Source organism: Mobula birostris, chromosome 7 (assembly GCF_030028105.1).
Source record: "Mobula birostris isolate sMobBir1 chromosome 7, sMobBir1.hap1, whole genome shotgun sequence".
Lineage (NCBI taxonomy): Eukaryota > Metazoa > Chordata > Chondrichthyes > Myliobatiformes > Myliobatidae > Mobula > Mobula birostris.
In genome coordinates, this window is record NC_092376.1 from 147,101,580 (window position 1) to 147,245,758 (window position 144,179).

A 144,179-nucleotide genomic window follows, 5' to 3' on the forward strand; every position below is an offset into this window, starting at 1 on the left:
AAAGGTACGATCGGCGGGAACCTGGTGTGTGTCCGCCCTTGCCTGGGTGCCAGGTTCACTGCAGGGGAACGATCGTATCTGAAACAGAGGGGTCACAGTCGGTGACCTCAGAAGACATTACAAAGGGCTCGCCGGAAAGCTGACTGCGAGGAATATCGAAGGTCTGTGTGGAAGCCGTTTTGAATATTCATTCGCTTTCGCCCTCTCTCTCCTTCCCCCCCCCCCCACCCATCCACCGGCACGGCAGTGATTACTGTGAACTGAACTGAACTCAATTGAACTGAACTTTGCGTCACTTTGAAACTGGTCATTTACCCCTAGACGACGATAGAGCTTGATTGATCCTATTATCCTAGTTCTGTGTACATGTGTGCTTATCCTTGCTGAACTGTTGTATTTATTATCCTTTTGATTAGAGTACTGTGTCGCTTATTTCTTTAATAAAACCTTCTTAGTTCCAGTAATCCAGACTCCAACTGAGTGATCCATTTCTGCTGGTTTGGCAACCCAGTTACGGGGTACGTAACACAGTACAGACACTGATATAGTCTCTTCCCTTTGGAATGGATTCCCTTTTCCCTCTTTATCTGCTGTAATACCATTTTATTCCCTGAATTACCTTCTGTCACATTTATAAAGCACTCCAGAGGAATAGGAAAAGGCCATTTTGAGCCTGATGTAGCATTTAATTGAATAGAGTCAATGAGACATTGGGCAGGAAAACAGGTCCTTCAACCCTGCTGGCCTGCGCCCACCACAGCGTACACTTTGCTGGTACCAGATGCCCATGTTCAGCCCATAACCCTTCAAGCTCTTTCCCGCCATGTACTGATCCAAATGCCTTTCAACGGTAGCACAGTCATTAGCACAATGCTTTACAGTACTGGCTACCCAGGTTTAGTTCCTGACGCTGCCTAGAAGGAGTTTGTACTTTTTTCCAGTGTCTGTGTGTCTTTTCCCTGGGTGCTCCAGTTTCCTTCCACAGTCCAACAACGTACCAGTTGGTAGGTTAATAGGTCATTGTAAATTGTCCCATGATTAGGCTAGGATTATATTGGGGGTTGCTGGCCGGTGTGGCTTGAAAGGTCAGAAGGGCCAATTCCACACTTTATCTCAATAAACAATAAACAAATAATGGATGTTGCAATTTTACCCACCTTCACACTTCCTCAGCAGCTCATTCCTGGTACTCACTACCCTCTGTGTATAGAAATTACATCTTGTATCTCTTTTAAAACTCTCCCCTTTTATCTAGTATCTCTACCTTCTTGCTTTGGACTTCCCATCACTGGGGAAAAGATTATGACCTTATCAAAACTTCTCATGATTTTATAAACTTTTCTGAAGTAACCCCTCATTCTCCTGCACTCCAAGGATAAAGATCCAGCGTGGCCAACCTCTCACTATAACTGAGTCCAGGCAGCTTCCTATAAATATCTTCTGCGCTCGCTCCTGCTTTTAACTGTGTAACCAGAACTGTACCCAATACTCCAAGTGCTATCTCACCAATGGCACAATAATGTCTCTGCTCCTAAACTCCATGTCCTGACAGATGACGACCAGCATGCTAGATACCTTCTTCACCACCCTGAGTACTTGCGAGATGCTTTCAGTAAACTGCGCACTTACATTCCAAAGTCCCTCTCTTCCACAACACCTGTCAGTGCCTTGTATAGATTCTACTCTGGTTTGAACGCCCAAAATGAATCACTCAACATTCATCAAAGTTGAAATTTATTTGCTGTCCCTTAGCCCTTCTCTAACTGATCAAGAACTCTTTGCAATTCATTGTAACCTGTTTCACTATCAACTAGATCCCCTAAATTTAGTATCTTTAGTAAACTTGCTAATTGTACCATGTAAATTCACATCCAAATCATTTGCATAAATAATGAACAATGGAAGTGACAACAGTGACTCCTGGGTCACCCCATTCGTCATAGGCTTCCAGTTGGACAACCAACCTTTAACCATCATCTTCTGTTGCATATCATTGAACCAACTCTGAATCTATTTAGTTAGCTCTGCCTGAACGCTATGTGGTTTAACCTTCCAAATCAGCCTACCATGCATGAGAGGTGTTATTAAAGTACATATAGACGACATTCAATGCCTTACATTCCTCTATCCCCTTTGTCAATTCATTGAAAAACTCCAAAAGGTTTGTTAGACTACCTCCCATGGATAAAGCCATGCTGGCTATTTCTGATCAGGTCTTGACCATCCAAACAATGGTAGATCTTGAGTCTCAGAGTTCCCTCTAGTAATGTCCTACAACCGCAGGCAGGCTCACTGGTCTTTAGTTCCCTGGCCTGTCCTTGGTACCCTTCCTTAACAATAGAACAACATGAGCCACCCTCCAGTGTTCTGGATCTTTGTCGGTGAATCACGTTAAGTGTGAAGAGCAAAAGATATAGGATCAGAATTAAGCCATTTTTAATTAAGAATTAGGGGCGGAACAATCGATTTGAAGAGAGAGAGAGAACTTCACACAGGTTGGGAGAAGAGCTTAAAAAAGGAGTGTTTCACGGGGCTCGGCGCATTGGGTCAGGGGCAAAATGCGCAGACACAGTAGCTCATCATCGCACAAAGACACTGAGAAAGCTCTGAAATAAATGCGAGACACTGTCTGGTAGAGTAGTCGTCGGAGTAGTGTAAGTCAGAATAGTAGGGCTATGGCTCATTGGATCTTCAGCGAGGACGGGCCTAGGCGACGTAGGTTACTTTTTTCCCCTTTATAAAGAATAGTGACCTGGCTAAAGAAATTCATCCTTATCTCTGTTCTTAATGGATATCTGTTTATTCTGAGTCTGTGTCCTCCTGTCTTAGACTCCCCCAACACAGCAAACATATACTCCACATCCACACTATCAAGGCCTTTCAAAGTTCAATAGGTTTCAATGAGATCCCCCCTCATTCTTCTGAATTCCAATGAGTGCAGACCCAAAGCCATCAGGCGCTTCTCATATGATAAGACTTTCAACACAGGAATCATTTTCATGAACTTAGTGTCAGCACACCCTTTCTTAGATTAAGGGCCCAAAACTGCTGACAATACTCTAAGTGAGCCCTCATTAATACTTTATAAAGCCTCAACATTACTTCCTTGCTTTTATATTCTAGTTCTCTCGAAATGAACATAACATTCTGTTTACCTTCCTCATAACTGACTCAACCTGTAAATTAATCTTTTGGGAATCCTGCACAAGGAATCCCAAATCCCTTTGCACATCAGATTTTTGTATTTCCTCTCCATTTAGAAAATAGTCTATGATTTTACTTCTTCTACAAAGTGCATGGCCATACACTTCCTGACATTGTATTCCATCTGCCACTTTGTTTATTCTCCTAATCTGTCTAAGTCCTTCTCTAACCTCTCTGCTTCCTCAACCAATCTTCATATCATCCACAAACTTGGCCACAAAGCCATCAATTCCATCATTCAAATCATTGACATATAATGTAAAAAGAAGCAGTCCCAACACAGACCTCTGTGGAGCATCAATAGTCACCAGCAGCCAACCAGAAAAGGCTCCTTTTATTCCCACACTTTGCCTCCTGCCAATCAGCCAATGCTCTATCCGTGCTAGAATCTTTCCTGTAATACAGCCTCATGTCCGGCACTTTGTCAAAAGCCTTCTGAAAATCCAAGTACAGAACCTCCACCAATTCTCCTTTACTTAACTTGCTTTTTATCTATTCAAAGAATTCCAACAGATTTTTCAGGCAAGTTTTTCTTAAGGAAATTGTGCTGACTATGTCCTATGTCATGTGCCTCGAAGTATTCTGAAACCTCATCCTTAATATTCAACTCCAACATCCTCCCTAGCACTGAGGTCAGACAAACCGGCCTATAATTTCTGCCTCTTGCCTTCCTTGAAGAGTGGAGTGACAATTGCAATATTACAGTGCTCCGGAACAATGCCAGAATCCATTGATTCTTGAAAGATCATTACTAATGCCTTCACAGTCTCTTCAGCCACCTCTTTCAGAACCCTGGCATGTAGACCATATAGTCCATGTCACTTATCTACCTTCAGACCTTTCAAATTCCCAAGCACCATCTCCCTAGTAATGACAACTTCACTCACTGCTGCCTCCTGATGTTCTCAAAATTCCAGCATGCTGCTAGTGTCTTCCACAATAAAGACTGATGCAAATACTTATTCAGTTTGCATGCCATTTCCTTGTCCCCATTACTACCTCTCCAGCATCATTTTCCAATGGTTCTGTATCTGTCCTCGCCTCTCTTTTACACTTTATATCTGAAGAAGCGAACTTTCTTTTTCACCTTTTCTTTCTTTATGACTTTTTTAGTTGCCTTTTGTTTATTTTTAAAAGTTTCACAACCCTTTAACTTCTCTCTAATTTTTGCTCTATTACATGCCTTTCACTTCTCATCACCAACAGTTGTATCATCCTGCCTCTTCTTCTTTGGGATGTACCTATCCTGCACCTTCCAAAATGCTCCCAGAAACTCCAGCCACTGATGCTTTGCCAACATCCACGCTAGGGTTCCCTTTCAATCAATTTTGGCCAGCTCCTCTCTCATGCCTCTGTAATTCCCTTTACTCTATTGCAATAGTGATTCATCTGACTTTAGCTTCTCCTTCTCAAATTGCAGAGTGAATTCTATGATATTATGATTACTGACCCTTAAGGGTTCTTTTGCCTTAAGCTCTCTAGTCAATAACAATTCGTTGCACAACACCCAATCCAGAATAGCTGATTCCCTGGTGGACTCAACCACAAGCTGCTCTAAAAAAACTACCTTTAGGTATTGTACAAACTGCCCCTCTTTGGATCCAGCACCAACCTGATTTTCCTAATCTACCTGCATTTTGAAATCCCCCATGACTATCATAACATTGCCTTTTTGTTATGCATCTTCTATCTCCCATTGTAATTTGGAGACCACATCCTTACTACTGTTTGGGGGTCTGTGTATAACTCTCATCAGGGTCTTTCTACCCCTGCACTTTCTTAACTCTGCCGACAAGGAATCTACACCTTCCAATCCTATGTCACCTCTTTCTGATGATTTGATTTCATTTTTTACTGACAGAGCCCCTCTACCTACCTGCCTGTCCTTTCAATACAATGTGTATCCTTGTATGTTACCCTTCCAGCTATAATCTTCTCTCAGCCTCGATTACGTGCTGCCCATAAGGTCATACATGCCAATCTCTTACTGAGCTACAAGATCATCCACTTTATTCTGTATACTGTGTGCATTCAAAAATAACACCTTCAGTCCTATATTCATTGTCCTTTTTGATTTTGTCCCCCTTTTACGTTGCAACTCATCCCGTTGACTGCAATTTTGCCCTATCATCAGCCTCTCCTCACAAGCAGTCTCACTACACACTGTCTCCATTTTTAAACAAACTACTCCATCCCCAGACCTTTCACTTCAGTGTCCAACCCCCTGCCTAATTAGTTGAAACCCTCCCGACAACTCTAGCAAGCCTGCCCACTAGGATACTGGTTCCCCCCTTGGGTTCAGGTGTAACCCATCCCTTTTGTACCGATCCCATAAGAGATCCCAATGACCCAGAAATCTGAACTCCTTCCCCCTGCCCACTTTCTTCCCCTCTCCTGACAGCCACCAATTACCTGCCTCCTGCAACCTAGGGGTGACGGACCCCTCTGTAACTCCTATCCATCAATTCCTCTGAGTCTCATATGAGCTGAAAGTCATCTTCTGAGGAGCTGCAGCTCGATGCACCTGGTGCAGGTGTGGTTATCTGGGAGGCTGCAGGTATCCCAGAATTTTCACACCTCACACACAGAAGAAAGCACTGTTCCTGGAGCCACTCTCACTGCACTAATTGTGCCCTAACTGAAGAGGAATTAAGAAAAAAGACGAAGAAGCTTACCAGATATTTACCTCTCACCCAAGCCTAACACAACTCCAACACGGCCCACTCACACAATAGCCACTCCACTTGCCCTTGCCTTATTTTTATGAATCCTGTTCACTGTTCACTGACTATGTGCAGACTAATTCCAAAAACTTCTGTGAAGCGCTGCCATTTTACATCTTTACCTGTGGACATAAGTGAAATGGCTGCTTCTTCTTGTGCTCCTGCTCACTGATTGGGCACAGTCCGACTTTGAAAACTGTTGTGAAGTGCAGTGCTGCCTTTTTAAAATCTTCAACTATGCACCCAAGTGAAATTGTCACTTCTTCTTGTGCTCCTGCTCATTGATTGGATGTAGTCCATCTCAGTGTTCACGTTGCACTTACCTGTAATAAACAAAGAAAATGCAGGTAGATGACCTTTGCTCCAGTGAAAGGTCACCGACATGAAACATGAACCCCTCCTTCCCACAGATGTTGCCCCTCGTGTTGAGTATCACCATCACTTTCTACTTTTATTTCACATTTCCAGCACACACACTTTTCTAGTGTGCCTTAACAGCGTTCAGTCTCACATCTAGAACTAACATCTATATTGACTTCACTTGCCTTTTGCAGAAGGACACTTCATGCTCTCACCTCTGTTTGCATCGTTTCACCCCGGACAATACTACATACAATGTTTAGAGTTCTAAACTTCCAAATAGAACATAGAATAGTACAGCTCAGTACAGGCCCTTCAGCCCACATTGTTGTGCTGACCCTCAAACCCGGCCTCAAACGTAACCCCCCACTTTATATTCCTCCATATAAATGGTATAACTCGTTTCTTTCTGTTAGATTAGAGTATATAATTGTTACTTTTCACTTAACTTTCTCTATGATTGCCTATGTTTTTGTATAATCATCTCTTGGTGTATAATTGTGGTATATTTTCTTTGAATTTTCAGTAATTGTAGTATAGCTGGTACTATAATTTTCTACAAGTTTTTCTGCAGTGTCACACTAGTGAACCTAACTATTTCACAGGTTATTTCTTACCAATGCAACATCGTTTACCTGTCTAGTTTGCATAAAATGACCACAACTTCTTTATTCTTTTTGTTTTTTCATTCTTTGTTCAGTCTTCGTTCTTATAACATCTAATAAAACAGAAGTAATTACTAAGTTTATGCCTCTTTCTTGACTTCCAAAGAACCTCTGAATCATAACAACATTGTCTACCGAGTCATTCCTTGATGTCTTGAAATGGCATAAATATTCCCTTAATTTCCTGAGACTATAAATCGACTTTCTGTAACCTCCCTTTACGACTTAATCCATAAACCAGGTGTCATACTGAATTGAAATGAATTGACTTTATTACTTACATCCTTCATATACACGAGAAGTAAAAATCTTTACGTTATGTCTCTGTCTAAGTGTGCAATGTGCAATTTATAGTAGTAACTCGTACATCCCCATCATTCTAGATTCTTCCTGCTATGGATTATAGCCCCACTGCCTTGTGAGCGGCCTCAGGGGAGACGAAGGCTACAAGGGTAAACCTGGATGGCAAATCCAGAGCAGGCCTCTGAGGCGGCTGGACGTCACTGGCAGCTCCTACAGCCAACGGGGTTTCAAAGGTATTGCTTTGCTTTCCCTTGGACTACACCGGTGATGCTGAGAGGGGGTCTTGATGACTGGGCATCCCAGGACCTTCATACATTCCGCCCAGGCTTGTGCCCTGGGGAGGTCACTCCAGTACCACTATCCATTGTCGTTCGAGACAGACGGATGTCATCATCACTTTGGATTCCAGACAAATATATTCTTTCTCAGATTTTGCATTAATAAATGCTCAGAGCTTTCCGGAAGTTGGTTTACTGACAACGTTCACAGAACATAGAACATAGAATAGTACAGCACAGTACAGGCCCTTTGGCCCACAATGTTGTGCTGACCCTTAAACACTACCTCCCAAATAACCCCCCCACCTTAAATTCCTCCACATACCTGTCTAGCAGTCTCTTAAGTTTCACTAGCATATCTGCCTCCACCACTGACTCAGGCATTGCATTCCACGCACCAACTACTCTCTGAGTAAAAAACATTCCTCTAATATCCCCCTTGAACTTCCCACCCCTTACCTTAAAGCCACGTCCTCTTGTATTGAGCAGTGGTGCCCTGGGGAAGAGGCGCTGGCTATCCACTCTATCTATTCCTCTGAATATCCTGTATACCTCTATCATGTCTCCTCTCATCCTCCTTCTCTCCAAAGAGTAAAGCCCGAGCTCCCTTAATCTCTGATCATAATGCATACTCTTTAAACCAGGCAGCATCCTGGTAAATCTCCTCTGTACCCTTTCCAATGCTTCCACATCCTTCCTAGAGTGAGGTGACCAGAACTGAACACAGTACTCCAAGTGTGGCCTAAACAGAGTTTTATAGAGCTGCATCATTACCCCCTGACTCTTAAACTCTATCCCTCAACTTATGAAAGCTAACACCCATAAGCTTTCTTAACTACCCTATCCACCTGTGAGGCAACTTTCGGGGATCTATGGACATGTACCCCAAGATCCCTCTGCTCCTCCACACTACCAAGTATCCTGCCATTTACTTTGTACTCTGCCTTGGAGTTTGTCCTTCCAAAGTGTACCATCTCACACTTCTCCCGGTTGAACCCCATTTGCCACTTCTCAGCCCACTTCTGCATCCTATCAATGTCTCTCTACAATCTTCGACAATCCTCTACACTACCCACAACACCACCAACCTTTGTGTCGTCTGCAAACTTGTCAACCCACCCTTCTACCCCCACATCCAGGTCGTTAATAAAAATCACGAAAAGTAGAAGTCCCAGAACAGATCCTTGTGGGACACCACTAGTCACAACTCTCCAATCCGAATGTACTCCCTCCACCACGACCCTCTGCCTTCTGCAGGCAAGCCAATTCTGAATAAACCTGGCCAAACTTCCCTGGATCCCATGCCTTCTGACTTTCTGAATAAGCCTATCGTGTGGAACCTTGTCAACTACCTTACTAACATCCATGTAGATCACATCCACTGCACTACACTCATCTGTATGCCTGGTAACCTCCTCAAAGAACTCTATCAGTCTTGTTAGACATGATCTGCCCTTCACAAAGCCATGCTGACTGTCCCTGGTCAGACCATGATTCTCTAAATGCCCATAGATCCTATCTCTAAGAATCTTTTCCAACAGCTTTCCCACCACAGACGTAAGGCTCACTGGTCTATAATTACCCGGACTACCCCTACTACCTTTTTTGAACAAGCGGACAACATTCGCCTCCCTCCAATCCTCTGGTACCATTCATGTGGGCAAAGAGGACATAAAGATCCTAGCCAGTGGCTCAGTAATCTCTTCCCTCGCCTCGTGGAGTAACCTGGGGAATACTCTGTCAGGCCCCGGGGACTTATCTGTCCTAATGTATTTTAACAGCTCCTCTCCCTTAATATCAACATGCTCCAGAACATCAACCTCACTCATGTCGTTCTCACCTTCATCAATTTCCTTCTCATTGGTGAATACTGAAGAGAAATATTCATTGAGGACCTCGCTCACTTCCACAGCCTCCAGGCACATCTTCCCACCTTTATCTCTAATAGGTCCTACCTTCACTCCTGTCATCATTTTGTTCTTCACATAATTGAAGACTGCCTTGGGGTTTTCCTTTATCCTACTCACCAAGGTCTTCTCATGCCCCCTTCTTGCTCTCCTCAGCCCCTTCTTAAGCTCCTTTCTTGCTACCCTATATTCCTCAATAGACCCATCTGATCCTTGCTTCCTAAACCTCATGTATGCTGCCTTCTTCCACCTGACTAGATTTTCCACCTCACTTGTCACCCATGGTTCCTTCACCCTACCATTCTTTATCTTCCTCACCGGGACAAATTTATCCCTAACATCCTGCAAGAGATCTCTAAACATCGACCACCTGTCCATAGTACATTTCCCTGCAAAAACATCATCCCAATTCACACTCGCAAGTTCTAGCCTTATAGCCTCATAATTTTCCCTTCTCCAATTAAAAATTTTCCTGTCCTCTCTGAGTCAATCCTTTTCCATGATAATGCTGAAGGACAGGGAGCGGTGGTCACTGTCCCCCAGATGCTCACCCACTGAGAGATCTGTGACCTGACCCGGATCGTTACCTAATACCTGATCTAGTATGGCATTCCCCCTAGTCGGCCTGTCGACGTACTGTGACAGGAATCCATCCTGGACACACTTAACAAATTCTGCCCCGTCTAAACCATTGAAACTAATCAGGTGCCAATCAATATAAGGGAAGTTAAAGTCACCCATGATAACAACCCTGTTATTTTTGCACCTTTCCAAAATCTGCCTCCCAATCTGCTCCTCGGTATCTCTGCTGCTACCAGGGGGCCTATAGAATACTCCCAATAGAGTAACTGCTCCCTTCCTGTTCCTGACTTCTACCCATACTGACTCAAAAGATGATACTGCTACATTACTCACCCTTTCTGTAGCTGTAATAGTATCCATGACCAGTAATGCCACCCCTCCTACCCCTTTCCCCCCCTCTCTATCCCTTTTAAAGCACTGAAATCCAGGAATATTGAGAATCCATTCCTGCCCTGGTGCCAGCCAAGTCTCTGTAATGGCCACTACATCATAATTCCATGTATGTATTCAAGCTCTCAGTTCATCATCTTTGTTCCTGATGCTTCTTGCATTGAAGTACACACACTTTAGCCCTTCTACCTTACTACCTTTACACCCTTTATTCTGCTTCTCTTTCCCCAAAGCCTCTTTATATGTTAGATCTGGTTTTACTCCATGCACTATACTTGCAGTTCTCGCATGGCTTTTATCCTCCTCCACCTCACTATCTGCTCTAACACTCTGGTTCCCCTTCCCCCGGCAAATCTAGTTTAAAACCCCCAGAGCAGCACTAGCAAACCTTCCCGCAAGGATGTTAATCCCCCTCCAGTTCAGGTGCAACCCATCCCGTCAGGACAGGTCCCACCTTCCCTGGAACAAGGCCCAATTTTCCAGAAACATGAAGTCCTCCCTCCTGCACCAAATCCTCAGCCTCGTATTTAGCTGCATTATCTTCCTATTTCTAGCTTCACTAGCACGTGGCACGGGTTGCAATCCTGAGATAGCAACCCCAGAGGTCCTGTCCTTCAACTTTGCACCTAACTCCCTAAACCATCTTTGCAGGACCTCTTCCTTCTTCCTATACATGTCATTGGTCCCTACATGGACCACGACATCTGGCGGCTCACCCTCCTTCCTGCGAATACCGAGAACTCGATCCGAGATATCGCGAACCCTGGCACCAGGGAGGCAACAGACCATCAGGGATTCTCAATCTCTCCCACAGAACCTCCTATCTGTCCCCCTAACTATCGAATCCCCTATCACTACTGCTCTCCTCTTTTCCCTCCTTCCCTTCTGAGCTGAGGGTCCAGTCTCGGTGCCAGAGACACGACCACTGCAACTTGCCCCTGGTAAGACATCCCCACCAACAGTATCCAAAATGGTATACTTATTGTTGATGGGAATGGCCACAGGGGTGCTCTGCTCTTTCTGTCTATTCCCCTTCCCTCTCCTGATAGTCACCCAGCTACCTGCCTCCTGACATTCCCTCCAGAAAAGAAGTCCACTTACACCATGGTATAAAATCCTGGTGATACTGGAGACTGGGCAAAATCACATTGGAGCTTATTATCTACATGATTTCAGTTTGAAACGAGAGAGGAAAGTGCCACAAAATTCCCCTCTACTCAACATTTGAATGCAATGCAGGAGGTTTGCAGTGGGAAACCGGAAGTCAGGGTTCCCCAATTAGTTTTCCACAAGGGCCAAATTATGTCAAGCATGCCAAAACAAGGGCCAAAACGTCCTGGTTTTTTTTTTCATTGTGCCAGTAAGTTGTTTTATGGGCAGATGTTGTTGTTGCTGCTATTACCATTATTGTTATTGTTATTAGTAGTAGTGGTAGTAGTAATAATTTAGGCCTGGGATTCTCAAACTCTATTTTGTGGGTCACACAAGAAAAAAAAATGCACTCTTGAAACAAAATAAGTTCAAAACCAACCATTTAATTATGACTCTAGCTATCATAACTGTCAGCTGTCACACTGAGAACTCATCTGGGACTTAAAATACACACACACACACACACACACACATGGTAGTCTTCACCACTTCTCTTCCACACAAAGGGTTTTAGATGTACTTTCTTTTCCACTGTTTCTGTTCTCTCATTTAATCTATTTTTTTTCTTTTTAATTAAGCTATGTAGCATTTGAAGTATGAAGTGTAGCTATAAATGAAATTATCAGTATTATTGTTGTTGTAATATTATTATACCACAATAAGATTGCCAAATGGACAAAAATAAATTGATTCACTCACCAATCAGTGAGAGAAGTGACAGCAACGGGATGAGGCAATCCTTCTGATGTCGGGCCTGTATTCTGTTGTGGCAATCCTGAGGCACTGGCCAAGATGTGCATTGGAGAGTTTGTTTTTGTCCTGGTTCTTGATAGAGCTCATTGAAGAAAACGATGACTCACATATGTACGTGGAGGGGAACAGTGTGAGTAGGAGCATTGCAATAGCTCTTGTGTTTTTGAATTGAGCTTGGGGATCCACGTTGATCCAAAAGTCACTCACCCCAACGTCCTTGTGTTGTGCTTTGAGCAAATCAGATGTTCCCATTTCCAAGATCTCCATCTGAAGAGTTGCCTCGTTTATGGAAGGCACCAGCCCACCAGCCTTTTGGCCTCTGCAGTCCACTGGCCGTCAGCCGAAACGGAGAATGGCTGACTCAGGAAGAGGAGGATGTCACCTGAGAGTTTAGGGGAGCTTTCAAATCGTTCCCTGAAATTTTCTGCCAGGCTCGTCACGAAATCCTTCATCACTGGATCCTCCCGCATTTCATTCTTCTCGCAATGCTCCCGCAGACGTGGAAAGTGCAACTTTCTCCTGTGAATGTCTCTCTCCAAAAGGTTCAGCTTTGACCGGAAAGCTTTAATCGCTTCGTACATGTCCACAAGTAGTGTAGTTGTTGCCTTGTAATTGCAGATTAAGTTGATTTAGATGCGACATGATGTCACACAAAAAAAGAACATGTGCCATCACCTTGTTGTCACTTAAAAACCTCTTAAATCCTTGGGCTTTTTGGCTCTGCAGGTTGGATAAAAATGACACAAGCTCATCGCGCAGGTCGCACACCCTCTCCAACACACGGCCTTTGCTCAGCCAGCGAACATCATTATGCAGCAAAAGATCTTTGCGTTCTGCTGACATTTCCTCCAGCAATTCTCTGAAAAGGCAATATTACAGACTAGAAATCTCACAAACGAAATTTACCAGTCTTGTCACAGTAACCATCGCCTCTTTCATCTCCCCACACAGTTTAGCGCACAACACTGATTTGTGAATAATGCAATGAAATGCCAAGAGTGCTGGGTTAACAGCGGCAAACCTGCTTACCAAGCCCTTGTGTTGTCCCACCATCGACAGAGCCCCATCGGTGACAACAGACACAATTTTGCTCACATCCGAGCCATTCTTCTCAAAGAACTGTGTCAATTCATTAAAAATTATTTCCCCAGTTGTGTGCTCAGGCAGAGGAAGCAAACAAAGTAGATCTTCCCAAAAGGTCTTCCCATCAAAAAATCTTGCGAACACAGATAGCTCTTCCATATCGGTTTGGTCACAGGACGAGTCTATGGCTAGTGATATGGCTTCTGCTTTCTCCAAATTGGTGAGTAGATTGGAAAATCACTCCTCCGCTAAAACTTCTACTCTCCTTGTTGCCGTGTTAGCCAACAATGGCACCGTCTTTAATAGCTCCACAACCGTTTTCTTGGTTTTTCCGTCATGACTTAAAACTTTGCCAACCATATCAATTGCACACGTTTTAATCAACTCGGCATCAGCGAATGGCTTCCTAGCTTTGGCAAGATTCCATGACACATGCAATGATGCAGCTGTTGCGCTTTCTTGTGCAGATGTTGACTTACAGATAGTAGAAACGGAGTGCTTGTATGATGTTATCATATTTGCAATTTTTTGTTTGTGTTGACCTGATTTTGCAGGGCAGTTGGCATTAAAACTGGCAGCATGCACAGTGTTGGAGTGCCGCTTTAGATTTTCTGATTTGCAGACAGCTACGGACTGCATGCATATTAAGCATGTTGGTTTAGCATCGGCACGGTCTGGTAAAATAAAACAAAACTGATCAGTCCAGTCAGATTTGAACTGAAGGTTTTCCTGGTCGACTTTGCGCTTTTTCGTGCAGGCCATGTTGTTCTTGGTTTAGGGTCGGTGACTTACTGCTGATAACAATTCGCTTAGATGGCAGATTCGCTATTAGATGACAGGTGGGTAGCTGGTGCGTGCCGCTGTCTAGTCGAGGACTGTAGAGACCGCTCAGTAGGTCGTGCCCTTTATGGGGGCGAAGGTCAAGTGTACAGTGTGGGATGAGGTTAAAATAAATTAGAGCAGCGCGCAATTTATTTACATATTATGATAGGTTCGTTCACGTAAGCGCCAATGGGTCGGCGCAGTCCAGACATTTGGTTCTCGCAATCCATACCTGGCCCGTGGTCTGCCTGTTGGGGTTGTCTGCCAGAAGTTGTTAATGTTGTTTTCATACAGCTGCCTCAGATTCAGTCTAGGATTTCTGCATATCACAAGGTGTGATGATAAGCTTGTGGCCTAAGGTAGAAGGAGTCAATTTTAGAAAACCTAGGACATTTATTTTTCAACATAGTCCCCTCCTACATTTACACACTTAGTCCAGTGATCGTGGAGCATACGGAACTTGGACCTCCAGAAAGTGCCCACAGCAGGGATGATTGATAAGTTTGTAGCCTAAGGTAGATGGAGATGAGTTATACAGCTCTCGTTACATGCACATGAAGTTCAACTCTTTGAGTGATGATGTAGAAAGTTTGAAGTTAATAACTCATCGCTTTCTACCTTAGGCCACGAACTTTTCAATCACCCCGATGAGTTATTAACTTCAAACTTTCTGCACCATCACTCAGAGTTGAACTTCATGTGCATGTAACGAGAGCTGTATAACTCATCTCCTTGTACCTTAGGCTACGAACTTATCAATCACCCCTCATAATTACAAAAAATGCAAATGTTTCTTTAATGTGATTCAAAGATGAAATTGGCTTTCTCTACTCAGATGGAGTCAGATCCTTCTATGTTTTTCCAACCCTCTTCATGTAGTTGACTCCTAACTGAATCCTCACTTTGGGAAAAGACATTAAATGCTGGTCTTGGCTCCAATGTCACATCATTAAGAATGATAGGAAACCACATTTACAATAAGAATCTAGTATGAGCACTGGAGAGCATGAAACTGCTTGTGTTAAGTAAAAGGCTGGCTTTACCTGATTTGGCCTGGCTGATATGTTTCTACAACCTACAGCAGTGAGCTTGAAGCTTAACTGCCCTCAAAAGTGCCCTAACAAGCCATAGCACAATTAATTAGATATCTCATCACCTTTTTTGAAGGCAATTAGTGTTGGGTAATAATTGATGACTTTACCAGGGACACTTCAATCTGTGAATAAGAAGAATCCCAGCATCTAATCTTTAAAAGAAGTGCTTGTTATTATATGATTTGTAAATAACAAAGGCTGATAGGAACAAAGTTTATCAAGAATATTAGGCACGAACCTTACAGCATGACCATACCTAGAATACTGATAGGATTTGAAGTGTTTCTTATTAAGGCAAATCGTAAGTAGTCCCTGAGAAAACACAGCTTATAAAACAAATGCTTTGATCATATTTCAACCGACGCTTACTGAAAACTCTCCACTGAATATGATCTAAATTTGATTTGTGTGTACCACTCAGAGATCATAAGGAGCTTTGTTCCAAAACGTATGTGAAATTCAGCACAATTGCAAAAGAAAGTAAAATACATGGAGCAAAGAAGGCAAGATAAATTATTTATTGTATACTAATAAGTACTTAATTTTAGACATTTCCTTGGGCTTGGGAATGACTTACTTCTACTACAGTTTTGCAGGCTCTAGGATGACTGATGAGGTATTATCTGTTATGTTTGTTCTTGATAAAAGACAAACTTTGCGTGGGTTTTAATGCTATCACTTATTTACTTGGACTCTCTAGTAATGGATCCAACCTGACACGAGCGAGTGTGACCTTTGCTCAACATCACTTCTAGTTCTGCATGCACCGATCCCATTACACACTGGGAATTCAAGTTGGACACATATCATAACACATCTCCCCCCTTTGAAGAAAAAGAACAAACACAATGCTATGTCTTCATAGACTTTCAAGAACAATAATGTTTTCCAACAAAGATATTGACATTAACTTGAATTGTGATGAGTAAACATGGTCCCTTATTCACTCATAAGCTCTCAGTCAGTCACTGAGGTGGTTTGATGATCCTTTTTGGTCTGCTATTTGTCTCCACAGATGTATTGCTTTTACTTGCTGGGTTAGTATTAGTGTCTTTCTGAGAACCCTGAACAACAATTTCATTTTTTACATCTGCTGGCCCCTTTGGTATACTGACAGGTGACTTGTCATGGCTATATGGTGGAGCTTGTTGTCATAGATCCACATGGTTGCTTCTCAGAGGGGTTCCTTGCTCCATCCGGATCTGGTAGGATTGTGGAACAACTTCCTCTTGCCCATCTCTTTGCATGGGTCTTGTGCCAGACTTGTGATCTCAGATTCACACTTGATCTCTAGGTTTCAGGACTGGCAGGCTTTCCACTTTCTCGTTGTGATACTGTTTCTGTTTTCCTTTCCCTTTCTCTTTAACCAATTTGAACTTGTGTCTTTCTTTAGGTGTCAACAGGTTTTCATGAACTGGAAGGTTAGTGCATATGCATCGACCCATCAGCATTTGGGCTGGAGAAAGACTATTCTGCAGTGGTGCACTTCTGTAAATTATCAGAGTTTTGTGTAGCTCCTCTCGTCCATCTTGCCCTTTTTGCATGAGGCCATTCACTACCTTGATTGAATTTTCTATTAGGCCATTAGATTTCGGTTGATGTGGACTTGACGTCAAAGACCAAAACATTGGCAAAACATGCAAATTCACAGCTCGAAAATTGTGGGCCGTTGTCAGATATCACTTCAAATGGAATTCCATGTCTTGCAAACACAGTTTTCAGGAAGGGGATGACTGCTTTGCTGGATGTTGATTGCAGCGTTTCAACCTCTGGGTAATTGGAAAATTAGTCTGTGACAACAGCATGACTTTTCCTATTACAATCAAACAAGTCCACTCCAAAGTTGAAGTAAAGCCTGACTGGTACAGGGAGCAGTGTAGGCAGTTCTGCTAGCTGCTTTGGTCTGTAGGTAAAGCATATTTACATGAATCAATGGTCTGGCAGATATCTTGGTTCATTTTTGGCCAGTACATCACTTCATGAGCTCTTTGTTTACATTTTTTTCACCAAAATGCCCTTCATGTATTTTCTGGAGCATTTCCTTGCATAATGACACTGGAATCACAAATCTGTTCCCTTTGAAGACCTTATTTTCCATTACTGACTATTCATCTTTGTATGCCCAATAATTCTGAATAACAATTGGACAGTAATTCCTAGCTGCTGGCCATCCTTTCTGCATTGTATCTCTGAGTACTTTCATTGTTTCATCAGCCCTTGCTGCAGTCCTAGTCTTCTCTGTTCTATCAGGAGATACTGGAATGAAGATGACAATCATGTTAACATAGCCCTGTACATCAGCATTAATCTCTTGTTCTCTCCTTTCATTCTCGTTGACTGCTTGAGGCAGCATATCAGCAGCAAACATATATATTCTTAGTGCGTTGACCATCTTTACATCATATTTCTGCAGCCTTATCAATATGCGCTGTATAATCATCGGACCATCATTCAGTGGTTTGGACATAATTGAGACCATTGGCTTATGGTCTGTCTTCACTTCAAAAGCTTGTCCAAAGACATATTGATGGAACCTTTCACATGCATAGGTGCTGGCAAGAAGCCCTTTCTCTATCTGTGCATAGCTGGCTTCCGCACTGTTAAATCCTTGATGCCTAGGCCACAGGTTGCCATGTGTTCTCATACCGCTGCAGTAGTACCACTCCAAGGCCGTACCAGGACACATCAGCTGAAATCTCAGTAAATCTTTCTGAATCATGAAGCTTCAACACAGGCTGTTCAGTTCGGATACTTTTCTTGCTCATGAAACCAAATCCACTCATTTCTCTGCTCAAGGAGTGACATAAGTGGTGCTGACACAGTAGACAGTCCAGGAACGAACTTAGCCATGTGAGTCACCATCACCATGAAACGTCTCACCTCGTCTTTGTTTTAGGGCCCCCCCATGTTCTCAATGGATGATGTCTTTCTTGGGTCAGGCTCCACTCCCTCTTCTGATATGACATCTCTTATGAAAGTCCATGCCTTAACACCAAGCTCACATTTCTCTTTAATTAATTTCAAATTGATATTCTGTGTCGTGTCTAGCACCTGTCCCATTCGTGCATGATGTTCTTCCTTGGTGGATCCCCTGACAAGAATGTCATCCATTATAGTCTTGACACCAGGCGTGCCCTCAGAGATCACTTGGACGGTTTTATGGTAGACCTCTGATGCGGACAGGATCCCATACGATATCTTCCCTCTGGTGTGTTAAAAGTACACAGTCTCAAACTTGCTTCATCAAGCTGTATCAAGATCAAGCTTCATCTGCCAAAACCCAGATGATGTATCAAGTTTGCTAAAACACCTGGCACCTGCAAACTGGGATGTGACCTCCACCCATGTTGGCAATTTAAAGTGCTCTCTCTTGATGGATTAATTGGGATCTCTTGGGGTCTATACATATCCACAATGCTCCATTTTTCTTTTGCACATCGACCAGTGAGTTCACCCAGCCTGTTGGTTCTTCAATTTTCTGTGCGACGTTTATCCGTTCCATGCACCTTAGTTTTTGTTTGAGTTTGTCTCTAAGTGCAAATGGAACTTTCCCGCATGCTTGGACAACAGGAGCTGCTGTCTCATCTATATGAAATTTGTGTACATCCAAGCCCCTCAAAGATCTCTGTAGTCTCTTCCATGAGTGAAGTGTGGTCACCTTTGGACTGTGAAGCCACAATGAAAACTCTTTTCTCCAGGTTGAGCTTTTCATATGCACTCAGACCTAATATTGGCTGTACTAGCTTTACTACAATCAGTAGCTATGCCTTTAGGTGCTGCCCCTTGTGCTTGAAGCTAACTATACAGCCTTCTTTTAATGAAATGTTCTCTTCAGTATAGCCTGTCACTTTTAATTTCACTGGGTAAATCTTGCTCTTTACTTTGAGAGTCTTATAATCATTCATAGATAACAGATTCACCTGGCTCCAGTGTCAAGCTTGAATGGAATTACTGACTCATTCATAGTCACTGGAACAATCTATTTTGTTTTACCAGCACCCACAGTCTGTAGAGAATCAACAAGCACTTCCTCAGTACCTGTGTTCACCTTTCTCTCGGTAGCCCCCAGCTTTGCAGCACTTTGCAAAATGATTCTTATTCCACAATTATTGCAGAGCTTTCCATAAGCCTGCCACCACATTTGCTGCATTGTTATTTGAGCCTACATCTTTGCTACGCTGTTGCTTTGGGAAACGCCTTGTGCGCTGCCCCTCTGTTTTCACAGCATACACTGTTGTTTCCGCCCTGTGCAGCTCCTTAGCTTGAGACTGTGTGGTTTCCATTGCCCTACTCATATCCACAGCCTTTTCCAGTGTTAAATCTTTCTCATGGAGCAGAATTTCTCTAAATCTATTATCTGGGATTCTGCAAACTATTTTGTCTCTAGCTAGTGAATCTTTCAAATCTCCAAACTGACAGGACTTACTCAGTGTGTGAAGCTCTGCTAAGTTTCTGGTCACAGGAAAAAGATCTTATATCTTTCAAAGGAGACACTCTTACTTGGGACAAAATACTCCTCTAATTTTGTCAGCAGAGTGTCCAATGTAAAGGGTAACTCATCAATTTGAAAGCTGTTATAGATATCCAAAACATCTTCACCAATTCCACGTAGAAAGATAAACACTTTCAATTTTGTACTCACCCCTCCAACTCCACTTGCTGCTCAGTATATTTTGAATCACTGTTTGAAGCACTTCCAGTTATCTGTTAAGTTGCCAGTAAACAGTATAGGTCCGGTGGTTTAGGTTATCCATTACAGGGATTCTTGGTGTCGCTCACCTTAATCTCTTGGAGAACTTCTGGAACAATGTGCTGTGTTGCTACGCTGGCTGCCTCACTTGCTTCTAGCACAGTCTTTATTTCCCCGTCAGAACTAGTGTCTTTCTTAGTCACTTGCAGTATTTATTTACAATCCGTGGTTAGACCTCACGCTGGCTTCTAACACTATGTTATGTTTGTTCTTGATAAAAGACTAACTTTGCGTGGGTTTTAACGCTAACGCATATTTATCTGGTCCCTCTAGTAATGGCTCCATCCCAACACAAGCAAGTACAACCCCCGCTCAACGTCCGTGTGAACCACCCACATTGCACACTGGGAACTCAAGTTCTTTATTATGTACACACATAATAACACAATCTTGATGTGAAGTCTAGAGACTTTCCAAAGAAGGGTGTGACTGACAGAAAGAAAGGGTACGTAAGGATGTTGTGTTGAGGCCCACTCCTTCTGCAACTTCACAGGGTCTTTGTGTGTTCAAGTTTTTGGGGTTCCCAATCAATCCCACATGCTCTTTCTCTGCTTTGAACATGGTGATACCTCACAGTCACCGAGGCAGTTGCACTAGTTCAACATAGACTTTGAGCACATCTCAGAACCTTTAATTCTCACTGCTTTGTAATCACTCACCATGTGAAAGTTTGGATTAGATTGCTTGTTTCAGAACTGTAGTGCTGGCCATGTTTAACTAAAGATGCTATCTTGGGAAAGCATGCTAATAATGTGCATATCTTTCCAGCAAACTTGGAAAATTTTGCCTGAGATAGCATTAGTAGTTTTTCTAAATTCTTGGAATGCCTCCTTTTGGGAGTCCACATCCAAAAGTTTTATAAGTTTTACAGCAGGTCAGAGATCTGATTTTTAAATAATCCTTTCTGGAATGTAACAAAGGCTGTGCTGGCACATTGAATTTCATCATCAATGTTTATCTTTGCTGAAAAATGATTCCGAAATGTGTGAATGATCGATGTTTCCCAGAGGCAGTATAGCACAGTTGCAGGAGGCTAGAATAGACTCTAGACACTAGAATACTACAGCACAGTACAGGCCCTTCGGTCCTCGTTGTTGTGCCGACCCATATGTTCCTTAAAAAAAGTATTAAACCCACACTACCCTGTAACCCTCTATTTTTCTTTTATCCATGTGCCTGTCCAAGAGGCTCTTAAATACCCCTAATGTTTTAGCCTCCACCACCATCCCTGGCAAGTCATTCCAGGCACCCACAACCCTCTGTGTAAAACCTTACCCCTGATGTCTTCCCTAAACTTTCCTCCCTTAACTTTGTACATATGCCCTCTGGTGTTTGCTATTCGTGCCTGGGAAACAGGTACTGGCTACCCACCCTATCTATGCCTCTCATAATCTTGTAGACTTCTATCAAGTCCCCTCTCATCCTTCTACACTTCAAAGAGAGAAGTCAAGCTCTGCTAACCTTGCCTCATAAGACTTGTTTTCCAATCCAGGATGATTGGATGACCCCTAGATGACCCCTTTCTGGTGGACATTGTGTGTAGGTCTCATCCTTCTACATGATTCAGTGAAGCTGTGTATGATGGCTTGGAGCTTAATCTTTGAGCACGTGGAAAAGCAAACATGATCTCCTTCTGTAGTTTGACCAGTGGGATTTGGATAGGCATGTTTCTGGCATGGCGTTGCTTCAAGTTGAATGGCTTACTAGAAGATTATCTCCGCTTGACTCCAGTTACTATCATGCTTTACATGTTCTCATGGAGACAGTATTAGAACGAGACAGTTTGTTAAGCATCTAAAAATTCATGAAGTCTTCAATCTTGCAATCTCTTCAATGGGTTCAACTTTTCTGTGGGAATATTCTTATACTTATGCTCCAAGCACATCAAAACACATATTCCAAAAATCTTAGTACCCAGGAAAAAGTGTACAGCATTGCCCAAGGGAGGATTTCAGAGGATTAGATCTGATAGCACAAAGATAACTTCAGAAAACAAGAGATTCAGAAAAGAAGAAATACCATAACATAACAGACATGTGGAAGTTAGCAAACATATTTTGATGCACTTACCCACACAAATTTCACGAGTTACTTTAGCAATCCACCTCTTAATACTCTCATAGATTCCTAAATCCTTTCCGGGAACTAACCACGCTACGCCAAATTTCAAAATTCAAAGTACATGTGTTACCAAAGTGTGTACACTGTACACAGACTTGAGATTCAATCTTCTTGCAGGCAGCCACAAAACAAAAATACACAATAGAACCTATGAAAAGAAACCCAAGATGGTCAAACACCCAATGTGTGAATAAAAGAACAAACTGTGCAGACAACAAAAAAGCAAACAAGACTAAGAACTTTAACCACAGAGTCCTTGAAAGTGAGTCCCCAGCCATGAAACCAGTTCAGTGTTGAGGCAAGTGAAGCCAGTCCAGGAGTTTATTGGTAGAGAGAGTAGAGCAATGGGATCAGTACACATCCTTGAGGTACATCAGTGTTGACTGTCAATGAGGAGGAGCTGTTACTTCCAGTCTGCACAGATGGTCTCCCAGTGAGGACTTACTTTTTAAGGATTTACTTCTGAACTGACTGAATGAGCTGATGCTTTTAGGAGCCGGTTCAGCCCTGGGACAAGTTGTAGGCCACAGCAGCAGAGTCAGCTCACTGCTGGAGTGCCTTGATCAGATCGTGCAAATAGTGACAAAAAAGAAGACAACAGCACATGGAACTTGAGCTGCAGAGTTCTCGAAAGTGAGTCCACAGCTGTGGAGCCTATTCAACACTGAGGCGAGAGAAGCCAGACCTGAAGCCCAGCGACTGCAAGACAATAACTGCTCCCAAACCTGGTGGCGTGGAAGCCAAGACTCCTGAACCTCCTGCCCAACGGTTGTAACTAAAAGAGAGGGAAACCAGTCAAACCCGGGCAGACGGTGCCGAATATCTGTTCATTTTCTGCTCTCATCCTTGATCATTTTAATCTTGCTTGACACTTTAATCAGCACAGAGTAATGGAGCCGATCACGAGTTCACGTTCCACTATCAGGCATCGACGTCCAGTGATTGCGCCCTGGCTGTACCTGCACTCTCGAGAGTCTCGTTTGCTGAATCCCTCAACTGCTCACAAAAGCATCAGCTCATTTAGTCAGTTTAGAAGTAAATCCTTAAAAAGTAAGTCCTCACTGGGAGACCGTCTGTGCAGACTAGAAGTAACATCTCCTCCTCATTGACAGTCAACACTGATGTATCTCAGGGATGTGTACTTAACCAATTGCTCTTCTCTCTTTACACCCACAATTATATAGTTAGGCACAGCTCAAACACCATCTATAAATTTGCTGATGATGTATTATTGTTGGCAGATTATCAAATAGTGATGAGGAGGCACACAGGAGTGAAAAAACTCAGCTGGTTGAACAGTGTTGCAGCAACAACGATGCATTCAGCCTCAGTAAGACCAAGGAATTGATTGTGATCTTCAGGAAAGGGAAGTCAAGGGAACACACACCAGACATTATCAAGGGTTCAGAAGTGAAAAGGCTGAGCAGTTTCAAGTTTTTGGGTGTCAACATCTCTGAGGAACTATCCTGAGCCCAAAATTCTGACGCATTAACAAAGAAGGCACTACAGCAGCTACATTTCATTTGGAATTTGAGGGGAATTGGTGTATCACCAAAGACACTTGCAAATTTCTACAGATGTACTGTGGAGAGCATCCTAACTAGTTGTATCAGCAGCTAGTATGGAGGAGCCACAGGAAGGTTCATAAAAAACTATAGTAAGTTGTAAACTCAGTGAGCGCCATCATGGGCAATAGCCTTCCAAAAATCCAGGACACTTTCAAAAGGTGATGCCTCAGGAGGTTGGCATCCATCATTAAGGACCTCCTTCACCCAGGACATGAACTCTTCACATTGCTACTACCAGGGAGGAGGTACAGGAGCCTGAAGGCACACACTCAATGTTTGAGAGACAGCTTCTTCCCCTCCACCATCAGATTTCTGAATGGACAATGAACCCAAGAAAAACATAATATACACCTGGAACCTGTGTTCTCTGCTGCAGAAGCCAAATTTGCAACAGCTGGACAGGTCTTAGCTATTGTTTCATCTAGAGCGTTAAGCCAGTCAGGGGCTAAGAATGAGTCTGTCGCTGTTGGACTGAATGATTTGGAGAGGAGTCGATGTGGAAGAATTTCGATGCTCATCCACCTAACCTAGGTGTGAGAGTGGATCACTCCAAATGCCAAGCCAATTTGGTGAGATGAAGAATAGCTTTGGACTGGGTGGTCCGGGGCCCAGGCTCCAGGTCCTAGAGCAGGACACTACCTGGTGCTTGAACAATTAAAATGCCGGCACAGGTAGACTGGAAGCCCCAATGTCAGGAGTGGAGCTGAGGATTGGGCTGATTTTGCTCACTCTCCTGAGAATGTTCATTCTTTCTTTGTGGTACCAAGACTCTGAACCGATCTGGCTGCTGTGTGGTTTTGCCCCGCTGGTATGATGAATTGGGACTGAGACTTTGGCCTATTCCGGCTGCCTTGGGAGCAGATCGAGGGACTCAGTGTGGTTTGGAATGCTGTTGGCTTGCTTCTATTGTTTGCATGATCTGTGTGTTTCTTCTCTCTTTTTCTTTGCACAGTGGTATTTGGTCTTTCTTTTTTTTAAATTAGTTTATTTGGGTTTCTTGCTTTGTGGCTGCCTGTAGGCAGGCAAGTTTCAAGGTGTATAATTTATACATTCTTTGATAATAAATGTAGTTCAAATCTTTGAATCTTGAATCTTGAATCTCAATGGAGGAGTCTTCATTAAAAAATAGTTTTTTTTAATATGTTCCAGTCTAATAATTTCAATGCTATTTGTCAATGAGTGGGACCATTCAATCTTTAATTATCATCAACTGATCTAGGTTAGGCAATTCACCAAGCATTAATTAATCAATGCTTGGTCTTTATTGTCTCTGCACGAATAAAACATAACTATGTTGATCCCAAGCCAGCAACTTAAAACGTTAATTCTACTGTTCCCTCGTACCAATACTCACTCAGGCCTCTTCTCCAGTTTATAATACTAAATTAAGGGATCTCCCATTGGCTAAACAATTGACCCTTCTTCTTTGAGCCCTTGTCATGGGGATATTCCTTGCGATAGTTAGTTTCTGGAGTCCTCGCTGCTTTGCATTCAAAGCTCTTCATTCATATGCAATTTCCTTACCCTTGTTTTTTGATCTTGTTAGCTCTGGCCTACCTGGTCAACATGTATCAGCTTTCTATTGGCTTTGGTCCAAGCCAGCATCACTTAATTACTCTCCTTATAACCATATAACAATTACAGCATGGAAACAGGCCATCTCGGCCCTTCTAGTCTGTGCCGAACTCTTACTCTCACCTAGTCCCACTGACCTGCACTCAGACCATAACCCTCCATTTCTTTCTTGTCCATATAGCTATCCAATTTAACTTTAAATGACAACATCGAACCTGCCTCAACCACTTCTGCTGGAAGCTTGTTCTACACAGCTACCGCTCTCTGAGTAAAGAAGTTCTCTCTCATATTACCGCTAAACTTTTGCCCTTTAACTCTCAACTCATGTCCTCTTGTTTGAATCTCCCCCCACTCTCAATGGAAAAAGCCTATCCACGTCAACTCTGTCTATCCCCCTCATAATTTTAAATATCTCTATCAAGTCCCCCCTCAACCTTCTACACTCCAAAGAATAAAGACCCAACTTGTTCAACCATTCTCTGTAACTTAGGAGATGAAACCCAGGTAACATTTTAGTAAATCTCCTCTGTACTCTCTCAATTTTGTTGACACCTTTCCTATAATTCGGTGACCAGAACTGTACACAATACTCCAAATTTGGCCTCATCAATGCCTTGTACAATTTCAACATTACATCCCAACTCCTATACTCAATACTCTGAGTTATAAAGGCCAGCATACCAAAAGCTTTCTTCACCACCCTATCCACATGAGGTTCCACCTTCAGGGAACTATGCACCATTATTCCTAGATCTCTATGTTCTACTGCATTCTTCAATGCCCTACCATTTACCATGCATGTCCTATTTTGATTAGTTCTACCAAAATGTAGCACCTCTCATTTATCTGCATTAAACTCCACCTACCATCTTTCAGCCCACTCTTCTAACTGGCCTAAATCTCTCTGCAAGCTTTGAAAACCTACTTCATTATCCACAACTCCACCTATCTTAGTATCATCTGCATACTTACTAATCCAATTTACCACCCCATCATCCAGATCATTAATATATATGACAAACAACACTGGACCCAGTACAGATCCCTGAGGCACACTACTAGACACCGGTCTCCAACCTGAAAAACAGGTATCTACCACTACTCTCTGGCATCTCCCACACAGCCACTGCTGAATCCATTTTAATACTTTAATATTAATACTTAACGATTGAACCTTCCTAACTAACCTTCCGTGTGGAACCTTGTCAAAGGTCTTACGGAAGTCCATATAGACAACATCCACTGCTTTACACTCGTCAACTTTCCTAACAACTTCTTCAAAAAGTTCAATAAGATTTGTCAAACATGACCTGCCACGCACAAATCCATGTTGACTGTTCCTAATCAGACCCTGTCTATCCAGATAATTATATATACCATCTCTAAGAATACTTTCCATCCAATTACCCACCACTGACATCAAACTCACAGGCCGATAATTGCTAGGTTTACTCTTAGAACCCTTTTTAAACAATGGAAGTGTCTCTGTTCTGAATCAGAACAGATCAGACGATTGCCAAGTTTGGGTTCCTCAGGCCAGGCACAGTCTCCACTATTCATAAACCTTCATGTTCTATTGTACCAAAGAATACCTCACAAATAACTTCTTATTTGGAAATTATCTCTAGTTCAGCTGTTTCTCAAGAGCATCATTGTTTCCATTTTAGATCACTTTGATACATCTATTCCATCGCAAAACCAGTTCACAAGATTGCTCACAAAATAGATGCTACAGAGCAGCTTCACAGAATGGTGCCTCCATTCCTTCATCCCCAGGGCAAGAGCAAAGTCAATTCATTTGTCTGCTTCCACTGTCCTTGATTAATTTGAGTTTGATGTTTTCTTCCATATTTTATTTCCTTGAAGGCCAACACAATAACATAACAGTGTCTGTACTTTTCTTCAACTGTAGCAGGATTCATGTCAAAGGATTCCTCTATAACTTTACCTTCAATATCTGGGCTAGAATCTTTCAGTTTTGTTGGGCTGTTATTAACCACTTCTGCAAGTGATCCTTTGCCTTCTAATGCATCGAAGTCCATTTCATCTGCAATAAGGTCAGAGTGAATGTTGAAGTGGACAGGAACAATCACTTTGCCAGAGGCAAGTATTAAGAGTTCCAGTGCATTAGTTCACATATGACCAAGAGGTAAAGACCATTTAGTGATATTTAAATTAGAATAATCATCGTTCACAAATCCCTTTAATCTATTTTTCTCTGAGTCGTTAAGTTTGAGGGATGTCACAGCCAGATGAGCCAATTTCTGTAGTAAATGTGACTTTGTCTGTGAAAAAGCAAATGGTAAGTAAGGCAGCACTGAAAAGTATTATTATGAGCACATAAATAGAGAATTTATAGGAATCTCACCCCTCCCACCTTCTTATCGAGGTTTAGAAATTCTATGGTGAACCCATGTACCAATCTAATATAATGGTTCCACTTATTCTGGGGGTATAAAAATCTTGCTGGGTATCCCTTGTTATTATCTATGGAGACAGTTTCACTCACTGTCTTGTTTCCCCTTCCAGTCTTGATTACCATAGTCCTATCATAGATAACCTGGTTAATGAGACAAGGAGGCTTCCATTAAGGACAGGATCTAGGGTTGGAATTAGTTTTGATGGACTTTCTTTTCTTGGATCCAGACTGTCTCCGAACTATCTTGTCAAGTTATTTTTGCTTTCTCTTGAATTCCTATGAACCCTTTCAATTCTTTGAAGTGTGTTTTATCCAGTGTAGGCGATGGTTGGCCAGAGTTAACAATTGGGGATGTATTTAGGTGGACATTGAACATTAAGAAATGAGGTGTAACTTTCTTGTGTACTCCTATTTTTGCAATTGATACTTTGATTATGGACATCTGCACTTCAGGGACAAATATAGCTTACCTTGCCTCTAAAGTAGACTAGTTTTGCCAGGCCTCCCTAATCTCTTGATTCCATGCCACTCAGTTGCGGTTGGAATGGACAACTGTACTCTACTTGTATGCCGGTTTGTCCACACATGGCCGGAAAGCCTTTACCACTGAAGGAAGACCCTCTGTTGGTATGTACGTAGGTAGGGTACCAGCATATGAGAATATAGAGTTTGGAGTGTAGTGATGGTTGGAGTCTCATTAGAAGAAGTCATGGAGACTTACAATGTATATCCTGTACAAAGATCAATTATCACAAGAATATTCTTTTTAGGTTTCTGATAAGTGGGCTTTTCCTTAGCATGCCAGGTAAAGGCCTATATAACTTTCCATACCTGTATTGGTGCAGTTGATTTTGCTTGTCTTGTAGGAGGGGTCTTGTGACTGCTCCTTTATCATGGGTCAGACATCCTTTACCATTTGTCGTGAATCACTTACAATCACTCAACATGTAAGGCCACTGGTATAACATGGCTAATTTCTTGTCTGCCACCAGTGATTGTATCTAAATCCTTGGTGGGCTTCTTGAATCAGTGCGTCTTACTAGTGGGTGGAGATATTTGCTTTATATCCTTTATTCGAGCTGCATACCTAAGCCCTACCTTCACCATTAGCTTCATCTTTGCACCATGTTAAAATCCTTTGGGATTGGGTTTATTAGTATCTAGAAGGATTCTTAAAACATCATCCAAGTTATTTTTTTAAATCTGTTATTTAGTTACTACCAAACCCTGGACTCTCTTACTGTAGTAATGCCCATTTCGACAGTTTGTTTTACTTGTTCGCCTGTTACCAAAGCTGTGTAAGTCGTCTGCAGTATGTCCTGGGATGTGTAATACCCTCACTAATAGTCAGGTCAATAATACTTCATAAATATTCTTTCACGTGGGCAAATGAGGAAATAGTTCACCTCTGTGTGTTATCTACTTGGTCGTTGTCCAGATGAGAAGGTCTTTCTACCGCATAGTTAGAGTCAGTACATACAGTATCAAGACTGGTTCAGTTGTAGTTATTTGTTTTAAACATAATTCTGGGGTTTTCTCCTCTGCAAATTGAGCTATATGATTCCCTAAAGGATGTGCTTGCAAATTTGATATGTTTCAAATTCAGTTTCCAATTTAAAAAAAATTCTTTTATAATCAGAAGCAGGGATAATAATTGATTGGATCCGTCTTTCTGGATTTTCATTACTGATCCATCACAGTACTATATCTCAAAATACTGCCCTAAAGGATGTTGTGCTACATTAGGTCAGAGAGAAGATAGTTCTGCATCTTTCAGGACAGGTAAGGATTGTAAATCATACACTTTAGGGTGTCATCTTGCAAAAGGATTTTCCATTCACCAGTTATGCTTACTCCTTGTTCATTGGTTGGTTATCTGCTATACATTTTTAAAGCCGTAATCTCTGTTTAATAATTGGTTTTCTCCCAATTGGTGTTTGAAATATCATAGTAACACATTGTCCAAAGGCAGTAAATTTCTATTCTGTTGGGGTGGAATTATATAAGGCAGTGTGTGTGAGGTCTTGTGTTTCTGCTCCCTCATTATATCAGGTGGCAACAACAGTTTTCTGAGAACAAGAGATTTGGTTCAGTTTACTGTCCAGAGGTCTGATGTTTGTTGAACTGCATTCATTAATTTCTCTAGTGCCTTATACGCTTCTGGATAATTTTTCTATAGTCAGGTCTGAAAGCTCTAGCATAATTCAGTAAGTCTAGGGTTGATTTTAAAGCTTTTATGGCCTTTAGATTGGTAATTGACATACCTAGGAAATTTACTACTCTATGATAGAGTTCAGATTTTTGATGTTAATTAAATAACTTCTGTCTGTTACTTTCAAGAAGTGGGTGTGACCAGAAGCCATTGACCAGATCTTTGCAAAGTTTATAATTTAATGGGTCAATCCTTGGAGCATTTGTTGTAACGACTGCTGCTGGCCTGAATTTTGCCAGAATATGAATTCTGGCATACAAAAGGCAACACCAGATATCTGATTTGTCAGATGGAGTTTTTGGAGTAGGGCTGGTTCTGAAATTTTCCTGTGCAGTTATTATTAGATTAGTATTGGCTCTCCTCCTTACATTTTCTTTTCCCTGAGATGCAGAGGAGGGAGTGGATGCTTGGGCTGGGCCGTGTCCCTTTGTATACTTAGAGGGAGAAGGACGAGGCGAGCCTTATGGTGTGTGCTCAGCTTTATACTCTCCTCCATGATATTGATGGGGCCTCCGAATGTTCTTTCTGTCCAGGAAGGAGTATCTTGTTCTAAGATTTCCTTCTGCAAAGAAAGAGGGTGGAGCTAACAGTCCTGGCCTATACATAGCCATCTAGTTTGTGGGTGAATACCCTTTCTAAGGCAGCCTTGGATAACTAACAAAAGTAAAGGAAGACATCAAACTAAAAGCTCATGTACAAAGTTGCCAAGAGTAGTGGGAAACTGAAAGGTTGGAAAAACTTTAAAAAGTAACAAGGAATCACTCTGCGAGCAATGAAGAAAGGCAAGATAGATTATGAAAATAAACTAGCACAAAATATAAAAAAACAGATAGTTTGTATAATTATATAAAGCAAAAAAGGGTGGCTAAAGTGAAGGTAGGTCCTTTGGAGAATGAGAAGGGGGAATTGATATTAGGTAATGAGGAAATCTCAGAGGCTTTGACTATTTTGTGTCTGTCTGCATAGTGGAAGACACGTCTAACATGCCAATGAGAAATGTTATGGATGTGATGGGAGATGAGGACCTCAATACAATAGTTATCACTAAATAGGTAGTGCTGAGCAAACATGTGGACCTGAAGGTAGATAAGTCCCCTGCTCCTGATGGAATGCATCCCAGGCCGCTGAAAGAATTGGCAGAAGTTATAGTGGCGGCTTTGATGATAATTTACCAAAATTCTTTGGATTTTGGGCAGGTCCCGGCGGACTGGAAGCCGACAAATGTCACGCCACTGTTCAAAAAAGAATGCTGACAAAAGGCAGGTAACTATAGGCCAGGTAGTTTAACATCTGTAGTTGGGAAAATGCTTGAAGTGATCATTAAAGAAGAAATAGAGAGGCATCTGGAAAGAAAGAAGACTATAAAATAGCCCATAAGATATAGGAGCGGAAGCAGTCATTCGGCCTGTCGAGTCTGCTCTGCCATTCAATCATGGGCTGATCCAATTCTTCCAGTCATCCCCACTCCCCTGTCTTCTCTCCATACCCTTTGATGCCCTGGCTAATCTAGAACCTATCTATCTCAGCCTTAAATGCACCCAATAACTTGGCCTCCACAGCCACTCATGGCAACAAATTCCACAGATTTCCCACCCTCTGACTGAAGTAATTTCTCCACATCTTTGTTCTAAATGGACATCCTTCCACCCTGAAGTCATGCCCTCTTGTCCTAGACTCCCTTACCATGGGAAATAACTTTGCCATATCTAATCTGTTCAGGCCTTTTAACATTCAGAATGTTTCTATAAGATCCTCCCTCATTCTCCTGAACTCCAACGAATACAGCCCAAGAGCTGCCAAACATTCCTCATACGGGAATCCTTTCATTCCTGGAATCATTTTCGTAAATCTTCTCTGAACCCTTTCCAATGTCAGTATATCCTTTCTAAAATAAGGAGCCCAAAACTGCACACAATACTTCAAATGTGGGCTCATGGGTGCCTTATAGCACATCAACATCATATCCCTGCTCTTATATTCTATACCTCTAGAAATGAATGTCAACATTGCATTCGCCTTCTTCACCATCGACTCAACCTGTAATTTGAAATCCACATCCAGCTGCTGTTTGGAGACCTGTATACAACTGTCATTAGGGTTCTTTTACCCTTGCCATTTCTTAACTCAACCCATAGAGGCTCTACACCTTCCAATCCTATTTCATCCATCAGGCAGACACAGCATGGATTCAGCAAAGGCAGGTCCTGTTTGCCAATCTTACTGGAGCTCTTTGAGGATATAATGAGTGCAGTGGATATAGGGCAACAAGTGAACATTATTTACTTGGATTTCCGAAAGGTGTTCGATAAGGTGCCGCATAAAAGACTTAACCATAAGATAAGGATGCATAGAGTTGGGGGTGATGTATTAGCATGGATAGAGGATTAACTAACAGAAAGCAGAGAGTTGGGAAACATGGGTGTTCCTCTGGTTGGCTATCAGTGGTCAGTGGTGAGCGGTGTGCGGTAGGGGGTCGGTGCTGGGCCCGCAACTGTTCACAATATGCCTTAACGCTCTGCAAGAGGGTACTGAGTGTAGTGTATCTAAGTTTGCTGATGATACAAAATTGAGTAGAAAAGCAAATTGTGCAGAAAATATGGAGAGTCTGCAGAGAGATATAGACAGGTTAAGTGAGTGGGCAAAGGTCTGGCAGACAGAATACAATGTTGATAAATATGAGGTCATCCACTTTGGAAGGAAAAATGGAAGAGCAGTTTATTATTTAAATGGTTAAAAAAAATTGCAGCATTCTGCTGTGCAGAGGGACTTGGGAGTGTTTGTGCATGAATCACAAAAAGTTGGTTTGCAGGTGCAGCAGGCTATCAAAAAGGCAAATGGGATATTGACCTTCATTGCTAGAGGGATTGAACTTAAGAGCAGGGAGGTTATGCTACAACTGTATAGGGTACTGATGAGGCCGCACCTGCAATACTGCATGTAGTTCTGGTCTTCTTACTTGAGGAAGGATATACTGGCTTTGGAGGCAGTGCAGAGGAGATTCACCAGGTTGATTCCAGAGATGAATGGGTTAGACTATGAGTAGAGATTGAGTTGCCTGGGAACTGTAATTGCTGGGATTCAGAAGGCTGAGAGGATATCTTGTAGAAACATATAAAATTATGAAAGGGATAGACAAGATAGAGGCAGGAAAGTTGATTTCACTGATAGGTGAGACTAGAACTAGGGGACATAGCCTCAAGATTCGAGGGAGTAGATTTAGTACAGAGATGAGGAGGAACTGCTTTTCCCAGAGAGTGGTGAATCTGTGGAATTAAGGGTTATGGGGAAAAGGCAGGTAGGTGGAGATGAGTCCATGGCCAAATGAGCCATCATCTTATTGAATGGTGGAGCAGGCTCGACAGACCAGATGGCCTACTCCTGCTCCTATTTCTTATGTTCCCTGATCTTATAAGCCGTTATTAAGCCCTGGCGTTTGACTGTTTTACTCAATATAGTGCTACTGCTAAAGTGAGGTAGCAGCCACATACAGGGCAGATTTACATTAACGGCATATTTTTATCCTTAAGGAAGAACATCAGTGAACTAGATGAGTTTTTAAAATGATCCAATAATTTCACATTTACCACTGCAAGCAGTAGCTTATTGAAGTCAAGATGTGATGAATATTCAGTACCTGGGCAAAGGGTCTCATGTTTTGCCAAGCTTACTTTCTAAGCACAGCAGCTTCCACTTGTTAAGCTTAAACAAATATAGGTAAATTTCTAACTAACAGTTGTTTAGCTTCTGATCATAGACAGGAGCCGGGTTTCAGTTCTTAAAATATAAATGACAAGCAGTAATCACCTTGAAATTAAAACAAGCATGCTTATAGCACAGACTCAATGGCTCAGAGAGCCCTTTCTTGCTGCTCAAGAGGTTCAGTATAAGACAATCGGTTATTTAATTTGGCTTGTTTCAAAACAGGCGACACTGACTGAGTTGCTTAGTTCAAGTAAGGTTGTAGAGCAGATAGAAATAAACACAGCATATTAAGTAACTGATGTATTAATGTTGGAAGTTTTATGTAGTCAGGAAAGTTAGCTTTACTGCATTAGGTAGGTAGCTGGGGTTTGTGTCTACGAAAAGCTTTGAGCATATTTGAATAAAAAGGGGGTATCAGGAAATATCGTGTGAAGTCACCCAAGTGGAAAAAATTGTATAAATTTAGAGAGCAGTTCAGGCTTATTAGGAATGGGGTAAGGAATATTAAGAAGCATGAAAGAAACATAAGGTGAACTAGAATCTATTCCTTGGGCTTCATTTTCTGTGATGGGTGATTTGCTCCTCTGCATCATTGGGATGCCTTTTACTTTGTTGGAATTGTACATCTGTTTTGGAAATCCTTTGTGTTTTAGAAATGGTGTGTAATCTGTAAATGTTTAAGATAGAAATCCCCTGTGAGTTTTAAATGTGTTTTTAAGAATGTTGTTTCGATTTAAATGTGTATCATTGAAAATAATTGAACTGTGTTTTAAATTACTTTGTTAGCTGAAAGTATCTTCTCCTTGGTAGGGAGAGAGGACCCATCACTCAAACAGCTAAGCTCACCATGGAGAATAACAGGGAAGTGAACTAGTCTTTGAAGATTGAGTAGTTATGATATAATCTCCCTTTAGTGAGGGTACTTGTGGCTACTTATATCTGTTTACATCATATACAATAGTTCCCTTTCCTCTCAAACCCTATAGGGGTTTGACCTTCCAATCTCCATTCTGGCTCCCTGCTCCTCACCTGTCCATCACTTCCCTCTGGTGCCCCTCCTCCTTCCCTTTCTCATATGGTACACTTTCCTCTCCTATCAGATTCCTTTTTCTTCTTCGACCCTTTGCCAATTCCACTTATCATCTCCCAACTTCTCACTTTATCTCCTTTTTCCCATCCAACCACCTTCCCCCTCACCTGGTTTCATCTATCACCTGTCAGCTTGTGCTCCTTCCCCTCCACCCACCTTCTTATCCTAGCTTCTTCCCCCTTCCTTTCCAGTCATTGGTAAACATCCCAACTTAAAATGTTAACTGTTTATTCCTCTCTATAGATTCTGCCTGACCTGCTTAATTCCTCCAGCATTTCATGTGTATTTCCCCTTGACTTTAAAGGTGTTGCAAAGTGGAATGGATAGTGTGAACTAAATGGTTTGGACTGCAGCACAAGCTGATCTGCATTTAGCTCAGACCACAAAGATATGGAATGAGTCTTGACTTGTACTGTCTTGTGTGCACAAGGATGAAAGTTGCTAACATGATATTTATATTAGTGAATTGGTAGGGTTAGATAGATTCCACATTAGAGAAGATTGTAAATATGCTATGAAGATTAACGGAGCGGGCGATGGAGTAGAGGGAGACAGAGTAGGAAGGCTTTGTCTCGGGAGGCTTCGGTGCACAAAGGCTGAGGACAAGCTTCACTCCAAGTGAGGTAAGGCCGGGTAAGTTCCTTTAATTAATTACCTTTAGGGTAGGTAATGGAGGCAGCAGTTAGGGCAGTTGAGTGCTCCGTTTGCAGTATGTGGGAAGTCAAGGCGAGCTCAATTATTCCTGATGACTACACCTGCAAAAGGTGCATCCAGCTGCAGCTCCTGACAAACCGAGTTAGGGAACTGGAGCTAGAGCTGGATGAACTTTGGATCATTTGTGAGGCAGAGGCAGAAATAAACAGGAGTTACAGGGAACAACAGGAATTCTGCAGATGCTGGAAATTCAAGCAACACACATCAAAGTTGCTGGTGAACACAGCAGGCCAGGCAGCATCTGTAGGAAGAGGTGCGGTCGACGTTTCAGGCCGAGACCCTTCGTCAGGACTAACTGAAGGAAGAGTGAGTAAGGGATTTGAAAGTTGGAGGGGGAGGGGGAGATCCAAAATGATAGGAGAAGACAGGAGGGGGAGGGATGGAGCCAGGAGCTGGACAGGTGATTGGCAAAAGGGGTTACGAGAGGATCATGGGACAGGAGGTCCGGGAAGAAAGACAAGTGGGGGGGACCCAGAGGATGGGCAAGAGGTATATTCAGAGGGACAGAGGGAGAAAAAGGAGAGTGAGAGAAAGAATGTGTGCATAAAAATGAGTAACAGATGGGATACGAGGGGGAGGTGGGGCCTTAGCGGAAGTTAGAGAAGTCGATGTTCATGCCATCAGGTTGGAGGCTACCCAGACGGAATATAAGGTGTTGTTCCTCCAACCTGAGTGTGGCTTCATCTTTACAGTAGAGGAGGCCGTGGATGGACGGATCTGTACTGGATCCAATGTTGTTTGTCATATACCTTAATGATCTGGATGATAGGGTGGTAAATTGGATTAGTAAGTATGCAGATGATACTAAGATAGGTGGCGTTGTGGATAATGAAGTAGGCTTTCAAGGCTTGCAGAGAGATTTAGGCCAGTTAGAAGAGTGGGCTGAAAGATGGCAGATGGAGTTTAATGCTGATAAGTGTGAGGTGCTACATTTCGGTAAGACTAATCAAAATAGGACATACATGATAAATGGTAGGGCATTGAAGAATACAGTAGAACGGAGGGATCTAGGAATAATGGTGCCTAGTTCCCTGAAGGTGGAATCTCATGTGGATAGGGCGGTGAAGAAAGCTTTTGGTATGCTGGCCTTTATAAATCAGAGCATTGAGTATAGGAGTTGGGAAGTAATGTTGAAATTGTACAAGGCATTGGTAAGGCCATATTTGGAGTATTGTGTACAGTTCTGGTCACTGAATTATAGGAAAGATGTCAACAAAATAGAGAGAGGACAGAGAAGATTTGCTAGAATGTTACCTGGGTTTCAGCACCTAAGTTACAGAGAAAGGTTGAACAAGTTGGGTCTTTATTCTTTGGAGCAGAGAAGGTTGAGGGGGGACATGGCAGAGGTATTTAAAATTATGAGGGGGATAGATAGAGTTGACATGGATATGCTTTTTCCATTGAGAGTAGGAGAGATTCAAACAAGAGGACATGAATTGGACAGCTATATGGACAGGAAAGGAATGGAGGGTTATGGGCTGAGTGCAGGTCAGTGGGAGTGGGTGAGAGTAAGCATTCGGCACAGACTAGAACGGCCGTGATGGCCTGTTTCCGTGCTGTAATTGTTATATGTTTATATAATCCACATGATTAATGAGCCAAATACTTTGATCATTTCTTATTCCCGACTTTATTGAAAAATCTCCAGATGAAAAGGCTGTTTGGTAAAAACCAGTCCTTTTTTAAAGTAGATGTGCATTTTCCATGTAGAAAAGAAGCTGCAAGAAGCAACAGAGAACTAAGAATGTTATAGTAATACACAGATACAATCTTCTGATATCTACAACCTCTTGAGATGATTCATGTTGAATGGAATTGATACCACTTGAATTTGTTCAGTTTTGTGCTAAAGCATTCTAAGATTTATGCTCCAGGCTTACATAAATTAGAAATCTGCCAGTCCAAAAAGTCCTTGTTCCATTTTAGGTTTCTATAATAATGCTGTTCTTTACACAGATGACATTTGCTCCCTACTGTCTAAGCCTGCATAAGATAAGATTAACAGAAGACTACATTAATGCCTGTGCCTCCTTTAAGTGAAGTACTCCAAGGGCAGCCTTGATGAAATATTGTATCTGTCTTTAGCTGCCTCATTAAACTGTAATATTTATAAAGGAAGCCTTACTCTAAAATGGAAGCATGAAAAAAAATCACTTCAGTTTTAGAGTTAGGTACTGATTTCCTTTGGGTGCCTTTATATAGACTGTAGAATAGAGGGGGAACAATAAAACAGATAGACGGTTTTGTCCAGTTAAAGGGCAACATTACCTTGCTGGAAAAGATAGCCACTTCATCAGTGCAGTTCATGAAATGGATTTCAGAATTTTAAACACAATCCGGGAGAATTTTTCATCAGAAATGAGAACAAGAAGAGCAATATTCAAAAGCCTCCCTAAAGGCTAATACAGTTTTTCTAGGACAAAGTAGTGGAGATGATTACCATTACCTTCACCACATCAAATACTGCACATCCATCTGAAATGGGTCAAATGGTTCATAAAAAGTAAGCTGTATATAGAAACATAGAAACATAGAAAATAGGTGCAGGAGTAGGCCATTCGGCCCTTCGAGCCTGAACCGCCATTTATTATGATCATGGCTGATCATCCAACTCAGAACCCCGCCCCAGCCTTCCCTCCATACACCCTGATCCCCGTAGCCACAAGGGCCAAATCTAACTCCCTCTTAAATATAGCCAATGAACTGGCCTCAACCTTCTCCTGTGGCAGAGGATTCCACAGATTCACCACTCTCTGTGTGAAGAAGTTTTTCCTAATCCCGGTCCTAAAAGGCTTCCCCTTTATCCTCAAACTGTGACCCCTTGTTCTGGACTTCCCCAACATCGGGAACAATCTTCCTGCATCTAGCCTGTCCAATCCCTTTAGGATTTTATACGTTTCAATCAGAGCCCCCCTCAATCTTCTAAATTCCAACGAGTACAAGCCCAGTTCATCCAGTCTTTCTTCATATGAAAGTCCTGCCATCCCAGGAATCAATCTGGTGAACCTTCTTTGTACTCCCTCTATGGCAAGGATGTCTTTCCTCAAATTAGGGGACCAAAACTGCACACAATACTCCAGGTGTGGTCTCACCAAGGCCTTGTACAACTGCAGTAGTACCTCCCTGCTCCTGTACTCGAATCCTCTCACTATAAATGCCAGCATACCATTCGCCTTTTTCACCGCCTGCTGTACCTGCATGCCCACTTTCAATGACTGGTGTGTAATGACACCCAGGTCTCGTTGCACCTCCCCTTTTCCTAATCAGCCACCATTCAGATAATAATCTGTTTTTCTATTTTTGCCACCAAATTGGATAACTTCACATTTATCCACATTAAATTGCATCTGCCATGAATTTGCCCACTCACCCAACCTATCCAAGTCACCCTGCATCCTCTTAGCATCCTCCTCACAGCTAACACTGCCACCCAGCTTCGTGTCATCCGCAAACTTGGAGATGCTGCATTTAATTCCCTCATCCAAGTCATTAATATATATTGTAAACAACTGGGGTCCCAGCACTGAGCCTTGCGGTACCCCACTAGTCATCTGGTTCTACGTTTTTCTTCTGATGCCATCTTTACTCAATCTTAATGGCAATTAGAAACAGACAAATAGAGTCTACCCTGTCACCAATCCCCACATTCTTGGAATGATTTAAAAGGGAAAATGTAAAAATAAAGTAATATTTATTACTATTATTTTTACTTTTTCTCAGCTCAAGCTGATAGAATCTGAGGTATGAGCATAGCCAAGCACACTCATTTCTCAATTGTTAGAAACTTTCCAATTATTTTAGTGGTGTTTAGTATTAGATTAGATTATGAGGACACTCAATCCTCGTTTATTGTCATTTAGAAATGCATGCATGCGTTAAGAAATGATACGATGTTCCTCCAGAGTGATATCACAAAAAAAACAAGACAAACCAAAGACTAACACTGACAAGACCACATAATTATAACACATAGTTACAGCAGTGCAAAACAATACCATAATTTGATAAAGAACAGATTGTGCTTGGGTAAGTAATCAAATTGATTTCAACTGCTGTGGAATCCTGTAATGTGATGGATTACTTCTGATTTCTCTTGGCATTTTCTGAATTTATCGTCTTGAATTTGTTGATCTTTTATTAAGTATTTTTGATATTTTTTGTGTTAACCACTTGGTCCTGCATTGTCATAAGGAATCCCTCTGTTTCTGGGAAGAGGCCACCAGTTGTTCAATGCTTCCATGTCGATATCCAGTCTGCTCAGATCGTGCGGATGTCTTCAATGGAGGGTCATGCTCTTCCCTCGGTTAACATTTTCTTCTGCAGTGATAATTTCTTCAATTTTCTGGGTTGTACTTTCATTTAAGTTTAGTGGTGTGCAATATTAATAATCCAATATTATATCTTAGATTAATATAATTTTAATATAATATTCAATATAACATTATTAGATAATACTCAGTGTCAGTATGACCAAGTAATTGGTTGTGACTTCAGGAACACAAAGTCAAAGGAACACACACCATTCCTCGTTGAGGGGTCAGCATTGAAAAGGATGAGCAGTTTTATGATTCTGGGTATCAACATCGCTGAAGATCTCTCCTGTGCGCAACACATTGATGCAGTTACAAAGAAGGCATATCAACGGCTATATTTCATTACAAGTTTGAGGAGATTTGGTATATCACCAGAGACTCTAGCAAGTTTCGACAGATGTACTGTGGTGAGCATTCTAACTGGTTGCATCGTCGTTTGTTACAGAAGGGCCACTGCACGGGTTCGGTAAAAGCTGCAGAGGGTTGGAAACTCGGCAAGCTCCGATGCGGACTCTTGCTCCCCGGCATCGAGGACGTCTTCAAAAGGCAATGCCTCAAAAAGGTGGCATCCTTCATGAAGGACACCCATCACCCAGTGCATGCCCCTTCTCATTATGACCATCACAGGGGAGGTACAGGAGCCTGAAGACACAGGCTCACCATCAGATTTCTGAACAGACAATGAACCTACCAATAGACACTACCTCACTATTTTTGCCCTCGTTTTGCACAACTTATTTAATATAAGTTTTTAATATGTACATATGTTTCTTACTGCAAATTTCACTTAATTTTGCATATGCATTGTACTGCTGCTGCAAAACAACAAATTTCATGACATATGCCTGTGATATTAAACAGAATTCTGATTCTTTATGCCAATTTTCTCCTCTAAACCTAAAAATGCCATTTTTCACAAATTGAATGAACTTTAATTGGTGGAACAGGAGGAACTGTGGATTAATCAATATCTTGAACAGAAACAGGTCTCCACAAAACATGTCAGAGAATAATAATTCTTTCAACCCTCAGATTTATTCTAGTTAATTCTTAATTATGTGTTGATTAAAGTAATTGACAATTCACATGGAGATTGATCACTCTCACACTTGGCAGTCAGAAAGAACATTAAGCATTTGAAGCAGGGAAAAAAATCACGGATGTTGAAGATCCAAAATAGACAGAGAAAACGTTAGAAGCACTCGGCAGGTCAACAGCATCTGCAGCAAGAGAAACACAGAGTTGACATTTTAAGTCAAGGGCATTTCATCAGAACTAGAAAAGAGACAAGACAAATGTGCTTCAGGTTGCAGATAGAAAGGGGTGTGGAGGGAGAAGAGCAAATGTCATTGAAGGGGTGCAGACCAGAGTTGTCAAGGTAACGGCTTTTAACAGCAACAAGGTAAAAGGTTCTCAGTAACTAAAAGCTGCAGAGAAAATAAAAGAACAAAATAAATCAGTGATATAGAAACATCTGTGGGCAGAGAGAACAAAATATATATAAAAACACACAGTTCAGACATCCCACCCTGCAAAAACTGATTTTAGGGAGGTAGCACCATCAATTTGTGGGAGACTTCCGGGAGAAGTGGGATATCTGCAATAGAATAGCTCCTTAGCAGCTAGCCAGCTAGTTTAAATAACGTTAGCTATGCTAATGAATGAATGACACCTGTTAAACTCACCTCAACATGTCTTTTACAGTCTTAACCCACCATGGGCAATAGAAAAGTCACTGTTGCAAACAGTGCAGCGAGCAACACTGCCATTATTTTTGACCCCTATTAGGCTGGGTACACTTTAGTGTAGGCTGGGGTGATGTACGTTAAAACATTTTCTTTTTTTTGGAACATTCTGCCATGGCGCTCTCTCTCTCTCTCTCGTGGTAGCTCGCTCACTCTCTCGCGCTCACGCTTGCTTACTTTCTCGCTCTCTCGCTTGTTTGCTCTCTCGCTCGTTCTCAAAAAAATTGATTTCCGTGATATTGTATATAATTTGCGGGCATCAGGGAGCCACTATTAGTATGGGGGAGACTCCCGGAACTTCCGGGAGGGGTGGGATGTCTACACAGTTGAAGGCTTAATGTTTCATCAACCTATCTCTTTAGTCCCTCAGACCTCAACTCACATTCAGTTGTAGCCAATGATAGAGCAGAACAATGGTGATCAAGGAGGCATTTTTATTGGAGTTTCTTTGCAGTCAGGATGAACAATATGATAGCTTCTCATGGACATAAATAATACATTGAACAAAGTGCTGTACCCATCTATATTCTACCAGTCTGTACGCATGCAATAAAATTGACTAATGGTTTATCCATTCTCTGCAACAGCCTGGCTATTCATCTTTTGATCTATTGCTAATATTTTCTTCCTAGACCAGTAAGTTCACAGAACAAAGTACAACCAATTTATTGCTTGGTAAATTAGTCAGGCTATTTGAATTCAATAAGAAAAAGCCTAATAATATTCCCTGATACGCATTGCCATTAATTCCTGAGAGTCTGGCTAGAAACATCTGGACCAGTCACAAAAACACTATGCTTGAAAGAACAGGCTAGAGGCTGGTGATCTATGCCCAGTTACTTTCCTCCTGATTCTCCAAACTGCTTAGATGCAAGTCATGATCATGAAGTAAGGCACTCCACTTAGTTGAGTGAATTCCCAATGATGCTCCTGAAATTTGAGGCCATTCAGAACAAAGCATTCTAACCTGGCAACTTTCTGGGGATTGCATGAATCCACAACCTTTCAAGGATGTGATTTATCACAATGCTGTTAAGGATAATTAGGAATGAGTATTAAAGACTGGCTTGCCTATGATGTTCTCATTCAAAGCATGAAGAAACATCACCTCTCCATTTCCCTCTGCTTAAAGCCTCCTGCATGGCAAAGCTTTTAGTCTAATAACATTAACAGTGGTTAGGCCGCATCACTTGCTCAGAGTTTCCCACAGAGTTATTGTATGCAGCTTTAATCGAGTGCCTTCAACACATCAGACTGAAGAATTTCAATTGAACCATGCAGAGTTCAAATATAAAGCAGGAAATGTAAATTCTACATAGAAAGTAATATAATGATTAGGAAATAAATATAACATTTTCTTCTGAGGAACTGAGACAATTGAAAAATTAAGCTTTCAATTTTCCAGACGTCTTTCAGCATTGATTATCAATTTAACAACCTGTGTACAGAAGCACATTGTGTTCACTCAGTGTTAGTGTGAATATAGGGACAGTTATGTCCTTCTTTGGCTCAGTGCCAATTCCCTTCAGGCAATTGTGCCACCTTAACGGTGTTACAGAAATGTACTTTGCTGTAGTTGAGGTAGCCAAGCATGTGTAGAAAAATAACATTTCAATGATTTTCTGGGTAAAGCTCTTGTAAAATATGTTAATAAAACAGAGAACATAGAAGAGTACAGTACAGGGATAGGCCCTTCAGCTACAAAATGTCGAGCCAATACAATTCAATGAGTAACCAAGTGGCTAACTAAACTAATCTCTTCTGCCTACACAATGTCCACACCCTTCAATTTCCCCACATTCACGTAACTATCTAAACATTTTTTATAAGTCTCTGGTGTTTCCGCCTCTACCATCATCCCCAGCAGCCCCTTCCCTCTGTGTAAAAAAGCCTGCTCTTCAGGTCTTTGAAATTATCCCTCTCATCTTAATTACATACACTCTGGTGTTAGACATTTCAACTTTCAGAAAAAAATATTGTCTGTCTATTCTATCCATACATCTCCTAATCTTATAAAACGCCTCCGTCTCTCCAGAGAAAACAACCCAAACTTGTCCAGCCTCTCATTTTAGCGCCTCAACTAATAAAGGCAAGCATGCCACATAAACAACAGGAATTCTGCAGATGCTGGAAATTCAAGCAACACACATCAAAGTTGCTGGTGAACACAGCAGGCCAGGCAGTATCTCTAGGAAGAGGTGCAGTCGACGTTTCAGGCCGAGACCCTTCTGTCCACCAGAGAAAGCAGGATCTCCCAGTGGCCACACATTTTAATTCCACATCCCATTCCCATTCTGACATGTCTATCCACGGCCTCCTCTACTGTAAAGATGAAGCCACACTCAGGTTGGAGGAACAACACCTTATATTCCGTCTGGGTACCCTCCAACCTGATGGCATGAACATCGACTTCTCTAACTTCCGCTAATGCCCCACCTCCCCCTTGTACCCCATCTGTTACTTATTTTTATACACACATTCTTTCTCTCACTCTCCTTTTTCTCCCTCTGTCTCTCTGAATATACCCCTTGCCCATCCTCTGGGTCCCCCCCCCCTTGTCTTTCTCCCCGGACCTCCTGTCCCATGATCCTCTCGAATCCCTTTTGCCAATCACCTGTCCAGCTCTTGGCTCCATCCCTCCCCCTCCTGTCTTCTCCTATCATTTTGGATCTCCCCCTCCCCCTCCCACTTTCAAATCCCTTACTCACTCTTCCTTCAGTTAGTCCTGACGAAGGGTCTCGGCCTGAAACGTCGACTGTACCTCTTCCTACAGATGCTGCCTGGCCTGCTGCGTTTACCAGCAACTTTTAAGCATGCCACATGCCTCCTTAACCATCTATCAACTTGATTAGCTACTCTCAAGATCCCTCTGCGCATCAATATGGTAAGGAACTTGCCCTTGGCAGTGTACTATCTCTTTGCATTTTGGTCATGAAGATTTCAATCAGAAGATGCACTTTAATACATGCCTTAATAGATTATGGGAATACATGGTAAAGAATACAACAAGAAGGAGGAGCTTAGGAGGAGTAATGGCACCTAATGGCGACTCCTTTGCCTGCATCTTCAGAAACAGTTCTATTTCCATCTTTGATATCTCCATATTTCCCCTTCAGGGTTCCTTTGAAGACCCTGACTTGGTGTTTACACGCTGACTACGGTTCTTTGCAGGAATGGGACCAGTTCTAGGTGTTTCACAACTGTCTGTTATTCGGCACGCCAAGAGCTCAGTTTGCCTTCGGAGGACTGAGATCTTGGGGCTAGGGAGATGGGCAGGTCGCAGGTCGGTGCCACAGCAGGCGATCGCTGTGTCATCGGGGTAGTCAGAAGATCTACTGCTGTGTGCCCAGAGACCTGAGATCTTTGGGCACAAGAGCTCGGAAAAATGACGTAACAGACTTTTAACATCGTAGATCAGCGAGTTGTTTGTTATGTCTCGCTGTGAAAATAGAGACGCCTCTTTCTCCCTTATTAGGCAGAGAGAGAACCTGTGGTATGTCGAATTATCGAGTGAACAAGTCGCCTTTGGGGTAACTGCAAGTCTGTGACTTTGCTGCTGCTTTGCTCACTCTTGAGTGTTCAGTGGTGGGTGCCAGTGCTTTTTTTTGCTGGTGGGGGTAGTGGGGATTGTTGCTTGCTACCGCTTGCGTGCAGGAGGGGGGAAGCTGGGGAGGGGGTGTCTTTGGGGTTCTGACTGTCATTCATTCCTTGTGGGCACTCCTCTGTTCTCGTGGATGGTTGCGACAAAAAAGCATTTCAGAATGTATATTGTATGCATTTCTCTGACATTAAATGTACCTTTGAATAAATGCTTTAAGGTTTGGGATGGCTTTGCATAAAATGTACTGCAGGTTGAATGTTCAGACCTTGTTCTTCAATTTCTTTTCTGATATTGTTGTGTAGGTTATCTCAGTTAATTTCTTAGGTTTGTTGACATATTATTCATTCTCGGGTCCTGCAGATTCTGTGCACAGTGTGGATACTGTGTGTACCTTCTGGCAGGTAGGTTGCACTGCTGCCATGGGGAGGTGTCCAAGGTCTAAATAGGCCAGACCACCTCCTGTAACAGCAGCTCCAATCTGCCATCAATCAAACAGACAATTTCAGTTCAGAGTCTTCCATCATTTGTCCAAGGCTCTGCTTCCTGCCTTCTTCATGCTTCCATCCATTGTTTAGGCAGCCAGTTTTATTTTTGCTTGTAACAGCCCTAGGGCCGAGATTTAAAAGTATTGAACCTGCACAACCAGAAAATATCGAAAGCAACACACACAAAATCCTGGGGGGACTCAGCAGGTCAGGCAGCATCTATGGAAAAGAGTAAACAGTTGATGTTTTGGGCAGAAACCCTTCTTCAGGACTGATAAAGAAGGGTGAAAGATGTCAGAATAAAAAGGGAGGGGAAAGAGGCTAACTGGAAGGTGATAGGTGAAGCCAAGTGGGTAGGAAAGGTCAAGGGCTGGAGAAGAAAGGATCTAATAGAGATGTGAGTGGAGAGTAGCAGAAAGGGAAGGAGGAAGGGACCTAAAGGGTAATAGGCAGGTGAGAAGAAGTGAAAGATCAGACTGGGGAAAAGAGGAAGGTGAGGAGGTGGGAATATGTTCACCTGAAGGAGAAATCACAACCATGCCATCAGTTGGAGGACACCCAGATGGAATATAAGGTTGCTCCTCCACCCTGAGAGTGACTCATCTTAGTACAAGAGGAGGACATGGATTAACATGTCCGAATAGGAATGGAAATGGGAATTAGAACGTGAAGCCACTGCGAAGTTCCACTTGTGGTAGATGGTATGGAGGTGATTGACAAAGAAGTCCCCCACTTTAAGACTGGTCTCACCAAAGTAGACGAGGTCATATCCAGAGCACCAGACACAATACACGACCCCAGCAGATTCATTTCTGGAGTGTTGACTCACCTGGAAGGACAATTTGGGGTCCTGAATGGAGGTGAGGGAGGAGGTGCATGTAGCACTCAGGCCACTTGCAGGGATAAGTGCCTGGAGGGTGATTGGGGGAGGTACGATTAGACAAGGGAATCGCAGAGAGAGCGATCCCTGTGGAAAGTTGGCAGGGGGGAGGTAAAGATACGTTTAGTGGTAGGATCTCTTTGGGGATGGCGGACCACACGCTGCATCCGCAAATCAAACAGTATTATGAAGGACCCCACGCACCCCTCATATAAACTCTTCTCCCTCCTGCCAGCTGGAAAAGGCACCGAAGCATTCGGGCTCTCAGTTTCTTCCTCCAAGCCATCAGACTCCTCAATACCCAGAGCCTGGCTTGAAACCAACCTGCTATACCCTCGACTGTGCCTACTGTCTTGCTTATTACTTATTGTAGTGCCTGCACTGTTTTGTGCACTTTATGCAGTCCTGGATAGGTCTGTAGTCTAGTGTAGTTTTTGTGTTTTTTTCTTACGTAGTTCAGTGTAGTTTTTGTATTGTTTCATGTAGCACCATTGTCCTGGAAAACGTTGTCTCGTTTTTACTATGTTCCATACCAGCAGTTATGGTTGAAATGACAATAAAAAGTGACTTGACTTGAGTTGAAATTGCAGAGGAAAATGTGTTGGATGCAGAGGCTGCTGGGGTTGTAAGTAAGGACAAGAGGGACACTATCACTGTTATGAGGTGAGTGTGGATGTACCAGAAATGGAGGAAATATGGGTAAGGAAGCATCAATAGCAGAGGAAGGGAAACCCCGTTCTTTAAAGAATGTCATCTCTGATGTCCTGAAATTGGAATGCTGCATCCTGGGAACAAATGATGTGGGGGAGAAAAACTGAGAAAAGGGGATAGCATTTTTACAGGGCATAGGGTGGGAAGAGGTATAGTCGGAATCAGTAGGTTTATAAAAGATGTCAGTTGACTGTCTCCAAAGATGGAGACAGAGAGATCAAGAAAGGGGAGGGAGGTGTCAGAGATGGATAAAGTGAATTTAAGGGCAGGGTGGAAGTTAGAGCTGACGAAATTGACAAGTCCAGCATGGGTGCATGAAGCAGCACCAATGCAGTCGTCAATGTAGTGGAGGAAGAATTAGGAGGTATAACCAGGGAATGCTTTGAACATAGATTGTTCTACATAGCTGATGAAGAGACAAGCATGGATTGAGGCCATGTGAGTGCCCATGGCTACCCCTCGAGTTTGGAGTAAGTGGGAGGAGATGAAGTTCAAAGCGAGCACCAGTTCTGCCACATGGAGGAGGGTGGTAGTGGAGGGGGATTGTTTGGTTCTTTTGTCAAGTAAAAAGCAGAGGGCTTTGCCTTTGGCAAAACATCCAGTGCTTGTGTCCACAGTAGGTAGTTACATCCATGCTTTGTTTTGTTTGCAGCTTGGATGCTTGATATTCTAACAATTTTTCTATTGGCAAGTTGTATTTCAAATTAGTGATGGACTTTGAGAAACAATGGGTGAGCCCTAAGTAACAACGCATCACAGTTAATTCCCTGAATCAATAGTTTAGTTGGTTGAATGAGGATGTTCACCATTCTCATAGATGTAAAACAATACAATAAGGGATTTCTTCTGCACGACTACCTGCCCCTTATCCCCATCACCAATCTCTTGTGTACTTCTCAGTCCATTAAAACAAAATGAAATTTTATAGTTGACATAAACCTTCCTTTAACAAATATTCTTGGTCTAAGTAATGTGAGGCTTAAAATAATATTTGCTTCTGACATAATCATTAACGAAATCAAATGTTTGTTTTATAAATTAATTCTAGTATATCTAGGAGAAACATTTATACAACATCTGTGTGTTTTCTATACAAGTCCTAGGCTGGCATATTTCCAATTTTTGTATATGTCTTGACCTGAGAATACTTGAACATCAACTATTAATAGCTCGTGGAGCGTAAAAACTGTGTTTGGTTTGTTGAAAGCTTTCAACCAGAGCGCCCTGGGCAAATTTGCTAATTAAAGATTTACGAAATATGGAGTGCAAAGATTTCAGAAAAGTCCTGGCCTATTAGGAACTGTTCAGCATTTCTGGAAAACTTGTCTGAATTGCATTACTGAGTTGCCATTATTCAATGCATATACTGCATACTTTCAGCATCTGCATTTCACTGGCAAAATTAACAGTTTTGGCACCCCTCACCATCCTTGTGAAGGCAATGGTGAGCTATTTTCTCAAATGCCTGTTGTCCTTTAGGTGAAATTATTTCAAAGCTTCTCTCTGATAGCTTGTACTAGGACTTAGAGGCAACATTGATGAAAGAATGGTAAAGTATTTCCAAGTCAGATTGATGTGTATTCAGCATGGGAACTTGTTGATGGTGGTGTGCCCATGTACCTGCTTTCCTTGTACTTTTTGGCAATGGAGTGATGGATTTGGGAGATGGTGTCAGGGTAGTAAATGCATTGTAATATGTAAATAGCAGACGTAGCCCTGTGCACTGGCTGTGGAAAGAATGAATGTGCATGGTGGTGGATAAACTACCATCAAATGAACAAACTCAACCTGGAAAAAATCAAAGTTGGAGCCACACTTATGAAAGAAAATAGAGAGTGCTCCATCATATCCCTAACCTTGCCTTACAGATGGTGAAAAGGCTTTGAGGTATTAGGGAGTGAATCATTCACCACAGGATACCCAATCTCTGTCTTGTTCATGTAGCCCGAATATTTATGTGGCTGGTCCGCTTGAACTCGTGGCTATTGAAGCTCACAAAATATTGATGATGGGAACCTTATTAATGGTTAAGAAAATGAGATAGTCTACTGGGTACCTTTTTGACATGAATGCTATTTGCCACCGATTAGCATACTGTATTCCTGAATTTGACTAAGTCTCGGTGCTTGGAGGAGGAAATTGCTTTCTGAACAGAGGCGATACAAATGGGTCAAAAGGTTATGCTATCATCAGTGAACATCCCTACTTCTGATCTTATGATGGAAAGAAGGCTACTAATTAACTACTTGAGATAGGCTGGAACTCAGCAAACCCTGCAACACTATCCTGGAGTTAGTTTGATTGATCTCTCACACCTGTCATCTTCTTCATTCTCCTTAATGCTTGTAGAGTTCAGTTTTGTCAGTGCTTTGTCTTGCCACATTTGCTGAAATATAGGCGTGGTTTAAAGTTAAGCACTCATCACATCTATAGAATGACTGCAATTGGAATGGGTGCTCAGCAATAATTTGGGGTTACATTTCCTGTTTTTTATGATGAGGATATACCTAGACAATTTTTCATATGGTTTGATGGATGCTGATGAAAATACATTCGAATGATTGTAGCATAGTTAATTCTGAAGTGCAGGTCTTCAGTACTACCTGCTGGGAGGTTATCTGGTCCCATAAGCTTTGTTTAATCCAATATTGTCAGCTGTTTTTGATATCACATGGAGTGGATTGAACTGGCTGAAGACTGGCTTCTCTGATGAATAAGATTTATCCCTCATGTTGCTTTATTCACTACATATCAGAGGGACAATCTGGCAGCTTATCCTTTAGCTCAATCAGTGGTGAGGCCACCCTTGGTGACGTATGCTGAAGTTCCTCGCCCAGAGTACATTCTGTGCCGTGGCTGGCATTAGTGCTTCCTTCAGGTGTTTTTCAACATGGAATGTGCTAATTCCTTAGCTGTTGGAGAAAGGTAGCTGGAAATCAAAAGGAGAATTCAAAAGAGGTCTGGGCTTTGCAGGATAATTGCAATGAAATTGTGAATTGTTGTACAAACAGACACAAAGGTAGTAATCTTGAAATTTCTATCAGCAAAATGCCACTGGGCTGTCCTCTGTGCTCTCACACTGTATTCTTGGTGGAGTTCAGCAAGGGACTAAATTCCCTTCATCTAAATTATGCATTTACTGGAGAATTCTGCTGCAAATCCAAGGAGGAGAAAGAAGTGGTTCTGCTTGATTTAGACAGAAAAAAAGTAATTACAGGATTAAAAGACAATTGAACAGATACTTAGACAGGAAAGGATGAAAAGGATATGGGCATGAGATGACTTGTTTGCTTGGATGGGCATCTTGGTTGGCGTAGACCAGATGGGCTGAAAGGTTAGTTTATATGCTGTTTGACTCTATGCTTCTGAGGTAAGTTCTTGATAAATTATGATACTTATCCTGGATTAAATTCTTCTAAAACTTTACAAGGTATTTTAAATTTCGAATTGTAAAGTTCTTAAAAATATTCAAAAAGTGTGGTAGCATTGTTAAGATTTTGTGATACTCCTCAACAAATATTTATTTATCTTTCATTATTTTAAACTTCTTAAAACATTTTGGAATGTTTCTGAATCCCTCTGAAAAATCCAGAACATTTTGAAAACTTCTGTGCTTGACAATCTCAGTTTACCTTAATGTTAGCCTTTCTATTACTGTGGCACCCTTGTAGCAGTACCCCTTGACAATAAGTACTCCCGTCTGAGTACTTTTGGGGGGGGGGGGGGTGCGGCCTACCTGGGAGAAGCAACTGTGGCCGCGACTCTGACACAGAGTCTGGCCCTGTGGCTCATAAGGGTAAGGAAAGGAAGAGGTTGGCAGCAGTGATAGGGGACTCTATAGTTAGAAGGTCAGACAGGCGATTCTGTGGACGCAGGAAAGAAGCTATGATAATAGTTTGCCTCCCAGGTGCCAGGGCCTGGGATGCTTCTGATCATATCCACGATATCCTGAAGTGGGAAGGAGAACAGCCAGAGGTCGTGGTACATATTGGTACCAACGACATAGGCAGGAAAAGGGAGGAGGTCCTGAAAGAAGACTACAGGGAGTTAGGAAGGAAGTTAAGAAGCAGGACCACAAACGTAGTTATCTCAGGCTTACTGACTTTGCCACGTGACAGTCAGTACAGGAATAGAGTGAGGTGGAGGATAAATGCGTGGCTGAAGGATTGGAGCAGGGGGCAGGGATTCAGATTTCTGGATCATTGGGACCTCTTTTGGGGCAGGAGTGACCTGTACAAAAAGGATGGGTTGCACTTGAATCCCAGGCGGACCAATATCCTGGCAGGGATGTTTACTAAGGCTACTGGGGAGAGTTTAAACTAGAATTGCTGGGGCTGGGAACTACACTGAAGAGACGGAGGAAGGGGCAGTTGGCTCATAAATAGAGAAAGCTTGGAGACAGTGCAAGAGGGAGGATAGTAGGTGATAGAGAAGGGAGGCTCTCAGACCGATGGTTTGAGATGTCTCTATTTTAATGCAAGGAGTATTATGAGCAAAGTGGATGAGCTTAGAGCATGGATCAGTACTTGGAGATATAATGTTGTGGCCATTACAGAGACTTGGATGGCTCAGGCAGGAATGGTTACTTTGAGTGTCAGGCTTTAGATGTTTCAGAAGGGAGAGGGAGGGAGGAAAAAGAGGTGTGGTGTGGCACTGTTGGTCAGATTTAGTGTCACAGCTGCAGAAAAGGAGGAAGACATGGAGGGGTTGTCTACTGAGTCTCTGTGGGCGGAAGTTAGGAACAGGAATAACTCTACTGGGTGTGTTTTATAGACCACCCAATAGTAACAGGGACATCGAGGAGCAGATAGGGAGACAAATTCTGGAAAGGTGTAATGATAACAGGGTTGGTTTGGTCGGGGATTTTAACTACCCAAATATCAATTGACATGTCCTCAGAGCGAGGGGTTTAGATGGGGTGGAGCTTGTTAGGTGTGTTCAAGAAGGTTTCTTGACACAATATGTTAGATAAACCTACAAGAGGAGAGGCAGTACTTGATCTGGTATTGGGAAATGAACCTGGTCAGGTATCAGATCTCTCAGGAGAGCATTTTGGAGATTGTGATCACAATTCTATCTCCTTTATCATAACATTGGAGAGGGATAGGAACAGACAAGTTAGGAAAGTGTTTAATTCAAATAAGGGGAAATATGAGGCTATCAGGCAAGAACTTGGAAGCATAAATTGGGAACAGATGTTCTGAGGGAAATGTAAGGAAGAATTGTGGCAAATGTTCAGGGGATATTTGCGTGGAGTTCTGCATAGGTACATTCCAATGAGACAGTTAAAGGATGGTAGGGTACCGGAACTGTGGTGTACAAAGGCAGTTGTAAATCTAGTCAAGAAGAAAAGAAGAACTTATGAAAGGTTAAAAAATCTAGATAATGGTAGATATCTAGAAAATTATAAGGCTAGCAGGAAGGAGCTTAAAAAAGAAATTAGGAGAACCAGAAGGGGCCATGAGAAGGCCTTAGCGGACAGGATTAAGGAAAACCCCAAGCCATTCTAAGGAGTATGTGAAGAGCAAGAGGACAAGACATGAGAGAATATGACCAATCAACAGTGACAGTAGAAAAGTGTGTATGGAACTGGAGGAGATAGCAGAGGTACTTAATGAGTACTTTGCTTCAGTATTCACTATGGAAAAGGATCTTGGCGATCGTGGGAATGACTTACAACGGACTGAAAAGTTTGATCATGCGGAAACGAATTAGGGGCAAGTGATGGAAGTCTGTGTAGGGGAGCACTTTGGTTCCAGTGATCATAACGCCATTAGTTTCAATTTGATCATGGACAAGGATAGATCTGGTCCTAGGGTTGAGGTTCTGAACTGGAAGAAGGCCAAATTTGAAGAAATGAGAAAGGATCTAAGAAGCGTGGATTGGGACAGGTTGTTCTCTGGCAAAGATGTGATTGGTAGGTGGGAAGCCTTCAAAGGGGAAATTTTGAGAGTGCAGAGTTTGTATGTTCCTGTCAGGATTAAAGGCAAATTGAATAGGAATAAGGAACCTTGGTTCTCAAGGGATATTGCAACTCTGATAAAGAAGAAGAGGGAGTTGTATGAAATGTATAGGAAACAGGGGGTAAATCAGGTGCTTGAGGAATATAAGAAGTGCAAGAAAATACTTAAGAAAGAAATCAAGAGGGCAAAAAGAAGACATGAGGTTGCCTTGGCAGTCAAAGTGAGGGATAATCCAAAGAGCTTTTACAAGTATATTAAGAGCAAAAGGATTGCAAGGGATAAAATTGGTCCTCTTGAAGATCAGAGTGGTCGGCTTTGTGCAGAACCAAAGGAAATGGGGGAGATCTTAAATAGGTTTTTTGTGTCAATATTTACTAAGGAAGCTGGCATGAAATCTATGGAATTGAGGGAACCAAGTAGTGAGACCATGGCAACTGTACAGATTGAAAAGGAGGAGGTGCTTGCTGTCTTGAGAAAAATTAAAGTGGATAAATCCCCGGGACCTGACAGGGTGTTCCCTCGGACCTTGAAGGAGACTAGTGTTGAAATTGTGGGGGCCCTGGCAGAAATATTTAAAATGTCGCTGTCTACGGGTGAAGTGCCGGAGGATTGGAGAGTGGCTCATGTTGTTCTGTTGTTTAAAAAAGGATCGAAAAGTAATCCAGGAAATTATAGGCCGGTGAGTTTAACGTCGGTAGTAGGTAAGTTATTGGAGGGAGTACTAAGAGACAGAATCTACAAGCATTTGGATAGACAGGGGCTTATTAGGGAGAGTCAACATAGCTTTGTGCGTGGTAGGTCATGTTTGACCAATTTGTTGGAGTTTTTCGAGGAGGTTACCAGGAAAGTGGATGAAGGGAAGGCAGTGGATATTGTCTACATGGACTTCAGTAAGGCCTTTGACAAGGTCCCACGTGGGAGGTTAGTTAGGAAAATTCAGTCGCTAGGCATACATGGAGAGGTGGTAAATTGGATTGGACATTGGCTCAATGGAAGAAGCCAGAGAGTGGTGGTAGAAAATTGCTTCTCTGAGTGGAGGCCTGTGACTAGTGGTGTGCCACAGGGATCAGTGCTGGGTCCATTGTTATTTGTCATCTATATCAATGATCTGGATGATAATGTGGTAAATTGGATCAGCAAGTTTGCTGATGATACAATGATTGGAGGTGTAGTAGACAGTGAGGAAGGTTTTCAGAGCCTGCAGAGGGTCTTGGACCAGCTGGAAAAATGGGCTGAAAAATGGCAGATGGAGTTTAATACTGACAAGTGTGAGGTATTGCACGTTGGAAGGACAAACCAACGTAGAACATAAGGCACTGAGGAGTGCAGTGGAACAGAGGGATCTGGGAATACAGATATAAAATTCCCTAAAAGTGGCGTCACAGGTAGATAGGGTCGTAAAGAGAGCTTTTGGTACATTTGCCTTTATTAATCGTAGTATTGAGTATAAGAGCTGGAGTGTTATGATGAGGTTGTATAAGGCATTGGTGAGGCCGAATCTGGAGTATTGTGTTCAGTTTTGGTCACCAAATTACAGGAAGGATATAAATAAGGTTGAAAGAGTGCAGAGAAGGTTTACAAGGATGTTGCCGGGACTTGAGAAACTCAGTTACAGAGAAAGGTTGAATAGGTTAGGACTTTATTCCCTGGAGCGTAGAAGAATGAGGGGAGATTTGATAGAGGTATATAAAATTATGATGGGTATAGATAAAGTGAATGCAAGCAGGCTTTTTCCACTGAGGCAAGGGGAGAAAAAAAACCAGAGGACATGGGTTAAGGGTGAGGGGGGAAAAGTTTAAAGGGAACATTAGGGGGGGGCTTCTTCACACAGAGGGTGGTGGGAGTATGGAATGAGCTGCCAGACGAGGTGGTAAATGCGGGTTCTTTTTTAACATTTAAGAATAAATTGGACAGATACATGGATGGGAGGTGTATGGAGGGATATAGTCCATGTGCAGGTCAGTGGGACTAGGCAGAAAATGGTTCGGCACAGCCAAGAAGGGCCAAAGGGCCTGTTTCTGTGCTGTAGTTTCTATGGTTCTATGGTTCTATGGTTATTAAGAAACCTTTTAGAAAGCATCAAGTTGGATAAGTCACCGGGACTGGATAAGATGTACCCTAGTCTACTGTGGGAGGAGAGGGAGGAGATTGCTGAGCCTCTGGTGATGATCTTTGCATCATCAATGGGGATGGGAGAGGTTACAGAGGATTAAAGCATTGCGGATGTTGTTCCATTATTCAAGAAAGGGAGTAGAGATAGCCCAGGAAATTATAGACCAGTGAGTCTTACTTCAGTGGTTGGTAAGTTGATGGAGAAGATCCTGAGAGGCAAGATTTATGAACATTCAGAGAGGGATAATATGATTATGAATAGCCAGCATGGCTTTGTGAAAGGCAAGTTGTGCCTTACGAGTCTGATTGAAATTTTTGAGGGTATGACTGAACACATTGATGAAGGAAGAGCAGTAGATGTGGTGTATATGGATTTCAGCAAGGCATTTGACAAGGTACCCCATGCAAGGCTTATTGAGAAAGTAAGGAGGCATGAGATCCATTGCTTTGTGGATCCAAAACTGGCTTGCCCACAGAAAGCAAAGAGAGGTTGTAGATGGGTCATATTCTGCATGGAGGTCAGTGACCAGTGCTGTGCCTCAGGGATCTGTTCTGGGACCTCTACTCTTTGTGATTTTTATAAATGACCTGGATGAAGAAGTGGAGTGTTGGGTTAGTGAATTTTCTGATGACACAAAGGTTGGTGGTGTTGTGGGTGTGGAGGGCTGTCAGAGGTTACAGCAGGACATTGATAGGATGCAAAACTGGGCTGAAAAGTTGCAGATGGAATTCAACCCGGGTAAGTGTGAGGTGATTCATTTTAGTAGGTTAAATATGATGGCAGAATATAGCATTAATGGTAAGACTCTTGGCAGGGTGGAGGATTAGAGGAATCTTGGGGTCCGAGTCAATAGGACACTCAAGGCTGCTGTGCAGGTTGACTCTATGGTTAAGAAAGCATACGGTGCATTATCCTTCATCAATCGTGGGACTGAGTTTAGGAGCCGAGTGGTAATGTTGCAGCTTTATAGGACCCTGATCAGACCCCACTTGGAGTACTGTGCTCAGTTCTGGTCGCCTCATTATAGGAAGGATGTGGAAACCATAGAAAGGGTGCAGAGGAGACCTACAAGGATGTTGCCTGGATTGGCGAACATGCCCTATCAGAATAGATCGAGTGAACTCGGCCTTTTTTCCTTGGAGCGACAGAGGATGAGAGATGACCTGATAGAGGTGTATGAGATGATGAGAGGCATTGATCCTGTGGATAGTCAGAGGCTTTTTCTCAGGTCTAAAATGGCTAGCACAGTTTTAAGGTGTATGAAAGTAGGTACAGAGGAGATGTCAGGGGTAAGTTTTTTACGCAGAGAGTGGTGAGTGCATGGAATGGGCTGCCGGCGACAGTGGTGGAGGTGGATACGATAGGGTCTATCAAGAGACTCCTGGACAGGTACATGGAGCTCAGTAAAATAGAGGGCTCTTGGGTAACCCTAGTAATTTCTAAAGTAAGGACATGTTCAGCACAGTTTTGTGGGCCGAAGGGCCTGTATTGTGCTGTAGGTTTTCTATGTTTCTATGTTTCCTCTTCAGTCCTTTAGTGGATAAGGCTAATTATGGATGTCCTACAAAATGTTTCTTTTATATTCCATCCAGGGGAGTGCCCCACCCATTTTCTACAAATTTCTTTTGGATTACATTTTTTACACCATTTTTTTAAACCAACTAAACAAGAGAATCTGCAGATTCTAGAAATCCTGAGTAAACACACAATGCTGGAGGAACTCAGCAGGGCAGGCAGCATCTATAGAGGAGAATAAACAGGGCTAAAATCTTTAATCAGTACTACTTTTATGGTGTTTTTTTTAACAAAAATGAACGACAATCCACTTGTGACTGTCAATCTCTGCTGATTTCAAAAGTTATGTTAATATCACAGCTGAGATCAATTCTGCAGTTATAATCCTGAGTTTAGACTCAAAAGATCAAAATTGGCCCAATTTTATGCTTCAGTATGAAATTGGTTTGAAAGGGACTTAACTTCAGAATGTACCTTAGATAAACTGAAGGGATGTTGTACTGATTTTAGGTATTCGACATTTAGATATCCTCTGAAAGAAAGGTAAAACAAAACTGGTGCAACTATTAGAGCTGCTGCTTCACAGCTGCAGTGACCCATGTTCAGTCCTGACCTCTGGTACTGCCTGTGTGGAGTTTGCATATTCTTCCTGTTACTGCAAGCGTTTTTCACTGTTTCCACTCATACCTGAACTAAGCACATGTAATTGGTTAATTAGCCATTGTAAATAGCAAATCATGAAGCTAGCCAATGGAATTATTGGAATGGGGGAAAATTAGTAGAGAAATGTGGGCTAAATAACCTTTTTCTATTTTGCAAGGAAACACAGAAATATAGAACACAAAGAGAGCCAACTAAAACACTGGGGATTTTTGTAGTAGATCTTCCTGGCAGAGTTGTTAGTTGCTGTCATCTTCTGGAAGATTAGATTGTTTAAGTTCCAGCTACGTGGCACCACATGTGATTGATGACTAAGGCTTGATATCATGACCATTTTGGAGGTCTCACTAATACAGGATGATATGGTCAACATTCAGGACTTGATACGGTAGGTGAAGATAAGGTATTTTGCAGCCTGAATGAAAACATTCTTTATTGCAATGGTTATATGGTGTGCAAGGTGAAATAACAACAATTGTTCATGAGAGAAATTGACGGAATGATTACACGGCTTGGTTTGACAAGGTCAAAAAACAAGCATCAGAATGGAACATAATTTTATCTTTGATCTCTTTGGAGCACTGATGCTCAGGATAAATTCCTATTTGTCTGCATCCTTATGGTTTGCAAATCTTGATAACCTATCTTGATAACGATTCCCACACAAGCAACTTTAATAATTTAGTAAGGCGCCATAATCAAAGACACCATGCACCCCAGACATTTTTTCTCCCTCCTTACTTTAGGTAGAAGATACAAAAGCCTGAAATATATACTACCAGGCTTAAGGGTAACTTCTATCTCATTTTTATAAGTTCCCTCATGTAATGAGATGGACTCTTGACCTCAATCTTTTTCGTTATGACCTTGCATCATACTGGCTACCTGCACTGCACTTTCTCTGTAACTGTAACACTTTAATCTGCAGTGTGTTATTGTTTTATCTTAGACTATATGCACTGTTGCAATGAATTAATTTGTGTGAACGGTAAGCAAGACAAGTTTTTCACTGTACCTCAGTACACGTGACAATAATAAACCAATTTAGCAATAAGGTATCATAATATTTTATGGAAATGGCACAAAGGTTGACCGTTCAAACCTAACTTAAAGCATTAGCCAATATCTACATGAGTACTGGTACAGGTTGTCCGCAGGTAATGAAAGGATAATGTTTTTACCACAATTCAGAAAATACACAAAGATCACTCAAAAGCCATAATTTTAAGCTCCACCATTGAATTCCACAATGAGTTAAAATCAGGCACATAGTCAGGAAAATATTGGTGACAAACAGACAGATACTTCAGGACAGCTGTATTCGTACGTGGATACTTGGGAATCCTGAATTCAGTGGCACATGGGAAAATCAAAGCATTTACTTATAAACTGTTGACTATTTATTAGGTTGCCTTAGTGTATTTGCAAAGTGCAACATAAAACTCTGATAAACATCCCAGATGATATTTTTCATTCTTCATTCAATTTTTACTTTTCTCTCTAATTATTATTTAATTCTTCCCCTACAGAACAGTGCTCATGATGAGCCTGGTAAACTTTCTATGATAGAGCTGAGATACAAAAGATATCCCTTACTGAATTTCCCAAAGGATGTTTCATATGTAGATTAATTTACAAACAAGCTAAGAAAAGGTATTTCTGATCAATGTAATCAAAGCTGACATTTCCAGTAAAATCCATCTCTGCTCTGCTTTCTCTCCAACCCCTAAATGTTTTTGCACTGTAGACCTTTATTCATTCATTCATTTACCATCTAATCAGTTTTTGACTTTGATAGATAGTGCTCCTGACTCTTAAGTTTTCAAATAAGTTTTGATAATTATGTTCATTGTGCAAAAGGACAACACAATCACAATATCTGTGTCAATGAATTTGAAGATAATTTTCATTGATTAAGTACATGAAAATAAATCATCTGAATAGTAATGATTCAAGTTTCTTTGATTTTTTTTCTGTTTAAGCATCTTCCATGATTGCGTATCAACAGAACATTTTCTCCAAACACAGAAACTGAACAAAGACCATAACCATAAGGGCATAAGATATAGGAGCAGAATTAAGCCATTTGGCCCATTGAGCCTGCTCTACCATTTCATCATGGCTGATCCAAATTTCCTCTCAACCCCAATCTCCTGCCATCCCTCTGTATCCCTTCCTGCCCTGACCAATCAAGAATCTATCAACCGCTTCCTTTAACATACATGAAGATTTGGCCTTCACAGCTACCTGTGGCAAAGAATTCCACAGATTCACCACTCCTGGCTAAATAAATTCCTCCTCATTTCCATTCTAAAAGGACACCCCTCTGAGGCTGAGTCCTTTGGTTTTGGACTCTCCGACCATAGGAAACATCCTCTCCACATCCACTCTATCAAGACTCTACCATTCGATGGGTTTCATGAGGTCTAATTCTTCTGAATTCTAGTGAATACAGGCCCAGAGCCATCAAACGCTTTTCTTGTGACATGCCATTCAATCTTGGAATCCTTTTTGTGATCCTCCTTTGAACCTTCTCTAGTTTCAGCACATCCCTCCTAAGATAAGGGGCCCAAGAATGCTCACAATACTCCAGTGAGACCTTACCAGCGCTTTTTAAATTTTCAGCATTACATCCTTGCTTTTATTTTTAGATTAGATTATGAGGACACTCAGTCCTCGTTTATTGTCATTTAGAAATACATGCATTAAGAAATGATACAATGTTCCTCCAGAGTGATATCACAGAAAACAGGATAAACCAAAGACTAACACTGACAGAACCACATAATTATAACATATAGTTACAGCAGTGCAAAGCAATACCATAATTTCATGAAGAGCAGACCATGGGCACAGTAAAAAAAAGTCTCAAAGTCCTGATCAACTCCCGATAGTCCCCGATAGCAGGCGGCAAAAGGGAGAAGCTCCCTGCCATAAACCTCCAGGCACCGACAACTGCCAATGCATTGGAAGCACCTGACCACAGCCGACTCCGAGTCTGTCCGTCCGAAAACTTCGAGCCTCCGACCAGCCCCTCCGATACAGCCTCCCAAGTGCCATCCTCTGCCAAGCGCCTTCAACCTTGCCCTGGCCGCCAAACCAAGCAAAGCCAAGGATTCAGGGCCTTCTCCTCCGGAGATTCCAGACCACGCAGTAGCAGCGGCAGTGAAGCGGGCGTTTCAGAAGTTTCTCTAGATGTTCCTCCATACTCTCAGTTCTGTCTCCATCAAATCAAAATTGTGCATGGTACCCTACTTGACACATAACAGATATCATTCACCGGAGTGGCCGCGCGCACTGCATCGCGTTGCCATCTTCTCCTCCTCCCATTTTCTAGTCCTTTTTTAAAGGATTCAAGTAGGTATTGTAAACTATGTTCAATAAAAGTGAAAGAATCTATAAGTGGATAGGATATTTTCTTTTCAAATGGATGCCCATTCATTTGAGTTTCAGGAATTATCAGTGTCACCTGTTGAATGCGATTGAGACAGAGCTTTTGTGGAATTGAAAACAAGACAAGAAGACAAGTGTTTAACAATCAATTAAGGTGGTAGATATAGTAGGCCAATAACAACACTAATACATTAGGGAATGATGTCAAGTTAATATACCTTGCCGAGGCACAGCGACAACTCGCGGATACCTCCTCTTATTTACCCCTCGATTGTGACCCCACTAAGGAGCACCAGGCCATTGTCTACCACACCATCACCGACTTTATCCGCTCAGAAGATCTCCCATCCACTGCTACCAACCTTATAGTTCCCACACCTCACACTTCCCGTTTCTACCTCCTACCCAAGATCCACAAACCTGCCTGTCCTGGCCGACCTATTGTCTTAGCTTGCTCCTGCCCCACCGAACTCGTTTCTGCATACCTCGACATTGTTTTATCACCCCTTGTTCAATCCCTTCCGACCTATGTTCGTGACACTTCTCACGCTCTTAAACTTTTCGATGATTTTAAGTTCCCTGGCCCCCACCGCTTTATTTTCACCATGGATGTCCAGTCCTTATATACTTCCATCCCCCATCAGGAAGGTCTTAAAGCTCTATGCTTCTTTTTGGATTCCAGACCTAATCAGTTCCCCTCTACCACCACTCTGCTCCGTCTAACGGAATTAGTCCTTACTCTTAATAATTTCTCCTTTGGCTCCTCCCACTTCCTCCAAACTAAAGGTGTAGCTATGGGCACCCGTATGGGTCCTAGCTATGCCTGCCTCTTTGTTGGCTTTGCGGAACAATCTAAGTTCCGTGCCTATTCCGGTATCTGTCCCCCACTTTTCCTTCGCTACATCGACGACTGCATTGGCGCTGCTTCCTGCACGCATGCAGAACTCGTTGATTTTATTAACTTTGCCTCCAACTTTCACCCTGCCCTCAAGTTTACCTGGTCCATTTCCGACACCTCCCTCCCCTTTCTAGATCTTTCTGTCTCTGTCTCTGGAGACAGCTTATCCACTGATGTCTACTATAAGCCTACTGACTCTCACAGCTATCTGGACTATTCCTCTTCTCACCCTGTCTCTTGCAAAAACGCCATCCCCTTCTCGCAATTCCTCCGTCTCCGCCGCATCTGCTCTCAGGATGAGGCTTTTCATTCTAGGACGAGGGAGATGTCTTCCTTTTTTAAAGAAAGGGGCTTCCCTTCCTCCACTATCAACTCTGCTCTTAAACGCATCTCCCCCATTTCACGTACATCTGCTCTCACTCCATCCTCCCGCCACCCCACTAGGAATAGGGTTCCCCTGGTCCTCACCTACCACCCCACCAGCCTCCGGGTCCAACATATTATTCTCCGTAACTTCCGCCACCTCCAACGGGATCCCACCACTAAGCACATCTTTCCCTCCCCCCCTCTCTCTGCATTCCGCAGGGATCGCTCCCTACGCAACTCCCTTGTCCATTCGTCCCCCCCATCCCTCCCCACTGATCTCCCTCTTGGCACTTACCCGTGTAAGTGGAACAAGTGCTACACATGCCCTTACACTTCCTCCCTTACCACCATTCAGGGCCCCAAACAGTCCTTCCAGGTGAGGCAACACTTCACCTGTGAGTCGATTGGGGTGATATACTGCGTCCGGTGCTCCGAATATGGCCTTTTATATATTGGCAAGACCCGACGCAGACTGGGAGACCGCTTTGCTGAACATCTACGCTCTGTCCGCCAGAGAAAGCAGGATCTCCCAGTGGCCACACATTTTAATTCCACATCCCATTCCCATTCTGACATGTCTATCCACGGCCTCCTCTACTGTAAAGATGAAGCCACACTCAGGTTGGAGGAACAACACCTTATATTCTGTCTGGGTAGCCTCCAACCTGATGGCATGAACATCGACTTCTCTAACTTCCGCTAAGGCCCCACCTCCCCCTCGTACCCCATCTTTTTATGCACACATTCTTTCTCTCACTCTCCTTTTTCTCCCTCTGTCCCTCTGAATATACCTCTTGCCCAGCCTCTGGGTCCCCCCCCCCTTGTCTTTCTTCCCGGACCTCCTGTCCCATGATCCTCTCGTATCCCCTTTTGCCAATCACCTGTCCAGCTCTTGGCTCCATCCCTCTCCCTCCTGTCTTCTCCTATCATTTTGGATCTCCCCCTCCCCCTCCAACTTTCAAATCCCTTACTCACTCTTCCTTCAGTTAGTCCTGACGAAGGGTCTCGGCCTGAAACGTTGACTGCACCCCTTCCTACAGATGCTGCCTGGCCTGCTGCGTTCATCAGCAACTTTGATGTGTGTTGCTTAATATATTTATGACATTTATTTAAATGAATAATTATATAAAAGTAAACACACTTAACTGGCTTCAACACTATATTAAAGGTGGTAAATAATTTCAAGTTATAGTGTAATATCCCAAGACCCTTAGCAGCAACATTATTAAATATCTTTTTCAGTGATTGGATGAAGACTTTCTCTGTAATCAGATTTGTAAATACGCAACACAAATATCAGTAATGTAGCAGTTTCAGGAATGACCACAAATGCTGGCAGCTCATAAAATGCAGATAATGGTTTGGTTGTAATAATACTCAGGACAGATTCTAATTGATTTACTTCCTCAAGTTCTCTCCCTTTGCCCTAGATTTAGGATTTGGTTTCCTTATAGCTTGGTTTGGCCATTACTATTAAATTGGACAAACTTGATAGAGAATATTTTGTAATGCGGAGAAGAAATGTTTGTGAAAACAGATAATAATCATTTTCAAAAGAGATTTAACCTAATAGTTGAGAGAGGAGACAAACAGGAGGAATTGGGCACCAGGACTGACTATAGCACTCTTGCTGAGAGCTAACAGAGAGTTGATGAACCAAATGGCCCCTGTTGGCACTGAAATATTTCTTTCACATTTTGATTCTACAATTAGATCTCTTCATGCTTAGTTAACAATCAGGCCTAGGAGTTTGAAATTTCAGAGTATTCAAATATTCATCTTCGAATACATAGACAACTAATTTTGATAAAGCTTCTATTATCCCAAAAACTAAATGGCTACATTTGAAGCCAACTTAGTTTCTGATGTATTTCAGAAAGCAGAAACATTTTGCCAATTTCTGTTTAGAAAATAGTCTATGCCTTTATTCTTTCTACCAAAGTACATGACCATTGAAGAAAGCATTATGTGCCTCAAGTTCATTTGTTAAGAGAACCTGGAAGCTTAGTCTTAATCGTGAGAGGGAGGCACCATCTTCCAAACTACCACCTTCTGCTCATCAAACAACGGGCTTACCTGTGACAAAACATGCAAGTCCCACATTGGCCTCAACAGCTATTTCAAAACGCATAAAACCAAGTACAAGTTTATTGTTGTCATAGGCATACATACATAGGGCTGAAACTAGCTTTCTGCAGCAGCAGCACAGTACATTACAAGGTTATGACAAGCATGAGTTGACATAAACTTAAATTAGCATACATTAAAACGATGGCCCAATTGAAATGGGAGCGAGAGAGAAGGCAACTCACAGGTCCTTGTGATTTAGAAAGGAGTGTTTGTGGGCTTTTAGTGTTTTTCCGGTGGCCCAATCAAACCAGGAGAGAGAGAGGAGGCAACTCCCTGCATTGTGAGTGAGATTTAAAAGGAGCATTTATGGGCTGTCAATATTTTCCAGCAGCCCAGTCAAATCATGATTCTTTAGCAAGGGCAAATAAAACTAAGGGAGGAACAAGCAGAACATCCATTGCTGGAGTAGCCATTGTGAAAATGGAGCAATATTAGACTGGTGAGGCTTTGGCTCATCAGGCTTCAGCGAGAACAGGCATGGATGGTGTATGTATCTGGTAAGTTTCTTCTTCTTCTGCTAGTACATAGTGAGAACAGTGGCGACAGTGGCTCCAGGGGCTGTGTTGTATCTTTTATGTGAGATGTGGGAATTTTGGGAAACGTCCAGCCTCCCGGATAACCATACCTGCACCAGGTGCACCGAGGGGCAAATCCTCAGAGAATGTCTTAAGGAACTGGGGCTGCAATTCAATGACCTTCAGCTCATATAGAAACTGAAGAGGTGATAGATAGTAGCCAGTGCAGAGTACCCCTGTGGTTATTCCATTCACTAATAAGTATATCATTTTGGATGCTATTGTGTGAACTTTTGGGGGAGGAGCCACAACGACTGGGTGTCTGGCAATGAATCTGGCGCTGTGGCTCGGAAGGGAAGAGAAGAGAAAAGGGCTGCAGTAGTGACAGGGGATTCCATACTCAGAGGAGTAGACACGAGATTCTGCAGATGTGAAAGAGACACCCAGGTAGTATGTACCTCCAGGTGCCAGGGTCAGGGACATCCTGGATCCATCTCATGGCATTCTAAAGGGGAATGGTGATCAGCAAGAAGCTTTAGTATGTATTGGCGCCAATGCCAATGCCATAGGTCAGAAAAGGGAGGAGGTCTTGAGGGGAAAATTTAGGGATTTAGCTAGAAAGCTGAAAAGCAGGACCTCCAAGGGTTGTAATCTCTGGAAAGATGATTGTGCCACACAGCAGTGAAGGTAAGAATAGAATCATTTGGTGGATGAATGCCTGGCTGAGGAACTGGTGCAGGGGACAGGATTTCAGATTTCTGGGTCATTGGGATCTCTACTGAGGAAGATATTACCTGTACAAAAAGGATGGGTTGCCCCTGAACTCAACAGGGACCAATATCCTTGTGGACAGGTTTGCTAGAACTATTGGGGAGGGTTTAAACTAATTCATTAGGGGGATGGGAAACTGAGTAATAGAGCAGTTGGCATACAAGCAGAGGCAGTGTGTAGTGAGACTGTCAGGAAGTTCAGGCAGATGACAGGGAAAATTGCATTCAGTGGAATGAGTTGCAAAATGGGTTTCCTTAAGGGAAAATCTTGCCCGACAAGTCTGTTGCAGTTCTTTGAGGAAATAACAAACAAGATAGATAAAGGAGAATCAGTGGATATTGTGTACTTGGATTTTTAAAAGGATTTTGACAAGGTGCCACACATGAGGCTGCTTAGCAAGGTGAGAGCCCATAGTATTACAGGAAAGATACTAGCATGGATAGAGCATTGCTGATTGGCAAGAGGACAATGAGTTGGAACAAATGAACCTTTTCTTTTGGCCTGCTGATTACTATTGATATTCCATAGGATTTGGTGATAAGGATGATTCTTTTTAAGTTGTACGTCAACGATTTGTATGATGGAATTGGCTTTCTGGCTAAGTTTGCGGAAGATATGAAGATCAATGGAGGGGCAAGTAGTGTTGAGGAAGCAGAGAGGCTGCAGAAGGACAGACAGATTAGGAGAATGGGCAAAGAAGTGGCAGATGGCATAGTGTCGGGAAGTGTATGGTCATGCACTTTGGTGGAAGGAATAAAGGTGTGGGCTATTTTCTAAACAAGGAGAGAATTCTAAAATCTGAGGTGCAAAGGGACTTTGGAGTCCTTGTGTAGGATTCCCTAAAGGTTAACTTGCAGGATGAGTCGGTGGAGAGGAAAGCAAATGCAACATTAGAATTTATTTTGAGAGGACAAGAATATAAAAACAAAAATGTAATGCTGAGGCTTTATAAGGCACTGGTGAGGACTCACTTGAAGTATTGTGATCATAGTTGGGCCCTGTATCTAAGGAAGTCTGTGCTGACATTGGAGAGGGTTCAGTGTCGTGAAAATGATTCCAAGATTGAAAGGCTCCTTGAGGTGTGTTTGATTGCTCTGGGCCTATACTCACTGGAATTTAGAAGAATGAGAGGAAATCTCATTGAAACCTATCGAATGATGAAAGACCTGGAAAGAGTTGATGTGGAGAGTATATATCCTATAGTGGGGAAGCATTATGGCTGAACTCTGCTTTGTTGTCTTATGGTCTAATAAAGAACTTCATAAGTGTGCAAAATAATAAACACCATAAACAACACCGGTGCAAGTCTGAAAGGGAAAATGAAAAATCAAGAATGGAATCAAATCATCTTTGACTCTGATGGAATGCCTGCAAAGAAATGAGGTATTATTATTACAGCTGGTGAAGTACTGGTTTATTTAGGAATGGATACAAAGTTGTAAGAGGACCACACAGTAAAACTATCAAATGTCGCATGAGGCAAGCTTATATTAAAAACAATATGTAAAGGAACCTGAATGAGTATCCATTAGTCATAAGATTAACAAGTAAAGTCTTGAGCTGGTAAGCTCGAGAAACAAGGCTTAGGTATTGAGGAAATGGACTTTGGCGAACAGATGGAAGCAGTCTCATCCAGTATGTCTATTTGTAAAGAGAGACAATGCAATGACGTGCAAATATAGGCTCATTTGTCTTAATATTCAAACTGCTTTGAGACAGACTTAGCAAGTACATGCAACGTTATCCATATCAACCTACATATGAATAAGATGTTACAGTCTGAGCACATGTATTGACATAACCCACATTCACCGAAGTGGAACTTAAAATTTATGTGGAAGAGTGTGATCCTTTTTCATCAACAATGGCTTCCGCTGATCCTTCATTCCTATTCTCATATTGTCAATTTAGTTCTAAAACCATCAATTGCCTTCTGGGTACCTCAGGGATATCTGAAGGTTGTAGGTTCCCAACATGAGCACAAATATCTAGGTTAATACTAGTACAGCTCTGAGGAAGTTCTGCATGTTATAGTTGCTGTCCTTTGAAATGTGATGTTAATTCAAGCTTTTGTTTGCTTGCTCAGCTGAATGTAAAAGATCTTATGATACCGTTTCAAAGAAGAGCAGAGAAGTTATTCCTGATGTTTTAACCTCTCAACCAACACCTTTTATTAGGTCAGTTTTTGGGAACTTGCTGTTTACAAATTGATCATCACGCTTTCACCATCACAACAGTAGCTATGCAGCAAATGCTGTTAATTAGGGTAGTTAGAGCTTGTGGAACATTATATAATATATCAAAACAGGTCTTTTTTTCTTTGATTTCACCAAAGCTTTCAATCGTGAATTTTAATTTACTTGATGACTGGAATTATAATAAAACTTATTCTTACCTAATATCATCACAATTATATCTTTAGCAGATGTTACTAGATGACAGCTAATAATTGGCAAACTAGCCCATGATCCCCTCCATCTCCAGCCAGCCAAGGCTAATTATATTTCCCCTCCTGCTGACCCTTCCTTACTTGCAGCCAACTTATTCATTCGATACATTTGGTGAAACATCTGGGAAGTCTTGCAAATGAGCAGCAAAAAGACTTTGTACAACATTGGGTAAGTGTAAATGACAGCACAGAATCTGGCATAATTAAATATGCAATTAATATTTGTTGGTGGTGATAATCATCCTAATCTCTGGCTTGGAGCCAGATTGCAGACACCTTCAAGATGAACATGCTTATACTCACAGCTTCCACTGTCTTGCCATGAGCAGCTGCTTGTTATATCTTGATCAGTTCCTAACATCAATGCATTTTTTTTCCTGTATCTTTCTTGTATGAGAAAGACCCTGGAACTAAAGACATTATGTCCAACTTCTACTGAAAAACATAATGGATGGTAACGGATCTAGAACTCTTTGTACATCTGCTAGTATTGAAGTCCATTGGGCAGATAAATATCTGGCAATCCCAACCACTCCTATCCAATTTGTGCAACAATGAATGAAAATTAAAACACAATTGCAGATGCTGGAAATCTAAAAAGAAATATTATTCTGAAAGTGATCAACATGTCAAGCCACATCTGTATGGAGAGAAACAGCCAACATTTCAGGGTTGGACAAAGACCCTTAGTCAACAGAAGTCATCCTCAGCCAGCCCCATTTAACTGACCATATTGTTTGCAAGCACCTGAATCATACAGTGGCATGCAAAAGTTTGGGCACCCCTGGTCAAAATTTCTGTTACTGTGAATAGTTAAGTGAGTAAAAGATCGCTGCCAAAAAGTTCTATTTTAACGTCATGAGTCCACAGGACTTGTTTCCAAAATGCATCAGGCTTGTTTAGATGTTCCTTTGAACCTTTTGAATAGAACTTTTTGGTTGCAATGAGCAAAGGTATGTTTGGAGAAAAAAGGGTGCAGAATTTCATGAAAAGAACACCTCTCCAACTGTTAAGCACGGGGGTGGATCGATCATGCTTTGGGCTTGTGTTGCAGCCAGTGGCATGGGGAACATTTACTGGTAGAGGGAAGAATGAATTCAATTATATACCAGCAAATTCTGGAAGCAAACGTCACAACATCTGTAAAAAAGCTGAAGATAAAAAGAGGATGGCTTCTACAACAGGATAATGAAACTAAACACACCTCAAAATCCACAATGGACTACCTCAAGAGGTGCAAGCTGAAGGTTTTGCCATGGCCCTCACAGTCCCCCGACCTAAACATCATCGAGAATCTGTGGATCAACCTCAAAAGAGCAGTGCATGCAAGACGGCCCAAGAATCTCACAGAACTAGAAGACTTTTGCAAGGAAGAATGGGCGAAAATCCCCCAAACAAGAATTGAAAGACTCTTAGCTGGCTACAAAAAGTGTTTACAAGCTGTGATACTCGCCAAAGGGGGTGTTACTAAGTACTGCCATGCAGGGTGCCCAAACTTTTGCTTCAGGCCCTTTTCCTTTTTTGTTATTTTGAAACTGTAAAAGATGGAAATAAAAAAGTTTTCTTGATTAAAATATTAAAGAAATGTGTCATCTTTAACTTTATGCCCTTTGGAAATCAGTTCATCTTTTACTCGCTTAGCTATTCACAATACAGTAACAGAATTCTGACCGGGGTGCCCAAACTTTTGCATACCACTGTATATTCACTTCCAAGCTCTGAAACTGGATGAGATTACCAACTGGTTAGAGGCAAAGATCTTCTCAAAACTTTTTTAAAAAGTGAAACAACCTCATTGACTCTTGGGAATCCCTGGCCCATGATCAAGTAATGTGAGGATGGAGCATTACCAGTGGTATTGAGAATCAAGTATCAGGAGTATGTTGATACCCTGCGTGAGCAGTGAAACTATTACCTGCCCATCTAGTCTGATATTTCCTGCCCCACCTGTGGAAGAATATATAGTTTCTATATTGACCTGCTTAGCCACTTCGGAATCCTCAAAATTGGACAGAATTGCCTCAGAGGAAGACTTTTGGAGAATGATTCTGTTAGCCACTGTCACACCTGTCATGACTCATCCTTGATTATTTTATCTATTTTATCATCACTTTGCCTTGTATCATTATCTTTCTGGTCACTTAATATCTCCTACTTCAGTTATAGTACAGACCTTTCCTTTGATTCTTCTCTTCCTTGTCTTTCGCTGCATCTTGTTTTATTTCTTAGGGATTTCATTTCAGCTAACAGTTGAATGTTCAGCCTTCTGCACAGAATGTTGCCTGACCTGTTGAGTATTTTCTGTTTATACTTTCTATTTTCCAGTGTGTGGCCACTTCACTGATAATTGAGTGCTACAGAAATTAAATGAATTTAGTGGCAAGAGAATGTAACACATGAAAACATCACAATGATCAAAAACATAATTGATATAAAACTGCCCTTTATTTCCATTATACAGTATGTCTAGAGCTAAGATGTAGAAAGACAGGGATGTGGCTGCATATTGCTGGAACCTGATCATTATCTTTTGAATTCCATTAAATGACTTGCTTCTCATGCAAAAATGGAAACTCTAATCCCATTTTCTATAATATGCTGCACGTGACTATAATTTAAAATGATTATATATACATATTCTTGCAATTGTAGATTGTCATCTTGAAACATTCAAATACAGTTAATTACATCTGGTACAGAGAGCAAATAATTAGAACAATTGGTGATACAGTGACATAATAGCCTGTTGTCTATTAAACAAAATGCAGTTCAACAAGATTACAGACCAGACCATTGAAGCTAAGGGAAGAATGGGTTCCTTCTGAGTTCGAAATATTTGTGTTCAATGTGATATTATCAACAAGCTCAGAACCGGATTTTTAAAAATTTATGCATAGGATGTGGTTATCACTGGTAACACTGGGTTTTTGTCTATCACTAGTTGCCTGATTGAGGAAGTTGTTGGGGTCTGTTACGTTGGTGAACCTGGAGTTAAGTAAAGAATATTCTGGATTAGAACAGTAGATTACATTCCCTAAGAGACTTCAGTGAATCTGGAGTCTCGTTATAAGAATCTGACAATCATGTCAGTTACGCTAATCTTCCACGATAGCAGCAGGGAAGTCTGGACACAACAATCTGTGGTGGCATACTGAATCACTGACAAAACTGGTGTTGGTAACTTCTGAGGAGATCAGGCAAACTTTGCCAGTATTAATACTGTAGAATTTGGGTGAGTGAGGAAGAGGGATTACAACTCGTGCATTGAGTGAATATTTTATAGCCCATTTTCCCTAATCTCTCTGTTGCTGGAAAATGGATAAGATATACACTATAAATTAATTGGCACATTTCATTGCAGTAAACAACAGTAAATGTCATAATTTATCAATTTTGAGCATCTACTTTGAGGTGAAGTTTTAATTATTCCAGAGTTATAACAGGGTTTATATATAAAACATAATGGTCTTGAAATAAAGCCAACAAAGATGAAAAAAGCAAAGCTCTCCCACTTCTTCCTGAATGTCTCACAATTATAATATCAGTAATTAGTCTGAAGATCAAAATTGTGAAGTTCTACAACCTTAATGACTTCTGCAGTTTATCAGATTGATTGCTTCATGCTGAAAAATGAATTTAAAATGACATTGTAATTTACTTGAGGAATTCAATTGCATCAGATTCTCATTGCCATGAGGGATGATGAGGTCTGGATGGAATCGGTCTGTCATTCTATCCAATTTTATATGAACCAGTGAAGGTTTACCTGGTATGTATAAAATTATGAGAGTATAAAGCAAGGTGGGAAGACAGACCTCTTCCTCAAAGCAAAGGGATTAGTTATTAGGTAGCAGAGAGTGAGCATAAATGCTGGAAGTTTACATGAAGAGCTGTGTAAATTTTCTTTTCACTCATAGGGCAGTGAGGACCTGAAAGGGTGGTAGAGATAGAAGCCTTAATCACATTTACTAAGTGCTTGGATGAGCACTTTATGTACTGTAACTAGCAAATCTACAGATCGGCTGGGAATTAAGATTAGACTGAATAGGGCTCTTTTGATCAACATGTACCCAATAGGCTAAACAATATTCTATTGTGCAGGGAGCTTTTATTATTTCTGCACTCATCCTGGCAGCATTATTCACTTGCTCCAGAAAAGAAAAATTCTGAAAGCCTACAGTAAGCACAGAAGAAGACCTTATGACCCAGTTGGGTCTCTAACCGCTCTTTATTATATCAATTCAATTCTGTTCTAATCTTACAATAACTAGACTAAAAGTAAAAAAACAGGAGAAGCATGTAATGGACTGCTAATGTACTGTCAGCTGTTTTCTATTGTTAATGCAATGCCCTAATAAACTGAACAGACAATACCCTAATGGTTCCCAACATGTCCCAACAGGGCCTTAGCTATTCATAAAATCACAATATCCTCAGGGCACTCTTTTTCAGTAGGAACATTTTGGTCAGCACGGTAGTGTAGCACCCCATGTAACACTATTACAGTGCTTCATTTCCACTACTGTCTGAAAGGAGTTTGTATGTTCCCCCTGTAACCAGGTGGGTTTACTGCGAGTGCTCTGGATTTCTCTCTCATTCCAAAGATGTACAGGTTAGGAGGTTATTTGTTCACATGGGTGTTATTGCAAACATCCCACCCTGCAAAAACTCATTTCAGGGAGGTAGTACCATCATTTGCGGGAGACTCCCAGAACTTCCGGAAGAAGTGGGATGTCTGCAACAGAGTAGCTCCTTAGCAGCTAGACAACTAGTTTAAATAATGTTAGCTATGCTAATGAACAAATGACACCTGTTAAACTCACCTCAACATGTCTTTTACAGTCTTAACTCACCATGGGCAATAGAAAGGTCATTGCTGCAAACAGTGCAGCGAGCAACACTGTCATTACTTTTGACCCCTATTAGGCAGGGGTACACTTTAGGGTAGTCTGGGGTAATGTACGTTTTATATTTTCTTTTTTTGGAACACTCTGCCATGACACGCGCTCTCTCTCTCTCCCTCTCTTGCGCGCACACTCGCTCTCTCGTTCTCTCTTTCACTCTCTCTCTCTCTCTCTCTCTCTCTCTCTCTCTCGTGGTCGCTCTCGCACTTGCTCTCTCGCTCTCACACACTCTCTCGCTCTCATGCTCTCTAGCTCGCTCGTTCTCAAAAAAATTGATTTCCAGGATATTGTATATAATTCTCGGGCATCAGGGAGCCACTATTAATATGTGGGAGATTCCCGGAACTTCCAGGAGAGGTGGGATGTCTGTTATTGGGCAGTACTGGATCATTGGGCCAGAAGGGCCTGTTACCATGTCATGTCCATTAAGTAGATAAATAAATATTCAAAGTACATTCATTTTTCCTTAAGTTCCCTTATACTTTTGGGATGTTACAAAAAAAGTTATATCTTGAGATTCATCAATGGCAGAATAGTAGGAAGGCAGGAAAAGGGTACTGATTGTGGATGATCAGCCATGATCACAGTGAATGGTGGTGCTGGCTCGAGGGGCTGAATGGCCTACTCCTGCACCTATTGTCTATTGTCTATTGTCTAATAGTGAAGAACCACATTGAAATGAATTGAGGAAGCAGTATTGTGCTTTTTTTCTAATTTATCTGAACTTCGTGGAAAAAATGCAAGAAATAGAACAGTAAATTATAGAATTTATTTGTTAAATGTTCCATGGACTGGAAGTTAGATCCTTTTGGGCCTTTTGAGCACTGTATGGAAGGTGGTGAAGCAGCTTATAAGAAGGAGATTGAAAATCTGGTTGAATGGTGCCACAATGACAGCCTCTCACTCAATGTCAGCAAGACCAAAGAGCTGAGTATTAACTACTGGAGGAGGAAACTGGAGGTCCATGAGCAAGTCCTCATAAAAAAATCAGAGGTGGAGAGGGTCAGCAACTTTAAATACCTTGGCATTATTATCTCTGAGAATTTATCCTGGGTCCAGCACTTAAATGCCATTACAAAGTGGGCAGAGCAGTACCTCTACTTTCTTAGAAGTTTGTGAAGATTCAGCATGTCATCTGAAAATCTGACAAACTTCCATAGATGTGCGGTAGAGAATATACTAACTGGTTGCATCATAGCCTGGTACAGAAACACAAATGCTCTTGAATGGAAGGCGCCACAGAAGTTAGTGGATAAAGTCCAGTCCGTCACTGGTTAAGCCCTCCCCACTACTGAGCACATCTACAAGGAGCACTGTAGCAGGCAAGTAGCATCCATTATCAAGGACCCTATTATACCTCCTCCCTGCTGCCATCAGGAAGGAAGTACAGGAGCCTTAGATCCCACACCACCCAGTTGAAGAACAGTTATTAGCGCTCAACCATCAAGCACTTGAACCAGTGGGTATAGCTTTCACTCACCCCAACACAGAACTGATTCCACAACCATAGATTTATTTTCAAGGACTCTACAACCCATGTTCGCAATATTTATTTATGTATGTATGTATTTGTTTATTTATTATTATGTTTTTTGCATTTGCATAAGTTATTGTCCTTTGTACATTGGTTGTATGTCCATCATTGTTATTTGCAGTTTTTCATTGATTCTGTTGTGTTTCTTTGTACTTATTGTGAATACCTAAAAGAAAATTAATCTCAGGGTAGTAAATGGTAATATTTATGTCCTTTGACAATAAACTTACTTTGAACTTTTGGAAAGTTCAGCTGAACAGATCAGATTTCTTGAGACAAGGAATTCGAAAAGGCTGATCTCTAATTAGTCACAAGAACGTAGTAAGTAATAACAAAGGTGGAATCTAAAGATCAGCACCAGGCTCTTCTAGCAAAGATGGAAAACCAAAAGCAAAGTGCTTTTCTCGAAAGTGAAGATGGGGGAAAATATTTCAAGCATTTTTTAACTAAAAGGGACTTTGATTTTTAATACAGTAACTGACTTTGATCTTGAGCATGGCTTACCCAAGGGTTGTATGTTTCAGATTTAACCCTTGCTCCTTGCAATAGAGATTGCATTATTTGAAGCTATTCATATCATACTTAATTCAGAAAAATCAACATAACAAAAGCTATCATTAGACTAGCATCTCATATACTGGATCCTCTTCAATCAGCCAACTCCAGCTAGTCATTGTTCGTCTCATGAATGTTTTAATTATTGTGCACCAGATATCACTGGCTCTAGAACTAAGCAAAGGGAACCTTAAATGATTGAGAGTGTTTTGCTTTTCAAAGTAGCATGTGCTCTTCCTAAAGCACAACATTTCTGCACATCACAGCAAATAACTTTTGAAATATCAAATCGGTACTGCAGCTGGAGAACAAAGATTCATCGAAACAAGCAGAGAAGCAGACTTAAATCAATAATGTATGCCTACAGCATATTTAGGTATAGTGCTGCATTAATTTGTAATCTGTATTCAGTTTCTTCAATGAACTGAAATATTTTCATTTCTATTTCTTCTAGCATAATTCATAATTTGCCAGTGGCTCAGGGATATTTTAGGAAAGTACTTTCCTGAATCAAGTTTTTCTCTCCATTATTTTTTTCCAGAATTGAAATGGCAGGCACTTTTGTTTATTAAGAGCACCGATTCTCTCCTGGACAATGAACATGATTAGAGATAAAGCACAATATCGACTTTGTGCACAGTAATGCCGTATAATCTGATTTCTTTCATTCACAGCAGTAATCTCTTGAAAGAATTGGAATGTTCAGAGTTTTTTTAAGGTGCCTGATCTGAAGGATTTGAAATTGCCACTTTAACATTTTTTTAAGTCTACCTTCAGAGAAGTAGCAACAAATATAGATGGCTTTTGATTATGAAGAAGAACATTGTTGAATGAAAATTAGTGGCTGGTGGAAGTTTTTATTTTTCTCTGTTTTTGTGGAGAAGCAAACAGCAAACTGTATTTCCACTTCCCACCTAGTTTTTTGTAAATCTCATGGTGGATTTTCTATCAGAAGATCTGTCAATTCACGGGCTTAAAACACCATTTATTTACTTTTTGGATAAGCGTTTATAAAGAAATCAATTAGACTGAATATGTTATTTTCAGGCTTCCTTAAAAATTCCAAGCAAAGTAATTGGGATAAGCTATGGTAATGCTTTTTTAATTCCATCTGTTTTCAGGCAGATTGACTATGCATAATTAGAAAATAACTCTGCATAATCTGCAACAGAAAACTTCTGGAAGATAAACATCTGTATTTTAGTACATTATATAGAATTATGTAATTACGTAGTCCTGGTGAAGGGTCTCAGCCAGGAACATCAACCATTTATTCCCCTCTATAGATGCATAGATGCTGCCTGAAATATGGGTTCTTGCAGCATTTTGTATGTGTCACTCTGGATCTCCAGCATTTGCTGGATCTCATGTGTTAGTGAAAAGTGTTACATGGAATAACACTGCATGCATTAGGCATGATCCTGACTGATGATCCCACAATCCTGATTGATAAGTTACAGAACCAGTGGGTCTCTGTATCTCTCTCTGCAATTGGATCCTTGACTTCATAACTGGAAGCCCACAATCTGTGCAGATTGGTGATAATATCTCCTCCTCGCTGAATATCAATACTGGTGCACCTCAAGGGTGTGTGCTTAGCCTACTGCTCTACTCTCTGTATACCCACATCTAAGTGGCTAGGCATAGCTCAAATACCATCTATAAACTTGCTGATGATACAACCATTATTGGTAGAACATCAGGTTGTGATGAGAGGGCGTACAGGAGTGAGTTATGCCAACTAGTGGAGTGGTGCTGCAGCAACAACCTGGCACTCAACGTCAGTAAGATGAAAGAGCTGATTGTGGACTTCAGGAAGGGTAAGATGAAGGAGCACGTACCAATCCTCATAGATGGATCAGTAGTGGAGAGAGTGAGCAGCTTCAAGTTCCTGGGTGTCAAGAGCTCTGAGGATCTAGCAACACACATCAAATTTGCTGGTGAACGCAGCAGGCCAGGCAGCATCTATAGGAAGAGGTACAGTCAACGTTTCGGGTCGAGACCCCTCGTCAGGACTAACTGAAAGAAGAGATAGTAAGAGATTTGAAAGTGGGAGGGGGAGGGGGAGATCCAAAATGATAGGAGAAGACAGGAGGGGGAGGGATGGAGCCAAGAGCTGGACAGGTGATTGGCAAAAGGGATATGAGAGGATCATGGGACGGGAGGCCCAAGGAGAAGGAAAAGGGGGAGGGGGGAAAAAACCCAGAGGATGGGCAAGGGGTATAGTCAGAGGGACAGAGGGAGAAAAAGGAGAGTGAGAGAAAGAATGTGTGTATATAAATAAATAACGGATGGGGTACAAGGGGGAGGTGGGGCATTAGCGGAAGTTAGAGAAGTCAATGTTCATGCCATCAGGTTGGAGACTACCCAGACGGAATATAAGTTGTTGTTCCTCCAACCTGAGTGTGGCTTCATCTTTACAGTAGAGGAGGCCGTGGATAGACATGTCAGAATGGGAATGGGATGTGGAATTAAAATGTGTGGCCACTGGGAGATCCTGCTTTCTCTGGCAGACAGAGTGTAGGTGTTCGGCAAAACGATCTCCCAGTCTGTGTCGGGTCTCGTCAATATATAGAAGGCCACATCGGGAGCACCGGACGCAGTGTATCACCCCAGCCGACTCACAGGTGAAGTGTCGCCTCACCTGGAAGGACTGTCTGGGGCCCTGAATGGTGGTAAGAGAGGAAGTGTAAGGGCATGTGTAGCACTTGTTCCGCTTACAAGGATAAGTGCCAGGAGGGAGATCAGTGGGGAGGGATGGGGGGGACGAATGGACAAGGGAGTCGAGTAGGGAGCGATCCCTGCGGAAAGCAGAGGGGGGGAGGGAAAGATGTGCTTAGTGGTGGGATCCCGTTGGAGGTGGCGGAAGTTACGGAGAATAATATGTTGGGCTTAGTGGTGGGATCCCGTTGGAGGTCTCTAAGGATCTAACCTGGTCCCAACATATCGATATAGTTATAAAGAAGGCAAGATAGTGACTATACTTCATTAGGAGTTTGAAGAGATTTGGTACGTCAACAAAAACACCCAAAAACTTCTGTAGATGTATCATGGAGAGCATTCTGACAGGCTGCATCACTGTCTGGTATGGAGGGGCTACTGCACAGGACTGAAAGAAGCTGCAGAGGGTCGTAAATTCAGTCAGCTCCATCTTGGGCACAGGCCTACAAATTACTCAGGACATTTTCAAGGAGCGGTGTCTCAGAAAGGCAACATCCAATATTAATGACCCCCAGCTCCCATGGCATGCTCTTTTCTCACTGTTACCATTAGGTAGGAGGTACAGAAGCCTGAAGGCACACACTCAGCGATTCAGGAACAGCTTCTTCCCCTCTGCCATCTGTTCCTAAATGGACATTGAACCCATAAACACTACCTTACTTTTTAAATATATATTATTTCTGTTTTTGCATGATTTTTAATCTCCAATATACATATACAGTAATTGATAGATTTATTTATTTATTCTTCTATATTATGTATTGCATTGAACTGCTGCTACGAAGTTAACAAATTTCACGTCACATACAGGTGATAATAATAAAGTGATTCTGATTCTGATGTCATAAATTTTGTTCCAAGCTATGGCTGATAAATACATTTACATTATGAAGAGGAGTACTTTGAACATCCTTTATTCTTGATTCAAAATTTCTACAATATTCTAATATTTTCTAATTCATCAGGAACTCTCGCCAAAAGTAATTATCTCGTGATTTATTGTACAAGATACCTTATAGCATTACGTGCAAATCAATAACTAGTTAAACCCATGCCATGCAACAGTATTTATAGTTTCACCATCCCTCCAACTGCTATTTGTCCAGTGTGATTGCTACATCAGATCTTAAATAAATATTCTAAATTTTCTTTTCCTCCTTAGCCATTCCATAGGCTTGAAAAAGGATTAACTGAGTCTACAGTATTTAAAACATTATCAATAGCCATCTTTTTAGTTTTCCCTGACACCCTTTGGAATATCTTTACTATAACTTAATTGGTTTCAACTTTTCCTCTTGTTCTCAATAAGCCAAAATCATTTCTTAACGTCAGCAGTGGATAAGATCTACATCCAAACCCAGTTATCTCATGAAGAAACTGATTTAATGAGAGGTTTTAAATAGCAAATTACTAGGGAAAGCCTCTGCCTTATTAATAAAGAAATGTAACAGAGAACACAGAGGCATTCCATAAGATCTTGGAGAAAGAGTGCCCAGTGTTTGCCTCAAATTCTTAAGTCTTACATAACCTCAAAATTTTGGAAGGATTGGGGAACACAACTGATATAGAAAACTGACTTATTTGAAAATACTCATTCATCTTTTAACATATCTCATAAAATGAGTCAACGACAGGGAACAAGTGTCTCTTTAAAGGTGCAAGTTATCCAAGGATATTTTTGAAGAATTCTATGTACATGTGCACAAATCAACATTTTAAAAATAAGTCAGTGCTGCCCCGGTATCAGGGTAGTTGCAGAGTGAAGTTCATTGTCTTTAATTACTGAATTGCCCAAAGGGATGTCCTTGTATGGCTAGTTTGTGGAGTTTCGCCACACAGTTTAGCGCTTCAATATCAAAGACTAATTAAATCTTAATTAGTTTCAATTTTAAAATTTGTTTTAATTGAAATCTAATCCTAGTAAAATAAAAGTCAATTGCAGGCTACTGGCTTATAGAATAATAATTCAGTGCTTTAAAGGCATTCTATTATAGGGAAAATGATAAACAGAGTAAAAGAGATTCAAGGAGATGTAGCGATAGTGAAAATTAAGCAATTTCTAGTTGAAAGAAAGCAAAAACCTTTGGAATGCACCAGAAGAAGATGTAACATTTCTAATAAAGATGGTACAGAGCACAGTAGAACAGCCACTGGTAGTAAGAGCACAGGAAATAAATAGCCTCTGGAACTATAAGAGATGCATGAATTTTTAGGCATGTACAGCCAAAGTTTATTGCGGTACAATGGGACTAATCATGACCATGGTGGTTGCTCATTGAATATAAATTCACTCGTGGAAAGCTGACCCACAAAGAAAGGGATAAAGAGGGAGATTATACTGATGGGTGAAGATCAATCAGTTTCCATTTTTAAAGGAATAAGATTTATAGGAGACTTATGGAAAGCATTAGAGGAAGATGTAGTACTTCCTGTAAGCATGATACAGAAGGACTTTGGCTGAGTGATTGAAGCTCAGCAGAGAATGGTGATGAAAGAGAGGGATTTGTGAGATTCAGAACCAAATAATGATTCTGTCTAACTTGGAAGCATCCGGAGACAGTGAGGGAAATGGACCTTTGCGGTGGTAAAAGGTAAAATTTATTTCAAAAATGATGAGAGATAAGAAGCAGAGTTTATGCTGTTGCTGAAGGGAACATTAACACAGTAATAATGTGGAGCAGGAGGTTTAGCTTGGGTTGGGCAGTATGCCAAGATTCTATGGTTCCAGACTAAGTAGAGATGGCAGCTGTGAAAGAAGATGACATAAAGGCCAGAGGCACATTAAAAGTCAATGAGGATAGTATGGTTTTACAGACATCAAGCTGAAGGAAATTTTTTGTCATTCCGACCATGTCAGGCAGACAATTAAATTTGGTGTAATAGCTTTTGGACCAATGGAGTGTAAATAAAAATGGAAAACAGAGGAAGTCAAAGTGGAAGTTGACATTTCTAACCTTTAAAAAAATGTTTTGGTCCAAAAAATGTTCCAATAAATTCTCAACCACAAACCAGATGAAACTTTTATATCTTACAATGACATGATACCCTGACAGCAAATGTGTTCAATCCTTAAATTTCAGAACTTGCTACTTTAGAGCCAATAATCAACTAATTTAATACTTTGTTGATTAACGAGGGCTGTTTTTAAATCTATGATGCAGAGCACAGCAATGCCTATTTTAATAAATATGTTTATTTTTTTCTTTTGGCCAAAAATAATTTAGCTTCTTGCTTTCAAATCCTTCATTGTCTCGTAGACCATTTCAGAGGATAGGTAAAATTATAAAGATTTAACCACATTGGTGGGTTTGCAGTTCACAACTAGCCTAAAGCAACTAAGGTTTGTGAGTTCTATTCCTTAAGGAAATTAGTGACAAGTCATTGTATCAAACTGTTTCTACTACACCTGGCAGTGCATTTCAGACCCTGATTACTTCCTATGCTCAAAACTTGTTTCCTTTTGTCACTTCTGGTTATTTTTCCATCAGCTTCATTCTATGCTCTTTAATTCATGATTTCTCCAATACTAGGAACATTTTCTCTCATTCTACTCTGTTCATACATTTTATGATTTTAAACACCTCTTTCATATCGCCTATAACCTAACCTGTTCCAAAGAGAACAACTCCAACTTCCAGAGTTTCCAAATAATTAAAGTTTCTGATACGTAGAACATAGAACATAAAACATTAAAGCACAGTGCAGGCATTTCGGCCCATAGTATTGTGCCAACTTTTTAAGCTACTCTAAGATCAATCTGATCCTTCCCTCCTACATAGCTCCACAATTTTCTATCATCCACATGCCTATCTAAGAGCTTCTTAAATGCCCCTAATGTACCTTCTACCACCTCCACTGGCATGGCATGGAATAATTTTGGCAATTCTCATCTGCGCTCTTTACAAAATCTTCACCTATTTCTTAAACTTATGTATTCAAACTTCTTTCAGTTCTTCTACACATTTTAGAATTGTGTCCTCTAATTTATATTGCCTCTTCACATTCCTGCTATCAAAGTGCAGCACTGTGTGCTTCTAGCATTACATTTCATCTGCCATATACCTTCCCATTCTACCAGCTTGACTATATCCCCTTGATCTATGTTCCTTTGAGTTCACTGTGTTTCCACCTTTTGTATCATTTTCAAATTTGTACATTATGCTGTATACATATTTTAATAAAAGTTGTGGTTTTATTATTGAAACCTGGGAAAGTCCACTATACACTTCCTACTAGTGACATCATTTTGTGACTATGTGTTTCCTTTCCCTTCATCAACTTTCTGCCTGGCTTCTGCAAACCCCTTTTATTCCAAGGCCTTCAATCTTAATGACATTTTATCATTGGTTTTCATTAGACCACACAGTACTGTGCCTGGGTGTATGGAGCTAGGATGCCTAAAACATTTGCACAGTAGTAATTTTATGTATTGCACTGTACTGCTGCCCCCACCCCAGAAAAAACAATTTCATGATATATGTGAGTGATGATAAACCTGATTCTGATATATGTCTCCATTGTGGACTGAGAGTGGGAGGGAAGCAAGGAGAGGGGAATCATGTTTGCTAAAAGGAGAGGGAGGGAGGAGGGAGCAGGAAGCACCAGATACTCTGTAATGATCAATAAACCAACTGTTTGGAATCAAATGACCTTGCCTGCTGTATCAGGGCTGGGTGTGATTTCACTCGCACCACACCCTCACCCTGGCATTCCTTCCCTGCCACCTGTCACATACCCCTCCCGCAGTGGTCCTCCCTGATCAATCCCAACATTGTTTGTTTCCACCAGATTTACAAACTCCCTCTCCGCTCCAATACAGTATTGTGCAAAAGTCTTTAGACCTTAGCTATATATGTGCCCAAGATTTCAGCACAGTACTGTATAAATATACATATATATACTACATAAATAACTTGTCCCATATCAAAAAAGCTCTATTATATTAGCTTGATGTTCTGTGCCTTTAGCAAGTTCATGCTGCCTTTCTCTAATTAATCTACAGTGATTTACTATATCTTATTCCTATTTTCCATTAGATCTAATCATTGCGCTTACACCACAGTCAGAAATATCTCAAGATAGTTTCACTGTATAATTGGTGCATAACGCCTAAGAATTTGATAAGGTACCCCATGCAAGGCTTATTGAGAAAGTAAGGAGGCATGGGATATAAAGAGACATTGCTTTATGGATCCAGAATTGGCTTGCCCACAGAAGGCAAAGAGTGGTTGTTGACGGGTCATATTCTGCATGGATGACGGTGACCAGTGGTGTGCCTCAGGGACCCCTTCTCTTCATGATTTTTATAAATGACCTGGAGGAGGAAGTGAACAAATGGGTTAGTAAATTTGCTGATGACACAAAGGTTGGGGGTGTTGTGGATATTGTGGAGGGCTGTCAGAGGTTACAGGGGGGCATTGATAGGATGCAAAACTGGGCTGAGAAGTGGCCGATGGAGTTCAACCCAGATAATTGTGACGTTGTTCATTTTGGTAGGTCAAATATGATGGCAGAATATAGTATTAATGGTAAGACTCTTGGTATCTTGGCAGAGTATCAGAGGGATCTTGGGATCCGAGTCCATAGGACGCTGAAAGCAGCTGCGGAGGTTGATTTTGTGGTCAAGAGGGCGTACGGTTCATCAATCGAGGGATTGAGTTTAGGAGCCGAGAGGTAATGTTGCAGCTATATAGGACACTGGTCAGACCCCACTTGGAGTACTGTGCTCAGTTCTGATCGCCTCATTACAAGGAAGGATATGGGAGCCATAGAAAGGGTGCAGAGCAGACTTACAAGGATGTTGCCTGGATTGGGGAGCATGCCTTATGAGAATAGGTTGAGTGAACTTGGCCTTTTCTCCGTGGAGCGACAGAGGATGAGAGATGACCGGTTAGAGGTGTATAAGTTGATGAGAAGCAATGATCCTGTGGATAGTCAGAGGCTTTTTCCCGGGGCTGAAATAGCTAACACGAGAGAGCACAGTTTTAACGTGCTTGGAAGTAGGTACAGAGGAGATATCAGGGGTATGTTTTTTTACGCAAGAAGTGGTGAGTGCGTGAAACGGGCTGCCAGTGACGAGTGACGGTGGTGGAGACGGATATGATAGGGTCTTTTAAGAGACTCCTGGATAGGAACATGGAGCTTAGAAAAATAGAGGGCTATGGGTAACCCTAGGAAATTTCTAAAGTAAGTACATGTTCCGCACAGCATTGAGGGCTGAAGGGTTTGTATTGTGCTGTAGGTTTTCTATGTTTTTATGTTTCTAATAATGGAAATGGCTCCAGAAAGTGGTGGATACAGCCCAGTCCAGGTAAGCCTCTCCCTACCACTAAGTACATTTACATGGAACACTACCTCAAGGAATCAGCAACCATCATCAAAGACCCCGACCATCCAGCCCATGCCCTCTCGTTACTACTATCAAGCAAGAAGTGTAAATGCCTTAGGAATCACAGCACCTGGCACAGGAACATTTATAACCATAGAACCATCCGGTACCTGAACTGGCATGGATAACTTTATTCAGCACTTTTCTGAACTGATCCCACAACCTGCAGATTAATTTTTAAGAACTCCTTATAACTCTTATGTTCTCAGCTTTTTTTTTATTTCTGTGGTTTGTCTTCTTCTGGTTGTTTGTCAGTCTTTTTTTCCTGTAAATTACCTGCAAGAAAATGAATCTCGAGGCGTTATGTAGTAACGTATATATATTTTGATAATAAATTTACTTTGAACTTTGAAGAAGCATTCACTGGTTTAGTCTTTTGTTTCATAACCCCTAAGCCTTTTGCAAATCTCTTCCCCACTGATTTACTTTAACAAGATTTAAGATTTTATATTTTTTTCTTTATCAGAGTAAAGATATGAGATATCTTATATCTTTTCTTTAACAACATCTATAAGAATACATGACAAGGTGGAGTCAACACTGGCAAGTCCTTGTAGACACCTACAAAGATGGAAACCAGAAATGACAGGAACTTGGTGACATTTTCAGGTTTTTTGCCCTGGATGACTTGATCTTCTCTTTAACCTGCACAAAGCTATTTTCAACCATGTGCAGCTGTAAATAAAGCTCTTTGTTCTGGATTTTGCCTTTATTTAAGCTTGACAGTTTGTTGATAACATTTTCAGAACACTTCTTCATGAGTGTGAGGGCTTATCTCCACGTGGTGGCAATTAGAATGCTATTTTGATTGAGAAAGCAGTATCAGACCCCCCTCAATACTTAATTCACGGTAACCTAAAATAGTTCAAGAAATGATTTTATCTCATATGATAGCCAGTTTTATAGGTACAGTACTCTGGATGCTAATTGCCCAGCAATATTGGTTTTCTTTACATTAAGCTCTGCATAAGTGTAAGAAGAGTCTAATTTAGGGGAAATTTTCACCAATGTCAATAAAATCTTGAGATGTGGGCAGAGGTAATTGTATGTCATCTACCATTTGATTTAAAGTCATTTTGATTTAAAGTTTCCTTTCTGTACCATTACACAAGAATACCAGAAAATAGGAGTAGCAGTTAACCATCGGAACCTTCAAGCCTACTCTGACATTCAATAGGATCATGGCTTCTAATAATGATTTCTAAAGTTTAATCTTGCCTTAAACTATCTATATTTTGATGAACCCAATCATCAGCCAATGCAAGTTTGTGCAGAATTATTTATTTGTCTCTCTTCAGTGGTATGCATTTAAAAATTCTTCATAATTTGTTCCAGAAACCATATTACTTACAAACATAGTCTGAGAGCTATCTATTATGTCCAAGTTTATTAGGCACCACAGTAGCATAGCGGTTAGTGTGATGTAATCACAGATTGGTGCGTTCCAGAGTTCAGAGTTCACTTCCATTGCCATTTGTGTGTTCTCTCCATGACCGTGTGGATTTCCTCTGGGTGCTGCTCCTGTTTCCTCCCACAGACCAGAGACTGTGTAGGATAACTAGCCGTTGTAAGTTGTCCTGCGATTATACTAGGGTTAAATAGGTGGATTGTTGGGTCGTGCAGCTCGTTGGGATGAAAGAGCTTGTTCCATGCTGTATCTTTAAATGAATCAGAATCAGGTTTAGTATCACTGACATATGTCATGAAATTTATTGTTTTGTGGAAGCAGGACAGCGCAGTACATTAAAAAGCTGTAAATTACATAAGTAGTGCAGAAAGAGAACAAAATAATGAGGTAGTGCTTCATGTAGTAACATATTTGTACTTTGGTCATAAATTTACTTTGAACTTTGAACAAGCATTCACTGATGGTGGAGGGAAAGAGGCTGATCCTGAAATGTTGACTGTGGGTCTTCAGGCTCCTGTACCACCTCCTGGACGGGAGCAATGAGAAGAGAGCATGTGTTGGGTGATGGATGTCCTCACTGGGGTTCCAAGTATCAAAGGATGTGGATTTCCTTCAAAAAGGGATGATCCGTTTCAGGGTCATTTAGCTGAAAGATGGAAAACAGTTCCTGTTCCAACTTACGCTGCTGATTTGTTGGAGAACAAGTAGTTTTCATTCTTAGCTACAAGATCAGGTTAGTGATTTCCATAAATTGCCGAGGAAAATGTCCAACAATCTGCGTGCCAGTTGAATCAGGAAGTAATGGTATGAGAATTCATGTCTTTAATTTGCAGGTAAGGATTTGAGCCACTCTGTTCCCCAAGTGAAAATTTATTTCCTACCAGTTCCTCTACAAATTGGAAGCAGACAATACACTGAAAAAAATAAAAGGAAATGCTGAGAGTGAAGGGGTAGGGATGATTTTTTTAAAGATAGAGTTCACTAATCTTAACTTATTGAGCTGAAACAGTTTCATAGTACATAAAAAAGTTGAAGTGAAAATCACATTCACAGGGAAAGAATGTAATCTCTACTGGAAGTATTTCTTTTTGTAAAAATGGAACTATTAGATCCTTTAATTAAAAAATAATGGGCCTCCAAAGTGATTTATATTCATAGATTTTATGTCAGCTTTGAGAATCTGAAGTTGAAATTGTTGTGGATTTCTTGAGGCAAGCTGCTATAAATCACCTCCCAGATCCATTACTTTGCTAATATACTTTACTTTAGTGTGAGATTAATTTAAAAGCCTCATTCAACCTCTTTTCATATTGAACATCTTTAGTATAGACCTCCTCAGAGACTGGAGAAATAAATTAATTGCATTTCTACTGAATTGTGTTAATGTTAAAACCAGGTAATGACCCATGATTTCTTTTGTTGTTGCTTCATCTTGCCATTCTATTGACAGTGGCAATATTTGGGGTAGTTGTTGGAAGTTCAGGATTAATCTGTGGACACTAGTTTATCAGCTTTAAGTTATGTTTTTACAATGCAATAGGCATCTTTCAATCCAACGTATTGTGTAGACCAATTTAACCTACTCCAGATCAATCTGCATCACTGCCTGGATCAGGAATTGCACCATCTCGGATTGCAAGACCCTAGTGATGTCAGCTGAGAAGATCATCGGGGTTTCTCTTCCCGCCATTACAGACATTTACACCACGCACTGCACCCGTAAAGCCAACAGCATTGTGAAGGACCCCACGCACCTCTCATTCAAACTCTTCTCCCTCCTGCCATCTGGCAAAAGGTGCCAAAGCATTTGGGCACTCACGACCAGACTGGGCAATAGTTTTTTCTCCCAAGCCATCAGACTCTATAATACCGAGAGTCTAGATGACATCTACATCGTTTATTATTATATTGTAATTTGTCCTCTACTGTGCCTACTGTCTTGTTTATTATTTATTGTACTGCCCTGCACTGTTTTGCGCACTTTATACAGTCCTGTGTAGGTCTGTAGTCTAGTGTGGTTTTTGTGTTGTGTTACGTAGTCTAGTGTAGCCTTGTGTTGTCTCACTTAGTCCAGTGTAGTTTTGTGTTGTTTCATGTAGCACCATGGTCCTGGAGGAACGTTGTTTCATTTTTACTGTGTACTGTACCAGCAGTTTATGGTCGAAATGACAATAAAAAGTGTCTTGACTTGACTTGAATCTAACCCTTGCCTCCTATACAGCCCATAGTGCTTCTTTTTTTAAACATCTGGAGGCCTATCTAAGAGTAATTTAAATATTCCTTTTGTATCAGCTTCTACCAACATATCAACACTGCGTACCAGGCACTCACTACTCTCTGTAAAAGTACGCACGACTGATATCTCCCCAAAAGTTTCCTCCATTCACCTTAAATGGGTGTCCTCTGGTGTTGGCCATTATAGCCCTTGGAAAAAAGTGATGGCTATCCAATCTATCTATCCCTCTCATAATCCTATAAACCTCTATCAAGTCTCTCACGGCCCCTTCAGTTCACCTAAGTCCATTCTTAAGATCCTTCCTGGATAACCTATTATTCTCAAGAGCCCTGTCTGATATTTGTTTCCTAAACCTTAAGTATGCATTCTCTTTCCTCTTGACTAAATGTTCCACCTCTCTTGTCAGCTATGGATCCTTTACCCTACCATCCTTTCCCTGCTTCAGTGGGAGGAACATGTTCAGAGCGGTCCCTAGGTTTTAAACAACCTCTAGATTTCTGCTGTGCATTTCCCTGAGAATATCTAGTCCCAGGTTCCTGCACTCACAAGTTTTTTCATACATGTGCCTATCTAAGATCTCTTAAATATCCTTAATATATCTGCCTCGACCACCACCTCTGGCGAGCGTTCTATGCCTTTATCTGCGTAAAAAAATCTTACCTCTGACATTCCCCTATACATTCCTCCAATCAGCTGAAAAGTTATGGTCCTTCATATTAGCTATTTCTGCACTGCCAAACAGACACAGGCGGTCCATTCTGTCTATGCCTCTTGTCATTTTATACATCTCTGTCAAGTCATCTCTCATCCTTCACTTCAAAGCAAAAAGCCCTATCTTGCTCAAACTTTCCCCATGGGGCAAGCTCTCTAATCCAGGCAACATCTTGATAAATCTCTTCTGCATGCTCTCTAAAGTTTCCACATCCTAACTAGTTCCTGACATATGAATTTATAATCCATTATGGCAACTGGAGAACTTAAATTCAAATATCAATTAATAGTTAGGAGGTTAAAAAGAGAAGTATTCCAAGTAACTGTCATTACTGGATTGTTAAGAAAGCCAGCTAATGCCTTTCATGAGAAAAACAAGAAATCTGTTATTGTTACCCAGTCTGACACCTAGGTTATTCTGGACCCACCCATGTGGCTCATATTTAACTCAACTCAGGTGCAATCAGGCATCGACAATGAATGCATTTATTGCCAAAGGCAGCTGTGTCCTGTGAATGAGTACATTTTTAAAAATGTCATTCTGGTAATAAAGAACATGTTTTATGGACACAACTGGAATTCCAAAAGGTTACCGTTCTTTTGAAAAGTAATTAAAAAGTGAAGCGCGGTTGGAAATTGTAAACCAGTCATTCTTTCACCACGCTCTTCTTTAAAATAGTATTTTGTGTCATTATAATGTTCTGGTACTGCTGAGAAAGTCCTGATTGGCCTTTCCACATAGGAATATTAATTATTATTCCTTATTTGAATTGCCATGCGTAAGTTTCCCTTTCTACCATAGTAGTCAAAGAACTCTGATTAAGTTCACTAATGGCCATTTAGAGAATTATATAGGATGTGATACAGGTAATTTATCCCACAGCTGAAGTTCCTGATTTTGACAGCGATGAGAAAGTTATCATTCCTCCTATCCATCATTGTCCAGCTTGATGAGATTGCTCTCAATCTACTACCACACTTATCTATCCAATTACAACAGAGAAACAGTTTCTCTTTCCATGATGACACTATTACAATCGACGTCCCACCAAAAGAGAGGAAGCACAGCAGGTAGCACTGCTGCCTCTCAGCTCCTGCAGCTTAAGTTTGATCCTGAACTTCGGTGCTATCTATGTGGAGTTTGCATGTTATCCCCGTCATCCTCTGGTGCTACTGTTCCCTTCCACGTCCCAGTGCTATGCTGGTTGGCAGGTTAGTAAGTAACTGTAAGTCACCCTCTGTGTAAATGCATAATAGGAGGATTGGAGTGAAACTCATGTACAAAAGAGGTAGGAGAGACTCACAGGGTGACTCAATGGTGCAGTAGTAGGATCAGTGGAATTTCTCTGAGAGTTGCCATTGGCTTCTTGGGCCAAATCAGCCACTACTATCTCATTAAAAAAAACTTTCATAAAGATATGATCTGAAGGATCTATCCATGGTCCTTTTCTTGTTCATCTCTATTTGCCCCATCTGAAAAATTAACAGAAAATCACACTAACAGTTTCCACATTTACGTTGCGATCACCCAAATGTAACTCAACCACCTTTAGGTCTTCATCATGAGATCAGAGGTGCGGAGGACCAGCAACTTTAAATTTCTCGGCATTATCGTTTAAGAGGATCTGTCCTGGGTCCAGCACAGCTCCCATTACTTTCTTAGAAGTTTGTGAAGATTCAGAATGTCATCTGAAACTTTGACAAACTTCTGTAGATGCACGGTGTAGAGTATACTGTCTGGTTGCATCATGTTATGGTATAGAAACACTAATGCCCTTGAACGGAAATGCCTACAAAAAGTAGTGGATACAGCCCAGTCCATCACAGGTAAAGTCCTCCCCAGCCTTGAGCACATTTACACAGAACACTGTCACAGGAAAGCAGCATCTATTATCAAGGACACTCACCATCTAGAACTGGGTTTCTCAACCAGGGTTCCACAAAATCCTAGGGTTCCATGAGTTTGCTAGGGGTTCCACAAGAGATCATGATTTTAAAAAAACATTATTTTTTAACTTTGTGCAGTGCATGGTGCCAGCGCTCACAGTGGTGGGCAGTGACTGAGCAGCCCAGTTAGCAATCTCATTTGAGCTCCCTCAGCCTAATATGGCAGTGTGCAGCTGGACCATGTTTATTTGGTTGAGTTCATTCTCAATTTTTGATGCAAGATAGAGGAGGCCGTTGATAATTGGTGAGTGCTGAGCTGCATGGGGGTAGGACGGCTGGCTTCTGAGCATTGAATAGGCTTGCCTAACTTGGGCTGTGACGTCACCTCTTCCACCAACTTCCCTTTACGCACTGCCAACTGACTTATGGGAGCAAACACACTCTACCGGGTGGAAGAAAATTGGAGGAAAATTTTAATTCTCAAGGAATTTTTACGTGCTGCGACTCATCTGCTGGCCTGCCACTTTGCCGCTGTTGTAAACATTGCAAAAGGCGGATTGTGTAGGTTAGAAATGAATTGTATTGTGAAGTGTTCATATTTTTTTGCGGTTTTCTCGTTTAGTTACTTATTATGCCGTTCTTATTAGGCAACAATGGACACAAAAAAGTTTGTCTTTATAATGAAAGCTACTTATCAATGTGTTTTACATGGACTAGTGATACAATTGTCTTATTCCACTGTGCCTCATCTATGGCAAACAACTTACAAATAGAGCAATGGCTCCAGCAAAACTGAAAAGACACTTGACTACAAATCACAGCCATATGACACGTAAAAGTGCTGACCATTGGAATCTCAAAACAAACAGAGTAAAGCTTTTGTTAATAAAGTCACAGCAAAAGGCTTCAGGAAGCAAGTTATTTAGTAGCAGAAGTTATTATTCAGAAAATTAAAAGTCACACAGTTGGTGAGAACCTAATGATGCCAGCATGAAAATTATAGTGGGGTAAAATGCTAGGACAAGATGCTGTATGGGAAATTAAAAAGGTTTCACTCTCAAACAGTATGATAAGTCAACGTGTTGATGACATGTCAGATGATGCTGAAGAAGTTTTATGTGATTAAATGAAAGACAACAGCTTCTCTATCCAGGTTGATGAGTCAACAAATTTCACCAATAAATGTCATGCTGTAGTATTTGTAAAATTTGTATATGACGGTGAAATTCAAGAAAACTTTTTCTGTTGCAAAGAGCTGCCCGAAACAAGCAAAGGCCAAGATATATTTAAGTTTTGTCTTCATATCTGGAAACAAGAGGTCTGTCTTGGAGGAACTTTGTTGGCATTTGTACTGATGGTGCCCCATCAATGGTTGGCTCTGTGAGAAGTTTCATTTCTCTTGTAAAACAAAATTCTGACATTGTCACAACTTACTGTTTCAACATTGTCTTGCTTGTTACATACACCTGCTAGGGTGCATTCTCCAGTTACCTTATAAGGTAACCGTAGCCTTCAGCCAGGAGCAGATGTCATCAGGTGGTTCCCAAACTTCACCGAGTGTTTTGACCCTTAACCACGACACTCTCCAGTTGGTGGGTCGGCATTGGTGGCCAAATCACTGCCCGTCTGCTCCTGGCTTCCAGCTCCCCTCCTCTTGCCTACTGCAAATCCAACAAGAAGCTCGTTCTGCCTCTTCCCCCATCCTACAAGCTGCTTGTTTTTTGCTCCTTTCGTCCAGGCCCAGATCTGACAACAACTGCCATGCTGATTTGACTGGGAAACCTCTGCAGCCGATCTCCACAGGGAACAACCATGCCTGCCATCCCTTGTCTTTACACTCCTGCAGAAAGGGCTGGTACTTCAAGACCTTTTTCTCGTGGGCCTCTTCCCGTTCCTCCTCCCACGGCACAGTCAACTCGACCAGAATTATTTTCTTGTCTTCAGTTGACCACAGTACAATGTCCGGGCATAGGGTTGTGTGCACCACATCCGGGAACTGCAACCTCCTTCGCACATTGACCCTCATCTCCCAGGACCTGGCTGTTAGCAGCAGATTGGGCCTTGGTTGTTTGGTTACGAAAGGCCTAGCTCCCTCTTTGATGAAGGTGATGGCCTTCCTCAAATCTGTGCCAGCCGTCCTCTTCTTGCATCTCTCCCGCTCTAGTGTGTCAGCAAGAGCCAGAAGCACCTTATCACGGCGCCACCTATACCGCCCTTGAGTTAGAGCTGTTTTGCACCCGGACAGTATATGAGCCAGTGTCCCCTTTTGACCACAGAGCTTACAGTTCGGGTCCTCTCTCATCCCCCATGTGTACAGATGTAATATTGAAGGAAGGGTGTCATACACGGATCGCAAGAGGAAGGAAATACGGAAGGGCTCCAGTCTCCATAACTCTGCCCATGAGATCTTGCGCTTAGGCAGATCCCATTTTGTCCAGACACCCTGGGACCCTTGTTCCACTGCATTTGAAATCCGCTTCTCTTCCTCATGGATCCGTACTTCTGCCTGTATCATGTCTCACCTGTTCCTTATGCTTGCGTTTCCCCACTTCTGGAAGTGAACTGAGCCGAGGCCTTGCCACCCGACGCAGGGGTTGCCGATGATATCTTGCAGCTTCAGAGAACACACTGCCTCCTCCACAGCTGCGTTGGCTGCCCACTTACGCCCAGATCTGGTTGTAACGCCTGCTTGCTTTATGAAGACGTCATTAGAATCTCTCAAGCTTAATAAAGCTCTGCATTTTGCCACCTTGAATTCCTCCACAACAGATGACAGGGGATTCCTCCGCAGTTGCCCAGAACAAATGTAGAGGCCCACTGAAGAGAAGCTTGGGGGAACTCCCAACCACCTCCACAGGTGCTTGTTGGTTTTCCTCTCGATGCCCTCTACGGCAGTCATGGGAAACTCATAAAGTGTGAAGAGCCAGAGAACCTGGGCAGAATAAATGTCATGTTGTAAATAGCATTAATTAAAATGAATTTACAACCTTTGTTTAAGTTAAATCTACTGAGCCTACCTTTAGAAAATTAAGTCCCGTTTTGGCTTAAGCCATTTATTAACAGAAATGTATTATGTTTGCCTTATGAATTTTTAAAATTTATGAAAGGGGAAGAAAGAGATTAACTTCAAGAAAGATAAACTAAGCTTAACTGTCTGTTTTTTCAAGAAAGGTGGGCTAAAAATTCATTCTGTAGTCAAAAGAGCATCGGCAATTAATTCTGGATTATTATATCTACAACTTACCGATCACACTAACATACTGTGAGCTATATATATAATAATTTTTACGCAGGGGTTCCTTGAGATCTGAAAATTATTTTAAGGGTTCCTCCAAGGTTGAGAACGGTTGACCTAGAGTGTGTTCTCTTCTCACTGGTGACATCAGGAAGAAGGTACAGGAGCCTTAGGACCCACACCAACGGTTTCAGGAATAGTTATTACCTCTCAGCCATTAGGCTCTTGAATGAGGGGATAATTTCTCTCAATTTCACTCACCCCATCACTGAACCTATAGACCTATGAACCTATGGACTTAACTTCAGGGATTCTTCATCTCGTGTTATCAATATTTATTGCTTATTTATTATTATTATTGTTTTTCTTTCTTTTTGTATTTGCACTGTTTGTTACCTTTTGCACACTGGTTGTTTGTCCATTCTGTTGGGTGTGGTCTTTCATTGATTCTATTGTATTTCTTATATTTACTGTGAATGCCCTCAAGAAAACAAATCTCAGGGTAGTATATGGTGACATATACGTACTTTGATAATAAATTTACTTTGAACTTTGAACTTTAATCTCTCTCAATTCCTCTACTGTGATGAGACAATTTGTCTGCTGCTAGTATTCAAACAGCATATTTTTTTCCAAATAAATATTAAGACCAAAACCAGAATCTTTGATGCCAGCACAAGCTCTTCTCTCTATTTTTCAGTTCCATTGCTCTCTTTGGACAGTGGAATTAGTATCTTGCATGAGTGTTATGATCTGAATTCTGCTTTGTGTGTCATTTCAACTTCATCACTATGATGGCCAATTTCAATCATATTGACATCCCCTGACTCTGCCTGGCCTTTGTAACATTAAAGCTGAAATTCGGTCTGGTAGTTCAGTTACAAGGTTGAGGATTAACTTACAGTGCTTGATACCCATTCTCATTTACCAAAGCATATTTCATTTTGTAAAATATTTTCTTTAACTGTAGCTTTGGAGATTTAACATTGATAAAGACTTGGCTGAAATGAGATTATAGCAAGTAATAGATGAATGATTGGAAAACTAAAGCTGAGCCAATATTTTCGGTATGATATGAAACATAAAAGTAATAAATACTAATTCAGACAAGGGTAATTTTGTGCTTCATTGTCTCTTTGGAATGTTTTCTGAACAATTCAGTTGGACGTAGAAAGCTGAATAAAAATTAAAATGCATTCAGCTTTCCAGTAGTAATTTCCTACAAACTATCCACTTTATTTTTAAACACACAACGATTTTTCTTATTAAGTGGTTTGGTGCTGAGGTAATTTGATGTGAATTGACAGAAGACAAGTTCCTATCAATATTGAGTACAAGGGCTTGCTGTAAAAGTAATGATATTAATTGATAGTATCTTGCGCTCAGCATGCAGTTGGAGATTAGATACACAGAATAATATTCATCTTTGCTTACATCATTTGTCATTTTCATGATGGCCCTTAGCATGGGAATCCATTTCATGTTTTGTGTAAACTATACTATTAAATCCTACTGTCTGAGCTGTGAGGAGCAGATGTGGCTGAATTTTGAGCTCCCAGATGCTTATTTAAATGCCCTCCTACAGAGTAAACACTGTTAATCGCCTTCATACACTGATAACACCTCCACATGGCCAGAATGAATCTTGCTTTGTTCATTTGTTGCTAATTGCATGGCTTGATGTATTCCTAAGTGCAGTTATATACAAAAAAGAGAAATTGCTGCTTTTGCACATTAAATGTTTGTAGCACCTTGAGCTGGCTCAGTAATAACTTTTTTTAAAAAGATGTCTAGAGAAAAAGTCTTAAGGCTTCATCCAATTCTTGATTTAAAAAAGGACATGGCACTAATTAGCATTTTAATGGCCTGCAATTATCTGCAATTCGCTTTAAGATAACTATTTCCCAAGCAGTTTAACTTCACCACACATTGAAAGCAAAAATGTTTCTGGTGAAAATACAGGGCTGGATCAAAACACACACACACACACACACCTATATATATATTTCTGGGATGTGGTATGGTGTAAATTAACACCCCCTTTGCTGCCTATGTACCATTGTGTCTTAAGTATTGTATCTCATGATGGTATGGTAAAATATTCCAGAATATACATCCAGGACCAAAAAAGGGGGCTGGTGATTGCCACAAGAATCAAGAATTCTAGGCACTCTCAATGCACCTCAACCCTTAAAGGAATTGGAAGCAGAAATTAATTTCAAATCAATGGAATCTACATACTCTTAAAAGTATAATAAGTACTCTAGTTCAATTACACAGTTCAGTAAGCACACTGATACCTCGCTGAGATTAGTAAACTGAATGTAAAGAGTGATTATTAATGCATAATAAATATTGTGGTACTGACAAGATGAAGGGCCTCGACCCAAATGATGATTACTTTTCTCTCCACTGATGCTAATTCCAGCAATAGCCACTTTGATTATTGGCTCCTGTTGTTGTGAATGGGTGGGGAAATGATGGCAGAGGATATCCTTAACATTATTTAAAGGCAGTCAGTCAGCAATTCTGACAAGAGAGATGCATGCATGATGGATTAATGGCTGGCAGTCATCCAAAGAGTGCAGCTAATTTAATCAATTACGCAAGTCATTCTACAGAGGCTGGAAATCCAGAGCAACACACACAAAATGCTGGAGGAACTGAGCAGGTCAGGCAGCATCTATGGAAAAGAATAAAGAGTGGATGGTTCAGTTGAGACATTGATGAGAGTTCTGATGAAGGGCCTCAGCCTGAAATGTTTACTATTTATTCCCCTCCATGGATGTTGCCTGGTCTGCTGAGTTCCTTTAGCATTTTATGCGTGTTACTCAGCTTGCTTGATATAGGGCTGGGACCCTTGTTGAAGGAGTTTGGCTAGGCAGGAGGAAGGAAGAACAATCTTAAGGCAAAGGAAGAAATCACTGAGGAGACCAGTATGAGGAGCTTATTTCTCAGAACAAGGCTGAGAAACTGCGTTTAGTGACTACAGCAGTGATGTCAAAGATGCTTTCATATGAATTACTCTCTTCTCATTCTGTCCTCATAAAGTCATGCTACTCACAACACTTCATTCAACGGCTTTCCCTTGCTTCCCTGCAATCTCTGTGCCTCAGTCACGTCACATCCATATACTCCATGCACTGTAACTTAACACTCCATGACCCTCACTTGCCTGCATTTCACATCATTCACACATCTTCATTCTATGATGGCAACATGCACAATTTCAATGCTACTGACAAGGTTACCATTAATACACCCAAGATGTCACTTGCACCACACCCACTTTATAGGATCTGACATCAGTTTACAAAGGTGAATCGCATTTGCATTCTTAACTTCAACAGAGAACAAGTCACCTGCAATGCAGATGTTTGTGATGGAAAGTTAAAGAGCTAGAGATAAAACAAGATATAACAAGATACAAAATTCTGCTTAAGAACTGACATGTAGTTAATTTCTGGAATTAAGGATGCATTGGATTCTCTAAGTATTTTGAAACACATAACCCAGAGAAACATCAAAAATAAGATGTTACTGTATGAGAACGTGGTGGTGCAGCAAGGAGAGCTGCTGTCTCACATCGCTAGGAACCCAGGTTGAATCCTGACCTCGGTTGCTGACCTCGTGGAGTTTCCACATTGACACTGTGACAGCGTGGGTTTCCTCTGCTTGTTCCTGTTTCATCCCTCCATACAAAGACTGGCAGATGATTAACTGGCCACTATAAATACCTCCAAGTGTATAGCTGAACTATAGAATCTGGATGGAGTTAATGGGAATGAGAGGAGAATTAGATGGGATGAGTGTAAGTAGTTGTTTGGTGTTCAGTGTGAATTTGGTGGGCTGAATGGCGGTATGACTCTATGATTCAAACAGACCAGAATGCTGCATGAGAGGATGAGAGTGGAGTATGAGCATGTGTGTCCGGAAAAGCAGTGAAAATAATAAACAACAGACATATTGAGTGTGTTGGGGAGCGTTATGTAAGACATTGGTGAGTATTGTATATGGCTTTGGTGATCCTGTTATAGGAAAGATATTATTAAAATAGAAAGAGTTCAGAAAATATTTACCAGGATGTTGCCTGGACTTGGGAGGCCCGAGTTATAGGAAGGATGTGTAGACTAGGACTTTATCTCTTGGAAACGTAGGAAATTGAGGGGTGACCTGAGAGAGGTGTATGGCATCATGAGAGGGAATGACAGGGTGAAAGGACATAGTATTTGTCTCGGAAAGGCTTGTTAAAAACAAGTGGTCATGAGTTTAGGATCAGGGCAAAAGATTTAAAAGGAACATCAGGGGGCAGTTTCTTCATGCGAAGGGTTCAAAGGTTCAAAGGTTCATTTATTATCAAAGCACGTATCCATACACAACTCTGAAATTTGTCTTCTCCAGATAACCATAGAACAAAGGAGGAACATAAAGGTTGTTCTGAGGAACATCAAACCCACCACCTTTGCACAAAAAAAAGAACAGTGCCCAATCATCAACCCCTAAAACCCTCTCCCCTGCACAAAAAGGAACAAGAACATCACCCTCCCCCCAGAAAAACACCCCCCAATAAAAAAAACTAACAGAACATCAAACCTCAACCACCCTCGCACAACAAAATGGGAAAGGAACAGATGATAAAAAGCACAGAATATAAAAACTATAGATCTGAAAAAGAAATACTGTAGTGGATTCCAGAAATAGTGGTTGAGGTGAGCACATTAACATTACTTAAAAGCCATCTCGTGAAGTACATGGATTGGAGAGCTTTAGAGGGCAATGGGGCAAACATGAGCAAATGGGATTTGTTCACTAGGCAATGCAGACTGCATAGATGTGTTGGTTTGAACAATCTGATTCAATGCTGTATACCTCTATGTTTCAAGGAGGGCTTGAAAAATATCCAAAAACAATATGGACCAAACAGGTAGAGTTCATGGGTTCATGAAATGTTCAGAAATCTGATGACAGAAGGGAGGAAGCCATTACTGAATTGCTGAGTGTGGGTCTTAAGGCTCCTGTACTCCCTTCCTAATGGTAGTATATGAAAGCATGTCTTGGATTTCTTGCGATCTAGCCTCTGTCACCCCTGGGACAGGATATTCCAAAGATTCACTACCCTCTGAGAGAAGAAATTTCTCAGTTCTTTTGGACGTGATTTGTGCTGGGCTATTTTCCTAAGCTCTGTTAATTGTGGAAGTGAAGAATGGAAAACAAGAAATAAGGAATAAGCAGGAGTACCTGACAAAAAATGAGGAGGTCATTTTACACGAGACCATTGCAACAGCAAGTCATCAAGAGCCACTTCACACTCCTCAATTTTTCCAAAGGGCATTGGGAGCAATTTTGATTGGAAACTTTACTTCAAGCACATTTAAATAAAAGGGAAGAAATCAAATTTCAAGGTAGGAAATGAAGGTATGTCCTTCCCCAAGGACAATTTAAAAATATTAGGCAACACACACATTTGCAGATTTTCTCTTGTTTGGTCTTATATTAGGCCTCGGATAAACTGTATTAATTGAAGTGCTTGTGTTATACAGACAAAAGTGCAGACATAATGGATACTTGAGAGTATTTGCTCTTGGATTACTTATGCTTCTAATATATATTCTGAGGACCAAGGCTGGAACTTATTACTGTTTCCTGGGTCTGTTAGAATCATGCTTGGCTCACTTGTACAGCTTGAAAGGGCTCTAGTAACATTTCAAACTAAGTCTTCAGTAACTATGTTGCCCTTAAGCTTTTTTGCAGCTTTTATAAAAGATCATTACATTATCCTCGCCCTTACCCCCCCACCATTCACCTTTCCTCCAGTATTCAGCTTAATGGAGTAGTTCTATTTTGGTTCTGTCTTGATCTTGTCAGTATGTTATAGAGGCAACACACACAAAATGCTGGAGGAAGTAAGTTAGTCAGGCAGGATCTGTGGAGGGGAATAAACAGTTGATATTTCAGGCTGAAACCCTTCATCATGACAGTGGGTATCATTTAGGATATTTCTAACATGTTCTTCGTTTCCTCAGGATTCCACTGCATTTATTTAGTCCGAACAAGTGAAGACTTCCTCATCTACTGAGTCCAGTTTGCTAGACCAGACTTCGAGTTTGTTGAGGGGGAATTCTCAGCAATATGCAATGTAATATCACACTTTGGCTGCAAAGTAGTTACTCTAAAAGATCACAGAAGATCACAAGTTGCAAATGGTCTTTTGCTTGTTCAGTAGGCATCAGTCTTTGATTGGTAACTCAATGCATAGGATCAGTCAAGAAGAATTTATCTTTCACCTGTTACTTCCCTTTCCTGATCCATCTTGCTTCTCCTCATGATACTTACAATATTTTCTGTTTTTACGCTCAGTACGCATAATCTTTAAATTTTAATTTCATATTATTTTAATCAAATCTCAGTATGGTCTTTTCCCTCCCTCCTTCTGTGTCATCTTCCACAGTACCACCTTCTCTATAGTCTCTATTCTTCTATTCGAGTCATACAGTAAATATAGTATTGATAGAAGCCTTTTGGCCCAATGATTCCATGCTGACCACAATACTTAACCAGCTAGTTCTAATTTCCTATGTTGGGCCCATGTCCCTCCAAGCTCCACTCCTCTATGCACCTGTGCAGGTGCTTCTTCAATGATACTATTATGCCTGCCGAAGGGTTTTGGCCCAAAACGTCGACTGTGTTTTTTCCCATGGATGCTGCCTGGCCTGTTGAGTTCCTCCAGCATTTTGTGTGTGTTGCTTGGATCTCCAGCATCTGCAGATTTTCTCTTGTATGTGATTATACCTGCCTTAATTGCTTCTTCTGCAGCTCATTCCATATGCTCACCACCATCTGCATGAAAACACTGTGCTTCAGGTCCCTTTTAAGTCCTTCTCCTGTCAGCCTAAATCTTTGTCCCCTAGTTTTAGTCTCCCCTACACTGAACAAAGATTGTTCCCATGCAAACACAAGGAAATCTGCAGATGCTGGAAATTCAAGCAGCACACACAAAATGCTGGTGGAACGCAGCAGGCCAGGTATTGTTCCCATCCACCCTATCATGCCTCTCATAATTTTAAACATTTCTATAAATTTGCTCCTTTTTCTCCTAAGAATAAAGACCTAACCTGGCCAAACTCTCCCTAATACTCGGGTTCTCTAGTTCTGTCAGCATCCTCAGAAATCCTTACTACACTTTTCCAGTTTAACCATATCTTTCCCGTACAGAATGGCCAAAACTGCACACAGTACTCCAAGTGTGGCATTATGTCTCATCAACAACTCATACCACTGCAAGATAACATCCCAACTCTTATTCTCAGTGACCTAACTAATGAAAGCCAATGTGCTAAACACCTTTTTCACCACCCTTCATGTGTTTTATCTCCAAAGTTTGGAACTGATGGTGGATCAAGGCCGAGAAACCAAGTTCCTGCGTTGCTTTTCTATTTCTAGCACGGATACACAAGTAACATCTGACAGAGCTTTGTGAGCAGTAGTTTGAACTGATGAAAGTTAAATAGTGACATTCCTGAGGGATTACGGTTCAGAATATTACTTTTTTGTATCTATGTTACTAACCTAGGCTTGGTGGTGCAAGCCAAAACATCTAAATAGTCATTATAGAGAACTCGTCAGTATTGTGAACTGCAATGAAGATGGTAAAATTTGCATTAGAATGCAAACAGACTGGTGGAATGAGTAAATGCATACAAGATGCAAACAAAAAAAATGGAAGTAATGCACTTTGATAGGAAGAATGAAGAGAGGTGATGTGGAATAAACATTGCTGTTCCAAAGGGGTGCAGTAGCAGAGACACCAGGGATATAGGTGCACAAATCATTAGCAGTAGCAAGTCTGGTTGTGAAAACTGTTGATAAACAGACATCCCACCCTGCAAAACCTCATTTCAGGGAGGTAGCACCATCAATTTGCGGGAGACTCCCGGAACTTCCGGGAGAGGTGGGATGTCTGCAATAGAGTAGCTCCTTAGCAGCTAGCCAGCTAGTTTAAATAACGTTAGCTATGCTAATGAACGAATGACACCTGTTAAACTCACCTCGCATGTCCTTTACAGTCTTAACCCACCATGGGCAATAGAAAAGTCACTGTTGCAAACAGTGCAGCCAGCAACACTGTCATTATTTTTGAACCCTGTTAGATAGGGGTACACTTTAGTGTAGTCTGGGGTGACGTATGTTTTATATTTTCTTTTTTTGGAACACTCTGCCATGGCGCACTCGCTCTCTGTCTCTCATGGTCTCTCTCTCGCTCTCTCTCATGATCTCTGTCTCGCTCTCGCGCTCTCTCGTTCGCTCTCAAAAAAATTGATTTCTGGGACATTGTATATAATTTGCTGGCATCAGGGAGCCACTATTAATATGTGGGAGACTCCCGGAACTTCCAGGAGAGGTGGGATGTATGGATAACGTTCAAAAGTCAATGTAACTTTGATATGAAAGTACTGTACATACCTATGTCACCATTGACTACTGAGTTTCATTTTCTTGTGAGTATTCACGGTAGATACAAAGAAATACAACAGAATCAATGAAGAACTGCACATAAAGACTGACAAATAATGATTGTGCAAAAGAAGATAAGGTGGTGTTGGGCCTAAGGCTCCTGTATCTCCTTCCTGATGAGAAGAGAGCATGGTTTGGATGGTGGGGTCCACGATGATGGATGCTGCATTCCTGTGGTACCTCTCCATAAAGATGTGTTCAATGGTGGAAATGGCTCTACATGTGATGGACTGGGCTGTATCTATTACTTTTTATAGGCTTTTCCGTTCAAGGGCATTGGAGTTTCCATACCCAGCGTGATGCACCTAGTCAGATGCATGCTCCTCTGTGCACCTGTAGAAGCTTGCCATAGTTTTAGATGACATGACAAATCTGCACAAACTTTTAAGAAACTAGAGGCACTGCTGTACTTTCTTTGTAATGGCTTTTACAGTATGTACTGGTCCCAGGAGAGATCCTCTAAAATGAGAATGCCAAGGGAATTAAAGTTATTCAATCTCTCCCCCTCTGACCCCCTGATAATATAACATAAGAACAAAAGAAATAGGAGCAGGAGTAGGCCATCTGGCCCATTGAGCCTGCCCTGCCATTCAATAAGATCATGGCAGATCTGTCCGTAAACTCAGCTCCACCTACCTGCCTTTTCCCCATAACCCTTAATTCCCTTACTATATAAAACCTATCTAACAGTATCTTAAATATATTTAGTGGAGAAGCCTCAACTGCTTCCCTGGGCAGAGAATTCCATAGATTCACCACTCGCTGGGAAAAACAGTTTCTCCTCATCTCCATCCTAAATCTTCTCCCCTGAATTTTGAGGCTATGTCCCCTAGTTCTAGTCTTAGCTACCAATGGAAACAACTTTCCTACTTCTAGCATATCTATCACTTTGAAAATTTTGTATGTTTCTATAAGATCCCCTCTCAGTCTTCTGAACTCCAGAAAGTATAGTCCCAGGTGACTCAATCTCTCCTCATAGGTTAACCCCTTCATCTCTGGAATCAACCTGGTGAACCTCCTCTGCACTGCCTCCAAATCCAGTATATCCTTCCTCAAGTATGGAGACCAGAACTGCACACAGTACTCCAGGTGCGGCCTCACCAGTACCCTGTATACTTGCAGCATGACCTCCTTGCTCTTGAATTCAATCCCTCTAGCAATGAAGGCCAACGTTCCGTTTGCTTTCTTAGTAACCTGTTGTACCTGCAAGCCAACTTTTTGCGATTCATGAACAAGCACTTCCAAGTCCCTCTGCACAACAGCATGCTGCAATCTTTCACCATTTAGATAATAATCTGCTCTTCTATTATTTCTTCCAAAGTGGATGATCTTGCATTTATCAATGTTGTATTCCATCTGCCAGACCTTGGCCCACTCACTTAACCTATCTATATCCCTCTGCAGACTCTCCACATCTTCTGTACAATTTGCTTTTCCACTCAGTTTGGTGTCATCAGCAAAGTTTGCTACGCAACACTCAGTCTCCTCTTCCAAATCATCAATGTAGATGGTAAACAGCTGCGGGCCCAGCACTGACCCCTGCGGCACCCCACTCACCACTGACTGCCAACTGGAGAAACATCCATTCATACCAACTCTCTGCCTTCTATTGGTTAACCAATCCACTATCCATGCCAATACACTTTCTCTGACTCCATGCATCAGTATCTTATTTATAAGTCTTTTGTGCGGCACCTTATTGAACGCCTTCTGGAAATCCAAGTATACAATATCCACCTGTTCCCCTCTATCCACTGTACTCATTATGTCCTCAAAGAACTCCAATAAGTTTGTCAAAGAGGACCTGCCCTTTCTGAATCCATGCTGCGTCTGTCTAACAGAACCACCCCTTTCTAAATGTTTCAGTATTTCTTCTTTAATGACAGCTTCAAGCATTTTTCCGACTACAGATGTTAAGCTAACTGGCCTATAGTTGCCTGTATTTTGCATACATCCTTTTTTAAAAAGTGTTGTGACCTTTGCTATCCTCCAATCTGCCAGGACCTGCCCAGAGTCTAGAGAGTTTGATAAATGATTACCAACGCATCTACTATAACGTCTGCCAATTTACTTCAGCACCCTGGGATGCATCCCATCCGGACTAGGGGACTTAATTAACTTCAGGCTCTCTAGTTTGCTCATCACTATCTCTTTAGTGACAGTGATTTTATCGGGGTCCTCACCTCCCATTTCATCCATAACATCCTTCTTTGGCATATTAAACATGTCCTCCACCATGAAGACAGACACAAAATGGTCGTTCAATGCCTCAGCCATTTCCTTATCACCCAATATCAATTTCCTCTTCTTGACTTCCAAGAGACCTACGTTGACTTTAGCCACCCTCTTCCACTTTATATATTTTTGCTATTTAAAAAATTGTTGCTATCTGTTTTTATATTTTGTGGTAATTTACTTTCATACTCTATCTTCCCTTTCCTTATTTCTTGTTTAGTTGTTCTCTGTGGCTTTTTAAAGTTTTCCCAATCCTCCAGTCTCCCACTACTCTTTGCGACTTTGTACACACAAGCTTTTAATTTGATTCTATCTTTTATTTCCTTAGTTATCCAAGGCTGGCTCTCCCCACACTTACTGTCCTTACTTTTGACTGGAATATACTTTTGTTGAGCACTGTGAAAAATCTCTTTGAAAGTATTCCACTGTTCCTCAACTGTCCTACCAAATAGCCTGTACTCCCAATCCACATTAGCCAACTCCTCCCTCATCCCATTGTAGTCTCCCTTGTTCAAGCATAATACATTTGTTTTAGATCTATTTCATCCTCCATCTGTATGCGAAATTCAATCACTCTTTCCAAGAAGATCTCTGACTACAAGATCATTAATCTCACCTGTCTCGTTGCACAGGACTAGATCTAAGATAGCAATTTCCCTTTAGGTTCACTAACATGCTGCTCAAGAAAGCTATCACAGATGCATCTATGAAGTCCTCCTAAGACTTCCTTGACCAACCTGATTCACCCAATCTATGTGGAAGTTAAAATCCCCCATGACAACTGCCGTTCCGTTCTCACAAGCCTCAGTTATTTCTTGGTTAATCGCCTCTGCCACTGCAATACTTTTATTAGGTGGCCTATAGACAACACCCACCAGTGATTTTTTTTTCCCTTTAATATTCGTAATCTCTACTGAGATGGACTCAACATTCTGCTCTGTAGATCTTATATTGTCTCTCACAATTGCCCTGATCTCATCCCTAATCCTCGGCCTTCCTGCTTATCTTTCCGTATTACCTGATACCCTTGGATATTTAATTCCCAGTCATCTGCACCTTGCAACCAGGTTTCTGTATTGGCCACTAAATTATATGCCTCGGTACTGATCTGTGCCACAAGTACACTAACCTTGTTTCTAATACTATGGGCATTTAGATAAAGTGCCCTTATATTCATTGTCCTTTTAGAATCTAGTGACCTATGCGGTGAGGACTGGCTCGTTGCCATCTGGTTTCCTCCTTCTTTAGTCAATAATTAGCTCCTTGGTTTGGCTGACATGTTGTGAAAGGTTATTGCTGTGGCACCATTCAGCCAGATTTTCAATCTCCTTCTTATATGCCGATTTGTTACTGCCTTTGATTCGGCCAACAACAATGGTTCTATCAGCAAACCTGAATGTGACGTTGGAGCTCTACTTAGCCTCATCGTCAGAGGTATAAACTGAGTAGAGTAGGGGGGCTAAGCACACACCCTTGTGGTGCACTATGCTGGTGGTGATTGCGGAAGAGGTGTTGTTGCCAATCTGAACTGACTGGGGTCTGCATATGAAGAAATCAGAGATCCAGTTGCACAAGGATGGATCAAGGCTAAGGTTCTGGAGCTTGTTGATTAGTTCTGAGGGAATCAGAATCAGAATCGGGTTTAATATCACTGACATTTGTCCTGAAACTTCTTGTTTCATGATAGCAAAACATTGCAATACATAATGATACAATATCTAGAAATTACAATAAGAAATATACAGCCGACTTTGGTTAATTGGGCCATCAGTTAATCAGGGTAGCAGCTTATTTGGGACAACTCTTAAAGAACAAAAACAAATTGAGAAAATAGCTTCTTTTTTAGAGAAAATAACCTTCTTTTATTTGGGACAATATGCAGCTTAATTGGGACTAGAAACTGTTGCTGAACATTTTCTAACTAGTGTCGGTCGTGTGCACTTGCATGGACATTAGACTCTGCACTGTGCTTACAGCAAACAGTTTCTAAGCAGTGTGCTGTGTGTGTTTGTGTTCAAAAAGCGGTGATTTTTGTCACTGATAGTTGGTGAGAAATAAGCAATAAGACAATTCACAACTGTTTTGCTCACCACTGTTTCAAGCCAGAAATGGCCAGGAATGAAAGTGAAATGATTTCACTACTTCAACAAGTTAGGACCTATGAAGAATTTGAAGGTATTGACAATCATCTTGAATATCAGCTATGGTGCCCACTGGACACTCAGTTCTGTACACTACATCCACTGGCAGGCTAAACCATGTGAGGGTAACCAGCGGGTTTCATACCTCAGTGAGATATGGATATACCTGTCCTAGCATGCAAAGTCAGCTCTGTTGGACTTGGCAGATGAGATCTACAGTGAGATCCAATGGCCAGGAAGGTGGCTCTGCAGTGCTATATGGAGAGCGACGGACTTGATGAGGCACAGAAGAAGTCATGGTCATCTACTGCAACCAGGGAAGACCCCAGTTGTGATGTTTACTTGTCCCACTGGACCTGGAGTTTAGAGGTCAAGAAAGTGGAACTGCTCCAGTGTAATGGCTTTTCAACTTCAAAAATTCTCCCACACAGATTTCCTGTTATCATCAGATACGATGTACAAACACCAGTAGTATTGGTAGAACTCTAATTTGTCCTGTATTTCATTTATACATAATTTTCTTACTCAAGGAAATAGTTTGTCTTTTTTATACCTTTTTAACTAGTTCCCTGAAACTTTGGCTAATTGTGGCAGCCTCTTAACTGGGCCAAAATATACTGGTCCCGATGTGTCCCAATTAACCGGAATCCATTGTAATAAAAGAAAATTGAATAATTAGTGCAAAAAAGAGAGCAAAAATAGAAAAAAATAGTGTGCTAGTATGCATGGCTTCATTGTCCATTCAGTAATTTGATTCCTGAAACACTGAGTGTGTGTCTTCTGGTTCCTTGAGGCTGATAGTGTTGAACACAGAAATGTACTCAATGAAGAGCATCCTGATGTATGCATCTTCACTGTCTAGATGTTCCAGGGCTGAGTGAAGAATTAATGACATCGCATCTGCAAAAGTTTTGACTTTAAGCAAATTGGAATGGTTCCAAGTCACTTCTCAGGCTAGAGTTGAATTGTTTCATGACTAACTTCTCAAAGTATTTCATCACAGTGGATGTAAGTGCTACTGGACAATAGTTATTGAGGCAGGTTACCATGTTCTTCTTTGGCACTGGTATGATTGAAATCTGCTTGAAGCAGGTGTGTACCTCAAATTGCCAAAGCAAGCAATTAAAGACGTTAGTAAACACTCCAGCTGGTTGATCAGCACAGGCTTTCAGTACCCAGTGAGGTGCACCGTCTGGGCCAAATTCCTTCTGTGGGTTCACCCTTGTGAAGGATGCTCATCGGCCTGACAGAATGAAATATCAGGGCCGTTGGTGACTGTGGGAGTTCGTAAAAATGCCTTCATGTTCTGTCAGGACAAAGTAAGTATAAAAGGCATTGAACTCATCTGTGAGTGAAACCTTGTCACATATATTTTCTTGATTTTACTTTGTAGGAGCTGATTGCATTCAATTCCTACTGCAGCTGTTGAGCACCCTTCTATGATTCAAGTCTGGAATTGGCACTTTGCATGTAAGATGGCTTTCCAGAAGTCATAACTAGACCTCTTGTATTCTACTTGGTCGTCAGACCTGAATGCTACTGATCTAGCTCTCAGCAGATTGCAAATCTCTTCATTCATCAGGTCTTCGGGTTGGCGAAGTTTCTGAATGATTTTAAGAAGACACACTCGTCCATGATTGTCTTTGTAAAGTCTATGACAAGCATGGTGTATTCATTCAGATACTCTGATAAATCCTTGAATACAGTCCACTGATCTGAAGCAATTCCAAAGCCACTCTTCTGCCATCTGCAACCACCTCTTTGTTGTCTTTGCCACTGGTGCCTTGCTCTTTAGCCTCTTCTTGTATACAGGTGATCAGATTTCCCAAAGCATTTCCCGAAATGCCATCTAAGGATGGAATAATAGGCATGGTAGTGAGGCAGTGGTCAAGTGTGTTGGGACCCCTGGTGCTGCAAACGATATGCTGATGATAATTGATGATAAGGTGCACATAGTTCTGAGTTTGATCAAATGAGGCATAATGTCCATTCTCAACAATAGTATTCTGTTCAATCCTGGTCATCACTTTATAGGCAGGATGTGAAGGCATTTGAGAGATGCCAGAAGAGATATATGGGAATGATTCTTGGGATGAGAAGCTTGGAGTGGCTGGATCTGTTTCCTTTGGTGAAAAGTATGCTAAAGGCAGACTTTGCAGAGCTATACAAAATGATGCTGATCTGGTGAGTGGAGAGAGATGGCTGCCCCTTTGGTGGAATAGGTAAAAACTGGAAGGTACAAGTATAAAGGGAATGAAATTATGACAACTAACTTTTTACACAACAGGTGTTAGAATCTGGAGCAAGGTTTCAACGTGGCTTTTAAATGCCTCAGTTGTGAAGAAACTGCAGAGAGAAGACTGTTACATGGAAATATAGAGGTGAAGAGAGCTGAGGCAGATCTAATGGGCTAAATGGTCTCAAACTATTTTCAAAGGTGAGCAGGGCTGTTTGGAACTTAGCTGCAGAGCTGGAGATTGCTTGGGTTATTAGTAACTTAACTAGGGTCAATAAAAAGAAATGACGTGTAAGCAGAGTAGCCATTGTGGGGGTGGCCATTGTGTGAGAGGGCCACAGATAGAGTGGAAGGTTTTAGCATGAATAGGCTGAGGCTCTAAGTAGGGCTCTAGTACTTTTTTTTCTCTTTCTTTGACTGTTAGAACATAGCTAATGCATTGAGAACGGATCCAAGATTAATGGTATGTTGTTTGTGTGAGATGTGGGAACTCAGGGAGACCTCCAGACTCCCTGATAGCTACATCTGCACAACGTTCGATGAGCTGCAGCTCCTTAGAAACCGTGTTAAGGAAATAGAGCTGCAGCTGGATGACTGTCGGCTCATATGGGAGGATGAGGAGCTGGCAGATAGGTGCTATAGGGAGGTAGTCACCTCTAAATTGAGGCAGGAGGCAGGTAGCTGGGTGATTAACAGAAGAGGGAAAGGGAATAGGCAGCCAGTGCAGAGCACTCCTGTGGTCATTCCCAATAATCATAAGTGTACCACTTTGGATACTGTTGTGAAGACAGCAACCCAGAGTACCTGGGGAAACAGCAGTGACCAGGTCTTTGGCACGGAGTCTGTCTGTGGCTCAGGAGAAAAGTTGGTGGGGGGGGCGCGGGTGGGAAACGGTGGAAGAAGAGGAGTGCAGTAGTGATCCCATAGCTGAAAACAGACCAGAGGTTCTGAGGGCATAAAAGAGACAACCAGATGGTATGTTGCCTCCCAGGTGCCAGACTCAGAAAGGTCTCAGATTGGGTCCACAGCACTCTAAAGGGAGAGGGTGAACAGCCAGAAGTCATGGTACATACTGGTACCAATGACATAGGCAAGTAAAGGGATGAGATCCTGAAGAGAGAATATAGGGAGTGAGATAGAAAGCCAAAATGCAGGGCCTCAAGAATAGTGATCTCTGGATTGCTGCCTGTACCCGTGCCAATGAATAGGATGATATGGCAGATAAATGCATGGCTGAGGAACCGGTGCAGCAGGCAGGCAGATTTCTAGAATATTTGGGTCTCTTCTAGGCAAGGTATGACCTGTACAAAAAAGGCATGTTACATCTGAACTTGTGGACAGGGTTGCCTCAGCTGATGGGAAGGGTTTAAACTGATTCGGCAGGAGGATAGGAACAGGAGTGAGAAGGCTGAGCATGGGGCAGTTGATAGATGCAGTGTGTAGTGAGACCATGAGGAGGGACAGGCAGATGATTGGGCTAAATTGCTGTCAGTGGGATGGGTTGAAGTGTAACATGGAAGCAAAATCAAAAAGGATAATGAAAACAGGACAGAGGGTGTATATTTGAATGCATTCAGTATGTGGAATAAGGAGATGTCAAGATTCATGTTTGGATCCAGATTCAGGAAGACATGGAGACTTGGAATAATACAGTTAAACTAAGCTTAATTAAATAAATAAAATAAATCAAACCTTGAATAACGCAGAGACAGAGAGAACTGGAAACCTTGGTCAGAAACACTCCAAACTAGAGTCGACATTGACTGAGCACTGAGAGGATAGCATGGCCCCTTTAAAAATACCTCAGGGCACAAAAGAATTCATGACCCGCAACTAACCACCTCCGCCACCCCCCCCCCCCCCAATCAGACAAAGCAATAAAACCCAGCAAGTCAAATAAGAGTACAAATTAAAGAGGGCCCAATGCCTGGCTAACAAGCCCCTGAATAAACGCAATTTATTCAAAGACATTAGAACATCACCCAAAAAAAAAGCTATTAAATTTAGCACCTGTAAGGTCATGGCGAGTGCTCATGGAAAACAAGATCAGAGACCATTACAAGAATCAGCCACGGCCTGAAGCAAGACAATCATTAATTCTCTATTCAAGAAATAAAAGCAATGAAATTGTGTAAAAAAAAACATTAACCTTTAGAAACCATGATTAATGACTCAAGGTTGTGACAGTAGATGATCTTGTAGCGAAGGAAGAGATTGGCAGGTATGATGTTGTGTGGTGGACATCAGTGAGTCACAGCTGAAAGAAGATAATAGTTGGGAGCTTAAAATCCAAGGCCCCATATTGTATCAAATGGACAACCAGGTAGACAGAGGGGCTGAATTAGGTCTGTTGGTAAATAATGAAAGCAAATCCTTCAAAAGAGATGACATAGGATTGAGAAAAATATAGAATCCTTGATAATAGATTTAAGGAACTGCAAGGGTAAAAGGACCCCGATGGGTGTTATATACAGGCCTCAAAACAGCATCCAGCAAAAAAATTACAGTGAGAATTGGAAAAGGCATTAAAAATGGCAATGTTACGATAGTCATGGGGAACTTCAATATGCAAGTAGATTGGGAAAAACAGATTGGTGCCTGATCCCAAGAAAAGGAATTTGTAGAATGCCTATAAGATGGCTTTTCAGACAGCTTGTGTTTGAGCCCACTAGGGAAGAGTTAATCTCAGATTTGGGATTGTATAATGAATTAGATTTGATTAGGGAGCTTAAGGTAAAGGAACCATTGGGAGACAGTGATCACTATATGATAAAATTTACCCTGCAGTTTGAGAGAGAGAAGCTAAAGTCAGATGTATCAGTATTAGAGTGGAGTAAAAGGAATATAGAAAAGCATGAGAAATGAGCTGGTCAAAGTTGATTGGAAGGTCACACGAGCAAGGGTGATGGCAGACCAGCAATGGCTGGAGTTTCTGGGAGCAATATAGAAGGTACAACATAGATAAATCCCAAAGATGAGGAACTATTCTAAAGGGAGGATGACACAACCATAGCTGACCAGGGAAATAAAAGACAGCATAAAAAAAAAGAGATTGCATAAAATATAGTAAAAATTAGTGGAAGTTATAGGATTGGGAATCTTTTAAAATTTAACAGAAGGCAACTAAAAAAGCAAGAAAAGATGGAATATGAAGACAAGCTAGCAAATAATATAGTACTTTTTCAGATATACTATATGAAGAGAAAAAGAGAGTTGACAGTGGAAATCAGACCACTGGAAAATTACTTTGGAAAGATAGTAATGTGGGACAAAGAAATGGTGGAAGAACTTAATGAGTATTTTGCATTAGTCTTCAATGTGGAAGGCACTAGCAGTTTGTCAGCAGTTCGAGAGTGCCATGGAGCAGAAGAGAGAGTTGTTGCTATTAGTTAGGAGAAGGTGTTTGGGAAACTGGAAGGTCTGAAGGTAGATGGACCAGGTGATGGTACCCTAGAGTTCTGAAAGAGGTAGCTGAACAGAATGTGAAAGCATTAGTAGTGATTTTCCAAAAATCACTAGATTCCGGAATGGTTCCCAAGTATTGCAAAATTGAAAATTGTAAATTGCATATGTTACTCCACTTATTATAAACAGTGGGAGGCAGAGAAAAGGAAATTATCATCCAGTTAGCCTGATTTCAGTGGTTGAAAAAGTATTGGAGTCCGTAATTAAGGATGAGGTTTCAGGGTACTTGGAGGCACATGATAAGATAGGCCAAAGTCAGATTTCCTTAAAGGGAAATCTTGTCTGACAAATATGTTGGAATTCTCTGAGTAAATAATGGGCAGTATAGACAAAGGAGAGTCAGTGGATGTTCAGAAGGCATTTGACATGGTGTCACAGGTAAGAGTCCACAGTATTTCAAGAAAAATACTAGAATGGGGAGAAGATTAGCTGAGGCTTTATAAGGTATTGTTCAGAATGTATTGTGAGCAGTTTTGGACACCTAATCAAAGAAAAGATGTGCAGGCATTGGTGAGGGTACAGAGGAAGTTCACAAGAATGATTCTGAGAATGTAAAGTTTAACCTACGAGGAGCTTTTGATAGTTTTGGGCCCTTACTCACTGGAGTTTAGACAAATGAGGGGATCTCATTGAAACCTATCGAATATTGAAAGGCCTAGATAGAGTGGATGTGGAGAGGGTATTTTCTATAGTGAGGGCGTCCAGGACAAGAGGGCACAGTTTCAGAATAGAGGGACGTCCAATTACAACAGAGATGAAGTGAAATTTCTTTGGCCAAGGGGTGCTGAATCTGTGGAATTCATTACCACAGATGACTGTGTAGGCTAAGTCATTGAACATATTTAAAACCAAGGTTGATAGTTTTTTAATTAGTCAGGGCATCAAAGGTTACAGGGAGAAAGCAGAAAAATGGAGTGGAGGGGGATATTAAAGCAACCATGATGAAATATCTGAGCAGACTTGATGGGCCAAATGGTCTAATTTTGTTCTTTTGTTGTAAGGTCATTTGAACTCCTGCTGTTCTTTAATCATTCTAAGATTCTCCATTAACATTGGCAGGTCAAGGAAGTTATTGTTCTACAAGTTTTAAATTACATGTAGCATTGAAATAAGCCTGAAAAATCCAACAGCAAGAGAAAGGCCCTCCACTTTCAAACTGGCTTTGATTAATAATCTGTTTTACTGCCTTTGTCAACTATTTAGTGAATCTCACTACTTTCTACATTACAACAATATCTACACCTCACTGAAAGAACCTTACTCATGTAAAGTGCAGGAAATCTTTTGAAAGTTTAAAGTCTCATGTACCGTATAAATTAAAATCTGTTCAAGTGTCTTCCATTGGTCTTTTAAGCAATGCAGTTCTCATATGTTGCATCTTTATATCTCTTGAGCTTTTATTGGTTTCCTTTACTCTGAAACAATTTAGTTACAATAAATAGCAAAAGCCAAATTCAAATCTGAAATACTTTTTCATTTAACTTAATTTGTTCAACACTTTTATTTATTCCCATCCATTTCTCACTGACTTGCATTTTAATTGTCCATGACTACGTTATAGATTCATCTTGTGTATCTATAAATAGCTTGTGCTTTCTTCTCCAACAAATACAATTGCTGTTCCCTAAATGCTTCAAGGATTATTTTGGCCAAAACATCAACCAATCTGTTTTTTTTTTCAGAAGCTTTATACTTCATTAGGAGTTTGAAGAGATTTGGTATGTCAACAAATACATTCAAAAACTTCTATAGATGTACAGTGGAGAGCATTCTGACAGGCTGCATCACTGTCTGGTATGAGAGGGGGATTACTGCACAGGACCGAAAGAAGCTGCAGAAGGTTGTAAATTTTAGACAGCTCCATCTTGGGTACTAGCCTACAAAGTACCCAGGACATCTTCAAGGAGCGGTGTCTCAGAATGACAGTGTCCATTATTAAGGACCTCCAGCACCCAGGGCATGCCCTTTTCTCACTGTTACCATCAGGTAGGAGGTACAGAGGCCTGAAGGCACACACTCACCAATTCAAGAACAACTTCTTCCCCTTTGCCATCCGATTCCTAAATTGACATTAAACCCGTGAACACTACCTCACTTTTTAAATATACTGTATATTATTTGTTTTTTGCCCGATTTTTAATCTATTCAATACTGTAATTGATTTACTTCTTTATTATTATTTTATTTTTATTTCTATATTATGTATTGCATTGAACTGCTTCTGCTAAGCTAACAAATTTCATGACACATGCTGGTGATAATAAACCTGATTCTGATTCTGATTCTGGTTATAGATCCAGATGCAATTGTAATAGTGTCTTCTATATTTTTGCTGTGTTCCATTCACATTATATTTTCCATTTGTATCAGAACAGATCAATGATGACAAATCATTCACTTTATAGCATCCAAAGTAGAGAAAGTTACAATTCAAGAACATTAACTTGTCCTAGATTTACATTCATTGAAAGAGAAATTGAGACCAGTATAACATATTTCCATTAAGAACCCTAGTGGGCATTAGAGGCAGGTGACATATTCCATCAGTGTGGATAAAAATCAAAAAGAGAATTTAGTGTTTGTAGGAGATACTAAAACATTGTTCCAAATCCCTTAGGGAATGTTTATACCAGATTTATCTCTGTTGTATCTGAGCCCAAAGCTCCAGTAGTAAGAGGATAAGATGCTCTGAAAAATCTGAAAAGGTGAAATTTAGGGTTACCACATTTCCAGGGTTCAAAGAACCAGACCAGCATCCAGAAATATCTGAAATATTGTTTTGAAAATATGATTTATTTTCTCATATTTTGTCAATATATTGCCTAACTATAGTCATTATTGTTACTGAACTTTTGATTGGTAACTTTTCTCGAGTTGTAAAACAAAAATAATAATTAAAACTATCACACACTTTATCTAGCTCTGTTAGAAAGAATCATAGCTTTCAGCTGATTTGATTCAACTTCAGGGGGTTTAAGACTCACAAATTACAAACTGGATCATCACCATATGAGTACCACAATCTCCCATGGATGGGAAGGAAGAACCTACATAATTTAATATGAAAAAAAGCCAATTTTCAGAGAAGTATAGGTAACAAAATCTGACACCGTGATCCTTGCTTGGTAAAACCTTTTGCATATTTACAAAGTAGATTTGCCTGTCCGAGGACCTTCTGCGATCCAGGTTCATCATCTTGAATGCAGTCAATATCAGATTAGCCAAATTCAGAGATGTCAGAAGTGTGCTACTTCATCTTTTCACTGTAATTCACATTATAAAGTGAACCTGAAGGCCATTACTGGCAGGTCATGATGGTCCAAGAGCTCTATCACTTATTATGTATCCATATAGCTATAGAATAATGATCATGAGGATCATGATCTATTCTTTGTTCAAGATGACAATCTGAGTTATGAACAGATGTTGCTAAATTCAAAGTTTTCAAAGTTTTCAAAGTTATCTATATGCATACACACTTTCAAGATGGGACCTTTCAAAATTCATCTTGGAAGTTCTGACCAATATTCTTGGACCTGAAATATAAGCTTCCCTTTCCAAAGATGCTGCCTGTCCTGCTGACTGTCTCCAACATTTTTGTTTGCTTTTCAGGTTTCCAAGCCCCTATTTGGTGGATACGTATAAGTAACTAAATATTTTTGCATGAATTACTATGTTTGCTATAATTCACAGTTCAGATTGATTATAATTTAGCACATAGTTTTAAGAACTAGAATTATTCTTTTACCTTTCCTCCATTTAGTGCTTACCCTGATTAGAACTGAAAGCAGTACATCACATGTAGTCTTAACAATGCTATGTACAATTATAGCAAAACTTGCCAGCTTCATTCCCTTTGCAATGAAGATCAACATTCCATTTGCTTTCCTCATCAATTGCTGTTGCTACACGCTAATTTTCTGCATTTCATATACAAGGGCTGCCAGATCTCCCTGTACGGAAGCATTTTTTAGCTTCTTTCCAGTTAAACAATATTCAGCTTTTTTTATTCTTCCTACCATTTGACAGCATTATTACCTAAATACGTGTAATAATTTGTGTCAATTAAACCTGAATTAATGCTGTCAATAATGCCATTGATATATGTTCAAATCCATTAAATTCAAAGTCTTTCCCAGAAACCTTAATGGTTTATCCATCAGATAAGCAGCAACAAATCAGCAGGTATCTTCCACATCACGTCCTCAACCGTGACAGAATGCCACTAACTGAAAGCTTCACTCCTTGTTAGACACTGTTCTAAATGGGGGAAATATACTGTCATTTATTCAATCTAAATATTGCTGCTAAATAACATTGTGGAAATGACTTCATAACAAGTTCTCCCGAAACAAACAATAAAAACATTGATACCTCACAAAATGGAGGCTTGAGGATACATTAAAAAAAAACAAGAATGACTTCTAGGGAAAGGTAATAAATACTAGACTTTCCAGTAATTTTACATTTCATAAATTAAGCTAAAAATGTCAAAGAATGTAATAGAATAAATCTCATTCTTTTCCATCTAATCTTTAACTATACCACAATAGCCAGTGACACAGATAGTGGGAAAAAATGTTATTGGCATTTATGGACATTTGAAACATTTTCAACTGAGCTTTAAAAGAAAGCCTACTCCCATCAACCTGCACCTGGACCATAGCCCTCCATACCCCTACCATCTATGTACATATCACATAAATATTCAAATTGAGCTCACATGCACCACTTGTACTGGCAGCTTGTTCCTGACCCTCATAGTCCTCTGAATGCAGAAGTTTCCCTTCATATTCCCCTTAAACTTTTCATCTTTCATCCTTAACCCATAGGCTCTGATTGTAGTCCCACCCAACCTTTGTGGAAAAAGCCTGCTTGCATTTACCCTATCTGTACCTCTCATAATTTTGTATGCCTCTAAATGATCTCCTCCCACTCTTCTACATTCTAAGGAATGAAGTCCTAATCTATTCCATCTTTTCTTATAACTGAACTCCTTTAGACTTGGCGACAGCCTTGAAAGTTTTCCCTGCACTCTTTTAATCTTATTTACATCTTTCCTGTAGGTAGGCGACCAAAACTGCACACACTATTCCAAATTAGGCCTCATTAATATCTTATACAATTTCAACACAGCATCCCATCTTCTGTACTCAGTACTTTGATTTATGAAGGCCAACGTGCCCACGCTTTCTTTACAACCCTATGAACATGAATGATGACCTATCATCTACATTGACTGGGATCTTCTTCCCTCACTGCAGCCTATAGACACCGAAAACTGAGATGTAAGAGATTTCAGATGCTGGAACCTGAAGTAAAATTCAATCTACGGGAGGAATTCAGTAGCCCGAGCAGCATCTATGGGTAGAATGGAATTGTTGATATTTCTGACTGAAACCCTACATCATGACTTTGAAAGTTTCAGGGCTATTACTAGTGCATTTTAACCTTGATTGTGTCATTCAGAAAATCAAGGTCATAAAAAATGGAGAGACAGCATTGTAACCCGATATTTTACTAATAAAATTCAGTATATTTTTTTGCTTTAAGATAAAGTAGTTAGTCGATTCTGAGTGTGCCTCAGTCAGTCCATGAAGTCAAAGACCAGAAGCTCTTTAGTTGTCCTAAGGTGTTCATTAACGAGCGAACAGATTGAGCATTGACTTTACAGCTCACTGAATATTTTCACTACTTCATAACCAGATGGTCTGTCACTTCAAAAGTAACAGCTTAATCCATCAAAACTTTCAGTTTCCTTGAAGTTAGATGCAATGCTATTAAAAACATTGATGCCTCTGCTTACAAAAAAAATTATAATGAAATCTGCATTGAAAAAAGTGAGTATTTACTTACATTAGGATTTAATTTTCATGAAGTTTATACCATTCAAAGAATACTATTTTGGAAGGAAAACAATAAACTTGTTATCTTTGATCACTAGACTACAAAATTGTTGAATAGCTTGTGAAGTTTAAAAGGGGAGGGGAGCACAGGTGGTTACTTTCCAGAGAACTGTATATAATAAATTAATTCACTATCACGGATAAGACATAAAAACAGTACTCAGCTGGTGGAAAAAATAATGCTTTCCTATCTGACTTAAAAGAAGAGGATATATATCTGATGGTTTACTTTGGAACACATTGTTTTTATCCTTTATAGCCAAGTTGAAGTGCACTTACTCTATCAGAACTGGGAGTACAAATGATCCTTTGTTGGATTATTACAGAGGGTCTGCATTTTTGAAGTCCATGCCTAGACATCATATTATAAACGTTTGTACATAGAAGATAGAATATAGAACAGTTCAGCACAGGAACATGCCCTACAGCCCACGATGTTGTGCTGAACCAAATAAATTAGAAATCAGGTGGTCAACTAAACTCATCTCTTCTGCCTACACAACGTTCATATCCTTCCTTTGCCTATCTAAATGTCTCTTACGCATCTCTAATGTTTTTGCCTCTACCACCATCCCAGGCAGTGCATTCAAGCAACCCACCACTCTCTGCGGAAAAACTATGCCCTTCACACCTCCTTTGAAAGAGAGAAGATTCTTGGGAAACTGAAATTAGAATCAGAATCAGAATCAGGTTTATTATCACCGGCATGTGACGCAAAATTTGTTAACGTAGCAGCAGTAGTTCAATGCAATACATAATCTAGCAGAGAGAGAGAAAATAATAATAATAAATAAAATAAAACATAATAAATAAACAAGTAAATCAATTATGTATATTGAATAGACTTTTAAAAATGTGCAAGAATAGAAATATTGTATATTAAAAAAAGGTGAGGTAGTGTCCAAAGCTTAAATGTCCATTTAGGAATTGGATGGCAGAGGGGAAGAAGCTGTTCCTGAATCGCTGAGTGTGTACCTTCAGGCTTCTGTATCTCCTACTTGATGGTAGCAGTGAGAAAAGGGCATGCACTAGATGCTGGAGGTCCTTAGCAATGGACACTGCCTTTCTGAGACACCGCTCCCTAAAGATGTCCTGGGTACTTTGTAGGCTAGTGCCCTAGATGGAGCTGCCTAGATTTACAACCTTCTGCAGCTTCTTTCGGTCCTGTGCAGTAACCCCTCCATACCAGACAATGATGCAGCCTGTCAGAATGCTCTCTATGGTACAACTATAGAAGGTGTTGATTGTATTTGTTGACATGCCAAATCTCTTCAAACTCCTAATAAAGTATAGCCGCTGTCTTGCCTTCTTTATAACTACATTGATATGTTGGTCTGAATGTAGATAAGTCACTTGAACCAGATGCTGTACACTGTAGGGTTCTGAAAGAGGTGGCTGAAGAGATCATGAAGGAATGAGTAATGATCTTTCAAGAATCGCTAGTTTCTGGAATGTTTCTGGAGGACTGCAAAATTGCAAATATCACTCCATTCTTCAAGTAGGAAGAGAGGCAGAAGAAAGGAAATGATAGGACTGTTAGTCTGACCTCAATGCATGGGAAGCTGTTGAAGTTGATTATTATGGATGCTGTTTCAGGTACTTGAAGGCACATGAAAGAACAGGCCGTAGTCAGCATGTTTCCTCAAGGGAAGACCTTGCCTAACAAATCTGTTGGAATTCTTTGAAGAAATAACAAGCAGGATAGGCAAAGGAGAATCAGTTGATGTTGTGCACTTGTATTTTCATAAGGCCTTTGACAAGGTACCACGCATAAGGCTGCTTAACAAGCAATGAGCCCATGATATTGGTGGAAAGATTCTAGCATGGATAGAGCAGTGGCTGATTGGCATGAGGCAAAGAGTGGTAAAAGGGAGCTGTTTTTGATTGGTTGCCAGTGACTAGTGGTGTTCCACAGTGGTATGTGTTGGGATTAATTCTTTTTACGTTATATTTCAATGATATGGATAATGGAATTGAAGGCTTTGTTGCAAAGTTTTTAGATGGCTGAAGATAGGTGGAGGGGCAGATAGTTTTAAGGAAGTAAAAAGGCTACAGAAGGCCTTAGACAGATTAGGAGAATGGGCAAAGAAGTGGCGGATTGAATACAGTGTCAAAAGTGGTTGGTGTGACCCAGGTCCCCGATAATCCTTCGGCCCTTTTCTCACACCTGTCTTTATAAACTTCCTGAATCATGGGAGGTTCACAACTACAGATGCGCTGGGCAGTCCTTACCACTCTCTACAGAATCCTGCAATTAAGGGAGGTACAGTTCCCATACCAGGCAGTGATGCAACCAGTCAATATGCTCTCAATTGTGCCCCTGTAGAAAGTTCTTAGGATTTGGGGGCCCATAACAAACTTCCTCAACAGTCTGAGGTGAAAGAGGCGCTGTTGTGCCTTTTTCACCACACAGCTGGTATGTACAGGCCATGTGAGGTCTTCAGTGATGTGGATGCCGAGGAACTTAAAGCTGTTTACCCTCTCACCCCCAGATCCATTGATATCACTAGAGGTTCCTCCTGTAATCCACAACCAGCTCCTTTGTTTTAACGACATTGAGGGAGAGGTTGTTTTCTTGGCATCACTGTGTCGGAGAGATGACTTCTTCCCTGTTGGCCACCTCCTTATTGTTTGAGATTGGGCCAATCAATCCAGTGTCATTGGCAAATTTAATTAGCAGATCAGAGCTATGGAGGGCGACGCAGTCGTGGGTACACAGGGGGTAAAGTAGGGGACTCAGTACACAGCCCTGAGGGGCTCCTGTATTGAGAGTCAGAGTGGTGGAGGTCAGGGAGCCCACTCTTACCATCTGCCTGTATTCTGACCAGAAGTCCAGGATCCAGCTGCACAAAACAGGGTGAAGGCTGAGGTCTCTGAGCTTCCTGTCAAGCCTGGATGGAATTATGAGAACAGCATCCTCACATAGACATCCTTCTTCTCCAGATGTGTAAGGGCGGTATGAAGAGCAGTGGCTTTTGCGTCATCTGTCGATTGGCTGTGTCTATCGGTGAATTGCAATGGGTCCAGTCTGGGTGGTAGCATGCTGCAGATGTAGTCCTTGACCAGCCTCTCAAAGCGTTTGCTTATTATTGAGGTGAGTGCAACAGGACGCCAGTCGTTCAGGCATGTTACCTTGGTCTTTTTTGGTACAGGGACAATAGTGGATAATGGTGGGAGAGTCTAAGACCAGAGGAGATTCCTTTTAGAATGGAGATGAGGAGGAATTTCTTTAGCCAGAGAGTAATGTATCTGTGAAATTCTTTGCCACAGGCAGCTGTAGAGGCCAAGTCTTTACGTATATTTAAGACAGAGGTTGATAGATTCTTGATTGTTCATTGCATGAATGGATACAGGGAGATGACAGGAGATTGAGGCTGAGAGGAATATTGGATCAGCCAAGATGAAATTGTGGAGCAGACTTCTGCTTCCATATTTTATGGTCTTATGGAAATTACCCCCATCCCCTTAAATGCCTGCCCTCTGGTATTGGGCATTTCAACCCTTGGAAATATATATTGTCTGTCTACTCAATCTATGCCTCTTATAATCATATAAATTATTATCAGATGTTCCCAAAGCCTCCTGAACTCCAGCGAGAACAACACAAGCTTGTCCAACCTCTCATTGTAGGAAAAGGCCTCTAATTCAAGCAACCTCCTGGTAAACCTCTTCCACACTTTCTCCAAATTCTCGACATACTTCCTATAATGGAACAACCAGAACTGTATGCAGTGTTCCAGATGCAGCCTAACTAGAGTTCTACAAAGCTGCAACATAACTTCCTGACTTTTGAACTCAATGCCTGACTAATAAAGGCAAGCATACAACAAGCCTTCTTAACCACTTGATCAACTTGCGTAGCCACTTCCATGGAGATATGAATTTGGATCCCAAGATCTCTCTGCTCATCAACAGTGCCCTTAACAGTGCACTGTCTCTTTGCATTTGACCTACTAATGTGCAATACCTCACATTTGGTCAGGTTAAACTCCATCTTCCTTCTCTCTGCCCATATCTGCAACTGATCTATATCCCATTGTATTCTTTACCGGTCTTCTACCCTATCCACAACACCACCAATCTTCATATCATCCATAAAGTTACTAAACCATCTGGATATATTTTCATCCAGGTTATTTGTGTGTATACGAGGGGTGATTGATAAGTTTGTGGCCTAAGGTAGAAGGAGATGAATTAGTAACTTCAAACTTTCTGCATAATCGTTCAAAGAGTTGAACTACACGTGCACATAATGAGAGATGTATAACTCATCTTCTTCTACCTTAGGCCACGAACTTATCAATCACCCTTTGTATTATCACAAACAGCACATCCCTGCAGAACACTATTAATGACAGATGACCAGCTAGAGTAAGTCCCTTTGACCACTACCCTCTACCTTCTATGGGCAAGCCAGTTTTGAATCCAAATGACTAATCACCATGGATTCCATGTATCTTAATCTTCTGGATGAGCCTCCTGTGAGGGACCTTGTCAAACACCTTACTAAAATCCATGTACACAACATGCACATTTCTACCTTCATCAATCACCCTTATCACTTTGTCAGAAATCTCAATATAGTTAGTAAGACATGACTTGTCCCATTGGATCTTCCTACTTAAGCCATGGTTTTCCAAATGCTCATTAATCCCATACCTAAGAATTCTCTCCAGTAACTTCCCTAGCACTGACATGAGACCTACAAATCTATAATTTCCTGGATGATACCTTGTTCCCTTCTAGAGTAGTGAACAACATTCTCAATTCACCCCTCCTCCGGGACCTCGCCTGTAGCTAGGACATGAAGATATTGGTCAAGACACCAGCAATATCTTCCCTTCCCTCTCTCAATGAAAGGGGTGTATCCCATCAGGTCCTGAAAACTTATCCACCTTTTTGGCCTTTAAGAGTCCCAACACTACCTTCTTCTTTATCTAAAAATGCCTCAACATATCAATATGCTCGGCACTGATCTCCATATCCTTCACATTCTTCTTCTTGGTGAATATAGATGTAAAGTACTCATTAAGGACTTCACTCACATTCTCAGCATCCAAGCAAATGTTTCCCTTTTGAAAACATTGCTGAATGCAGCATACATGCAAAACTAAGTCCATAAATAACTCCAAAAATGATTGGGAAATTAGCCCCCAGGAAGTGTGCAACTAAGTGTGATGATTGCAATCAGATGTGCCCAGTGAGAGCTGGAAAACCAACACTATGTAATTCATCTTCTGGGCACTAATAATATATAGTCGTAGAGTATGATCACTTTCTGTCCATGATGCACTACAAAGAACATAATTTCCGTATCACTGAGATCAACATATGATCTTTGGATTTTATTTTGAATACATAGAAGGATTTTTTTTAACTTTGTGGTCAATCCTAGGGAAATACCTATAACTTTCACTGCTAATGTGTTCAGAATTTCCACCCTTAATCTTTGATGCAGTTAAGCTTATAATCTTGCACAACTGAATTGTCTTTTATGACATTGGCCAGGATGCTATCAGTGCAGAGATGAAAAGTCAGCATAGATTTAGAAATAATCACTCAAGGAAAACCAATACTATTGTCAAGGACTGAATGAATAACCCATAGAAAGTGAAAATAAGTTTCTTGGAATTAGTGCATACTTTTAATTAACTTGATCTCAGAGACAAAGTATATTGATCTTATAGGAATTTGTAACAGGAAGTGCAAGTCATGTGGGCAATAACAAAAGATAATGAAAGAAATGGAGTAGGTAGAGAAAACTTGGCTCTTTTGAGGCTCTTACTTTTATACTATAGAGTGAAGAGTATGCAAAATGATCATATGGTGTGGAAACAGAGTGGTCAACACAGTCGTTTGTATTGTCCTTGTCCTCTATATGAGTGTACTTCCACTTTCTTGTGCCCAGCCCCTTCATATAACAGTATAACATGTCACAGTACGTTGACAGGCCGACTAGGGGGAATGCCATACTAGATCTAGTATTAGGTAACGAACGGGGTCAGGTCACATATCTCTCAGTGGGTGAGCACCTGGGGGACAGTGACCACTGCTCCCTGACCTTTAACATTATCATGGAAGAGGATAGAATCGGAGAGGACAGGAACATTTTTAATTGGGGAAGGGCAAATTATGAGGTTATAAAGCTAGAACTTGCGGTTGTGAATTGGGATGATGTTTTTGCAGGGAAATGTACTAAGGGCATGTGGTCGATGTTTAGAGATCTCTTGCAGGATGTAAGGGATAAATTTGTCCCGGTGAAGAAGATAAAGAATGGTAGGGTGAAGGAACCATGGGTGATTAGTGAGGTGGAATATCTAGTCGGGTGGAAGAAGGCAGTATACATGAGGTTTAGGAAGCAAGGATCAGATGGGTCTATTGAGGAATATAGGGTAGCAAGAAAGGAGCTTAAGAAGGGGCTGAGAAGAGCAAGAAGGGGACATGAGAAGGCCTTGGCGAGTCTGGTAAAGGAAAACTCCAAGGCATTCTTCAATTATGTGAAGAACAAAAGGATGACAGGAGTGAAGGTAGGACCGATTAGAGATAAAGGTGGGAAGATGTGCCTGGAGGCTGTGACAGTGAGCGAGGTCCTCAATGAATACTTCTCTTCGGTATTCACCAATGAGAAGGAACTTGATGATGGTGAGGACAATATGAGTGAGGTTGATGTTCTGGAGCATGTTGATATTAAGGGAGAGGAGGTATTGGAGTTGTGAAAATACATTAGGACGGATAAGTCCTCGGGACCTGACGGAATATTCCCCAGGCTGAGCCTCTGGCTAGGATCTTTATGTTCTCACTGTCTACGGGAATGGTACCAGAGGATTGGAGGGAGGCAAATGTTGTCCCCTTGTTCAAAAAAGGTAGTAGGTATAGTCCGGGTAATTATAGACCAATGAGCCTTACATCTGTGGTGGGAAAGCTGTTGGAAAAGATTCTTAGAGATAGGATCTATGGGCATTTAGAGAATCATGGTCTGATCAGGGACAGTCAGCATGGCTTTGTGAAGGGCAGATCGTGTCTGACGAGCCTGATAGAGTTCTTTGAGGAGGTGACCGGGCATATAGGTGGGGGTAGTGCAGTGGATGTGATCTATATGGATTTTAGTAAGGCATTTGACAAGGTTCCATACTGTAGGTTTATTCAGAAAGTCAGAAGGCATGGGATCCAAGGAAGTTTGGTCAGGTGGATTCAGAATTAGCTTGCCTGCAGAAGGCAAAGGGTCATGGTGGAGGGAGTACATTCGGATTGGAGGGTTGTGACTAGTGGTGTCCCACAAGGATCGGTTTTGGGACCTCTACTTTTCGTGATTTTTATTAACGACCTGGATGTGGGGTAGAAGGGTGGGTTGGCAAGTTTGCAGACGACACTAAGTTTGGTGGTGTTGTAGATAGTGTAGAGGATTGTTGAAGATTGTAGAGAGACATTGATAGGATGCAGAAGTGGGCTGAGAAGTGGCAGATGAAGTTCAACCCGGAGAAGTGTGAGGTGGTACACTCTGGAAGGACAAACTCCAAGGCAGAGTACAAAGTAAATGGCAGAATACTTGGTAGTGTGGAGGAGCAGCAGAATCTGGGGGTACATGTCTACAGATCCCTGAAAGTTGCCTCACAGGTGGATAGGGTAGTTAAGAAAGCTTATGGAGTGTTAGCTTTCATAAGTCGAGGGATAGAGTTTAAGAGTCGTGAGGTAATGATGCAGCTCTGTAAAACTCTGGTTAGACTACACTTGGAGTCGTGTGCCGAGTTCTGGTCGCCTCACTATAGGAAGGATGTGGAGGCATTGGAAAGGGTACAGAGGAGATTTACCAGGATGCTGCCTGGTTTAGAGGGTATGGATTATGATCAGAGATTAAGGGAGTTTAGGAGAGAAGGAGGATGAGAGGAGACATGATAGAGGTATACAAGATATTAAGAGAAATAGATAGAGTGGATAGCCAGCGCCTCTTCCCCAATGCTCAATGCAAGAGGACATTCATTTAAGGTAAGGGATGGGAAGTTCAAGGGGGATATTAGAGGAAGGTTTTTTACTCAGAGACCGGTTGCTGCATGGAATGCACTGCCTGAGTCAGTGGTGGAGGCAGATACACTAGTGAAGTTTAAGAGAATACTGGACAGGTATATGGAGGAATTTAAGGTGGGGGGTTATATGGAAGGCAGAGTTTGAGGATCAGCACCACATTGTGGGCTGAAGGGCCTGTACTGTGCTGTACTATTCTATGTTCTATGTTCTGTGTTCTGTAACTTCCTATCTCATTGCCACACATCGATCCAATAATAACACACACAAAGTGCTGGAGGAATTCAGCAGGTTAGGCAGCATCTAGGGAAATGAAGAGATAGTGGACATTTCAGGCTGAGACCCTTCTTCAGGACTCATCCAATATCTTAAGTGTTCTCTACTTGGTTCACCATCTCCAGTAGCAGGAAGAGATTCCTCTTGAATGTTGTCCTACATCTCTTAAATTTAATGATCTAAACCCTACATTCTAAAGTATTTCATTAATGAATATGATTTGTTTCTGCCCTTTTTTTTCATTCTGTTCAATTACAGTGTTATGACATTCATCAGTGATAGCGTCCATTCGGAGTCAGAAGATACTAAGTCACAGTCCTAGTCTAAAGCCTCAAGAATAAACTATAACCCAGAATTCCAGGCCATACTAAGGAGTGGTGTCTTTGGTGAGAGATGGTTGGGCATTGTAAAACTTTACATAGCAATGCTTCAAAGATTAGCATTTCCTGATGTCTTGACCAACATCCATCTTTTAAGCATAATCAGCAAGACAAACCATTTGCCATTTATCAAATTGAGTTAAGGTTACTTGCTATGCAAAAATTACTTGTTTCTGGCAAGGCCGTAACAATTAAGCTTCAAAATACTCAGTATGATAATAAAAATTTTTGAGATGTGAAACAAAAATAGAAGTTATTTTTTCTGCAATTCCCTCTGATGTAATAGAAACATTAATAATATTTCTTTGTTTATGACTTTTTCTGCAAGACAACATCCCAGTGATTCTGACCTGGACCCTCTCCATTGCTGCAACATATCTTTCTGTATTATGAATTATCAAATTGCCTATAGCACTTGTACAAAATACATTAAATGTGTACACAGTGAAAATTGTTTATTGAAAAGAAAAGACAAGAAGAAAACACTAAATTGAATTGTTAAGGTTCATGGCAAGCCACTGCCATGTCAATCATATATTACCATGCAGAGTGACAAGAGAGCTGTATTGCAATTTGATGGGAATGATGGTAAGAATAATATTTGTTCAATTCTATGAATTTTGATCTCCTGTCCCATTATTAAGCAGGCATTGACATTACTCCTGGCACGCATGCTTTGCTAATCTGGGAATGGGTAACAATGATGTATCTAATTCATTCTTCTGTAGTGGAGGTATGCGTACTACTTCACAATTCTTCTCCCAACCACAGTTTCTCATCATTAACATTATTATGAAGAAGTATAGATTTTATAATCTTTGAAACAATGAAAGCAAAAGCATAATGCAGCAAGCTGACCTGAGGCAGACTAATATGGCATGGCTATAGTTAATCCTGATTTTAATAATGATAATTATGAATGTTTACCTGAGGGCATCTTTGCAACTGTTCAGACACATAATTATTAAAATTATTATATGCTAAACAGTGCCGCTATATTACGTTTCTATCTAGATTTTTTCTAGACACATATGGTGCCTTGACTCAATAATTGCTTCACGCTTTAAATAAATTTTTCTGTGTCCTTAGGGGCTGTTAATGCAGGATATCTAGCTTATCAAATGTATCTGAAATTCAAAGTTTAAAGTAAGTTTATTATCAGAGTAGATATATGTCACCATATACAGCCCTGTTGGAAGTATATATTGTAATGTTACATGGTTGGTGTGCAGAGCAATACTGGTATTGATGGAGGGTTGGGGTAGTTGTGTACAAATCAAAATGTTGGTTGGCGGCTGTCCATCATATCCAGCAACGACAGAAACTTGCGCAGCAAGGTTTTTAAAATCCAAAAACATTGCACTGCGGACAATCCACTCTCTCAAGCTCAGAAGTCCAGGTCCAGTAGTACGTTAGTCATCACAATTGGGGTCTTGCTTGGTGGCAGATGACTTCTTCTGTGCCTCCTCAAGCCCTTCATTCTCCATGGAGCGTTGCAGAACTACTATCTTGGCTGTTGGATATCAGTGCAGATCTCATCCACCTGGCCCTTCAGAGCTGACTTCATAAGCAAGGACAGGTATGTCTCTGTTTCACAGGGGTATGAGGCCCGCCAGCCACCCTCACCTGGCTTAGCCCACTTGTCGAAGCAGTGTCCCGGTGTGTGGCTGCTGTCACATGCAAACAGTCACAGGTGAGAGATGAGTGTGAGTGAGCTGGAGGAGGAGGAGGAGGATCAGTAATACTAATTGATGATGGGGGTTGAAGGGCAGCTATCAGAATACTTGCATGTAATGGATGGCCAGGATTAGGAAGGGGTGGGAAGTGCACATGGTGAATCAAGAAACTGCCAAGGTGAGGGTGGTTGAATGTACTCAAAAAAGATGAATAACTTAGCTGTAGAGAATTAGCAGCTTTTTCATATGATGTAATTTGACCTTTCCGAATCTTTTTTATTAACTTAAATTATATGAATAGAGGAGTGGAGTTGACGACATTACTGAACATGTCTGATTCAAGATATTGGTCTAGCCCTGTTTTGTTCTGGTTTTTTTTTTGAGTTTAGTATTCAGTTTTTTTTTCTTTTTCTTTTGGGGTTTTTCTTTGTTTTTATATATATATATTTTCTTTTTATTTCTTTTTTTCTTTATGACTAATTTCATTATGAGTTTGGAAGTCTATTATACCTATGTTACTTAAAATCTTTTTTGTATATGTTTGTTAAGATTATTCCAATCTCTTTGTATCAACATTGTTACTGTATTTATAATTTTGAAAATTAATAAAAAGACTTGAAAAGAAAGAAAAAAGAGAATTAGCAGGATGGGGTATGCAATCAGCATAGGAAGAAGAGAAACGGGCAGAGTTGGTGCAGTAATGGGATGGAGAGCCCCTATGGATGAAGGCTAGGGATTGACTTAAGTGGCAGGAGCCTCAGTTTGCCCTTCATTGGGAAACACTGTTCACCCAGGAGTCCCAATATTTAGCACTCTTGAAGCAACATGGTTCAATTTGTCCCATAATCCTTCAAAAGCATCTTCGAAGAGAGATCGATATCTTCCTGTGTATCAGTTTCTCAATGGGAAAAAAATAATTACAATTGCATGATGTTTTAAGGTCAGTTTCATACGGTTGAATCTTATGACACATGCATGCAATGAATGATAACCCAGTTGGCCCCTAAAGTATAATTTAAGCAATTAGGCTGTAAAGTATAGGAGCATGTCAGATAACTCAGGAAACTAAGAATGTGTCTTAGTACACTCATGTGCATGCCATTTTCACTTTATAGAAAAGTTGGAGTCCATTTTGTGTAAAAGCAAATAGCAGTAGCTTAGAACAAAATGTACAGAACACCAGAAAATAGCAAGATTAAGAATTATCCATTTTTCTGTCCCTTTAGTTCCTATATAGCCATTGTAGCTGAAGAAATTTTTATCATTTTTAACCTGTCAAGTGCTCCCATTTTCAATGAAGATTCATGATTACATTCAGTATTACAACATTAGTCATTTTGCTATTGTAAAGCTACTTCCAACACAGAGACTATAAAAGTTGCCAAAATGTCATTTATCTTCATTGTCTGCTGAGGCACTGGAAGAGCGTTACCCTGGAAGGTGATGTTTTCTGTGTTGGAACCTTGACTGAAATGCTGTCCATGCAGAGAGAATGTAGATCTCTTTTCTCTCTTTCTCCTATCCCACAAAACATTAACAGCATTAATAAACTGTTTTCTAACCTTACAAGCCAATGAAGTAGTTCATGCAACCATGTGGTTAGACACAACATGCATGATGTAACTTGTAGTACGATTGACCTCTCAAGTACCCTGATGTTTATCTAGCTGTCTCTAAAATATAGACTTTTCTTGGCTGGTTTTTCATTCTAATGATTCCGATTGCCAAAGATCAGTGGATCTGGCTGAGATCCTTCATCCGGAGAGGAAAGGAAGGGGGAAGAAGCCAGGATAAGAAGCTGGGGAGAGGGGAAGGAGTACAAGCTGGCAGGTGAAGGTGAGATCAGTTGAGGGGGAAGGTGAATGGGTGGGGTGAGAGGATGAAGTAAAATTTTGGAAAGTGATAGGTAGAAAAGAGAATCTGATAGGAGAGGAGAGCAGTCCATGAGAGAAAGAGAAAGAGGTGGGGGACTAGATGGAGGTAATGGACGGGTGAAGAGGAGAGAAGAGAAACCTCATTGCAAAGGCTTTGGCTTTGCTTGTTTTGGTGGCCGGGACGAGGTCAAATGCGCTTGGCAGAGGATGGTGCTCGGGAGGCTGTATCGGGGGGGGGGGGGGGCGCTGATCGGAGGCTCGAAGTTTTCAGATGGGCTCAGTCGGCTGTGGTCGGGTGCTTCCAAAGCATCGGCAGTGTTCTGTTGTCGGTGCCTGGAGGTTTATGGCAGGGGAGTTTCTCCCTTTTTGCTGCCTGCTATCGGGGACTATAGGAGTCGATTGGGACTTGACTTTTTTTTTTACCGTGCCCATGGTCTGCTCTTTATCAAATTATGGTATTAGTTTGCACTGCTGTAGCTATATGTTATAATTATGTGGCTTTGTCAGCGTTAGTCTTTGGTTTGTCCTGTTTTTGTGTGATATCACTCTGGAGGAACATTGTATCATTTCTTAATGCATGCATGCATTTCTAAATGACAATAAATGAGGATTGAGTGTCCTCATAATCTAATCTAATCTAATCTAATCTAATCTAATCTAATCTTCTCATTCTGGTGTCTACCCACTTCTTTTCCAGTTCTGATGAAGAGTCTCAGTCCAAGGTATTGAATGTTTATTCCTCTCCACGGATGCTGCCTGATCTGCTAAGTTCCTCCAGCATTTTATGTGTGTTGCTCAAGATGTCCAGCATAATTGAAACTGTTGAAATAAACCATTCTAAAAGTTTGACTTTCTACTGTAATCCCACTGATATTCCCCAATTAACACCCAAACCTCTGTTTGGACACTGCCAAATGCCTGTTCACCATCACACCTCTCCTTGCCCTGTAGATGCTCCCTAACTCTCAGTGACCTCCCACAAGTTCTGATTTATTTGTGTCCACTGCAGCGGTTTCCCTCATTGAAGCCTCAGGACCCAGTCTTAGTCCTAAGAGGCATATTCACCATCCTTCCAGTAGTAAGGACTCTGGCAGTAATGACATTTATAATGGTGGACTTGAGGTTAAAATAATTGTTGATATCCCACTGCAGGAAATGTCGAGGAAACCCACGACAATGCATTTGAATTTCTAATTCATTGGCATTGTATCCTTTGTATCTGTATGTTAAGGAATGCGAAGCCAACAAATTGTTATTTCTGGTGGTGGAGCAGATAAAGGCTGTGTTTGCAGATGGTATCAAAGGAGGTATACTCATTTCTGATGCTCTTGTGAATTCCCAAATTACTTTATATACTGAAGTCTGCCAGAGAGCAAGCAGAAAAACTCCTGGCAGCACATATGAAAATTGCTGGTGAACGCAGCAGGCCAGGCAGCATCTATAGGCAGAGGTATAGTCAACGTTTCGAGCCGAGACACTTCGTCAGGACCAACTGAAAGAAGAGATAGTAAGAGATTTGAAAGTGGGAGGGGGAAGGGGAGATCCAAAATGATAGGAGAAGACAGGAGGGGGAGGGGGGAAGCCCAGAGGATGGGCAAGGAGTATAGTGAGAGGAACAGAGTGAGAAAAGGAGAGAGAAAAAAATATATTAATAAATAAATAACAGATGGGGTATGAAGGGGAGGTGGGGCATGAACGGAAGATAAAGAAGTCAATGTTCATGCCATCAGGTTGGAGGCTACCCAAATGGAATATAAGGTGTTGTTCCTCCAACCTGAGTGTGGCTTCATCTTTAGAGTAGAGGAGGCCGTGGATAGACATATCAGAATGGGAATGGGACGTGGAATTAAAATGTGTGGCCACTGGAAGATCCTGCTTTCTCTGGCGGACAGAGCATAGGTGTTCAGCAAAACGATCTCCCAGTCTGTGTCGGGTCTCACCAATATATAGAAGGCCGCATCGGGAGCACCGGACGCAGTATATCACCTCAGCCGACTCACAGGTGAAGTGTTGCCTCACCTGAAAGGACTGTCTGGGGCCCTGAATGGTGGCGAGGGAGGAAGTGTAAGGGCATGTGTAGCACTTGTTCTGCTTAAGCAGAGAGAACTGGGGAGGGAAAGATGTGCTTAGTGGTGGGATCCCGTTGGAGGTGGCAGAAGTTACGGAGAATTATATGTTGGACCCAGAGGCTGGTGGGATGGTAGGTCAGGACAAGGGGAACCCTATTCCTAGTGGGGTGGTGGAAGGATGGGGTGAGAGCAGATGTGTGTGAAATGGGAGAGAAAGAAGGGGGCATGAGAAGGTCTTGGCGAGTAGGGTAAAGGAAAACCCCAAGGCGTTCTTCAATTATGTGAAGAAAAAAAGGATGACAGGAGTGAAGGTAGGACCGATTAGAGATAAAGGTGAGAAGATGCGCCTGGAGGCTGTGGAAGTGAGCGAGGTCCTCAATGAATACTTCTCTTCGGTATTCACCAATGAGAGGGAACTTGATAATGGTGAGCGCAATATGAGTGAGGTTGATGTTCTGGAGCATGTTGATATTAAGGGAGAGGAGGTGTTGGAGTTGTTAAAATACATTAGGACAGATAAGTCCCCGGGGCCTGATGGAATATTCCCCAGGCTGCTCCACGAGGCAAGGGAAGAGATTGCTGAGCCTCTGGCTAGGATCTTTAAGTCCTCATTGTCCATAGGAATGGTACCGGAGGACTGGAGGGAGGCGAATGTTGTCCCCGTGTTCTCAAAAGGTAGTAGAGATAGTCCAGATAATTATAGACCAGTGAGCCTTATGTCTGTGGTGGGAAAGCTGTTGGAAAAAATTCTTAGAGATAGGATCTATAGGCATTTATAGAAGCATGGTCTGATCAGGGACAGTCAGCATGGCTTTGTGAAGGACAGATCATGTCTAACAAGCTTGATAGAGTTCTTTGAGGAGGTGACCAGGCATATAAATGAGGGTAGTGCAGTGGATGTGACCTATATGGATTTAGTAAGGCATTTGACAAGGTTCCACACGGTAGGCTTATTCAGAAAGTCAGAAGGCATGGGATCCAGGGAAGTTTGGCCAGGTGGATTCAGAATTGACTTGCCTGCAGAAGGCAGAAGGTCATGGTGGAGGGAGTACATTCATATTGGAGGATTGTGATAGTGGTGTCCCACAAGGATCAGCTTTGGGACCTCTACTTTTCGTGATTTTTATTAACGACTTGGATGTGGGGGTAGAAGGGTGGGTTGGCAAGTTTGCAAATGACACAAAGGTTGGTGGTGTTGTAGATAATGTAGAGGATTGTCAAAGATTGCAGAGAGACATTGATAGAATGCAGAAGTAGGCTGAGAAGTGGCAGATGGAGTTCAACCCGGAGAAGTGTGAGGTGATACACTTTGGAAGGACAAACTCCAAGTCAGAGTACAAACTAAATGATAGGATACTTGGTAGTGTGGAGGAGCAGTGGAATCTCCACAGATCCCAAAAAATTGCTTCACAGGTGGATAGGGTAGTTAAGAAAGCTTATGAGGTGTTAGCTTTCATAAGCTGAGGGATAGAGTTTAAGAGTCACGGGGTAATGATGCAGCTCTATAAAACTCTGGTTAGGCCACACTTGGAGTACTGTGTCCAGTTCTGGTTGCCTCACAATAGGAAGGATGTGGAAGCATTGGAAAGGGTACAGAGGAGATTTACCAGGATGATGCCTGGTTTAGAGAGTATGCATTATGATCAGAGATTAAGGGAGCTAGGGCTTTACTCTTTGGGGAGAAGGAGGATGAGAGGAGACATGATAGAGGTGTACAAGATAATAAGAGGAATAGATAGAGTGGATAGCCAGCGCCTCTTCCCCAGGGCACCACTGCTCAATACAAGAGGACATGACTTTAAGGTAAGGGGTGGGAAGTTCAAGGGAGATATTAGAGGAAGGTTTTTTACTCAGAGAGTGGTTGGTGCATGGAATGCACTGCCTGAGTCAGTGGTGGAGGCAGATACACTAGTGAAGTTTAAGACACTACGAGACAGGTATATGGAGGAATTTAAGGTTGGGGGTTATATGGGAGGCAAGGTTTGAGGGTCGGCACAACATTGTGGGCCGAAGGGCCTGTACTGTGCTGTACTATTCTATGTTCTATGTTCTATGTAGATGCGTTTGATAGCAGAGTTGATGGTGGAGGAAGGGAAGCCCCCTTCTTTAAAGAAGGAGGCCATCTCCTTCGTCCTGGAATGAAAAGCCTCATCCTGAGAGCAGATGCGGCGGAGACGGAGGAATTGCAAGAAGGGGATGGCATTTTTGCAAGAGACAGGGTGAGAAAAGGAATAGTCCAGATAGCTGTGAAAGTCAGTAGGCTTATAGTAGACATCAGTAAATAAGCTGTCTCCAGAGATAGAGACAGAAAGATCTAGAAAGGGGATGGAGGTGTTGGAAATGGACCAGGTAAACTTGAGGGCAGGATGAAAGTTGGAGGCAAAGTTAGTGAAGTCAATGAGCTCAGCATGTGTACAGGAAGCAGCGCCAATGCAGTCGTCGATGTAACCAAGGAAAATTGGGGGACAGATACCAGTATAGGCTTGAAACATGGATTGTTCCACAAAGCCAACAAAAAGGCAGGCATAGCTGGGACCTATATGGGTGGCCATGGCTACACCTTTAGTTTGGAAGAATTGGGAGGAGCCAAAGGAGAAATTATTAAGAGTAAGGACTAATTCCGCTAGACAGAGCAGAGTCGTGTTAGAGGGGAACTGGTTAGGTCTGGAATCCAAAAAGAAGCGGAGAGCTTTGAGACCTTCTTGGTGGGGGATGGAAGTATATAGGGACTGGACATTATTGCTGAAAATAAAGCGGTGGGGGCCAGGGAACTTAAAATCATCGAAAAAATTCAGAGCTTGAGAAGTGTCATGAACATAGGTAGGAAGGGATTGAACAAGGGGGGATAAAATGGTGTCAAGATATGCAGAAATGAGTTCGGTGGGGCAGGAGCAAGCTGAGACAATCGGTCTACCTGGACAGGCAGGTTTGTGGATCTTGGGTAGGAGGTAGAAACGGGAAGTGCGAGGTGTGGGAACTAAAGGTTGGTAGCAGTCGTTGGGATATCCCCTGAGCGGATAAAGTTGGCGATGGTGTGGGAGACAATGGCCTGGTGCTCCTTAGTGGGGTCATGATCGAGGGGTAAATAAGAGGAGGTATCCGCGAGTTGTCGCTGTACCTCGGCAAGGTGGAGGTCAGTATGCCAGACTACAACAGCACCCCCCTTATCGGCGGGTTTTATAAAGTTAGGATTAGTACAGAGGGAGTGGAGAGCAGAGTGTTCGGAAGGAGTGAGGTTGGAATTGGAACAAGGTTTGGTGAAGTCAAGATGGGTGATATCCGATCAGCAGTTAGCAATAAAGAGATCCAGAGCAGGCAGAAGACCAGAATGGGGTATCCATGAAGAGGAGAAGGATTGAAGACGGGAGAAGGGTTCATTGGTGAGGGTGGGAGTGTCCTTGCTGAAGAAGTAGGCTCAAAGACAGAGCCGGCAGAAGAAAAGTTCAGCGTCATGGCGAACGCAGAACTCGCGAAGTGTTGACAAAGGTGGATAAAGGTGAGGCCCTTACTGAGGACAGAGCGCTCTGTCTCAGAGAGTTGAAGGTCGGAGGGGATGGAAAAGACCCGGCACGGATGAGAAGTGGGATCAGAGGGGGAAGGGGGAGGGAGGCTGCTGGTGTCAGTGGAGAGGGGAGGGTTGGGGTGAGAAGAAGAAGGAGCCTCCAAGGGCCCAGGAGTAGACGGTGGGCTCTGAGGGAGATGGGGTTGCAGAGTGGTGGTGGGGGAAGGGGAGACGGGAGTCACAACAGCAGCACGTGAAGACCCGGCCTGGAGTTCAAGGCTAGAGTCGCAGTTTCCCTTCTTCTTCTTCTTCTTCTTCTTCTACCTCCGGCAGTTTAGGCGCACCTAGACGTATTACTGCCCTCTGCAGGATGTATAATTAATTATAGAACTTCAAAGGACTCAAATTCTTGACTATAACCTAGTCTCACGTATAAACTGAATAATAAACTCTTCAATCTGATGTTGGTTCTCTTGATGGCCAAACAAACATTTAATAGAAAACCAAAATACATTTAAGCCAGATAGTTTCTTGAACAACATGCTTCTTTCAATTTTGTATCGATTACAGCTCAGCAAAACATGCTGGACTGTCTCTGGACTACCACAGTCACATAATCCAGTAGGATGTTTTCCTATTATCTTTAAATAATAGTTTAGCCCACAATGCCCCAACCTACGTCTTGTTAATTTCGCCACATCTCTATGATTTAAAAGTTAAAAGTCTGAGACCTTTTTATTTAGTGGATGACTAAAAAAAAAATGCCTGCCCTTTAATTCATTTTTCCAATCCTCCTGCCACTTCTTCTCTATATCTTTTTTAATCCTACTTCTCAATTCTGCTCTGGCTGTGGGAACTCTAATTTCTACTTTCCTGCTCTGTAAGGAAGACAATTTTGGAGTCGCAGTTGATGTCCATGGTCATTGCTGGAGTCCGGGTTTTGAATATGCCCTGGGGTACTGGAGCCGACAAGATCAATGGCAGGGGCTGCAATCTGAAGTTCTTGCCTGCTAGAGTCAGAGCCACAAGGCTCTCGGGTCTGCAGATGGAAGATCCTGCGATCCTTGCCTAACATGACAAAGTCAAAAAACTCTCTGATATAATTAGATGACCAATCTCACTATTCTACTAAATGAAGGCTATGTCTTAAAATTACACATTTCCTGTTGGTAAGATGATCCTGTACCTGCCTGAATGCCACCTTGTTTTAAAATCAGAGTGATAGATTGGCTGACCATCAATATCATTCAATTGCCCTTCACCATTTGCACTGGAGATTATTTATCCAGATTATGGCTTTCCCCCGAGAAACACTTCATTGCTTTGTGATGTGGGTGATAAATGATTCATTAGTCTTTACTACTGGTTCCTTACTGAAGGGATTTAGCACAAGGTTTTTGTAAAATAAGTGGAAAAAAGTGATCAGCTTTTGTTATAATAGCTTGAGTTATAAAACCTCCAAGTTTCTGTGGTATAATGAATGTCCAATCATGAGGAAAAATGTAAACAAATTCACTCTAATTGCATTATTTCCAGATGCTGGAGTCCTTGCTACTAAAAATGAAAATGAGTGCTTCATGCTTAAAGAATGATTTGGAAATGAGGACCAACACCCAATGAAGGCATGTGCATATTCGCCTATGAGAAATATACCTTTAAGGTTCTGAGAGCTACACAGATCACTTCATGAGCTGAATGGATGCTTTGTAGTATTGAGCTTGGTTTGACTTGGGTACGAGATAATTTTCTTATATATGGAATTAATTCTTCTGCGATGAAGATGTGGAGAATCTCACAGGGGAATAGGACTGTGGCAATGTCTAACCAACGAAAGCTAGGTCTTCCTTTTGAGGCTTAGGGGGTATTCACACTGCTTAAATCAATGCTTTTATTTACTGAAGGATTGCTTCTGATCAGCTATAATTTTATTTTCTCTTTCATGCAAAAGACTAATTTAAGGTCAATTTATAATCAGGCAATCTTTCTGAAACCACAGATCCCAAATTTAATTTTGAGGCTCTCTGCCCACAAAACCATTCAGATTAGTATTAGTGTTGTTAAAGTTTGACTCAGTAAATATTTTATTAGCAAATCAACATGGTTTCTGTTGAGGGAGTAGTTACAGCACTGGTGTTAATATTATCCTGCTTTTTCTGGAAATTCATTGCCTAATTCGCAGTATAAGATTTACTAATCTTGCAAAAAATGTTCATTTTGTAGGCTTCTAAGTGTCAGGATGATGGGCAGGCATGGATTACTAAGTAGCCTGGTGAGACAAGCATTTCTCCTGAGAACTCCAGTATGATAATCTCAGCTCTCAGAATGAAGTACTTATTTTCATCTGATGTTTGGGTATTTGATGTTTTCAGACCAAATATGCAATAAAATGAGTATCAGATATTTGTAAATGCAATGATGAAGACACTTAATTTCTGATAATGGAGGTAGCAGTCAGAGGCCCCATTATTTTTATATATAAACCCACAATAAATATGATTTCAGACATTACAATGCAATTAGATTGACATTCGGAGAGTTAAAAACATTAAGGAATCAATAGAGTGCATTTAAGAAAGGACAATCAATAATTCAAGGTCAATAAAGGTTTATTAATAGATAGTTATATGAATTCTTAGAGGAATTGGTAGATGAGGAGAAAGTGATTTTTTTTTGTTGGATTTTTCCCACCTTGGAAAATTGGCAACTCTCTAGTGTTCAGTGAAGAATTACTCTCAGGCCATTCCTAAAGTGGTCAGACAGAGAGCTTCTTGCTCACCAGTGGGTGTTCAAAAAGGATCAGCTTAAACCTTTTGGCAAGAATTTAATAAATTATCTTAAAGTAGAGCTGTGGGAATCATTGGAATAAATGAAATTCACTCCATAAACTAACTTAGTTACACATAAAATGACAGCAATCAGCATTGGTGGTGTTAATTATAGAGTGACCAGCAATTTTCTTCCCTAGGATTAGTCCAAGGAACATCTGTGTTCACAGTATTATGAGTGGTCTGTCGATGTTACAATGCAAATGAAAGCAGAGTGCTAGGAGAAATCCATAAGGTCATTCAGTATCATGTACAATGCATGCACATCATAATAAACACCAACACATATATTTAAGGTATCAAAGAAATACATCTTACAGATTGATTTTGCACAATATTGGGTATTATAACACTGCAAGACAGCAAATCCAATTTAAAATAAAAACAAGCATCGCGGCACTTGTTTGTTAGATGCCTTATTAAATCACCAGCATTGCAGGCAGAGGAATGTAAGAGTGCATCCATTACGCTATACTGGTAAAGAAGGTCCAGTTGGTGGCAGGATTCCCTTCTGCCAGTGTTTTAAGTTGAAGTTGCCACATTGGGGCCCTGTACATGAAATCAATTTCCTTTTCCTTCACCTTCACCTTCACCATGTACTGATCTCACCTTGCACATCATGGTACTAAAACGAATGTGAACGTCTTTGGGTGATGCTGTTGGAAGATACCATGCTGCACTCGAGAGTTTTTGGTTTACAATGTCAAATTTCTTGACTATGTTCTTTCACTGTTTCTGCACAAGGATAAAATTTTGCTGGTTTTACATTGCTATTGCTTTTATTGCCCCATGAATACCCTGACCTTCATAGTACAGTCGGATTGTCTTCAGGAATGAAGAAGGATCTAAAGTATAAACAATGTAACTACACAGCAGGAGAAGAAATCCAGAAGGGATGGGTGCTAAGGAGGCATGGAGAAGAACACTAGATACAAATAGGTTCTCCCACCTTACTGTAACTGGAAAGGGACCTTCAGTACCCAAGAAATCAGTCACCAGGCAATGGAAAACACTGCCATCATAAAAGTTAACATCAATCTCTAACATCATGTCATCTTTCAGGATGAAACTGATATCAACTACACCTGCAAATCACAAGTCAATAGAGTTCTTCACATAAAGAAGATATTTTCACCCTGCTCCCTTCTGAGAATGAAGACTGACACATTTTACAAGATCCAAATTGGAAATATACTGCCTAATGTGGTCGATGTAATTTGGTTGCCATCCTATCCATTGAATTGAACTTGGCACATTCTACAACTGGCTTGGCACTGCAGGCTGCTCACTGCTACTGTCCTATGGGATTTGTTTTCAGAACCTGGTTTTACTTTTACTTGAATTGCAACCATGTCTCTTCGCAGGCTAGTTATCAGATGAGAGGGGATCTGCTGTCATGATATAGCTTGCAACTGGGTTGTGCTACAGACAAGCATGAAAATGAAAGTCACACCAGCCACTAGGTATATAATTAAGTAGACAGGCAACATGCTCAGCCAGCAATTCCTCAGAGGAGATTTGCAGTTCATCACTGAGCAGATGTCCCGATTTGTTGTCATTGGTTGCTTTCTCCACAATTTCAATATCATATCTAGATTTTTGTTACTAATATGTGCAGCAACAAATAGGAGCGGGTAGCCAATCAGAGAGTCCATCTGAACATGCAGAAACATCACTATCATCTAAGTTAGTCCATTAATTATTTTACACACCCTTAAAAATAACTATTCAATGGCCTTCCTTTAGAAAACAAAAGTTATTGGTCTGCCTGTAATGTTATTACTGATGTAAACAACCAGAGCTAATGAAAAACACAAGAACTTATCAAAGAAATTAAATCACACTCAAGGTATACTCAGGATTAATGATGGCACTGGAAAATACCGTGTTTCCCAGTACTGACCATGATGAGTGTAAAATTGCCCAAACATAAAGAACTAATGTTGCTGAAACAAGTACATCTATATTAATGAGAAAAGAACGTTAGATGTTATGTAGTAAATCATTCTGAAATTGTTGTGGGACTTATAAATGTATCTTGCTACCCTCCTGATTTATGATATCATTAGAACCCCTAGAGTGTGTTACTGTCTTGTAATGCAGTCCCTTCTGTGCTTCATTTTATATACAAAAAACTTTTGTCAAACAACACATGACATAAAATCTTCATTCATACAATGTCAGGCTGAGGTGAAAGTGCATTACTAACTGTGTGATAAATATAGTGGCATAAGATTTAATCATGGTTGGATGGCAGTGCAGAAGACATTAGATAAATGATGGCAGTCTGAGCAGCTAGTCACTGATTTCCTTGAAGGTGGCCCACAGCACGGGGAGTTCAAGCTACTTTTCTACATGGCAACACACACAAAATGCTGAAGGAACTCAGCAGGTCAGGCAGCATCTATGGAAGTGAATAGATGGTTGATGTTTCAGGTCAAGACCCTTCCTCAAGACTGAGAAGGAAGGAGGAAGACACCAGAATAAAAAAAGTGGAAGTAGGGAGGGGGACGGAGTCTAGTAGGAAGATGATAGGTGAAGCCAGGTGGGAGGCAAAGGTCAAGGAGCAGAGAAGAAGGAATCCGATAGGAGAGGAGAGTGGGTCATAGGAGAAAGGGAAGGAGGAGGGGACCCAGGGGTAAGTAATAGGCAGGTAAAAAGAGGAATAGAAGAAGTGGGGAAAATGTGTTTATCGGAAGGAGAAATTGATATTCATACCATCAGGTTGATGGCTACCCAGGGAGAATATAACGTGTTGCTCCTCCACCCTGAGGTGATCTCATCTTGGAATAAGTGGGGGCCATGGAACGACATGTCAGAATGGAATGGGAAAGGAAATTAAAATGTTTGGTCACCAGGAAGTCACACTTAGATTAAATTGGATTAGATTATGAGGACACTCAGTCCCCGTTTATTGTCATTTAGAAATGCATGCATGCATTAAGAAATGATACAATGTCCCTCCAGAGTGATATCACAAAAAAAACAAGACAAACCAAAGACTAACACTGACAAGATCACATAATTATAACATATAGTTACAGTAGTGCAGGAGGTGAAACTATGATGGTGGATAGAAGTCAGCCCCAGGTACTTGAGGTTGAGGGAATGTGCTTTCCTGTAGATTTCTGGGTGTGACCAAACAATGAAGATACTATCCTGGAGATAGACACACTGAGTAAGGCAGGTGCTAACGTAGGCTCAGGAAAAGGAGAAATAACATGGACAAGACAGGAGCAGCAAATATATATAACTCAAAGAACACCTAACATTGCCTACAGAGAGACAGCAGCCCCAAGCAGGAAGGAGAGAGAGGATGATTTGTGGGAATCATGTCAGGAGGTCCCAAGGGTAGAGTCCAAGCACAGTCAGGAGTTGTAGAATTAGTTCAGTTGCCTGAGGAGGTAGCAGAAGTTTAAAGGCTCACCAGAAAGGGGATAGTAAGGAGCAGGAAGGGAATGAGTGGCCAGATATCAGTGTGGCGGGGAGGCAATGGAAGATCATGAAGTAGCAGAAATTACAAGTGTACAAGAAGGAACTACGAATGCCAAGTTAGTAATATTACATGGAGAAGTGAAGGACCACTGTAACCGGAGTAAGACACTGAGGGATCAAGCAAAGTGGCAACAGCATATTACGGATTAGAGCAAACTAGAGGGAGGGAGGGAGGGAAGATAGTCCTCCCACAACCAGGTGACCAGGTCACGGTAAGAGAGCTTGTTGAACAGATGGGTTTTGCTCCTGGGTGGATTGAATCACAGGTGGTGCTTTGGACGAATGACACCTGTGTTGGTGTACAGTCCCGGCAAACTGTATGACCCAACTCCTTATGCCCTCCCAGAGAGAGCAAGAGATCAAGTGTTAACCAGTAACAAGTGTCATTGCAGAGAACCCAAGTGATTAACACCAGCCGGCCGCATCAGACCTGATGGAAGCAGACCAACAGAAAATGCCAAGGCAAAAGACACCGAGAGAGAGGTGGAGAGGTTGTGGAGGCAGATGTTGGTAAGACTTCAGACAAAGTTAAGAATCAAAACGTTGAGCATGGTGCAAATAGAGTCCTGAGCCGCTTATATTTAAATGCACGAAGTATCATAGGAAAGGCGGATGATAGTACGCGTGTAGTGAGGGGAGGCCAAAATTTCAATCAGCAGGATGAGTTGCAATGTAAAAGGCGGACAATATCGAAAAGGTGGATACAAGACTGGAAGTGTTGTATTTGAATGCGCACAGTATATGGAATAAGGTAGATATGCTTGCAACACGGTTGTAGATTGGCAGATATTATGTTGTAGGCATCATTGAATCATAGCTGAAAGATTATAGCTGGGAGTTTAACGTCCAAGGATACACATTGTATAGAAAGGACGGGCAGGAAGGCAGAAGGGGTGGCATTGCTCTGTTGGTAAAGATGAAATCAAATCATTAGAAAGAGGTGACATAGAGTCAGAAGGTGCTGAATTGTTGACAGAGCTAAGGAACTGCAAGTTTAAAAAGACCTGGGGGCGGGGGGGGGGGGGGTCGCCAGTGCACATATGTATGGATTAAACGTGTTTGGTCGGTGCTTCTCTCCGAGGCCTCGATAAAATTATTATAATACCCTGCTTTATTCATTCATAAGCCAACAGTGTATGTCTAAACTAAGTGTCTGGAAAAGTTTGACAATGCCGAAGGCAAATAAAGCCAAGACCGCCGACTGCCAAACTATTGAAGTCAGTGTTAACAACTGGTCGGTAAAGAACTTCCCCGGAACTGAGATACCACCGGATAAAACCTACGCTATGTGCAAGGAATTAGGTCAGGAGATTTCTGAGTCAGTTCTGCATGGCATTAACGACCGCTTTGATGTTTTTGAGACCAAGTTTGAGGCGCTTGTGGCCTCACAAGCTGACTTACAAGCCCGTGTAATCAAGAAATAACCACCAGTGATCTTGAAGCACACATGCAAGAGCTTGAAACCAAGTACTCCGAGCTAATGAGACAAAATAGCCAGCTTGAAGCTAGAGTGCATGACTTAGAGGCTCGTTCCCGGAGACATAATATTAAGATTGTAGGGATACAAGAGCGTGAGGAAGATGATAAACCTACTGAATTTGTTTCCAGACTGATTCCCAAGTTGCTCGGGGAAGAGCATTTCCCATACCCAGTTAAAGTCGATCACGTGCATCGCTCTCGCCAGCCGAAGCCGGCTGCCGGCGGGAAACCACGCACCATCTTGGCACGTTCCATCACTTTCAAGTGAAAGAGCTGATCCTGCGTTGCAGCAGACTACAACCCATGGAGTACAAGGGAAACAAGGTCTAGATCTTCCCGGACTATACTAAAGAGGTGATGACTCAACGTCGTGCCTTTCGTGATGCACTGCAAACTCTGCGCGATGGGGGAATCAAGCACACCCTGCGGTATCCGGCTAGGCTCTATATTTACCATCAAGATGGAAGAGCGCCTGAAGTATACAACGACCCGACAGAAGCAGCACAATTCTTGGAAAGAAATAATGCACGCAAAAG